Source organism: Polyodon spathula, chromosome 20 (genome assembly GCF_017654505.1).
Source record: "Polyodon spathula isolate WHYD16114869_AA chromosome 20, ASM1765450v1, whole genome shotgun sequence".
NCBI classification, from domain to species: Eukaryota; Metazoa; Chordata; class Actinopteri; order Acipenseriformes; family Polyodontidae; genus Polyodon; species Polyodon spathula.
Genome location: NC_054553.1, coordinates 2124325 through 2246220, shown reverse-complemented (window position 1 = coordinate 2246220; position 121896 = coordinate 2124325). Strand labels below are relative to the sequence as shown.

The 121896-nt window shown below is 40.1% G+C and overlaps 6 protein-coding genes across 10 annotated transcripts; 3 read left to right on the top strand and 3 right to left on the bottom strand.

Moving 5' to 3' along the window:
* Nucleotides 1–4456: 4456 nt before the first annotated feature.
* On the bottom strand, nucleotides 4457–9354 carry LOC121295251 (zinc finger C4H2 domain-containing protein). 2 transcript variants are annotated; one of them, XM_041219693.1, is made up of 6 exons: nucleotides 9206–9354; nucleotides 7503–7674; nucleotides 6459–6631; nucleotides 6105–6267; nucleotides 4815–4936; nucleotides 4457–4776 (listed from the first exon to the last, which is right to left on the bottom strand). In XM_041219693.1, the coding sequence occupies exons 1-5, from the start codon at nucleotides 9256–9258 to the stop codon at nucleotides 4823–4825; spliced, it is 675 nt and encodes a 224-aa protein (XP_041075627.1). In that variant the 5' UTR covers nucleotides 9259–9354; the 3' UTR covers nucleotides 4457–4776; nucleotides 4815–4822. The 2 variants fall into 2 exon arrangements, with proteins under 2 accessions (XP_041075627.1, XP_041075626.1); XM_041219692.1 differs by having other exon boundaries at nucleotides 4457–4936; nucleotides 9206–9353.
* Nucleotides 9355–12522: 3168 nt separating this feature from the next.
* LOC121295822 (probable ribonuclease ZC3H12B) lies at nucleotides 12523–28234 on the top strand. The gene is made up of 6 exons (XM_041220906.1): nucleotides 12523–12761; nucleotides 24523–25298; nucleotides 25507–25646; nucleotides 26094–26328; nucleotides 26422–26528; nucleotides 26747–28234. Exons 1-6 carry the CDS (start codon nucleotides 12570–12572, stop codon nucleotides 28171–28173), a joined length of 2877 nt encoding a protein of 958 aa, XP_041076840.1. The 5' UTR covers nucleotides 12523–12569; the 3' UTR covers nucleotides 28174–28234.
* Nucleotides 28235–33620: 5386 nt separating this feature from the next.
* Nucleotides 33621–48465, bottom strand: LOC121295583 (ribosomal biogenesis protein LAS1L-like). The gene is made up of 13 exons (XM_041220402.1): nucleotides 48216–48465; nucleotides 47677–47802; nucleotides 47306–47375; nucleotides 47015–47096; nucleotides 46274–46432; nucleotides 45983–46029; nucleotides 42590–42702; nucleotides 40972–41057; nucleotides 40400–40609; nucleotides 39561–39708; nucleotides 39071–39423; nucleotides 38637–38787; nucleotides 33621–34182 (listed from the first exon to the last, which is right to left on the bottom strand). Exons 1-13 carry the CDS (start codon nucleotides 48362–48364, stop codon nucleotides 34107–34109), a joined length of 1770 nt encoding a protein of 589 aa, XP_041076336.1. The 5' UTR covers nucleotides 48365–48465; the 3' UTR covers nucleotides 33621–34106.
* A 5770-nt stretch (nucleotides 48466–54235) lies between these two features.
* On the top strand, nucleotides 54236–82172 carry LOC121295439 (moesin). 2 transcript variants are annotated; one of them, XM_041220047.1, is made up of 13 exons: nucleotides 54236–54545; nucleotides 66180–66263; nucleotides 72980–73075; nucleotides 73448–73722; nucleotides 74203–74286; nucleotides 75169–75315; nucleotides 75658–75754; nucleotides 76488–76651; nucleotides 77005–77135; nucleotides 77572–77732; nucleotides 79031–79123; nucleotides 80224–80454; nucleotides 80800–82172. In XM_041220047.1, the coding sequence occupies exons 1-13, from the start codon at nucleotides 54534–54536 to the stop codon at nucleotides 80962–80964; spliced, it is 1740 nt and encodes a 579-aa protein (XP_041075981.1). In that variant the 5' UTR covers nucleotides 54236–54533; the 3' UTR covers nucleotides 80965–82172. The 2 variants fall into 2 exon arrangements, with proteins under 2 accessions (XP_041075981.1, XP_041075982.1); XM_041220048.1 differs by lacking the exons at nucleotides 54236–54545; nucleotides 72980–73075; nucleotides 73448–73722 and having other exon boundaries at nucleotides 66205–66263.
* Nucleotides 82173–85477: 3305 nt separating this feature from the next.
* On the top strand, nucleotides 85478–88686 carry LOC121295318 (adrenodoxin-like). Its single transcript, XM_041219796.1, has 4 exons — nucleotides 85478–85722; nucleotides 86771–86886; nucleotides 87253–87382; nucleotides 88042–88686. Exons 1-4 carry the CDS (start codon nucleotides 85547–85549, stop codon nucleotides 88154–88156), a joined length of 537 nt encoding a protein of 178 aa, XP_041075730.1. The 5' UTR covers nucleotides 85478–85546; the 3' UTR covers nucleotides 88157–88686.
* A 1477-nt stretch (nucleotides 88687–90163) lies between these two features.
* On the bottom strand, nucleotides 90164–111301 carry LOC121295732 (rho GTPase-activating protein 20-like). Of its 3 annotated transcripts, none has more exons than XM_041220729.1 (15): nucleotides 111006–111301; nucleotides 104640–104722; nucleotides 103053–103223; nucleotides 101857–102006; nucleotides 101255–101296; nucleotides 100886–100973; nucleotides 100660–100737; nucleotides 99884–99950; nucleotides 97527–97709; nucleotides 96020–96192; nucleotides 95595–95756; nucleotides 95033–95142; nucleotides 94660–94849; nucleotides 93723–93840; nucleotides 90164–93299 (listed from the first exon to the last, which is right to left on the bottom strand). In XM_041220729.1, exons 1-15 carry the CDS (start codon nucleotides 111084–111086, stop codon nucleotides 91579–91581), a joined length of 3417 nt encoding a protein of 1138 aa, XP_041076663.1. In that variant the 5' UTR covers nucleotides 111087–111301; the 3' UTR covers nucleotides 90164–91578. The 3 variants fall into 3 exon arrangements, with proteins under 3 accessions (XP_041076663.1, XP_041076664.1, XP_041076665.1); XM_041220730.1 differs by having other exon boundaries at nucleotides 110584–111091; XM_041220731.1 differs by having other exon boundaries at nucleotides 104640–104719; nucleotides 110584–111091.
* Between the last annotated feature and the right edge of the window lie 10595 nt (nucleotides 111302–121896).

Below are 121896 nucleotides of genomic sequence, written 5' to 3'. Positions count from 1 at the left end.
GAGGAGAGATAGCCAGCTCTGTCTGCATGTGAGGAGAGATAGCCAGCTCTGTCTGCATGTGAGGGGAGAGATAGCCAGCTCTGTCTGCATGTGAGGGGAGAGATAGCCAGCTCTGTCTGCATGTGGGGAGAGATAGCCAGCTCTGTCTGCATGTGGGGAGAGATAGCCAGCTCTGTCTGCATGTGAGGAGAGATAGCCAGCTGTGTCTGCATGTGAGGAGAGATAGCCATGCATGTGAGGAGAGATAGCCAGCTGTGTCTGCATGTGAGGAGAGATAGCCAGCTGTGTCTACATGAGAGGGGAGTGATAGCCAGCTCTGTCTGCATGTGAGGAGAGATAGCCAGCTATGTCTGTATGTGAGGAGAGATAGGCAGCTTTGTCTGCATGTGAGGGGAGAGATAGCCAGCTCTGTCTGCAATAAGGAGGAGAAAGCAAAGCAGGCAAGATGCATTCCAGTAAGTTTAATGATTTGTAAGTTTAGTGATTTGTAGAATTCACATATCACTCTCCATTGTTGCTGTGCTCTGTCTTGTCTCTTGTTGTCTATTTCAGCTTGATAACAGTATGTGTAAAAAGGATCTTTCTTCTTCTGTTTGCTTTATTTATGTAGTTCTCCAACTCTCAGGTAAACCATGATGCACAAGCATCCCCCAGTGTTCACCGATGACACATCGTTTATTCTCTAATTGTTCACAAAAATAGTTACAGTTGTAGTCTCACAAATAACCTTTGCCATATATTTTCATAGCAATTTGTTATTATTTTACATGTACAGTGTTTACCACAAACAGAAAGATTATTAAACCCCCCCCCCCCCCTCACCACACACAGGTAGGAGAGTGAAAGATACTAGTGAATTAGCCCACTGCACCATCATGGAAAAACCTTCTTTATCATTATCTATATAGGAAAAGATCCAGTTCTTTGGAAATAAAGAAAGGAAGCATCTGGATTTGAACGCTGTCCACCAAAACAAACAGCACAGCATGCTAATGTACTATCCCAGTGCACCACCTGTCTAACCTTTGATATGAGATTGAGTTCCCTTTTCAGAGTTTGCACACTTCTGGAGTTGAGAATGGTGGATCTTGTTGCACTTGCTTTACTGTGAAATGGCACCCCTAGTGGTTAGGATATTGGGCTTCTAAATCCCTTGCTCAGTGGGGTGGTTCTAGTAATAAACAGGAATGTCCAGAGGTTTCATTCTTTAAACACTGCTGTTCTTTTACACAAAGACAGGGGAGAGGGGAGGGGAAAGGGGAGAGTGGAGAGTGGGAAGGGGATGGGGAGAGGGGAGAATGGGAAGGGGACAGGGAGAGGGGAGAGTGGGGAGGGGAGATTGGAGAGGGGGAAGGGGAAAGTGGAGAGTGGGATGAGGAGAGGGGATGGGGAGAGGAGAGAGTGGGAAGGGGACAGGGAGAGGGGAGAGTGGGAAGGGGAGAGTGGAGAGGGGGAAGGGGATAGGGAAGAGGAGATAGTGGGAAGTTGGAGAGAGGGAGTTTTTTCATAAGCTCAACAAATATAATTCAGGAATGAAAGGGTTAAAAAACAAAAATAAGTAATTAAGTTCTCAGCCTTGGTGAAATAATCAGCTCATCGAACATTTTCTTAAAGCATTAGCCACATTACAATGAGAAATCAATATTGATAGAGCTTCTCTGGACCATATGCCTAACCATCTACTGCTGTAGCTCGTAGTTGTGATCAATTCATATTTAATCCTGTATTTATATGTTACTGGGATCTTTTGCATTACACATTGTTGAGAGACTGTTTAGATATCAAGTCTGAAAGCCTCAGTGCCTCTCTAGCACAAGAGCCCCATCTAGAGAAATCTCAACAGAAGTGCGGCAGGCCCAAAACATGTTTTTATTAGTTTTATTTCATGTACGGCACAAAAAAACTACTAGACATTACTGACATCTTACTTAATCAGAATTATGTATTTATAGCAGTGTAACATTAACAAAATATACTGCTTTTAAAAGACAAATCTGTACTTATAGAATAAGTGCAATACGATTTCATAATGGTGTTGTAATGCAGGATTTTGAACACGCCACTCTTTTTAATCCAAAAAGTACACTAGTACTGCTGCATACTATTATGGTTTAGTGGTCCAGAAAACCCCCACAACACAGACATTTAAATGCCTGATTTGATTGATGATTATACAGAAGCATGGAACGTTTGACCAAAACCCACTTGGTTTAGGAGCCCTCTGTCCGGTAGCACAGGCAGTACTGGACCATGGGGGTAGCAGTAAGGGACAGGGGGAGGAGAAAGGGGCAAAGGTTACAATTATTCATCTATTTATCTTTTTATATGTGTGTGTGTGTGTGTGTTTATATGGGATGTGCATTTTCAAGTCACTCACCCCTATATCATTACTAACGTCTTGTCAATCCCCACAGGTTCCAAGGAACTCTTCACAATGTTGGCTATAGAAGCTGCAGCCATAACTAAAGAAACAAGGGTGGGAAATTAACACCACAATACAGCAGTTCATGTGTGATGAGACGGAGCACTCGGTCCACGACGCCCTGTGCGTGGTGAGGAGGGTCATGGAGGCCAAGTCCATCGTGGTGGCAGGGGGTGCCGTGGAGGCCGCCCTCTCAATCTACCTGGAGAACTTCGTCACGACCATGGCACGTACACTTCAAACTTACAAGGAACCTTTAGATTTGTTGCCCTAATGTGAATACTAATGTTGTTCTTGGTACCTGTGTTGTGTATATACTCTTGCCAGCAGAGAACTCGCATGTTGAGACAAGCAGAACTTGCAAGGTAGGGGTGATTATCCCCATTTAAAACTGATCATAATATCTTAATCAGTGGCTGTCACTATATCTTTTAAAAGTGGAGAGTACTGAAAGGCACTTTAGGGTGAACATAAATTCTACAAACTGCTGGTTTCACAGAACCACTTCTCACATATTGAAGTTACAAATACACAGTGATGCCAAAATATTATGTTTTTGTTTTAGAGAGTTTAAATAGTAAGTTCAATAAGTTGACCTGCCTAAAAGCATGCATTATAAAATAGATACATGGATAAAACATTGTGATACAATTATGCACACAGTGACTGCACGGGGTATACTATAGTGTCCAGTTAAGTGGCCAAAACTGAGAATTCTAAGCCATTAAATGCTAAGAAGGAATAGTAAATGTGTGCTGCGTTACTCTGCAGGGCTCCAGACAGCAGCTGGGCATAGCAGAATTCGCCCACTCGCTCCTAGTCATTCCGAAGAGCATGGCAGTCAACGCTGCTCAGGACTCTGTTTCTTAACCCCTGTTGTAAGCGGCCCTTCATAATGTTGCGTGTGCTTGCAAACTCCTTCTCAAATTCCATTCTGGGTCTTCAGTTGAAATGTGTGGTTCCTCTGCAGGACTGGCCTGGACCTTGTGAAAGGCAAGCCGAGAGACAACAAGCAGGCGACAGTCTTCAAGCCCACGCTCGATAAAAACCAAAAGCATCAAGTTTGCCACCGAAGCCGCCATCACCATCCTGCAACTTTATGGCCTTAGTGTGTGTCAGTTGAACTGTGCTGGAGCTTTGGCTCCCAACTTGGAATATCACACGTTATTCATTTTTTTTTAAATGAACGAAAAATAAATAAACCCTCAGCACACACAACGTGGATCAACTGAAGTAAACAACTAGGCTCCAAATGCAGGCTAGTGGTTCGACCAAGCTAACTCCCTAAGTCAGACAGGAAAGAGGCATGACATGTCCTCCATGATGTCATGGGTGAGGTGTAAAGTACCCTGCGATAGAAGTCATTTACCAATCAGGTTGTGACAGAATGCTGGTGGCAGTGTGTCACACTGCCAGTGTTGTCTGCAGAGGCATGTACACTGGAAGCAGTTCTGAATGCATGTGAACAAGAGCTCTAGAGTAGGGTAACATATTTGTTATATTAGGAGGCCTTTTTCTTCAAGTAAAAAATATTTCTTAATGCACAAAAGTAGTATTTCTGGATATGGTTTAATCCTTGGTCCTTGACATTTAATACTACAACTTCCACACAGCACAATGTCTACTTACAATGCTGCCTTTAACAGCACACGAGTCAGAGTCTCATAAAAGAATCCTTGTGGAAATGTTTTGGTATGTACGCAGTTACATCAGTAAAAGACAGCACGGTACGAGGACACTGGTCCTTCATAACCAACACAGCACTATGTCGACCGGTACATGTAAGCTTTTACATATACACTGGTATTCCCTTCATACAAATATCAATTTCTTAAATCCACTTGAGTCTACATAAAATAGTGATATTAAAAAAAAAATAATAATAAAATATAGCACCATGAAACATTTTCTCCAAAATCAATTACAATTTTTTTTTTTTTTTTTTTTTTAAATGCTTCATATTATATATATATATATATATATATATAGATATATATATATATATATATATATATATATATATATATATATATATATATAAAAACACAAAGCTAATTGATACTTCCCCAGTGGTAAACCAACACAAGCCAGGGTTTCAGTCTCACACAATAATAATACCAGCAGCTGCACCCACAAAGCATAAACTACGGTGCTAAGACAACATCAGCTTTTTTTTTTCTAAAAACAACATTGACGGATGTTAAAAAGCTTTAAATAACCCCATAATCGGAGTTCCTGTGTGCACGTTAGCTGTTTGTGCAGCTTCTGTAGATTTACCAATTCAGTATTCGCTTCACAAAGACATGGTGCACATTCAGCAGCGGGGTGAGTTCTTAATGAATGCAGCCCCGTATCTCTGCTCCTCTCCAGTATCTCTGCTCCTCTCCAGTATCTCTGCTCCTATTCGTCCTGCTTCCTCTTGGGTTTCTTGGGGTTGCGTGAGCGGCTCTTGGCTTTGCACAGAGGGCAGATCGGTGCGTTCCTGTGGATCTGCTGGTGGCAGGACAGGCAAGCCTGGTTTAAACAAGGAGAAAAATCAAAAAGGTGTTCCATAGCGTTCTCCATTACGCAGACTTAACGCAGATCCTTTCTCTTCCCCCATTGTGATTTTGTCAAAGTGATTATCGCTCTTTTGTCATTTAGATGGACTGCCTTTTTCAATGTGTTAACTCACGTGCGGAATACGAACCTGGATACTTCCATTATTACACTGTATCCGAAGCCAAGGTACTGTTCACATCAAAGGGACGGGACATAAAAGGAACTACAAACTTCTTCACAGGATTCCTGCCTAGTTTCTTTTATACTCATCTGGGTAACTAAAAGCAAAGTTCTTGGATAAAAATGATTTAAAAAAGGCAACTACAGTATGCAAAACAAAACCTGTATAAAACGTTATTCGTTGGTTGATTTTCAGTGTCCCGTGAATCTACCTTTTACTGTGTGATGCAGAAGGAGTCATTCTGTAACACTGCCGTCAATCATTACATTTTCAATCACACACACATCTATGACGCGTCCACCTCGTAACACTGAAGGGACAGGTGGAGATCTGTGTTCAAGTGCAATTAAGACACTTTGCAAGCTTCATACGATCTCTTACTGAACCCCTGCCAGCCATAATGGGAGAACAGCATCAGTCACAAACACACCACATAGATTTCTCATTATCTTTCATTACCCCTCACCTGCCAAGTTAACCCATTTCCAATGAAAAGCACATTTACTTCTGCGTTTATACATTTTCAACATCCCACCCTACCAAACTAATTAAAGCCAAAATTACAAAATCACTTCTGTCACATTATACCTTCAAAAAGAAAGACTCCACTATAAAATGATTGTTTTCATTACAAATATTAATATCACTTTTGACACCAAGGTTCAATTCAACAGTCCAGTGAACAATAATGTGTTCCGCTTGGTTGTAAACCCAGTTATAAAAATACCAGCCTCATATTTTGTAGTGTGGAATGAATGAAGTGGAATCAGACATCACACAAGCAGTGTGTTAGCTCAAAGCAAAGTATTCCAGACAACACAAGCATTGTACAAACGCCTTCAAAATAACCAGCACTGGTTCTCATAGCTAACATTTTTAAGAGATTAATAAAACCATTAAAGAGATCATCGCAATAAGCTGGGCCTCCTTACAGAAGAGCGTTCCTATGCAGTTGGGTACCTTCATTGGTGGCGGCTGCTGTCTGAAGGTGGCAGTCTGTCTCGTGTCCTGTTTCCGTGCCACCTGGAGCTGCTGCGCGGCGGCAGCAGCAGCTGCCAAAGACTCGGGGATGGGCGGCTCCTGAGGCTCTGTCTGCCACTCAGCTTTCTGCTTCTCAAAGTAGCTGCACCAATCAGAACACAAGACAATGAGAGGAGGCGGGACACAACTGCAGGTAGTCCAGTTCCCAGAGGCCCAGAAGGGAGCAGGGCTAACCTTTAATTATACTGTACATGCAGGTCTTCTTTATTTCTCTTACTGGTTTGAATATATTGTCAGTGCGGGCCAGGCTAGTGAATATTGCAGCAGACTCACTCGAGCGACAGCTTCTCCTCCTCCTCACACAGGTCCGGCAGTCTCTGCAGCCCCAGGGTCATGCGCAGCGCGTCCACGTGCTCCTTCAGCGGCTTGTACTCCTCGTGAAGGCGCCGCGTCGACTCCAGCAGCTTGCTCAGGTCGCTCTCCGACTGCTTGATAGTGTTCTCCATCTGGGGGGCAGAAAGGAGGGAGGAGTTCCAGTAAAGCATTTCATGAAAGATGGTATCCGTGTTCATGTTGCAAAACACCAGAAATGGAAAGTTTCCTAATAAATTAAATGACAAATGTTTAATTGATGTGGATTTAATTACTCATGAATTGATACCCTCTTACTTGTCCACCAGGGGATTGTGGGAAGTCTTAGTTCATGCATGCCTTATACATGTGATCAACATCCTTAAATCCTCATGAATTAACAGGGCTGAATTCAAAACTAATTACTTCAGAACTCAGAGGAAGTGCAGCAGATATTCTGGTGTTATTCATGTAATATTCATTTGGAATTCATTATGAATTTGCTGCCATTATTTTAGTGTTACCGTTTTATTTACGTTGCATGATTCCTGCCCAAGTCACTGTGATATCTTGAGGGAATAGAAACCGACACAGTGTTATCCCTTACAGGAAAAGGTTAAAAACTGCAAATGCCAGCTGCCAATCTCCATTTAAAAATACAAATAAAAAATAGTGTTTAAGGCAAAAAGCTGTCATGCATGTGCATCCTGTGGGTGGAGATGATAAGGAGGACAGACATGTCATCTGCACAGGCCCTTTGAGTGGCCAGTCACCTGAAATAGCACCACTGGAATGCTGGGAAGCCCTGCTGGAAATACAAACAACCTGTGCTCTAGCCAACACAGGGACAGCACAGACAATCTCTTTATTATATTAGAATCAAGTCCTGGAAGGAAACTCTCACTGGTAATGGTCTGTGTGATATTTTAAGAACATGCACTGCCCCTCCCCCTCCCCCTCCCCTGGTCCTGCATCTCCTCAGGGCAATCCAGCCCCCGCCGCTCTCCCTGCTCCCTCGTTCCGCACCACGTTGATGTCGGCATGAATGAGCCGCAGCTCCTCCACGTGAGCCATCTTCTCCTGCAGCAGCAACTCCATCTCCTGCTTGTATTCCTTCAGGTGCTTCTCCTCCGACTCCAGCGATTCAAACTCGCACTTCAGCCGGGACTTAATCTTCTCCATCTGAATGGTCTTATTTCTGTAAAACACAGCCCAACACAATGAAGCAAACCCTGACACAGCGCTCGCCATGCACCTGGTGTTACACAGGCAAGGAGGAACAATCGATAAGAAGAAATCTAATCACTCAGTAAAAGCAGACTTTTATGTCAGATTATCAAAGCATTCACACAATACAAATGTATCTTTAAATAGATAACTTCACACTGTGGCATCCCAGAAGGCTGCACAAAGTTCAAAACAAATCCAGAGAGCTCACATGTACAACACACTCTGGCTACAACCGGTACAACAAGCTGGTTGATTTGGTAGGGGACTGTGAAACAGGATCTCAGTCCAGTACAACCCCCCCACCATTACTCCCAATGCACAGCAGTCTGATCCAATGCTGGTTTTACTATACGTTCAATAGAACGCACCTCATCGTGTTACATATACTGGTGGCTAATCAAAGAGTCTTATTTCCACCCCTCAACTAGCTATAAACACAAAGCTTTGGGTCCCTTTACAGTATCTGAGCATGGAATTAATTACACGATTAACATACACCCTCGTGAAATATTGTATGTATTTATTTATGTATTGTTTGCTAAAATAAACAACGTGGTAGTTTTCTGGTAACACCTGTCTAGCAAACAAATCAGCTTTTGGCGTAAGGTTTTGTTATAAAAGTCTGAAAATGTGGCTGTTTCATTCATTCACCATAACGGTTTCAGATAAATCCAGCAACGGGTTCACAAGTTACATGACTCACCAGCTTTCACAAAAAAAAAAAAAAAAAAAATACCCGAACAGCTAAATAAATAAATAAATAAAAACATAAATACAGATCAAAACACATGTATTGTTTCAGTGACTTCAGGAGAGTTAGAAAGCAGAACACGGTACTGTTTGTCTTTTTTTTTTTTTTTTTTTTTTAATGCAAGTGTATTCTTGCGGTTTTATATTTTCGGGAAATTAATTCCAATACAAAGGGGGGAATTGCATCCTAAAAGGGTCACTTTCACTCTAACTGATACCATTGTGTCTTTTCATGAGCGGATAACTGCACCAGGAAATCTCCAGCAGCAACTGAAGAGTTCTTTTGTTTGTTTGTTTCACGCGGTCCCTGTCAATTCATTGTCATTTTCAACCTGTAACTCAAAACAGCCCGTACGTATTCTGCCGTTTATTTAAATACGCAAAGCTCACAAAACGCATATGTACTGTACTTTAACGATATATATATTTTTGTCATAGTGAAAATGAAAACATATTTATTTGATTTAATTTCTGCTTTAAACGGTTATGTTTCCCTTCGAAAAATATTTACACATTCTTAGGTTATATTAGCAAAATGCACGCTTAAATATAATAGATTAAAATGATCATTTGCTGATAACTCAATTACACAGATGACATGATTCTCAATGAGATTTCTACTTTAACCGTTACAATAATATTGCATTGCGTTGGGTGAAAAAAAAAAAACACTACACTTTTTGTGTTCCCTTCGACTACCCCCACACTTCTCAAAGAAATAATTCAATTCAATCAAAACAGCTCCATACCTAATTTCCTTGATGTTTTCCAATTTGCACATTATCTCCTGCTCATCCGCCATGGTTCGTGTTGTAGATTCCAATATACACAGGAGGCAACAGTCCAGAATGCCAGCAAAACAATGGAACAAGGTAGCCCCTGCCTGTGAAAACTGGGCATGTGCAAAGAGGCCCCATGGGACCATGGTAGTTGTAGTCCGGTATTCCCATCTTATTTGCATATTAAAGAGAAGCAGAAATAACTACAAATCCCAACAACATTTCACGATCTGGGGACTTGGTGTGGTCGAGAGCGCTACTTTGCAGGTGGAGTGACAAGTGCTTGGCATCCTCTTATGAGGTCGTCATGCTTCTGCGTCTTCTATGTGTCCCTCATATAATGACTAGAACAGAGGGTTTTTTTTGCCGTCAACTTATGAGGTCGTCGTGCATGAAATGGTTATATTTAAGACATGTACAATATAAATATTTTTTTTTTTTATTTCTTCATAAAAAAATATCCAATCAGGAAATGTACTTACTGCTTTTGTCGTTTTTGTAGTAAAAAAATAAATAAAAAAATAAAAAATAAACAACCCCCTCATTTCAGAATTATGATCCGTCAGAATATTGAGCGATCTACACGGTTATAAACAGTTTGCAAAATAGCACATTGGACAATTTTTCTGGCTGTTCCATTTGAAAATAGCCGCTAGAGTGCAGAAAACCGTCTGAAAATCAAGCTAAATTAATTATTTCACACGTACAGAAGCTCACAGTATTTACTGTGTAAACGAAAATCATTACCATTGCAATATAGTTAACATTTTTAGACTTCACCGCTGACGTATTTGTATTTATTTATCAAGATATTGAATATGGTTAGCTGCACAATAAATACGAAAGGAACAAAAACTGCAATTTGCTCTCATGTTCCTGTGAAAGAGACCAGACCCTTATGGATCAGTCAGGGATTCGTATTTGCAGCGGCATAGCTTACCTTTTGAAAGCCGGGAGTTTTTTGCCGGGAGTCGTCTTTAACGTTTCCCCTGTGCTCCTTGGGTCCCACTTCTCTCAGGTCATGGAGCTGGCCTTCATTATTAATCTTCCTTAACAGTTCCCTATTGAAGTGATGTAAAATAACATCTCGAGATTTCCACCCTCCCAATAACCGAATAACACTGAATCCTAAGTGTTTATGTGCTGTTTAAACTGATAACACATGTATGCGTGAGCAGCAACTTTGAAATGCATGCTTCAGGCAGGTAATTATACAGTAAGCAGGTTTTACCATGCCCATAGTGCCTTTCTTCAATCAATACTATCTTCAATAAAAGAAGCTAAGGTGTTGTCTTCTTCTTCTTCTTCTTGGACAGGTATTTTAATATTGTTCTTATTTTTGGTTTTCATCAGAATTGCATGTTTTGTCATGATTTTTCTTCACATAATTGACATTCATATTGTTGACAAACTATACTACAGCGCTGCAACTGGAACACCCTGAGTATAGGAGGCGATGTTGTTCAGTGCTTAAAGGGCTTGTAACCAGGAGGTCTTTGGTTCATATCGTGGCTCTGCCACTGACTCATTGTGTAACCCTGAGCAAGTCACTTGTGCTCTGTATTTCAGGTGAGACGTTGTTGTAAGTGACTGCAGCTGATGCATAGTTCACACACCCTAGTCTCTGTAAATTGCTTTAGATAAAGGCATCTTCTAAATAAAGAAATAGTAATGATGACCATTAATATGACATGATTTTATTTTTGAAATACAGACGAATATAAGGTGAATTTGAGGGTGGATTTTCTCATAACATACCAAACACAGCTTGGATCCTGATTCTTGAGCCTGCTGGCCATTAGTCGTGCAACACACACAGCACATGACTGTCATCTTGTTACCGCGGAAACAACCATATAGAACACATTACATAGAATCCTTGGTGGTGGAATTTCCTTTGTGTTCTTTGTGTTCCCTACTATGTTTTTCTGTATATGGCGGCCGTACTGAACAGCATATACCCTGCATCAGAAAGAGCTGCACTGCACTGTGACAAATCTGCACAAGCATTGCAGGTGAGTCTGTGCGCATCTTGGAGACAGATTTAGTCTGCTCTCCAAGGCCTGGGTGGCCTGATTGACCTACAAGAGAAACCAAGTGCAAGTCTATAAAATACTGAAGCAGGCAAAGATCTTAGCTGATGTTGCAGTTAGTAATGCTGGTGGCTCAGTCAGTAGTGAGCAGTCTTCCTCTAGAACAGAATGGATCAGGTTGGGATGGAATTAGGACAGGATATTCCAGTCATGGTAATACAAGCAGCATGTCATCCTGAAACATTAGTGTCTCTGTTCCTGCTTAAATATCTTAGATAAATGTGCTGCCGTTGCTTGGAGTGGACATAACAATGTCACACAGATCTGGGGGTTGATAACATTTCCAGTCCTGCTGCTTCCTGCTTTATGTCTATACAGTCACTGCTTTCAGACAGCAGAACCCAATGTGCAAACTCACAACTCAATTTGCAATGGCAGAGTGTTACAAGTAATCACTGGAAATAGAGAAGGGGTGGGGCCTGGGAATACGTGGTTAGGGGTCATCTGCTGTTGTCTTTTTACTGCTCTATAATCATTTGAGCCTCAGTATTTAACTCAGAATTTGTTTAAGCAGCAAATAACCACTTAGGCTTAGTATTTAGTAAGCATAATAAGGAGAGGTGTCAGATATCTACAGTAATGATTATCTGTGCAACCAAACTAGGAAGAGAGCTACAGCAAATAGCACTCTACTGCAGACAAACAGGGTTTCACACCTGTCACACAGTACAGCTTTTAGACAAGCGGCTCATTATTTTATTTGTAAATTGATTTTATTTGGTCTCTCTAATTGAACTACTATGTACAGTACACGTTGTATCAAATATTCCAAAGCTAACCTTATTCTCTAACCTTAAAAAAATATATACTCTTGTAGAAAAAGCCTCACCGTTATTGCTCTGCACATGTACATATCAATAGCACAATACCATCATCTCCAGCACAGTGCGGTAATATTTCATTTGCCAATAAAAACACAAAAATCTTTAGGCCCTGCCTGCCTGCCCTTGTTGCATGAGAGGGGCACGGACGAGGCTATTGCTGGAATGCGAGCTCTCTTCACAACCGGCGGCAGGGGGCGGAAGACCTGTTGCTAAGAGACAGTCTGTGGGAGGCAGGATGATGGAGGAAAGGATGCAGGGGGAAAATGCAGCTCGGGAAAATGTCGAATTCGTCGCTGTATTAAGCGTTTGACCCTTTGCAGAATACCATTTTTTTTTTTTTTTTTTTTTTTTTTTTTTTTTGTAACATCGTGTAATTATTAGGCTTTGTTTGCGTCGGTCTTCCATTTTCAATAATAAATGGTTTTGGAGCTGGCAGCGCCCGCGAGAGCAGGCCCCCTGCTGCAGCGCTGTATCCCGCACATCGAGCGTGTTTTCCGGGTAAGGGTCAGCCACAGCTCCGCTGAGTCAAACTGCGGCAGCGCTGTCGACAGCAGCAGCATTAGGTTGAATATCGGAGAGGGTGAAGAAGGCGACTGCAGAAAGGCAAAAGTAAGTACCACACCGAATGAAATAGATTACATTTTATATAAATCAATGTCTTATATTTTGCAACCACGGTGTATTTTTTTTTCAGTGTGCCGTGCATGAACACGTGAACAGCACAGCCCCGAATATATTTTTTATAAACGTATATAAGCACCACCTTATACGTTTAAAATGCCAAAAGCCTTTTTAATAAAGTTATACGCCAATATCATTGCTAAATTATTCTACAGCAGTGTCAACTTTTCTTTAAATTGGTAACAGTGTGTGATTTATATTTTATAATGTATATTTTGATGTGGGATACATCATTTTAGGAATGTCGTTGAATTTCTGTATGTCCATCCATGAAAAAAAAAAAAAAAAGAAAATCATATTTGGGAAAGCACGGGTGATTGCTGAGTGATTTGACATACCTGACCCCTGGGCTGAAGTGAAGGGTGTGCAGCGGTAATAACAGGTGGTATGGTAATGAAGAGCGGCTATGCGCCGAGGACTTTCCAACAGCAGCTAGGCTTGCTTAACGAAGACACTAAAAACGACAAATTTGAGAAATTGTTAGACCCAGTTTCAAATCTGTGCCTCGTCCTGTTATGTGATGTGTTGTTATTGCACACTGGAAGAATTCTGAGTTGCACAAGTTGTCGAGTGAACAGAATTGCGGTACAGTACAACAGCAATTAAGCCGGGTTAGTTAATTAATATTAGTTCACAACACAAGCACACCTACAGAAATACAATCCAGTGTTTGCATTTATTTAGCAGTATTCTGTGCCGCGGAGGCTTGTGATGCGCGGCTGTAAAGGCGGCGCTGTGTCAATGCTTACAGTATTGTAATTGACTGGTTTGTTGCTGCGCCTTAAGTAAAACATCCGAGCTGAATGAAACGGTTATCAAATAAACAAAGTAATCGATTGCTAAGCCTACTGATTCATTATTCAGTTTGTGCACTTGCAGCCTCTCTGGCGGGATTAAGCAGTTTGTTTTTGGAGATGGTTTAACCACCCCCCCCCCCCCCCCCCCCCCCCCCCCAAATAATAATATAGACATGCCAAAATGGCCCAAACAAGGAAAATATGAGAGTGATGTAATTGATCGCATTTACAGTAGCAGCCACTTAAACCAGCCAGTATGGATCTAGGAGAGGTTTTTTTTTTTTTTTTTTTTTTTTTGTCAATAGAAGTGAATGAAAGGCACATTGAATAAACAGCTACCCGATCTGAGTAGGCACAGACCCTGCACATTTGGGGGATTGGGTTAGTTAATGTCAAGGGAAAGTGTGTGTCTATATATATATATATATATATATATATATATATATATATATATATATATATATATATATATATATATATATATATATAAAAAAAATTGAAAATGTACTTTCCAAATATACAGTGTCCTCTGAAGACTTTTCCTTTTGAAATCCAGGTATAAAATGGACTTCCGGTAAGGTTAAATTCCTCCTCTTTTTTATTTCATTGTAGCAGAATAAATAAAATGGTACTGTAGTAACATTAGGGTCCACCTGCTGTAGGCTGCAGTCTCATTAGAAGTTACATTGAGACTGATCGTTTGCCAATACATGCAATATCTTACAGTGGAGAATTGGCATCTAAAATAAATGCCTGTATTAAATCAAATGTTATTTAAGTGTAACCCTACAAAACTCAATTAGTTTGGTACAGTGTAAATCATATTTTATGATGGGGGAGGGGTGTGGGAATGAATATCCTTTCCTCATAAGTCAGTTTTCAAAGTTCATCTACTGCTTGTAGTTCCTCATGCTAGGTTAGAATCTTACGCCAGGGGACTTGAAAAAAAAAATACCCAGTCAGCTGCCAGACTGACCTTTTTACTGAAGTAGATGCCAAATGTGTGTACGGCAGGGTTTGATTAATGTACACAGTTATTTTGTTCTATCACTGTTTTGCTCTGTCATTGATTTAAGTCGTCGTTCTCTATGGGAGGTATGAGAGCGCTGCTGTCTTACACTGTGACATGGATGCAATATGGTGAACTTCAGAGCCTGCTATGAACATTTTAGCTGCCCTGTGTTAATTTTCAGTTTGATCTTAAACAATGGGTCATTTTCTGCCTGTTTTTGAGAAGGCTGCACTTTGTTCTTTGTTTGTTTGTTCTTGCACTGTGTTGATACCTTTTATATTGACACATTTCCTGATGCCATTGCCCAGGGACTTAGTACTAGCAGATAAATATATTTTGTCGATGGATACTATAGTTGATTTTAAAACATGTGCCAGCTTTAGTGGATGCATGGATGATCAGGTTGACTATTATATTAAAACTTCATTATACCATCCAAAGTGCTAGGTGCCTAAGACTAGTGTCACAGTAATTGGTCTTTTGGTGAGTGTAGAAAAAGACACTGGCGTAATATGGTCAAACTTTCTCATTTTCGTTAGGGTCCTGGCTGCAGCGTTTTGCACAAGCTGCAATCTGGACAAAATAATTTGGAATACCAGAAAATAGGGCATTACAGTAGTCTATTTTAGAAGTTACAAAGGCAGCCCTCAGTCTCTCAGCATCCTGTTCTGAGAGAAAGCGTCTTAAATTAGCAGTATTTCTTAGATGGGAAAAAAAGACACCTCAGTTACGTTCTTGATGTGGGATTCAAATGAAAGATCAAAAAAAAAAAAAAAAAAAAAATGACACCCAGATTTCTAGTTTCTGTCTCAATGGGGTAGCTGTCCACTGTACAGGCACATTGATTTACCCTCTCTCATTGATTTCTTTATCCCAAAATTATGACCTTTGTTTTATCAGAATTTAAGAGTAGAAAGTTTGTTGACATGCATTTCTTAATATCAGTGACAGGTAGTATTTGCAGATGTGGAATCGCCTGGTTTCAGAGACAGATACAATTGGCATCGGCATAGCAGTGAAAGTTTACCGTGTCTGCGGACAACATCACCATCCTTATCATGCGACGGTTCAGTTGTTCATTGAATTTAAATTTATTTGCCTGGTGTTGCTAAGTGGCAGAGGGCATGTTGATGCTTGAGCAGCTTGTATTTTTGCATGCACCTAAATCTTATCCATCCTGCTGTTTACCTAAAACACCTTCTGTGGGGGCGTAAACCTTTTCAATTTATTAAGCCGAGATCGCTTGTGACCTTTTACCCTAACTCCAATCTCGCCTTCGACTTGACATTTAAAACCGCCGTCTGGAGAAGTAGGAGCAGTTGACTGCTTCACAGACAGTGGGCCTGCGTTTACATATACATATATAAGGACATGCAGATATTCTGTATGCCTAAATCCTGTGCATGCGGAGCTTTTCTGTAATATATAGAGTAATTCAGTATGGTGCTTATTCTTAAAAATATAGAAAATCAAACAGAATCTCACACCTCTAGTATCTGCTTGTAATCCACTTCACCTTGCGAAGGCTTATGACATTTTGTAGTGAGTACTGTATGTGAGCCCTGGTCTGTGAGCCATAGTAGCCATAGCTACACCTGATATAATAATCAGATGGTGAAGGTTAGGAAAGTCTTTGTCCTTGTGAAAATAAATGTAAAAAAGATAATTTCATTCTACCTCATTTTAAGATCTCCAATAAAAGGTTTCATCCAGTAGTACTGTTCTGACGCTGTCCTACAGACATGTGGGCTCCCACACCTGTCCAACCAGTATTAGAGGTTATCAAACATTTGCTGTGTTATTCCCCAAATTCCTAGCATCACTTGAACCAAGTGATGGTGCAGTATTTTTGAGAAGATGTTTCCTTTGATGAAGAATACTTTTATAAATTCCACCACTGTGCTGATATAACGTGTTGGTATAAAACATGCTGTGAAGTGCTCTGGTGAGGAAAGGTTTTAGCTGTCAAGGCAGCAAAACATTATCAGGGTCTCTGACTCATGGGCAAGGGAGTGTTTTCTCTCACGCCTTCTGCTTAAAACTACAATTGGCATTTTATATTTTGACATTTTTGTTGATTGTGATATACTTTTATTCAGATCCCCAAAAGTGTATTTCCATTGTATTATGGAACTAGCATCTCTCATGAAATGGCAAGTTAATAAACATCATCTGTTTCCACTACTCTAAAACATTTACACAGAGAAGATGGAAGTTCCCCAGTTCAGTGAGACAGCCTATAACCTGGGGGTCTTTCACACGTGGAAATGACTGACCTTTCAAGGTTGGTTCGGGTGTTTTTTGTTTGTACTCCCATTTTTACGCAAAGGGCTGTGGATTCATAATGTTCACAATCTTATAAAAAATACCAATCTGTACCATTCCTTCAGTTTAAATAAGAAATGTCAGTTTTTTACAGCATATTAAACATGTGCATTCTTCTGTTCAACTTAGTAAGTTGTTTTGTTTTGCTTTTTTTTACAGAGTGCATCGAGTGCTAAAGTGTTGAAAGAGGCTGTCAGACATTTGCATTCTCTAACCGCAAGAGAGTCTTCTGAAGTAATGCTTGGGGTGCAAGTCACACAGTGATTACCATTTAACCATGAGTATAATCATTGCAAGTATTGTGTGTTCACTCACTGTGAAGGTTTTAAACCAATTTTAAGTAATACTTAAACTCTTGTTCATTTTATTTCAAAACCTGAGCTGGCTTAACATTAATTTTTCTCCTCAATCTTTAAGCTATAGGGCTAGTTCAGTTGAGATTTCTGAAACTATGAAGGTGTTTAGAGAGTGCATTCTTCAGCCATGCCTGGTCCTGACCATCACACTCTGCATTAAGAACCAACCCTTTTTTATAGACTTCTAGCATCTTAAGGATGTTGGATTGGATTTTATACAAGTTTCCAAGTTAATGAGAATACTTCATATGTGTGTTTAGTGTGGGTCTTGGTAACTAAACTGGAATTCCTATTCTAACATTTTAAATGCTTTTTAGGTCAAATTATATTTATGTACTGGTTTTGCCACATTCTCTATGAAGATTTATTGCAAATCCTGACTTTAAAACAATGTACTGTAGTTAGAACTCATCATCATTCTCTTCATTTTAGCCAGCTGTAATACAGGATGTTGATAATACGGTACATTCACTTGTTTTCTGTGCCCTGCCTTTTGATCACCAGGGTGGCAATGCTTTGATTTCAAATAACCTGAAGTTTACTAATTTTCTTAAGCTAGGTTCTTCTAACAGCAGTAAAAACAATCCAAAAAAAAATAATTAAAGCTTGTCACCATAACATTAAAAAAAAAAAAAAATCTGTGAAAAAGAATCCTTGGTGTTGTGCTTGCAGCCACGTCAACAACAGCAAAAAAAAAAAAAAAAGCTGTCTGTTGAAACCCTGATTTACCTTGCCCCCCACCCCTCTCTCTGTTGATAATGATTATGTTGCTGCTGCTTTGAGAAATACAGGCGCTGTTCTGCCAGTTAGTCGTGACTCTGCTCAAAAGCTGTTTGCGGACAACAAGGCCTGGTTGCTAAGCAACACTCGCTGTAACATCCCTCTCTGTAAGATGGGGAGGAGGGGTTGGTGTTGAAATACCCCATTTCAATGACCACAGTATCCGGCTTTTCTAGTTCAAGTGCCCCCTTATTTTTGTTTTGTTTCTTTCTTTGTTGTTTGGACTACTGCATGATTACAGGAAGTAGGCTAGGTCTTAGTTGGATTTCATGTTGTTGCATTCTGTTATTTTGACCACTATCATGCGGATAATACACAAAACCTTTTAGCTGCTGTATTCTGTACAATGTGTAACCCACTGAGATAGATTCCCCTCTGAACTGTTAACTGAGAACACCCTAAACATGAACCTTCCATGATGTGATGATTCATAAAGCATGTACAGTAATTGTGTATCTCCTGATCACCCACTGATATTTATGATACAGTAATAGTGAGTGTTATTTTCCAAACTACTGTTAAAGTAGGCAACTACAATAGCCATATGCAGTCTGTCTTATTTACTGTACCTATAGGGCCAGCTGAGAGGATTTGAATACTGAGCTTAAGATTTATGTTCTTAATTAGGGTTAGGGCCTCGAGGGCAAGCAATGGCTCAAAGACAATGTTTAATGTGTTCGAAAGACTGTAGTACAGTTTTATATTGGCCCGTTGGCCTGCACCAGGTAGAGCACGGCCCATTTCTGCACCTATGCCCCAATTTCTGTATAAATCACAAAAGTAAGACTTGCTGTAAAACATTAGAAGACATGAACAGAACAGTAATAAACCGGTGTATTTGATGATTAGATTCTTATAAGCTGTTTTTTTTTTTTTTTTTTTATCCAGGTGTCATTCAGCAGATAAGAGTATGATGATGCATGTCTTGTATTAAGAATGCAGAAATGTATTAAAACTGTAGTTAGCCTACATTTAGCTTCAAAGCTAATTTATCACCCAAATGGATCTTTTGCAAGAGGTCATTTTTAATTGAGTAGCTATTTTGTTTACACAGGAATTTGTATAAATTCTTTAAACCCATGTGAATTACCCACACCCCTTCCACACCATGTTAAAGGTCCAGCCTTATTTTTTTTTTTTTTTTTAATTATGTCATTATTGGAACAAAGTCCTGTTTTTTCTAGTTTCTCTTATTAAGTTATATTGAAGGTGCCCTTTTTTCTCCCTTGTGTTTTTATAGGGACACAAGGGAGAAAAAAATGAAAGGGCTGTGATTACTCAAAGTCATTTTTGACCTTTCTGAATTAAACAGTCGTGCCTTATCATTGCAGCACAGTGGAAAATAGTGAAGTCTAGGTTCAGCGTTCAATTGCCTTCGCCCTGGTAAAACTGTCTGACCTGCAGTTCTATTGTGTAATCAATGGTAATCTTTATCTAAGAAATTAATATGGTATTACCAGTATCTGGGGTTTAACCCCTTACATACAGTACACTAGCAGTTCCCTGTGACTACATTTAGAACCACCCAGAGAATTCTTAACCCAGTTGTAACCACCCACGTTGCTGGTCACTGCACTGTACTCTCATGAATGTTGTCTTTAATACAAATACTTTAGCCATTTGAATTTAATTGCTGGTGATGAAGTCGCCTTCTTGATGGAATTAGTTATTAATTCACCCCTTTAAGGTGTTGATGTAACAATGAGATCGTTGTATAAATCATTTTGCAATTCTACTTAGATCTGTCGTGCAAGAACAAAACAAAGTTGCAGACAAAGTGAACATGTAAGATATTGTTATTTCATACACATGAAAAATTAACATCCCGGATACACTATGCTAATCTCTAATCTAAAGTTTTAAAATATAACTAAAATCTGTCTTGAAAATAAACAGAAACACTTTCTAAACCCCTAATAATAACATTTCCTTAAGGTGTTTTGGTGAAGACGGGTTTGGTGAAGGCATTTCGGGCTGGTTTTCTTCTTGCCTCTTGGGGCGTTGGCAAAGTGTTGCTGCCCAAGGACAACTGTCTTTTCAGCTACCAGTGATGTCTGGTGTTCCTGAAGGGTCTGTTTTGGACCCTTTGTTGTTTAAATTGTATGCTAATGATTTGGCAGCTGTGCATTTCTCAGAATGTTCCAGTGTTATTATGTTTACAGAACGCACTACATTATATAAAACAGTTATACATCCAGAAACAGACTCATTAGCGTTTCAACATTAGATCAGTCATGTCTATGATTGGTTTGGAATTCATTATTAGAAAGTCACTCATTATAAGCTCTTGGGGTTCGGGGAATCTGATAACTTGCCCTGGTCACACCATGCCGATTATGGTTGCAGCAAAGCGAGAAGAATTTTGGGGGTTATTTTTCGTACCTTTAGAGATGCCCCTCCAAATGTTGTTTTACATCGTTACAAGAGTTTGTAAAAGCTATTTTAGAGTACAACTGTGTTTGTCTGGGACCCATTTAAAAAATACTGTACTAAGAAGCTTGAGTCTGTGCAAAAATGTGCTTGTAGGATTGTACTGAATGACTGGAATTGAGATTCAACTCATGATAACCATCTTAGTCACTCTTCTCTCAAACCATTACATGGCAGAAGGTCCTGTTTTATTCTTGTTCATTTCTATAAGGTCCTGCATTCACTGTATTCTGCCTCTATGTCAGTCTGTGCTCCTAAACGACCTGGGCTGAGAGTCTCCACAGAGCTTCTCTGATCATCAGCCCTTTTTGCCTTCAGTTACTCTTTCTTTGGAACAGCCTTGGGGTTCTGGAATGCCCTTCTGGATTCCATTGTGTCATTGTCAAGCCTGTCCTGGTTGAAAACTGCTGTTCAGTGTAATCTGCCTTTGAGGTGAACTTGTTTTAGTTGTAATAAAATTTAAATATAAATATTTTTTTTTAATATATTATGTATTGTATGTATACACGTGTGTGTGTGTATATGTGTGTTTGTATTGATATTACTTGGATGTATAGTAATTGTTGTATTGTTAATTATTGAGAGTGGTCTACGTAGGTCTGTCTTTGTGTTAGTGCTACACTATTGAGATGTACCTGTGCTGGCCCTGTGGACACAAAGTGAATAAACTGAACTGAACTAAATTTCCTAAAGACCCCTCAATTTTGTCAAATCAGTATTAACTTCTACAATTATGCAATAATAAACCCTGTTCACAAGGACTGTTGTTGGATTATAGATCAGTTTCATGCAGGCCTCTGGAAACTTAATTTTTAAGTCGATAACAGAACATGCCATTCATCATACAGCACTACTACTTAATTTGAAAGCTGATATGTTTCAGTCCGGTACAAGAGTCTTCTTGTTCTCTGCACTTACAGTTACTCCTTCAAGCTATGTAAATTTCATATATAACATTTAGGGGTGGTTTCGGTGCCCCTAATTAATACTAACCTCGGACTACTGTACCCGAGGAAGCATTAGGTACTCAAGATTAGTAGTAATCGGGGTCTATGAAACCGTAGATTCATGTCTACAGTACTTTCTTAGACAATAATTCCTTTACAAGGTGTTAAAACGTTCTATTTACATTCACTGTACGCAATACTCTTTGATATATTTCAGAACTAGAAGAATACCCTGATGCTCCTCATACTTCTCTGTCCGTGTTGTTGCTGTAGTCTCATCCCTACAGTCCAGATGGTGTTAATACTGACATTACTACTTGATTATTATCATCCTACCCTGCAAATTAGACATGTTTTTTTTTTTTTTTTGACCTACAGTATCAGCCCATTAGTACACATTGTCTTTATGACTACATTGCTCCAGTTTACAGTATCAGATCAGTGGAAAACTGCAAAATATTTCCACTAATGTCCGCAGTGTACATCATATTTGAAATGGCTTTATTTCCAAGTCAAGACTTCCTGCTTTTGTCATCACATAAACTAGTTAATTATTCCAGTCTTTTAACAATGACATTGATTGTAATGAATGTGTATTTAAAAAGCCCTGTTCAGTATACCATGATTCTATACTCTTGTGTCTGACAATTGCACACACTTATGAGCAGTGGGTTGAAACTCCCCGAATTAGAACAGATACTGTAGAACTCTGGCCTATAGCCGGGGTGAAAGTGTGCTGCACGTCACACTAGTGTCACTCACTGCAGGGGGTGTGGCTCTGTGGGGATAAAAGCACCATGGTAGACGCAGTATGTCAGTGAAAAGTGCTGTGCTTGTAAAGAAAGACACTTGGTATTCATACCGGATTAAACAGAGAGATTTATTTTTTCATAATAACATTACACAAGTGATTGCTAACTGTGAGTATTTTATTTTTGTTTAACAAGGACATGAATATGTTACTTAGAAAGTTCAGTTACACACACACACACACACACACACACACACACACACACACACACACACACACACACATACACACACACACACACACACACACACACACACACACACACACACACACAACTTTATATATACACACACACACACACACACACACACATACACAACTTTATATATATACACACACACACATACACAACTTTATATATATACACACACACACACATACACAACTTTATATATACACACACACACATACACAACTTTATATATACACACACACACATACACAACTTTATATATATACACACACACACATACACAACTTTATATATATACACACACACACACATACACAACTTTATATATACACACACACACATACACAACTTTATATATATACACACACACACACACATACATTTATACACACACACACACACACACTTTATATATATATATACACACACACACACACACATACACAACTTTATATATATATACACACACACACACACACACATACACAACTTTATATATATACACACACATGTACACATATAGATACCTGTACATTTTAGTTCTTAGTTCTATTTGTGTACAGCAGTTACACATAAGAAGATGCATATTGTTTATCTGTGTATTTATCTGTATATTTATGTGCTTTTAAGTATACATACATGAATGTGTGAATAACCTGGGTTTATTCTGTAAAATGTTAATTAGTTTAGAGTTTCTTTCTATAACAGAAGAATATTACTCACATCGATGGTCTCAGTCAGACTCTTTTTTGATGTGGGTCTGGTCGTCTTTTACTTGTTAAAACATTCTTACAATTGAGAGCTATTGTCCAACTTGTAAGTCCATCTGTATGGTAAATACTGTAGTTTAGTGAAAATAGTCATTACCTAAAAGAGTAACACAGTTGTACTGTTGATACAGCTGTTGGCTTTGAACGAATTTCTGAAAATACATTTACATACAAGACTAAAAATAATGATTAATTTGCATTCAAGTTTTGACCTTTGAGCACAGCTTCCCCTGCCAACCAAAAGTCATGGGCGGCTGGCTCGTACTGCAGGTCTGGCTGTTAAGACTGAAGTTCAAGACAGCTAGATATTGAACAGTAACAAGTAAAATTGGACTGGACTGGAAACCTGTTTCAATTAGTTTTTCTGCTTTTTTTCTGTTTTATTTTTAAAATTGTTGTTGTTTTATATCTAACTTGCAGGGTAAAATACAAGCAACAGATCATTGTAATTATGGAAAGTGTTCTTTCCTAACATTCACTTGGTACAAAGCAAGTACAAACACCTGCTGTCATAGGCTACAAATACAGTGCTGATATTAGTGGTAAAAAATGTGCAGCTGTGTTGCCTAAATGACTGAGCTCTGGTGTAATTAGTGAAGAGGGCAGCACTCGCGTGATCTTATTATTTTGGCCGATCGAAAAAGGGAAGCAAGAGCAAGGTAAACTAAGTTCCTTGTTGGAAACTTTGTCTAATAGTGTCATGACATCAGAATTGCGTATTGCTCTGCTGTTTATCTAGAGACAGCCACATGATTCTTTTGATTAACGGTTTGAATCCCTTTTTTAATACATTCTTCTGGGAGTAGGTGCATGGAAGACCACAGCTGCTTTCTCTTTTTTTTAAATACAAACACACACTTAGTCACCAGGCAATACAAAAATGGAACAGGTTTTACTGTGACATTTTGTTTAAGTTTAGAACCCTCAACTGAGGGAGGGTTTTTATGACCTTATATAAATACAGTATCTATCTACTGTAGTAAATCGAAATAGTAGCTCATAATTGGCATAGAGCATGTAGTACAAATCCACAAGACCATAACTATGCAAATTCAGATATTTAAAAGGACTATATGCAAATTGTTATTTTATGTTATCAATTACAGATAATATGGTTTTGAGGATATTTTACAATGCCCTTTCAATTCTGCTATTTTTGTATTTTACTTGTTTTATATGACATGTTAAGGAGACTCATTGCTTGAAACTAATAATGCTGACTTGTGGTTGTAGATTGAAAATAATTTGTCATTGTTGTTCTTCTTTAGGACTATATAGTTTCACTTGTCTCTCCGGAGCACAGAATAAAGGAACGCTTAACATTAGCGTTGCGTAAACGGCTGCTGACAGTGAAATCCACCATTGAGTATGACTCACAGGCTGTTGTGGAGATAAAAGAAAATGCTCTTGAGATTTCGGGCGGCGAGCACAACGTAATGACGGCCTGGTCCATGGTGGAGAAGTTGAAAATGGAGAAACGGTCCTCCAGAGAAGAAGTGAACGTTCTCAGAGAGACAGCAGCAGACTGCAGCGCAGAGTCTGAGGACGGCACTAGCTCCGAGAGCGAAACGGAGCCAGCGTGCGACAAGAAGAGGGAGCCACTAATCAACAACAAGCCCCACCGCCAGCTCTGCCGCTCCCCCTGCCTGGACCGGCCTAGCTTCTCCCAGAGCAGCATCCTGCAGGACCTCCAAGCCGACGACACCAGGGCAGCCAGCTGCAAGCTCAGCCTGGATAAGGAGTACCAGGCCAAAATGGATTTTGCTTTGAAGCTGGGGTATTCTGGTGAGCAGATCCAGACTGTACTTAACAAACTGGGCGCTGACGCCCTCATTAATGACATTCTGGCAGAACTTGTGAGGCTGGGCAATAAGGGCGACGTAGACACACAGAGTAGCGCGTGCACGAGCTCAAGCATGTTGGTACCTCGGGGCCCCTGTACAAAGGAAATCACCAGCCCAGAAATCTCATTGGAAGAGGAAGCCGTGGACAATTTAGACAATTTGAGACCAATAGTGATTGACGGGTCTAATGTGGCTATGAGGTAGGTTTCTTTTTATTCAGTTTTAATAATGTGTGCAAAAGGCACACACAAGAAAATCTTTTCCTTCATCATACAATTAGTAACAATTTAGTATTTATTTTTTTTTGCCAAGGAGATAAATCTAAACCACTACACTAGGTCTATAAAATAATATTGAATAAAGATGTAAAACAATTTTTTTTTTTTTTGCAAATTGTTTTAATTGTAGTCATGGAAACAAAGAGGTGTTCTCTTGTCGTGGGATCCAGCTCGCTGTCGACTGGTTTCTGGAGAAGGGGCACAAAGACATCACAGTGTTCGTGCCAGCGTGGAGGAAGGAGCAGTCCAGACCCGACGCACCGATCACAGGTACAAACAACACGGGACACAGTAACCTGCGTAACGGCAAAGATGCAAAACCTCTTCAAATGAAACCGTTTCGGCTGGTTTTACAGACACGGATTAATGATGTGCTACCTTACCTGTGTTAACATTAGGTGGGTTAATCAATGTCTCTGAAACCAGACATTTATGCTTTAATATATTAAGTGTACGGTTTAACAGTACATAAATGTTCATGTACTTCCACGTTAGCTAAGCTTCATGCAGTGCTAAAATAACATTTCCTTTTAATAACTTAAGAGTGTTCCCTGTAAAATGCATGTTGATGTGCATTTTAAAATAATATATAGTATTTGTGCATTTGTTCCATCATATCTGTGCTTTACATATCGTCACATTTTCTACATCACAATACAAGGATTCTTTGCATTATATTTGGAGGTTTTTTACTAAAAATTTCACACAACTTCCCAGATCAGGAGATCCTGAGAAAGCTTGAAAAGGAGAAGATTCTTGTATTCACACCTTCCCGAAGAGTCCAGGGGAGGAGGGTGGTGTGCTATGATGATCGCTTTATTGTGAAGCTGGCGTGTGAATCTGATGGCATCATTGTGTCCAATGATAATTACCGGGATCTGCAGAATGAGAAACCAGAGTGGAAGAAATTCATAGAAGAGCGGCTCTTAATGTACTCCTTTGTAAACGACAAGTAAGTTGCTCAACAGAATTCGTTTTGTGGAAGAGGATGTTTTATAAAGCAAAATAAAAACAAATAATAATAAAAAAACCTTTTTAACTGCAGGTTTATGCCACCTGATGATCCTTTGGGGCGTCATGGTCCAAGTTTGGAGAATTTCCTCAGAAAACGACCGGTTATTCCTGAGCATAAGAAACAACCCTGTCCATACGGTAAATAATGTTTAATTTAAATAGAAATCTATATACTGTATAAATCACAGGTATTGAATAGTACATGTGTGTGTCTGTCCTATGCATACATTTTCTTGATTATAAATTGGGCACATGGCCAAGAGAGACTTATGAGCAAATGAAAATGTTACTTGAAGAACTTTGTATGCAAGTTTTTTTTTTGTTTTTTTTTAATGATTTTCCTGATTTTTCTACAGGAAAAAAGTGCACATATGGGCACAAATGCAAATACTACCACCCAGAGCGTGCTAACCAGTCACAGAGATCGGTAGCAGATGAGCTACGGGCTTTTGCCAAGTTGTCTGCTGTGAAAACCATGAGTGAAGGTGCCCTGGCAAAGTGTGGCACCGGGCCTGCCACAGCTAAAGGAGAGAGCAGCTCTGAAGTGAAACGCATTGCTCCCAAGCGTCAGTCAGACCCTAGCATCCGCTCAGTGGCCTGTGAGCCAGAAGAAAGGCTGTCGGCAGCTCGCAAACCTGAGGCTAGCTCTGTGCCTTCTCTTGTGTCTGCTCTCAGCGTGCCAACAATGCAGCCAGCCAAAAGCCACGCTGCTGGTGCCTTGAACACCCGCTCCGCCAGCAGCCCCGTGCCGGGTTCTTCACAGTTCTCTCAGTGCTCGTCGCTGGAACACATGTCTAGTGTGCAGTATCCACCTATCCTGGTCACCAACAGCCACGGCACCTCCGTCAGCTACTCGGAACAATACCCCAAGTACGACACCGGGGGTGCTGATCACGGCTACTACTCCATGTTGAGCGACTTCTCAAATCTGAGCCTCTGCAGCATGCACAACTCAGACAGTTTCTACAGCATGGAACAGGAGCACGGCATGTACACAAGAAACCCCAGCCCTTGCCCTGATCCTTGTATTAGCCATTCGAGTAACGAATCCTCCTACTCCTATGGGGACATGTACATGAGTTCAGGGGATGGAGGTCCAGAGGAAAATGTTAAGTGTCACCTGCCGCCTTCTCAGAACAGGCTGCAGCCATTTTCCCATGGCTTTCACGAGGCTTTAAAAAGAGTGCAGAGTTACGGACCCGACGAGCCCAAACAGGCGCCACGCAAGCAGTCAGTTTCTCATCTAGCGCCGCATGTACAGCACCCCGTGGTCGGGGCCCGGTCGAGCTGCCCTGGGGACTATCCCATACCTGAGAACGTCCACCCGTCCTCGACTTCACAGCCGAGTCGTGCTTTAGGCATGACCAGGATGGACAGTATATCAGACTCCAGACTCTACGAGAGCAACCCCATGAGACAAAGGAGGCCTCCGCTGTGCAGGGAGCAGCATGCCAGCTGGGACCCCCTTCCCTGTGGCACTGAATCCTATGGGTACCACTCTTACCCCTTAAGCAGCAACCTCATGCAGCCTTACTACGAGCGCGTGATGGTGCGAAGCATGCCTGAGAAGATGGAACAGACCTGGAGGTCCCCGTGGGAAGGCATGCCTGCAGAGCCTCAGGAACGCCATGTAATCCCAGAGCACCAGTACCAGACCTACCGCAATCTCTGCAACATTTTCCCACAGTATCTTGTTCACTCCGTTATGGAGAAGAATCCTCACATGACAGACCCCCAGCAGCTTGCAGCTGTGATAGTCACCAAGTTAAGGTCTGGGCATTAAAACATTTCATTTTGAAGGCAAAATAAGTATAATATTATATATTGTATGGACAGAAAACGACATGGTTTTAAATAATAATAATGAAAAATAAAGAAATTTAATGCACAAAGTATATATTATTGTATATATGTATTTGTATCTGCTGTAGCACTGCTGTAAATATTTTGTGACTGGCACAAAGACATTTTCATAAAAGGTGTGGAAACCTAAGGAAGTGTATACCTCACTGCATGGATTTTAACTTAAATTGCCTTTTATTCAAGTGACCTCATAGTGATCATTCTTAACCACTTTTAATTTATGCTATTTTAATGTTAGTTAAAAAGCATATTTGCTCCATGGAATATGTTGAGTATTATCAATGTGAAATATTTAAATTTGCTGTCGTAACAATTCAATTATTAGAATATTTATTTCCTATATTTCTTCCTTTCTACTTTTTTTTAAAATTTAGAAATACTTAGTTAAACAGAGAGGCAGGGAAAATGGGTCTTATTTACCATTTATAGCCACTGACTGTTTCTGAATTGGTTTTGTTATTTGGATAAATATGTTTAGAAAGTAGCCATTGTGAAAACCTATTTCAAAGCTGCTGAGATTATTCCAAAACATTAAGTACTGTTATTGTTGTTGGGTATTAGTTTAAAAGTACCAGTTTCTAATAGCAGGTTTATTTTATTTTATTTTGTTTACCAACCCTAAAAAGTTACTATAAGACACTTGGGCTTTAAGACAGTCCACAGTTGTATTTCATGATGCTTTTATGTTTGTTGGTTTAATGTTGCATCAATGTAAAACTGACATCATTTTCCAATTCATATATCGGATTATGGCTCATCCAGGTGGAATATGTATAAAGTATAGTTTTCTGTTAAACCGGTACTTCTCTTTGTGAAATTTAAAAATCCATGTGAGGGTGTGCATTCATTTCCTTGAGTCTCAGGTACCTTGCAAGGTGATAAAAAGAGCCTTCACGGAAATGCACTTTGACTCATTTCCAAACCTTCAGTACCTGCAGTAGGTTTTTTTGGGGGGGGGTGGGCTGTCGTTCTGCAGCTGAAGCCCTGAAGAGGCTGCCTTTTTCTTTAATGCTGCACCGAAAGGACACCGCCACCCTTCTTAGATTCAAGTTTTATTTAAATATTTTGGAATGTTATTAGCTCGAGCCAGTTCGAGCGGGACTTGTTGACTTCTAGTTTTTTCATGAGAGTCAGGAAGGCCGTGTACGGCCCTCTGTTTCTTCATGAGAAGGTGTGACACTGCCTAAATGTTTCTTACTGTGAAACACTCCGAACGTGAGGCTGCAGTCAGGTTTGTTTCTGGCATTTTGCTAACGGCTTGCATGCTGCTGTTTTTATCTTTTTATTATACTTTTTTCTTATGTAATCTGTACTGAACTTAATTCAGCCATAACTTTGAAGTACACACTGATTATTGACACTAGCTTTTGTAAGGCCAATTTGTTTTTTGTTTTTTTAAGGGCAGATATATTTTTTATTTTTAGGTAACACTAATGCTTTTTTTAAATACAAAATTTGTAGGGGAAAAAAAAAACAGCTGCTCTCCAAGCATGATAAAATATAAAATTATTTTAGCCTGAAGCTGTCATCCTTTTTTATGTTTTTGTTGCCCTTCTGTCAAGTTTAAAATCCCCTCTTCTACGCACAGCTGTTGGGTGTCTTCAGGTACTTGACTTGCTCAATCCTGCCCTGATTCTGCTCCATACTTTTTCTGTTTTAAATGCAGCAAAAAGCAATGCCCCAAATGTCCAGAAACGACCTTTGTTTGTTGATACAAATTGTATCTCTTTTTTCTTGATTGTATAAAATATTTATGAAATGTACAGTATCATCTATAGTATAGCTTTAATATCGATTTTTTTTTTTTTTTTTTTTTTTGCCACAATGTTTGTGACACTGTGTGTCACTGGGAGTAGCCCATGGGTATGTACTATTTCTTACTGGGCACTGTAGTTTATAGAAAAAAAAAAAAATTGAAAAAATGCTAGGTGTGCACAGATCTCTTGTGTACTGCTTTTAGCATTATCCTGTCCTCTATCTGTACATGATTTATTATGAATAAAAAGTAAACTGTGTTAATAAAGCTGAGATATGTTGTTACACTGTATTCTTAAAACTGAAAAATGTGTGGTAATTCAAGCGCTGTTGTACCTGATCAGTATAATAACACATCTGCCTTGCCCACTATTCTTGCAGTTGCTAAAATTGTTTTGCAAATGGCTAGCTCTTTAATGACGTTTTGAAGCCAATTCGCTCTAAACGTCTACTATAAAAAGGCATTGTATTTCTAATCTACTCAAGCTAATATCTAAGCAGTTATATAATGACCAGGATCTGTGAAACTTTGCTGGGATCACCACACTTTTTGTTTTATATATAAATTTTTTTTTTTTTTTTTAAATAAATATTATGATTGCAAGTTGCCATGACTTTCTGGCTCAGAATTTTGCCTAAAGTAATAAAAAGCCACTTGGAGGCTTAGTGTATTCAGTCACCTATTTTAATGTGAGCCAGTTAAAAAGCAATGTAAAGTGTATGTATTTCAAAGGCAACGAAGGATATATTTGCAGATTTTTTTAAAAAACATTGTATTGACATTCAATGAGGTGGTATCTCTTTTAATTGGAAGCATATCGTACTTGCATGTTCTTGAGCTAGTCTTAATCTTGCAAATCTAATTGAGAGATATTTGAATAGTGCTGTGTGTGTATGTGTGTGTCTGTGTATATATATATCTGTATATAAACAATTGAACAATTCTGCAGTTTTACCTATAAATCAATTTACTTATCTTCCAACTTGCCCTCATTTGCTAAGCTTTATTTATTGTTTAAAATGTTTCAAGACGTACACTTTTACTATAACATTTCTTACTGAAAATGAGATCCGAGACTAAATACAAATTATACTAACTGCATTATTAATTGAATTATTATATTGTGTATCTGAAGTTCATGATTAGATTTGACAATCTGAGCGAAAAAGTTGTTTTTCTGTTAAGTGTACTCTGCTGTGCTTATTTAGCTATGTCAAGGGTGAGTTGACTAATATTAGTCCTTGTGTTGTGTTGAGCTGCAGTAGTTTGTTTTATTCTTTGGTTGAATGAAACTTGTTGCTAAAATTAATTGTATATATATATATATATATATATATATATATATATATATATATATATATATATATATATATATATATATATAATTAAACAGAAAAAGAAACAACTTTATAAACTCTTTGGGTCTGTTGACCCAAACACAATGTAAGTCTCAATGACAAAGTGTGTCTGTTTCTTTAAATAAAGCCAATGTGTGGTGTTTGTACAGTAATTGTAACGTGTGTGGAATAAACATGTTTAAATTGGGCCCAATACATACAGCAATGTCCAGTCGCAGGCCCTCTCCTCAAATGATTCTCGTCCAGTTCAAAAGATATAAAGGGTAACATTCCGTTTGAATGTAAAACAATCCGTGGAAATCATTCTAATAGAGCTGTCAAAATAAGCAAAGGCACCGAAAGCAGCCTCTCCCAGCTCCCTCTGATGGAGCTGGTTACTTAATGGGCTCCCAGTGTAAAGTACAGTAGTCGTGAGTGTTAACCCTCAGAATAAGGAGTAACTAACATACATGGGATGCAGAGGCCTTTTTATCAATGTTAAGAACAGGAGAATAGTGGAGGTAGGTGAAAGAATTTATACATGGGAGTTGTACAATGAAACGTGATAGATGCATCAGCAGCCTTAAGACTATATTGGGCTGCAGACCCGTTTTCATACTGGAGCAAGTAAATGGAAACATGGCAGAACACAGATTCAGAGTTGCAGTGTTATTTATACCTTCTTCAGTAGGTGTGGCTTGAAAATCCTTAACTCAGACAGCAAGGATCACTACTCCGATGATCGTACTGAATAAGATTCTAGATGTTGTGAAGGGTTCTAGTCTGTAAGGATGTGTGTGGGCACTTGTATTACCTTGCACTTGTCCCCCACACAACTGCTCTATCTCCTACTGGACATGGGGTACAGAATACTTGTTTAAAAGGTCAAAATCAGCAATAAAATAGATTTTCACAAAACTCCTTTCAGTAAGTTACAAGCCAACATACTGGTTCCTGATGCAGCGGAGATCGCGATACAAAAGACAGATTTTGTTTATGCTTTACTATATGTTCCTGTGTGTGTATTATATAATAATAAAAAAATTTAAAAAGCAGATGTTGGTTTAAATGTATGGTTAAGAGCTACTGTTATTCTAAAATGTTTAGCTTGTATTTATCATGTCACTATGAATTGAAAAATGTAGAAAATAATTATTTATTTGGTGCATATGGTTTAACTTCATGGTACTGAAAATGAACAAGCTTTTTTTTCCTTCAAGAAAAAAAGTTTGTAAGTTGAATGTGGTACGATCATTTTAGTGTTTTAAATACTGATAGTTCCTTTTAATAAGACTATTTTTAATAAATGCCTGCATTCTCTATTTTAGCATGAAGTGTTCTTTTTGTTCAAAGGTAACTTGGTAAAAAAAAAAAAGTAAAGAAAATATACCATGTTAAACTAATTATTTATTAAAATAGTTGTATTGTGCTACCATATGCAGCTGGTTTATTGCTATTGAATGTACATGAAATATTAAGTATGATGTAACAGGATTTTGTTTTAAAATATATATTACACGTGCATACATATTTGATATTTATTTTGCATTCTTATCTGAAAATTCTGTGTAATGTGTTGCTGTTGATATAAAAGGTCCAATTTTGGACTTGTATAAACCACAATGTGCCAAGATATTTCACTTAACAGGCATACTCTAGCCCTTTGTAAGGAAATGTCATACAGACAAAGCAGCCAATACTATCATACCACATATCTGTATTCATATAGAAGCCTAAGGCAGTTCCCTTATACACAGACATCTGCTGTCCTATAACCCTACGATACAAAATGCATTGCACAGATCTACAGACCATGGGTCTAATTGTTAACAGTTAACTGGAATCTTTAAGAAGGAGGCTTCAGTCTCAGTAATGTTTTTTTTTTTTTTTTTTTTTTTTTTTTTTTTTTTTTTTTTTTTAAACAATTCAAACATTTTTAAAGAAAACACAAAAATTCAAATAATAAAACAGTAGTTCTACTAGGGTGTTCTAAACTCAAATGCCAATACCTGACAGGATGTTATTTAAAGTTTGTTAACAGGCAATTACTTATCCATTCACTTTAAACTTGTAATAAAGACAATGAAAACTCATTTGAATACCACACAGGTACAGTAAATACAATGGTCTTTCCTCAGACAATATCGGTAGACATGAACATCAAAAACAGAACTCAATGGGCCGCCCTGCATGTGTGCAACTTAGCAGATGGACAATTTGTCTTTTCATAATAGTCCATAGTGTAGGTATTTTGGGGCACAGCAAACAAGGCAATAAAGGGAGACATGTAATTTATTGATTGCACCTAAACTATACCAAGACAACAGCAAATAAATAGCAAAATGTTATTGTGTAGTCCTAAATCAAAACATTGCGGTGGGATTTTCTTAGAAACAGTATTGTCTCGTTAGAAGCTAGGCTTGTCGGAGAATCTGTTTCCCAAACTTAAATCAAGCACAATCCTGTGTCCTATAAAAAAGCTTCAGAGCTTTTTTACGACAGAAAGGTGTTAACAAGTACACGCAATAACCCAGACACTGAAATTAGGCAAATCAACAAATCTGCAACAGTCTGCACGGCTGCTGGAGAACAAGCAAGCCAGCTTTTACAGCACGAGAAAAAGTGGAATCTAGAGCAAGTCACATTGTTTCTGTGCAGGAAACCCCCGGCTGTAGAAAGCATTGCTCTGTGCAACTGCTGTATTCAGAGCACACATTTCCCCCTTCTGCCTGTGAATGAAGTATTTCTCCTCCTCCTCTTCTAGAAAAGCTGCAAGCCACTTTTTAGTTTGTGAAGATCACTTTGTGTCCACAGGAGGCCTTCCGAGATTCCACGGCTGCAATAGAAACAAAAAAAGTTCCCATTTTATGAATACAGGGAGAGGCCACCATCATAACTTATGAGCCACCAGGCTTATTTAACAAGAAACAATAAAGCTTAAGCCTTTTTAACCAGCTTTAAATGGGCAGCACAACTGCAAAGGACAAATACAGGGGTAAACTACGAACATGGTCAATGGCTCAAGGATGTGTCGTTTATGCTCAGCGTCATACGGGTATATCTCAAAACATCATTGTGAAATCAAGCGAGGATCTGAAACTGCTGGGTATTAACCACTTCTCGCTCTTCTTTCATTTACTCTGCATTTCCCAGTAGCAATCAATCATATTCTTAGAATAATAAAAACAACCCTGCAATGGACCTCTCTTCTAAGGACGTCGTCCTCGTGATTGTTTAGCAGGTAGATCAGGCAGAGACGATTTGGAGCACACTGTCTGAGTTAGGACACTCCGAATCCAAAGATTGTTCATTTCTGTACTGCTGCTGCTCGTCCTCTACATCCATGACAGCCCTCACCGATGTCACGGTTTAAAACATCAATACGTTATGGTTCAAAGCTTCCACTTATGAGCTTTTAACAAAAAGAAGAATATATATCTCAGATGAAGAAAGTGTGCAAAAGCAAAAGCCCACTGTGGATCAACGACAACCCCATTTACAGTCTAGAAAATGGCAAGTCAACTCAACAAATCGTACCGATAATACTCTAATACTCCCTCACAAGCTACATTGCAGACAGGGGAGATACAGCTTTACAGTAAGTTATTATTAAATGTAAACCTTGATTAAACATGCAGCTTCTTGAATTGCTTTGGATTATACAATGCACCAAAGTTCATTAAAAAAAAAAAAAGCCCAACCCTATATAAACTCCATTATATCAGCACAATAATGAAATGCCTCTCCCTTCATTCACAAAAAAAACAAAAAAACACCCTATTATCCATGGCAATCTTCCTGGAGAGCTGCTTTGTAGATCACCTTTGTGTTTGCTTAACAATTACCCTGGGATTGCAGAATCACACTGGCATCATCATGACGAGAGCAGAACAGGACTGAACAAAGTTCAGGAAGGCTGGTTTCACAGACCCACAGTTATCACTAATCTTGGACCGACTAATGATAAGGCTGTCCAAGACAAGTGCTACAGCAGGGTCTGTGAAACCAGCCTTGCTGTTTTCTGAACAATGTGCCAGAAATGTGCTTCTGTAGATTGTACAAAGACTGTATGACGTTTTAGGAAGTCACACATACAATAATCTGAGCTGTCTCCAGACAGAATCTTCACTCGAGGGCATTCTCTGCACAGACCCAGCATGACGCACCTGCACTCCATGCACACGCAACAGCCAGCCTCAAACCCATTTAATAAAGTTACTTTCCACCCACTCACTGCTCTGTGTTCCTACTGGTCTCCTAGCAACTGCTAACAATATCGAAACACTGGTCAACAAATTGGAAAAGCCATTTTAGGGACATGCATTGTCTTCAAGGCCCAGTTTGCTCTGTTTTTGTGCATTTAAAGGCAATGTGTTCTCTCAGGTCCTTGGGAATTGTTCTTGGTGGGCCATGTGACAAACCGTTTAATAGTTTTCTTCTTACTTCTGTGAAATCTAAAGGTCTCCCTTTCTGGCACCTGCAGCAACAGCAGCTGATGTTACACCTGATCGTATTTCCTCATTTACGGAGGTAAAACTGCACAGCTTTTTTGGTTTCGTCAACATTTCCGTGTTTGTGGTTTCAGAATCCTTAAACCAGGATGAAAGAAAGGCCTTTCATCTGCCAAATAATACAACAGCAGACAGACGAAAGGTACAGGCAATTATGCAGAGGAAACTCAATCACTCTCAAGAACAGAGTGGGCTCTGCTGCCTGCCGAGCTCTCATGCAAAGGGAGGGGGGCAACTGAGTTACCCTGGTGATACAAGCTTGTACTTTCACAAAAGTGGAGGTGACAGGAACTAGATCATTTGACTACTTTCCTGACTTCATGTATTTATACCTAGACTGTAGTGGAGGACTAATACCACAATACAATAAAACCTTTGTTTTATACATGCCTTAAAAAACAATTTAGATTTAAAAGAAAAACAGGTGCCAGAAGACTGAGGTTGAGATCATCTAAAAGAGTATATTACAGCAGATAAAACTTCTTTCACTTTTTCAAATTGATGTGCAATTATGTAAATCAACACAACTCTTTCACGGATTAAAGCAAATCACGTATTTGCTATGGGTTTATCAAGGGTTGGAACAAGAAAGACATTATAATAAAGTAAACCGTAAGAATCACTATTATAAGAAGAGTACAATTTCTGTAGGACAACCAGCTGTAGGACTCAGTATTCAGTCCACACCACGGGAATGTGCAATTCTTGTTGACTGGCATATGCATCATTATTGTTCAGGTAATGCGTTTCACGAGTATGGCAATCTCTCCCTTGAAACACACGCAACTGACTTAAATAGACCCCATCTGCAACGCAATTCAAATATCAGGGTTACAAAAATCATTCACCTTTATTTATCCTGTAAATAGGCCATTTCAAACTATTTTTTCATGGCTGGATAACTAAAAGGAAATTGGTAAAACCAGCCACATACAACAAAGTGCAAAAAAAAAAAAAAAAAAAAAAAAAAAAAAAAAAAAAAAAAAAAAAAAAAAAAAAAAAAAAACTGCTCTCCGGTTCTTTTCATGAGATTCCAATTTGATAAAAAACAGACGTCATATCATCAAACCCAGCGTGGGCCCACATCATTCCCCAGAGATACCTTCAAATGCAATCTAAAAAGACAGAGAGATAGAGAGAGAGGTCTTCCCCGAGTGTGATCCCACGCGTAACTTGACGCAGATCGAGATCCTGGAGTGTGTTTCCTCCCAGCTCCCCCACACTGTCAGATAGCCAGACTGTGGGGGGAATGCAGCTTCACACTGCTCAGCACTGCTGCTGCCTTCCACCTACACAGCAGCAGCCCTGATATGCTCCTGCTCATTAGACACATGAAACCCTGGATAACTGAGGGAACTCCAGTGTGGGATGAGTAGGGATGTCTCAATAATTACGGAGGGTTACTACTATCATTCCAGAAACAAAGCAAAGCAAGGGCAGGGTATGAGGTTTATGTTGATAGATCTGAAATGCAGTCGCATGGGTTCCCACATCAGGGAAGGCAGCTGGAGGGAGAAAAATCCCAAGGACTAGGACAATTAATAATAATAAAAAAAACACACAACACTGCCGCTGTCGTAAAGAACCTTCAACACTTGTTAATGTTTATGTTTGCATCTCTTAAAGCCGTACATTTGATAATGGGCAGGACACATTTACTATGTACCCCAGTTCAAGTGTCTATATCGGATACAACAAAATAGTTAACCTTGGGTAGGCCAGGCAGTTTACAATGCAGAGCTCAACATAGAAGCGGGGTATTAAGAGAGGCTCTTCCGTCGAAGCTCCATTTCACATACTGTGGTGTCTTACACACTCGCCTCATGTCAGTGTTGCTCTGGTCAGTTCATGTGTTGGGCAGGGGTATGATTTCCCCCCCCCCCCCCCCCCCCCCCCCCCCCTCGTGGGTAATCTCTTTATGTTTCTGGGTGATTTCTACAGGAAGCAGCTGCTTCTCGAACGTCAAAACAGTTTCCTTTTGCTGCACTTTTCTTCTTAGTTCAACGTCAGTAACGGATGAAAATAGAAACCAGAGAAGAACTTTCTCTGGGCTTTTATGTTGAGTGGAAGGTGTATATGTGCATGGGGGAGGGGGGTGTTGCGAGGGTAACGAATCGAAGACCACAGACTGAACAGCCTGCTTCGAAACAAGCACATGGTAGTTAAATAACCTTGACGTGCGTAGATCCTGTTAGGGTTAGCTGATAACGAACCACAGCCAATGACGGTGCAGCAGAGAGCATACCTGGGTTGCTGTGGTCTGTCAGTGAGAAGTATCAGAGCGGCTCATTGACAGTTTGTGCTGTGGGTTTCAATCTCAACACCAGAACGAACCGGGGCAGCACCCCACCCACACAGAGGCCTGTGCAAGCCACAGAGGGATACCAATAAAAGAACATTTCAAACATGAGCTGCCTTATAAATACAAATCATTTTGTTACTGCTGTTCAAATCTTCGATTCCATCGATGTACAGTGGAGTCCCTCTGTGAAGACCACCACAGCTAGTCCTGTATTGTGCACTTCATGCCCTAACATTGGTTTCAACTCAAACTAGGCATATGGTTTTACAAAAGGCAGGGTCACTTATCCAGGATGGGCAAGCGGACTGTAATCTCATCTACAGCGGCCACGCTAGAAAACATGCCGAGTTTTGTGCCACACTGAAGACTGAAGGCTTCCCCCACCTACAGCTGTAACTGTGGCTGCCTCCAGCCTGCACTATAAATGCATGCCTTTTCTATCTGCCGTCCCTTTTGGCTCAAAGTGCCAGTGCTTACCTGAGGACTGCACCGCGAACGGCTGTCCGCTCCACGTCCACAGGCTGCTCCAGCACAGACATCATGGAGTAACTGTCCAGCAGGAGACAGCTGGGGTCATCAGACTGGCCAGGCACTTTACCCAGAGGGAAATCCTTCCATTTCACATTATCTTAAAAAGAAAAACATATATGGACATAGATTAAAAGTTTTTACTATGAGCTTCATTAGCCACAGTGTATAGGTAACAAGTTAAGGTGTGGTGTCTTAAACCAGGAATGGGAGTTAATCACTGGGACTGTATACAAAGAAATCTGCGGCAACATCACCCCACTTTTACAGAGGTGAAATAAAGTGTTTCCTGCAAGAAATTCAACAGCCCGACAAAGCCAACCTGACAGAGTTCAGTATTGAAATACAAGGTTCATACATGGGTTGTAAGCAGCTGTGCATACCTGTGCATATCTGCCACGGTGACCCTTTCAGTGCTGCCATTCTCTCAGCTATGATCTCTGGGCTCAGCTGCTCATGGAGGTCCTGCGAGGGCTCCTGAACAGTCACTCGCTCCCCTACGTTGAGTCGAGAGGCTGGGCTGGCTGGCTGGGGCACTGGGACCTTGGCTCTGGGCGGCAGATCCTGCCTGACCCTCCTCAGCAGACTCTCCAGGGTGTGGACTGCCTCCTCCTCCAACTGGTCAGTGTCCATTGAAGGGATGGCGCCCTCTCCTGGCTGTGTGTAGATACAGCACAGGTGGAGCAGCCGCTGCTGTGTGTCAAGGGGGAGTGGCTTGTCCATGTACGTCAGGATCCTGCAGGATTAACATTGTTACCCGTCACAAAGTTAACCTCCATGGGATTTGCAGAACTAACAGAATATTTATTAGCGCTTCTCGTGTTTAGTATTGTTTTATAATTCAAACCCAAGTTTAATAAACAGGGTACTTACTGCTGCAACAGGTAGGGGGAGGCCAGGCATGGGGCTGCCAGACACAATGTCAGGAGTTTCTGCCACTGCAGTCGAACCTGGTTCGCAAACAGCTGGCATTTACTCTTGGTCTCCTTCTGGCTACGAGAGAGACCTTTCTGCGATTTTCCTAAAGAAATGGGAATCGTAGCAAGAGGAGTCAGTGACATCAACACACTGCACCCTTTGAAAGGGGTTGCACCAGAAAGACCGTCATTCTCCATAATGTGACTGTGACTTCCGTGTATATTCTTTCATGTTGTGGTTGAGACAGAAACCAAGCTGCTAGCTGACTCATCTATTTGCCGACAGCGTTTTCAGAAAACGATTCTCACATACACCAATTTCACATCCCATATTCCCTGCTTTACTTAAAAGTCCAATGTATAAGAAGTCAATTATATGATGAATTAAGACTACACTCATTTGGACTAAAAGTTAAGCTCTACATAGACGTCTCTGACCTGATCTGGTATAGATAATGATATACAGTTATTCATTCTACTAAACTGAATAAACTGCTTAACTGCACTTATAATTTGCTTAATTAGACCTTTTTATTTGGTTTCAGTTCTTAAGAGTTGCATATTTCAAGTTAGCTATAACATTTGATAAATAACTTGAACTGCAACTGTTTAAGAGCTGGAAACAAGTAAAAAGTTCTAATTAAGCAAAGTATCAGTTCAATTAAGGGTATAGTTAAGTAATTGAGAGCTCGGTTGGAATGAAAACCAACAGCCACAGGGGGTCCCCAGGACCGAGTTTGAGAAGCCCCGCCCTAGCAGGTTCAGACAGTCACTCTGGTTAAGTGGTGGAGGTACCTGCTCTGTGATTGTAGGTCAGGATGTCAGTGATCCAGCCTGTGATGTACTGGGTCCTGTGCGCAGAGGTCTCTGTGCACAGCTGCAACTCAGCAAACAGCTTCTCCAGCAACACCTGGGTGAACACCTGGGAGTGCAGCAGCTTCAGCAGGGGGTGCCAGAACTGAACGAACACACGAGGGACGCATGGCATCGACAACTCGGCATTGTCTGCAACGGGGACAGTACACATGGGCTGCGATTGGTTTTGTACAGTAGTGTGCAAATTAACTGGAAAACCTATCATTTATGTCCTTTATCTGCATGGAAACCTTTATTTCAATTTTCACATAATCAGCAATATAGAAACAATAGGTCACTTGTGTGTGAATTTCAGAAGCTTTAATTAGGCATCTAAAATAACTGCTAGAAAGTCAAAATCACGAGTTTGTCTATTTTGACAATTTTCTAGTGGTTGGATTTCATAGGCACAACAAAACAAAATAGAAGCAACAGGGGTGTTCTAGTAAATTTACACACTGCTATATTTTTTCTTTCTTTGCTGCTTAAACCCCTAATTGCCCGGCTCTTACCTGAAGGGTGGATTTGTAAGGATTCCAGCTGTTCCAAGGTTGGGATGAGAAATCCATCATCCAGGAGAACTTCAGCCAGAGCCTCCCTACAAGACAGCAGGAACGTCAGTGAAGTGCATCAGACCCTGGAAGCAGCGCTCAGGACCGCTTCCTGCTCTCCCAGGCATACCCAGGCTCTCCCAGGCACACCTCTTTCCCATGTGAAGCTGCTCCATTTGTTCTGCATCCTGCTTGCTTCGCACATACATCTACCTGTATATGTCACATATATGTTTACTCTCTCTAATAATAGTCATTGAGACAGCCTGCTGAGTGAATATTTTAGTTGGCCAAGTACCTTCAGGCTATCCAGGGAAGGTTTAACTTCTTCAAAATATAAATTAAAGAAAGGAATGAGAACTGCGTGAAGGGGTATCCCTTTCTTTAATATAACCCGTTTCTGCCTCCACCACACAGTATTCCCTTATTGTTTCTGCTACATTAAGCATAGCAAATAATAACTGATCTCACCAGCAAAAACAGATCTTTATCAACCGCTGGGTCTGCTTCTCAAAGCACTATCAACATCGGTTCTCATTTACAACAGTTCGTTTGTTTTAAGCACTCTTGAAAATTATGTCATTCACCTCGACACAGATAGAAAAAGAGATCTTATTACTTTTAGAGATTTCAACTCCACACAAAAAGCCTGACATAACAATTAATGAAACTTGTGACAGTTAACCTCATGAACTACACAGAGGGTGAAACTGAAGGCGCAGTGAGCAGTGAGAAAACCTTCCAAATCATCTTTCACTGAGCAGTGAGATAAAATGCATGTTTTCCATACTAGCACACTACGAACAGACAGACACACACTGCTGTTCCAACTAGATTGTAATTCCTGTATTCTTTCTACCAAGAACTATTTCTTCTTGTAATGTGTGCAGTGCACAGTGTGTGCGTGGGGAGTAGGGGGTTGGTTTCCACAGTGGGATTCCCCACAGTAAGTTAATAATCAATGGTACGCTATGCAGCGTAGGAGGACAGCCAACAGTGAACACCATCAGCATAAAGCAAATCAAACGAGGTTGAAGATAACAGCAAGACTGCGCTACCAGGCTTGTAATTAACAAGGAGGTGCACCTACGCCACTGTTATCTATTCCTGCAAACGAATCACTTCTCTTCCTCTTAAATTTCTTTATAGCCTTGAGGTACAGGACTAGCAGCCAGGGAACATTGCTTAATCTCTCCCGAGCCAAGGTTAAAGAACTGGATCACATTACCTTTTGACATTCAAGGCACTGAACTTTAAAATTAGCAAATTGAATCAAGGGATTTGCAGCTGCACCATTCCCTCTAGATGACGTACACCAGTGGCTTCTACTTTGTAGGACAGAAGTTTCAATCTCACAGCATTGACAGCACTGCAGCACAGTCAAGCAATTGGCTACGATTTAAGAACAAACTTTCTTTATTGTCCGTTTTATTATTAAAACGAAGCACAACAGCACTGTAAGACAGTACATGTGGTGGAACGCTAGCAAAAATAAATGAATTGACTGTGTTTTGTGAAGTTGTTTCCCCAAACAAGCTCTCGAACCGAAGCTCATTCTCTGCCTTTGACCTGTGTATACCTGTTCTCGGGAGCAAAGTCTTTGATCTGCATCATGATCCACTCCAGCTCCGAGGAGGGGCAGGGCCACATCACCTTCTTTGCCTTGTTCTCCTTCTGCAGCTCAGCTAGGACCTTGCAGTGGGGGTGGGGTGGAGAAGGGCAGGGAGGAGTACAACTACATTTCATTCCAAGAAATCAAACAGCCATAAAACTGACACACTGAAAACAAACAAAACAACACACTTCTGATCATGCCTGTTTTCATGTGTTCTGTTTTAATATGCTGTTGACTGTTCACTAATTTAAAACAAGCTCTTCTCTGTAGAATTGAAGCAGACATTCATTCTTGCCCGACTCTCTCTCTCTCCTCCACTTTCCTTCATTTTTCACGATGCAAAAAAGTTGACCTCCTTACAACTAAAATAAACAGAACAGACTGTCAACTAGAAGACAATAAGCAGGCGATGGAATAATGTAATAAACGGACACATAGGATATTTTTTACCCCCTCCCCTCCACCACTACCATCGCCTTGTTTCAGAATACAGAGTTCCCAGCTTTCACAGAAAAATCTCCCATTTTGAAATGCTCGCCTGTGTTTCTCATCACTCCCACTCCCTCTCCCACACACCACTGTGGTTGGCTGTGATAACGACGCTCACTCAAGTAATAAATAACCCATTGGACCAAGATGTTTGGGAAGGTTATAAATCAAACAGCAGCCACCAAAGAAACTCTAAATGCTCAGGGAGTGAGGGGCGAGAGAATTTTCATGGGCTGTTCCGGGAAGTCCTCATTCTGACACTATGCTTCTTAATGAAGGCACTGAGGGAAGAGTTGCCAAACACTGTTCTTTCAGCCTGTTGTCATGGTGATATCTACCCCTGATTAAGGAAGTGAGAAGTGCTCGGTGCTTTCTCACTGCCACCTGTCTTCTGAACACCTCCTTTCTTTTACCACAAAGCTGAAGCCTCCAACAGCTCTCTAGCTGGCAAGCCAGACGAGCGAGAAACACCTCCCTACAAGCAAAGAGCTCATGTCAATTCTCACCTCTCAGCAAAAATAAATCAGTGAGCACATACGAGTTAGGTCAAAAGGCTCAGATCCTAACACCCTCACAAACCTGTGCCAGAGAAAGGTCCCTGATAATTGGGTAGCTCTGGGGTACAGCCCAGTAAGCTTAAAACATCACCTTTGTTTAGAGGAAAGGGTGGACAAAGACCAAAGGCCACTATACATGTCTTCTCCACCTGTGTCGGCTCAGTGAGGGTTGTTTTATGGCCAGGGTATTGTCCTAATGTTTTAAAAGGCAGACATCCTCTAATCGAAGGCATGATTTCAAGAAGCCTAGCGCTCACATCATGCTACGGCAAGAACGGGGCACTTTTGTTAAATCAATCATTCAATCCAGTATTTAACCAGGTAAATCAGCAGAGACAACAGATTCTCATTTTCAATGACGATCTGTCCAAGAGGCTCCATTTTCATTCCTAATATTTTCATTATAGCACCTGGGGTCATTTGATCAACGAGTCTCCGTTGTGATAACCAAGGAGTTCCTTTTTAAATTCAAAAGATGTGACACTCCTAGGTATTCTAGAATAATGGACTGTGACTGGGTACAAGTGATGTGTTAAATATTTTGCTTCTCAATAACTGTTATACAGTAAAACAATAATTAACAGAAATACTTCATAAAAAATAACAAATGATGCTGCTGAATCAATTAAAGCAGAGGCTAAACCGGTGTGTGAAGAATGTCATCAAATTTTTAAATTATCACAATTATAAGCAATATTAATAACAAACCTGTTCTCTTTATTTATCCACAGCATTTGAGCCGGACCGGATCATTCTCACCCCAGAGAACCCTCACCCCCATGACGAGAAATATCCTAGGCAAACCTTCACCACCGTGATGAGAAATATCCTTGGCTAATCATCACCGCATCAGGTCAATTCTCAACTCCAGGTCTGTGAAAGCCTTTTGAGATCTTTGCCTTTCTTGTGGCTTCTCAGCTTGCACCAGAATTTTGACTTTATGCTCAGGAAGGTCAGTTTCTTCTTTGTAGGCATAAGTAATCCTCAAGTTACTGCACCTTACAATCATGTGTCCAACAAACGTACAGCACAGGAAAGCAGGTCCCAATATAAAGACAATAAGCAGATGGAAATAGACTTGCTCTCTGTAGCGCTGGAGAAAAAAACTGAAATTGGACCAAATACTTAATACATGATTTAGATAATATGTGAAGCTTTAGAAACAATTCTGAACAAAAGGGAAAATGAGCAACTACATACATCACAGCACAATACTACCTCAATACCAATATCTGTCAATTAGAGAAGGGAATATTGCATTCCTGTGAGCCAGCGTACTTCTCAATATTCAGGCAAAAGCATGCTGACAGGAAACAAGACAACTCTAACTCTTCATTTAAAACTATCAGGCTACATAGTTTTAAGATATAAAATCCATTTCGATTCACACTGGAGAATCTTTGCTCAAGATTACCACCACTACGGACCTGTCATTCTTTCGATAGCACAAAAACTCAAGGGAGAGTTGGAGTCACATCTTCGAACGGGGCTTTTATGTTTACTGATGCGTCTCCGAAGTGGACGATTAGTTTCACCTCTATATTGTAATTTGCAAGGACATGAAATAAGACATTCATAGAGCAAGTAATACACGGGTTAACCCTATACTGTTTAGTAACAGAGCTCATAAAGGGGTCTGTTTTAATGCCGTTTTCACAAGCCGCACAGTTGCAACAAGGGAAAAAGCCAGAAACACCACCCAGTCTTCCCTAATTTGTATTGACAATTGCACAAGTATCAGTCTATTTTCACCTGTTTACTATCTATGCAAGCACACTACGATCCAAAAAGCCTGCCAGTGACTCTCTCAAGATGGTAGCAGCAGTTACAGGTGGCTTTGGTACAGGGAACAACAAACACAGTACTGGTGAGAATTGTCCTGGACTAATGTTCACTCTCTCTGGACAGAATACTTGGTGAGAATTAGGCTCTGGTGAGGATAAGCTTGAAACACTGGCATCTTTCTGAGTTATGAAAAGTTATTTGCAATCAAATGTTTATAGCACCACCTGCTGTTGGAATATTGCAACTGCATGAATTGCCATACACAGCAGAACGAGAACGTTGAAGACAAGGAAAGACTGGTAGTATCCCATATCCAACCATATACCATGTAGCATGCAAGTGTAATGCATTCATTTGCTTCAACCAAAGCTTTCTTAATATGGTCTGTTTTTAAAAGTAACTCAAGGTTTTACCGTATTGGCAATACATTATTTTTTACAAATATAATACAGGTTACCCACAGCACAGAGCAAAGGCTTCACTACTTACTGCTAATTTAGAATATAAATATAAAATGATGAATTACCTGAAACTGTTCCTTTTCATAGGACACCAACAATTCTCTAGCTTTTTCTAAAAAAAAATAAAATATATTATTTCTCAAAAAAAAAACTTTTTGCTTTGGCACAAGACAAAAGGGTCAGGGATATTGTTGCTAGTGCCAGTAAGAGCAATGGGAATAGCTTTATAGCTTTGGTTATCCCCCCACTTGTGTCTCACTGTTGACAGAATGCTTGCTATCTTCCTATGGGTTAGGGGTTTGAATTGTATTGCCATGCTACATTTCCCTGAGGTTGTTATTTCACGCTTCACTCACTGTAGATCTCTTTGTGTTTGAGTCCGTTGTGCGGCTCAGTGACCTCTTCCTCCTCCTCTTCATCCTCCTCAGTGGAGGAGTCCCACTGCTCCACCAGGCTGCTTCCCAGCTGCTGGGACCAATACTCCTGCCGCAGCCACTCCAGAACACACTCACACCCTGACAGAGAGCACAGCCAGAAAACAACGGGGTTCACCGCTGGGATCAAGAAACCGAACCGCACACAGAACTCCAACCGGGTCAGATCACTGGCTGTTAAGGTTCACTTTAACCAAGAAATCAATTTTATGAATTATTACTTTCACAACGCACACAACAAATGTTGTGAAGATGAAGAGGCAGTTTGACCCACTGAAGCGTGTTCACTGCTAATACACTGTTAGAATTGAATGCCTCCTGGCAGTACCTAATTGTATTTTTATTGTTTCTACAGTTGCAGCTGGTACTAAACTATTCTATGCATGAATAACTCTGTGTAAAGAAGTCTATATAGTTCTGGAGTGATTGAATTATTGCATATTCTCAAACAGCATATAATACTTAGCTTAGTTACACTTCTCTGCACCTTCTCACGTACAATAATGCATTTTTTGTAGCGAGCTGGTCTAAACAGGTCTGCAGCATGGGTTGACGTATTTTACTACTAGACACATCCACACTATCTGAATGTACATTAAGTATAGAGCAGCCACTCTTGGTCTCATCTGTGGTAAATGAAAGATCATGCTAGGCTGTACCCACCTTTCCTACACCACTTCAGGGAGGGGAGTTTCCCATGAGTTATGTCATGGCGCAAGTTCACTATCCACTCTGGAATGTTCATCTGGAAACACGGAAAATTACACCACAATGAAGTGGGTTGATGCCAAGGATTGGATGAAACACAGTAAGCTTAAAAAGACGTTTCAGAAGGTAGATCACGAACACAAATGTAGTAGCTATAAATAGTAGCTAGGAAACATATTTGAATAAAAGTGAGCCGCAGAGATTTCAAGACCATCCAAAAGCGCCTTCTTGTTTTATACTACAAACCTCATTGGCCAGCCGTCTCAGAGGAATAGAGATTGTCTTCTGCTTCCGTTCAGTGATTAAATTCACAAACCTACAGCAGAAAACAGGTCATTGCTTATCAGTGCATGTATCAAGATACCGCACGTGTTTGACAAATCGACAGCTAAAACTTCGGTACCTCTGTGGGCAAGTATATAAATCTTCTGCCTTGTTTTCTGAGTACAGTGCACAGAGATCTATGAGATTGTTCAGTATGAAATATATGTATCATTCCATATTTATTTATTCCATAGTATTATTCCAACTAAACATTTAACAGTGCATTTCTGTCAGTAAAACCAATATTCCAGGGCGCGTCCTAAGACAGCTGTATTTGTTCTCTCCAATCTTACCTTACAAGAGCCATGCCGTACAAGAGCACTAACTCCTCGGTACAGCCCCGTCCAGAAGCGTCCACCACCTGACACCTGACCAGGTCTGCTGTGCTTTCCACGGCGACAGGTGTGCTGCTGCCGTACCTGAGTGTCACACAGACAGGAAGTTCTGAGACACAAGCGAATTCAAACATACCGCTGGACAATCACAGCGTAGACATGAGCTATACATGCACAGAAAACTGAACAGAAAGTCACTGAAGAAGAAATTAAAAGAAAGCTTATTAATGAAATGGGTTTGTATTTATAATATCTGTAAGGGCCTTAGCGGTGATCTTGTAGCGATATTATTATTATTATTATTATTATTATTATTATTATTATTATAATAATATATAAAACCTATAAAGCGCGACAGTGTACAGACATCTTAAATAATACTAACACTATTTATTAATACACGACAACTCTAAGGGATTTTTATTTTTATTTATTAATTTTTTTAACGATTTCTAACGATAACAACATTTGAGGTGCATCATTCCTGTTCGATTTACCTTCCTCTCCATGCAGATATCCTTTGCAGAGCATACTTCTGTAAACTGCAGTCTTTGGAGTATAAATATTCAAGAACCTGGTCCCATTCCGCCTTGTTAATCCAAGCAACTACATGCCCTGCCTTCCCTGAAGACGTTTTTCTGTTCATTATTTTAATTATTGCTATCAAACTCAGCAAGTCCAATTCAACACATACGCTATTATAAAAACTACAGCAGCCTCAACCTAACCCGCGACACACGCCTCTACCCTGACGTAACGAGATCGGCAGAAAGCAGATCGAATACAATTCTAATGTTGTCTTTTTACACGCCCACAAACCTCATGAATTATGTATTAGGCACATATTTGTATTCGACGAGACAAGGTAGGTTGCATATCAGGGAGGAAGTGTCGGGAGGAGGGGGAGCGCTGCATAATGTGGTCCGGTAAATGTAGCAGACCGTGGACAGCCGTTCCCAATTTGTAACCAGATAATACTGCCGTGTATATGCATTGAACTGGAGAAAAAAAAAAAATTCAGTGAGATTAACCATGCGGTGTATATTGTTTACTTGTATTGGACGTGCACGGCGGTATATTGCGGTAAATGCTTAGCAAGAGTAGTAAAGCATAGCTGAGGCATTGTGAAAACACAGACCCACTGTGGATTACGGTCAACGAGTAGCAGATCATATCTACATTAAACAGGACTGCTTGGAGTATAGCCTTTGGTGCACCTTGCATGACGGGTGTGGTACAGAAAGTGGGGTTAGTCGACGTGGTGAAGGCGCTGGTGTTCAGTTCATACTGAAACCTTTTCATCAAATGATATGGCTATACAGACAACAAGAATGCATTTTATTGCACTACAGATGAAACACACTATTGTGTTATAGATTGTGTGCGCTTATAAAGAGTAAGAGGTCGCAGATGGATTCAAATATTAAGCCCCTGCTAAACCACATGGCGTTGACTGTAGTGATGAAACTAAATGAGAAAACAGTACCTTTAAGATTTCAGACTCAAAATAAAAATTATAAAAAAACAAAACAACTACAACCTGACATTTGTCTTGCTTTCCCTACACTTTACTATGCTTTTACCATGGTACTTCATACTGCACTATGAAGGGGACTGTCTATTAGGCACGTACTTGGTATTCATTTTTCTTCGTGTCTGCAGAATTTGGAAAGTTAGTGTTGATGACAGCTCTGTACTCCTAATCATTCTGGGAAAACACCAAGCTGAGCTGGGCTTTCACAGGCCTCTCATTTTGGCTTCATTCCTAATGCAATATCGAGTTCCTCCAGGAGGGATCAACCTTTTATCGATGATAAACTTGATAAACTTCTTTAAACTTGTGGTTAACCACAAATTCTTTCCCCAAAGGAAACGACGTTTGAATTATTCCTGACTTCCAGGCGTTTCAAAGCAAGGTTAGTGTTTAACAACACAGAGCACAAAGATTGTTAAATACCCCTGCTCAGCAAAGTAAATCCATGCACCCTTCTGCTAGTATTTAGTACCTTCACACTCTGAACACCCAGCAATTTCAATTCTACTTCATTTCACTGGTACACTTTTACTTCCTGTGTCAGACAGACATGCTCTGTTGGTGTATCCGAGTACCACAGGAAGTGATATTGAGCCAGGACGAAGGAACTTTTGTTTTCTACAGTGTGGGGTCTGTATGCCCCCCAACTAAGATTAAAAAACAAAAAAAAACAAAAAAAAAAACATATGTAATAAAAAGGTCTTTCTAATGCTTACAAAAAGTAAGAACATTGATTTTAACCCTCATGTTATCACTCAAAGCTGAAAGTGCATTACAGCCACATCTGTGTGTTTGGTATTGTATACTGCCATGTGTGTGCTATCATAACAGCATGTTCTAGTGTAAGCACACAGAAGGCCCAGGTTCTGATCAATACCTCACACATATTCATCTCAAAAGTAATTTTTAGCTCTCTTCTAGAATGCTGTGTGCACATGTCAGGCACTGGCCTGGGTAACTGTCTCTCATGGTATTTATTGGGATGAGTTTGTCATGAGCAGTATAACAACCTCAGACTCAAAGCAGACAAGTGGAAATTTAAAAAACCTGACCAAGTTCTCGTTTATATACATGTCAGCAGTATGAGAGCTTGCAGTCTCTGGTACGATATACCCCATCAAGCACTGGGAGTTACAGTAGCCAGATCGGACAGACTTTGACAGAGGGCTGATAGCAGGCATTCAGACAGCATGTGCATCCAAATTCAACCCTGCTGCTCTGAATCTTAAAATAAATAAATCTAGAGCATTCTGTTTATAATGCTACTAGGTAAGTAAGTAGCAGTGCACAAGTTTATTTATTTATTTTTTTCATATAGTAGATGCCCTTGCAAAACAAAGAGCCGGTTCCCCTAATGGATCAGGCTATATTTAGCAGATGATGAAATGTACCACCGCCCGGCATCATTTACTGCTGTCTAATTCCTGGCAGCCAGCACGTCCTCTGAACACTTGAAGCAAATTGCTGCTGCTCCTGTGCTTATTGTGGGAGCTATTTTGAGCTATAATGGTTTTATAATTATTATCTACATTTCATTAGACTAAGAGAACATGAGCTGCGCTGTGTTCCTTCTACTTCTAAAATAATTTGTTGAAGTTTCACATGTGCTTCGCTATAATTGACTGTTGCTGTAGGCTGTAGGCTAGCTGTAGGCTGAAGACAGCGTCATTACAGTTCCTGTTAAGACCACTATTCACTGTGGGACGACAACATAGATGAAATGTTGACCTTTATCCTTTTGTAGTCGTGGGTGTGTGAAGAGTTTTTAGACTGTGTAAAGTTACCATATCTTACGGGATCTTTGACTCAAAGTTGAATAATTTGTCAAATTCTATCAGTTATGTTTATCCAGCACCTAAGAAATAGGCCCATTGCATGTGAAAAACTATTGCCAACTGAAACACAGACAACCCCACACAAAGAAAGCAAGCGTATCTATACACCACACAGACAACCCCACACACAAAGGCACACACATCCGTATTTGACACACCAGCAATGCAGACTTACAGGGATAGTTAACACCTTCAAACTATGCTAAATAAAGGAGTTCCTTCTTCAGTTCAACTAAAATAATTCAGGACTGAAAAGGGTTCATGTCTTACCTGTTGCATCTGTAATCTCTATAGGGTTTCTGAGGGGACATAAATTACAGCTGAACACCTCTTTCCAAACCACCTCCTGTCAGAAATTGAGCTTTTACAGGTGCTTAGAAAATGCAATTTTGGAATACTTGGGTGAATCAGCAAAACAAAATAACGGGATATAAAACAGGTAAGAAATGAGATATTCTTTAAACATGTCAATGATGTTAGGTATCCCTTTAACCCATGAAGTGACATTGTCCTCATTATCTCTTTAATTATGTTGTTATGATAACTTACTCGAATCCTATCACTAACTGGGTACTTAATGGGTTAAAATGAAGTAAATATGATGATCTCAAACAAGTTCACTTCACAAAACTACCACACAGCTTGGCTCTATTCATATGTGGTTCATGAGAGTCCCTGGTTGGCCTACATGTTGAGGTGAAGTCAGGGTTGAGATGCCCTTGCAGGGGTGTAAGGGGCCCACTGTCCAGGCTACAGCAACCTCACCTGTCACAGCCTTTACAAACAAGCAGAGAAAGTGATAAAAAACATTCCTGCTCTGCTTGTGTGTGTGCAAAAATGGATGTGACAAGGAACACAAGAACATGCAAACCAAGGTGGAAGTGAATCAAACAGGGAGCGGGCCCAGTAGTCAGGGCAGTGGTTCCACATCATGCACATATATGGCATTCAGGCACTCGCCCATACCAGGACAGGAGTAACAGGAACCGCTCGTTTCTTAAGAGCGGTTTTTAATTCTTCGATTCGGGGACGGAGCGGTGATGTCATGTGACGTTTCCAGCTACAATAACAGGAAATGTTCGAGTGTTTACCCTGGCAGAATCTGCCCCTCTGTGATTTTTTACTTCCCGGCTTATATCTGCTTCCTCTGATTATTACACTGCATGGCTCAGGAAAAAAAAGAAAAAAAGTGGTCAGATATTTGCCAAGGCATTAGGATCGGATACTCCTGCTCCAAAAATAATACGAGTTGAGAATTTCATATTGTACTCTTCCTGTTGATTTCCAAAATCAATGACTCTCACTTTAAAAATACAACACTCTTAGCTATTGCTTCCCATTCCAGGTAGAAGAGGATTCCTGAAGTGATTGTGGGTCTGACACACCATACTTAGACAGAGAGCTGCTACTTGGAAACCTGATGGATCGGTTTCTTTCCTTCTTGATTCTGAAAAGACAATGCATAGTTGTTTTTTTTTCTTTTCTTTTTTCTCAGCAGTACGGCAGGAGGCTGTGTATTTCCTGAAGTGAGAAAGCTGCTCGCAAACACAGTTTCCTGGCCTGTCAGAACAGGACTGCAGGAAGTTCAGATTGAGCCTGGCCTATATCAGCAGGAAGTGAGATAGGAGTCTTCTGCCCAGGTCACATCACCTAATAGATTGAATGGGAAGAACTCCCTCCACACACACACAGCACTATTTGAGTGCTTGTAAACTGTGTACAGTAAAATCTCTCTTGGGTTTTATTAAAAAACAAATTCAGACCAGCTCCTTACAGCTGGTGACAGTGTGAAGATTCACTGTACCTCTAGTATGAACAGTATACAACCAATAAATACATCATTTCATTGCACTATAGAAAGCATTGGATGTTTTTCTAATTATTACTATTTGTCTTTTACTTTTTCTTATTTCTTCCTCAATTGCATGAGATTTCTCTGGTTCACAGTGCTACATTAGTTTAGTTAAACATTTTTGTAATTAAGGGGCAATACTGAATACTGGCAATACTATGGGGCAGAATCTTGTACACATAAAACCACATCTTATCATTGCTGGTAAAATGTTTAAATTCTAAAGCGGTTGTCGCTTATATTAATGAACAAAACTTAAAAAACCCCAAGGTACTCCTAGCTTTAGTAATAAAGGGAACTTCATTCATTTTGGCATCACTAAACAGCGCTGCAAATGTAAGGGTTTTAGAAAACGATAGTCTATCACCTTTTACACCAACAATTAAAATGTCTGGTCAGAATACCAGTATATAACGGGGTTAAGAGAGTTATACAGAGCAAACCCACTTTTAAAAAGCACTCCTGGTGTGTGATTAAACCGATTGGTTTCTCATTAAGTGGCAGGATTGATACGTCACATATGAAAATAAAATGGCGGTGAAATACAGTGCCAGAATATCTTAACGACGTGCATACTAGTACAAAATGAAGCAATACAAATTCCCATAGGAGCTGCTGACTGAAGCTTAGCGACTGAATCATATGACACGGGCAGGACTCTGAGATTTAACACTGTGATGACGCGCAGGATTCTGAATGAATGGGCTAACTTCTCAAACACACCGCTTCAACATTGCTACAGTGTACAGTTAATAAACCTATGGTATTTAACAGCTTCCCTAATGGTTAATAACGCATCAGAGTTCCACAATTACTTATTTTCCATTAGTACCAAACTTCAGCCAGCCTTATATATGATTTACCAGTTTAGCTAACTTGTCTCACTGCGCGGTCGTACATAGGACTACATTAAGATCTTCATTTTAAATTATTTTCTTTAAAAATATTATCAAAATAGCTATTTATTAGTTTACTGTATTATACACAACTATATCATACTGTACTTACGAGATTTGCATATTATTTTGTACGCAGAAATATTAAACCTTGCAAAACAAAAGCCTCTTTTTTCTTTTTACCATTGACGAGTGAAAACTTGTTGCAGTACTTGAAACATGACTGATTCCAACACTGGAAGCATTGAAATCTCTCTGATATACCCATTAAGTGCAGGAATTCCTGTCATCGTTATTAATGGACTTTGACTCAGAGATGGGTCAGCGTGCAGCAAGGTCTAGCGCACAGTCTCCGGGCGGGGTCTCTCTTCAAAACTCAACTAACGCCACTGTCTTCATTTTTCCTGGGTGTGGTTTCAGGCAGTTCCGTTAGCAGGAAATTCAGCTAGAACTCAGAGCTGCGAGCACAAGATAACACTGAGCCACACAAACGTGAGACAACTGCCGAAAAGAAAAAAATAGAAGTTCCTCTAAAAGAGTTTTGTTTAAACGGTGTACATTAACTTCTTTGGGCAGTGTTTGTCTTCTGGCTGACCTTGCTGCTGGTAGAAGCTGATGGGCAAAATTTGTAATTGCTGAAAAGTTTCGAGTGTGTACCGTTCATTTTGTCAAAGCTCTGAGCAGACCAAGACAGAAAAATGCCGAAAACCGTGAGTACTTAATGAATTGCTTGCTTGTTAAAAAGGAAATCTGGCACACTACTTTGATAGCAATCTTATATAAAAAAAAAGGATTCATAAAAATAAAATATATATATATATATATATATATATATATATATATATATATATATATATATATTTTTTATATTTTTATGAATCCTTTTTTTTTATATAAGATTGCTATCAAAGTAGTGTGCCAGATTTCCTCAGTGTGTGAGATTAATTGGGGAAACAAGTTATGGTTGCCCTCAGTTATATTTTTAATTCCGACTGTGGACTCCCGAGTATAGAAAGCGACTGGTTACATCTCAAAGTGCACTTCAGAACACAGTTTCGCTGGTAGGGTATTTCCGTTCATAGTGTTGCCACTGTTTAATGATACTAGCGTTTTGCAATCAAATGATTTATATGTATTTATGCGCTATCCATGGATTAATTGAATTGGTGTACCGGTAGGTAGAAACTAAAACATTATTAAACATGAATCTGCGATTACACTGAGTTCGTTTTTACTGAAGGGTTAATAGTTTCAGGAAGCAGAGGGGGGAGGGGGTCGAAGCTGTTGGAAACCATGCGCATTACTTTGTATCTCGCAGCATCCCCTGGTTTATTGCTATTCGAGTGCACTGTGTCTCGAAAAACAGTTATTCATAGCGGCACAAAGAACCCCTGTGTACTGGAACCTGATTGGCTGGGAAGTGTGCCTCTCGAATTGAATGGTCCTTTCTGTCCCTAGAAATGCCGACTGTCTGCCCACAGTTCTAGGCCCGTAGCCCTGCTTCATTTTGTTGCACATCGGCGGGTACTGTGTGGACAAATCTTTTTTTTTTTTTTTTTTTTTTGTTCGTTATTTTATTTATTTATTTTTTTAATCGGATACTGGGACTTTTTGACAGTCAAGTTTAAAACAACTAGGCACAGCAGCTAAAGCAAATTGCGCTCCACAAGTCCCTGGTAAACTGCTAACACTAAGGCGTGGTTGCTTTTCGCCCACATGAGCCTTAACATGGTGAATGTGCAATTCCCCGTGGATTATACAGGCAGGGATCTTAACTTCCCATACCTGGAAACTTTTTATTATAACACTATGTAACACAATTTTTGTTCCTGGGTAGTAAGTGTTATTTCCTAATTGATTATGCCTCAAAAGTATAGAAAATGGCTATTATTCCCCACAAACTTTGCTTTTGTGACCAGGACAGTGATATTTCAAAATATCACTATTTCCAATGGGAAAACGGGCAAATGTGTGTCTTTTCGTTCACATAAAGTCTGAAAAAAACAACATATGAATCCAAATTAACATGTTTTTGTACTAAAGTAACACAAAAATGACTACAAAAGATTTAGAAGTGAGTAGTTTTTCGAGATTTACGAATACAGTATAAAAAAAAATTGTTACACGGTGTAATCACTTTCATTTTCACTTTTTCAAAGGGAATATCAGATACTTAATAGTTGCTTTTTTTTTTTAAGTCTACAGTAATGACAGTTTTCGCTTTAGATAAATATTCTTGATTGATTTGTCTGTGTCGTGTGTTTCCATCCTGTCCACCTCTCTGTCAGTCTACAATAAAACCTTTTATTTTTTTAACAATATTTGTTTGCCCCAAATAGACTAGTGGGTCTGCCTGCAATGTACCTTGTTGTCATAGTGTATTGTGTGCTAACAAACCCCCTAGCTCTGCTGTTTAAATGTTGTAACTGTTTTAGATTTTGGTGCCATGCATATAAATGAATAAATAAATAAATCGTTTCTTAGCTCAGTGGTCGATTCTGAAAAGTTCTCTTTTGTAAAACAACACCTGGTTCAGTAAAACAATTTTTTCACTGTTGTGGTAAGAGAGAGGCCTTGTGATACTTTCAGACATATCCACACCCTTTAAAACATTCACACTGTTTCTTCTTTATTTTGATTTCCGTTTTTTTTAAAAAAAGGACCCCGAACAAGTACGTTTGAGAACCTCTTTGCTGACTCTGAAGTCCTACCTCTCTTAGGGGTTGGTTTGTTCGGTTAATGATTGTACACCCACATGACATCGTTGATTTATACCATGGACACCTCAGGTATCAGTCTGTGCAGATCAAAGACGTGGATATCTGGGTCTTATAAACACTGGGTCCTGACCTGTTCAAAAAGATATGAGTCTGTTTTAATGAAATAATAATCCAAGAAATGAGCTGGCTTACTTACCAGCGTTCTAGAACAGTTTCATGTACACCAAACTATATTGCATTTCATTGAGAAGACTCAAAGCATTGTACAGTAGAACTCCTAAGTTTACACTTTGAATAGATCCCAGGGTATATCTTTGTTAGTATTTCTAGTTTTGATTTAGTTGCAATATCATGTTTAAAAAAAAAAAAAAAAGCTACACTTTTATTAGTCTTTCTGATAACGCATGCAAGTAAATAATAACAAATTCTTGAATTCACCAGTTTGCCATCTGGTGGGAATTAAATCTGAGTAGGTAAGCAACTCTGAAGTGAAGTGCGTCCTCCCTCTGAAAGATTTCTCCAAGGCCTGTGCAAGCAGCTGTTTGTTTCCTTACTAGACTGGCGTGGCAGCACTCGTTTAAACAGTAACGTTTCCACACATGTTAAACACTTGCTTGTTATTGTAAGTACCCTGCAGAAAGATTACCCTCCCTTACCCAGCCGGTATATACAAAGAGCAGCAGATAGACACAAGTTTAGTATTTTTACTGGTCTGCTGTTTTGAGTGGAGGTAGATATGAAAGAGTTAAATGTTTTAATTTTGGTCTGTTTTCAATGGATGGAAAATGATTTGATGTTGAAAGTGTTCCAGACTGCCGTTGACTTCTTTAATAACAGCATCTCAGTTACCAGACGTTATTTAATTAATCAACAGTCTGTAATGTCATGTGTGAAAGCCAATTTATACCGTAAACATAAAAGGATTCTACTGTAATGTGTGTGATGTATATAAAACAATGATTTCATTTTCTTACATCAACAGTACGTTAAGGTCAAGGATTTTTTTTTTTTGATTTCCAGCATTGTCTCGTTGCCACGGCATTCACCCCCAATTTGCTGAATAGATTTATATTTTAAAAAATAGTAATAAAGAAAAACAATTGAAGGTTCTAGTTTTTGGTTGCAACTTAAAAAAAACAAACGGTCATTTTAGTGTTCGTACTAAAATCAATTGGCATTCAATTCGTCCTCAAATGCTGCTGGCCTTGGTTCAACTTCCCAAGAAACTGTGCTGCAGAGTGACTCAAGGCTCTCTGTCCTACGTCGGCTCCCTGCCGGCTCTTTCCTGGCTCCCAGTCACTTGACTCTGCCTTGTTCAGACGGCCTTATTTGGCAGTTTATAAAGCAAAGCTCTCCATTACAGGGAGCACGGGAAGCCAATCTGCTTTATTTCACCACTACACAGCCTCACGGGAAGCACTGATTGCAGCCCCCCGAGACTTCCACACACACACACTGTCACTCACTCAGTGTCTGTGCAATATGGAAATGGAGACGTGATGTAATGAGGGGGGAATTCCAGCATTTTTTTTTTCTGGCAAAAGGATCGTCATGCCAATGTAGCGAATTGGTGCATGGTCTATTTATTACGTGCCTTAGCTTCTTTAATAAGTCAGACCGAACAAGTAAGGTTTTTCCGCGTGTGCGAGATGTACCAAACGGATAAAAGAATGGAGCGCTGAGCCAACTCCAAATTGAGATCCTTGTCACACAGAGACAGTCCTTGGGGAGCATGAGAGGTGTAGCCTTGAATACATCCTGATCATAGCTCCACTATAACCGTGCTATTGTCCAGAGAGGCATGCTATTCACTGACGCTGCAGCACAGCTATATCTCTAGTAGAGGCAGTATTTCAGATTTCAGTCAGACCAAGCACAGAAACAGGCTTGTCCCTGCCTGTCAAGATTTCCTGTTTTGAAAATAGTCAGAAGCTGAGGCTAATGGATAGAGGGAGTCTAGATAGGAATCTGCTTCTATATAGAGCTGCTGTGCAGAATTCACTCGGCGTGACCAACCTCCAATGCCCTTGAACCCAGCTGATTTCTGAATAGGGTAGAGCTGGTAGAGGTGCGTTTATTGCAAGGGTTTAGTGCAGGCTGACCAGTTTCATGTTCATGGTTGGTGCTGGAATTGAGTAAGGGTGGTGCAGTGTGTTCATTTCAGTAACACACACATAGTATTGATGCTTAATTAGGTACTATGCAACATGGAAAGTGAGTATTTCTGTTGACTTTATGGACTTAACTGTCACGCCATAGTTTCTTTATATCATTTATTAGTGTTTCTGTTTTTGTGTCATTATTATTGAGTGCTTGGTGTGTCGCTTGTGAGCTTCATCGCTTGGTCCTCTACCCTGCTGGTCCCAGAAAATAGTGGATCATAAAGAAGACACAACATGAAGGCCGGGGATGATCTTTCTGTCTTTAGTTCACTCGACATGCGTTTTAATGCAGCAATATAAGAATGCAAAAGTGCACCGAGCGAAAATACTTGATTCTTGGTGTTTGCCAGTGAAATGAAGCTATGTGTTCATTGTTGTGCTGTTTCATATCTTGCATTTAAATTCTCAAACCTTTAAAGTGCTTAGCAACAGAGGCAACACATGTAAGTTGTGTGGCTAGACCAGTGGTATGTAAGCAGGGCATTAAGTACCTCTGGAAGCATGACAAGCAGAGCGGAGATTAACAGTTTGTAATAAAGTAAGCTGCAGGAGGTAGCCCCTGTTAAAGGGTAAATAATGTGAACTATCCTAGGGCTTGCAGCTGAATCTTGCAGCCGGGTGCTATAAAACAGAGCAGTCTTCGAGAGCAAAGTCATAACTTAGTCAAGCTGTGTGGTGGTTTGGAATTGCATGGTGCAACACTGGGTTAAAACTGAAATGTTCTGACAAACACATTTCAAGACTGGTGTCTTGCTTGCTGGCATGCCCAATCTAATCCTATAATCATTTCTTGTACTTTGGGAGACTTCTCGTAGCTTCTAAAGTGAGTGCTGAAGGACTGCAAGGTATCTGGATGGTGTTTTGATTCACAGTGCACTGAATTCATCTTGATCCCTGTATTGTCTTCAGTAAACGATCTGCTACAGGTTTTTATTTCAGCTAAAGAAGTCATTGACGATTCGTTTGTTTCATTAACTGCTGAACCCACTGCACAAGCCTTGGTTGGGTTTTGTGGTTGATTTGCCGCAGTATTAGATTGCAAGCTTCCCGCCCAAATCAGGTTGCATTAGAAACCATCCACATGCCATAAACTCTGAACGAAACTTGTTTTGAAGATGTGAAATCTAAACATCCAAGTTGCACGTTTTTCATCCCCTCCAGTGTTTAAGTTTCCATATAGAAAGTTGTCCTCCTTCTCGTTTCCTGTTTATTTAACACATTTTGGTGTTTGACCCTGCTGGCATGTTGCTGACCTCTGCATTGTTATTGCAGAGAAGTCTCACAGGAGGAAGCCAAAAGCTAAATTCCTTCCCTGCTGTGGTCAAACAGAGTGGTTCACTGTTCGACGGGCTGCAGTAAATTACATTTGATCATATATTTAAGCAGAGTTTGCTTTTAAGAAGGTATGTATGTGATATTAATGAATATTGCATCAGGTACCATTGCATATTTTTTTTTTTTTTTTTTTACTAGTTTAGTTTGGCTCTGAGCCTGAAGATTATATAAAAGCCATTTCACTGTAATTGCATTACAGACCGTGTTGCGTATAATTTGGAACACCAAGAACATAATTTTAAAGTCTTAACAAAATCTGTGTATTGGAACACCAGCATCTGTACCAGCGCATTATCACTTCAAGGAATTCATATTTAGAGAAGTCTAAAATCACAGGGAGGGCCAGGTTTGATTTGTTTAATGCTGGTTGTTTTCCTTAACCCTTTAAGGTACAAGGGGACATAAATAAAAAGTTGCTATCTTTCTTATTCTTGCAATGAGGTGCACGAAACAGGGTGTGAAATGTACAGGTTGGATCTCGTCATCCAAATTGTCAGTTTCCTCGTGATGCTTGAGTCACATGCAAATGTGTTTTAAGAAGAACTGTTTGAACAGCCGCTCTATTCCATGTGTACTTCAAGGGGTTAGGATGGGTCATTTACGGGTTAAGCCAGTGATACGTACGGTGCTGACGTGTGATCTCTTGTAATGATCAAAACTTAGCGAAACAAGAGAGTAAATACATGGGGAGAGACCCAGGCTGGATTTATATCGAATAGAGGGTATTTAGCTCCACCTCTCTTTGGATAATTTAAAAAGACCTTTTTCAGAGACCTTTTGCATAGTTTTTAAATACTGGTTGCAGTACGTAATTAAGTAGTGGCCATTATACTAGATACAGTTTAACTGTAGTAAATATTATGGAAAATGATGTAGTCAATTTTTTTAAGGGCTCCCAGTGTAGTTTAATACATGAACTGTAAAACAAGGTAGGTTCATCCGTTAAGGGTAAATACACAGAAGTCTGTATTTCTGAGGAAAGCACAGGAGCATTGTACCTTAGTGAATGAAACTAGAGTTGGCATCCCCTGTCCTGAATCACTGGGCATTCCAATAATAGGAGCACTCCCAGTCCAGACAGTGTAACTGGGAATCAGGCTGTGCAGCAGTTATCCTAAATCAACATTTAGGAAGGGTGTAACCATTAGATTTGTGCTAAAATAGAAGCGGTTCGTACATGTTCTGTCTCCTCATTGCTTTAATCTTTGTTTTTAAAGCCCCAGGCTCCTACTGATTATTTCGAAGACTGTGTTAAACCGTTCAACTCCAAATTATTTGCATGTAAAACCTGCATTCCATGTGACCTTTGACCTTTACCCTGGATCTGTGTTGTTGACAGAGCTGTTTGAAAATCTGTGACAGTGGATTACCAGTGTGTAGTTGTTGTTGGGAGTCCATGCTATGTGTTGTGTGTGCTTGCCTCAAGGCACTGTAGTGCTTTGTGGAGTTAATCAGGAAACATAAGGACGTTTTACAACTGAGGTACGAAAAAGGTTATAAGAGGGCTAAAAATGAATAACCCTGCATTATTACCCAGCGTCAAACCCCAGTCGTTTGAGAGAAGTCAGTTACTGTAAAAGGAAAGGCCTGTGATTTCTAGGTCGTACCAGTAATTGTTCATTCAGTAATTATTCTTAAAATAGACTTGAGCGAACTTTAAGGGACCCACCCTCACTACGGCAGCACTTTCAGTCTTAGTTCCTCCTTTGCATATTCAAGATGAGCTATTTTTTTTTTTTCACTTTAGTGCCTTCAGTAACAGTGGAGCATTCTTGCCACAATGCTTCCCTGTGCTTTACCTTGCTTTCACTGTGCTTTGTTATGCTTTTATTATGGGAAGATTTGGAAGTTTTATAAATAAATTAATTAATTATAATGGGCTTTGCTTATCAATTGTATATGTATGTTTGTAAAGTTTTTTGAAGTAGGATTGGTAAACGTTGAGACTCCCATAGTAAGAGCACAGCAAAGTGTAATAAAACGCAGTGAAAGCATAGTAAATCATAGGGAAGCATTGTAAAGCACAGAGATGTATGGTAAAGCAGAGAGAAGCATTGTAAAGCACAGAGTTATGGTAAAGCAGAGGGAAGCATTGTAAAGCACAGAGAGGTATGGTAAAGCACAGGGAAGCATTGTACTATAAACATTGCTTCATTATTTAGCGGTTGATGTCATACAAATATACAAGCAGAAATAATAAACTTCAGCTTGGTAACAGGTTTTGAAGGGGGAAAGTGCTCCGTGCCACACACTGCTGTCACAAAGCCCTGCTGCAATCCCCTCCCAGCAGACCTGTTCGTTCTCGTGTTGGTGAAGACAGGAAGTGACCTTGTGACAGGCGCTTGTGATATTGAGAGAGGACCACTCACACATTCAGTATCATCAGCCACACAACTGTGAAATAGTGCAGCCCTTTGTGAGGGGAGTGGGGCGTGGCCAGCGTGGAGAACTTCCTTCATTCTTACCAAGCTTCTGGCGACTGTTTGAGACCATGCTGGTCGTAGTGAGACAGGCTTACAATCTCCTCCCACCCACTCAGTTGGCCCTTTCTGAATGAGTACCGTCAGTCTTTGGCCAGCGGGGGCTTCAAGGCCATTGTTTCAGACCTTTTTTTTATTTCATTTATCTCATTTGTCAATGATTCGTAAGGTTAAGTAGCAGGTCACATAACGTCAGCTCCCCATTTCCAGGAATTGCACCTAAAGATTGCTGACTTTAAGGGCATTATCTGACTGACCTCAAAAGGATATACAGTCAAAGCAGGTGACTTGAGCCCTTTTTTCAAAGAAGGCTGGTCTTTAGTGTAAAGGTGAAGGACGATGCAAAGGAAGCAGCTCATCAGAATTATGTTATTATTGCTGTTGAAATTACTGCAGTTTGCAACCTGGACTATAGCTGTTTTGTATTTCTTATTATATTTTCTCTAATGAGATTCAAAGGAGCACAAGCTTGTCAGCCTGATTGGGCCCAAAGGCCTGCTAAGAGGATGTGGGTTGCTTCCTCTAGTAGCACGGTATGATCGTGTAGCTTTCTTGCAGAGCACTGAATATGTCTTGCTTACTGGAAGTGAGTATTACTGTGTGGCAGTATTAGTTAATACAGGAAGTCAGCAACGCCATGGGTATGTTTTGCAACACAAAGGACTTTTTATATGTTTTTTTTTTTTCATTCCATAAGTTCCGCACAAAGTATGTTTTTTATCCAGTTTGTCAAAGTCGTTGGACAAACGTCAGTTATTACTGCTGATTTAAGGCTGAAATATTTATGCAGTAACTCCCTGATAACACCTTCAGTATGCTCACACTCTCAGAACTCCATCCTGCTTTTCACCCAGCACACAGATCAAGCAGATACAGCTGGTTCACAACCTGCCTTTCACAGTCCCCTGCAGCTGCTGTCTTCCCGCTTGCTTCAGCACTTCAGAGCTGTCTCTGGGATGTTGGTCATTCCTGGCAGATGCACAGCACAGTGGTCCTGAATTTCAGCCTGGGGTAGGCTTAGCAACTCTGCTTCCATGTGATTATAATACAGGCATTCCATTGACTTGTTCATATTGATTGACACAGAGGAAGGGTTCAATCTGAAACTGAGTAACAGGTCACATTTTAAAGCAGGGGTCTGGGCCCCGGAGTATCCCGAGCTCTGATTGGATTAGTGGTCTGAAAAGTCCATTTAACTCTGCTGAAGGAGGGAGCTGGTTTAATGGAGTGTAATCCCTGTTAAAATGGCAAGCACTTTCATACGACTCGGTGGAAACGCGGGGTTAGGCAGGAGAACCTTTAAGAAACAGGTTGAGACCTGCGGGGAAAACATAATGTCTGTGAGTACTCCTGCTGTATTCCTAAATAAAATAAACGTAACTGCACTGGAATATGAGAGCAAGACGTTGAGATTGTGAAGCAGTACAATTTTTAAATATGTGAAGCTTGGATCAGGAGTTAGTGAAAGGGTTGGTAGAGCTGGGCTAGACTGTAGTAATAAAGACAGTCCACTGAGTCTTAATGTGTGACCTCCTGAGAACGGCAATTGAGGTAATAATTAGAAGCTTGAATGTTTTTAGCACACACCGTGCTAGAATGACCTTGGTCTAGTACGATTACCACAAAACTTAGGCATGTAATGGTGTGGGGCTTGAGGTGGATTACTGTGACTACAGCTATTATTAAAAAAGAAAAGACTGAGGTCTCTACTTAGAATGCAGAGGTAAGCTTTTCACATGACTGCGACCCTGGGAATTGCAAAACAGTGATGTGTGTTTTATGACATGAAGAATAAAGCTCTTGAAACCTGATAGATGGTGGATTAATGGATTACTGATATAAAAGAAGGTTTCAAGACATTTTAATGAAAAAATAGTGCAGGAGGGTTGGAGTCTAATTGATGACAACTCTGGCTTGAGTAACAGTGTTTTCAAAGTATGGAAAACTTTTCAATCTGGAAGTCGGCAAGCACTTCACTAAGTGGCTTTTTCAGGATAGACAGGTAGCTTTTAAGAAAAGAAGGGTTTGTCTTCCAGACCAAAACCATTTTATGCAGCTAAAATCCAACCCAATTGTTTAAGGGCTGTGGAATCAAGATTCAGGGATTCGCAGTGGTCGTTTTACTCCTGCCCACCCTAGGATTGATTTTCTATACAAGTTGAAACCTGCCCCAGTGACTCTGTTTCAGGGGAGTCCAGCTGTGCTGCTTTGCTGTATGTGTACTTGTGGGACCATGACCATGTGTCCTGTGTGCTGGGAACAAAGCCCCCTCTGCTACAGAGTACTGTGATAGTGTGGGCCTCTTGGCATTCCACACACTCGAAACACAATGAATATGTTGAGTGTGGCATGTTGTACTCGGACTGTTTACAATACAAGGTGGAACTGCTGTGGGGTTTCAATGAATTCATTTGCAGTATATTTATGGACTCATACTGTAAGATGGGAGTCTTCACCCCTGGCAGTGAAACGCGCTTTGCAGGTCTCTAAACACTGCATGCCTCCCCACTCCGTAGAGATTTGGCAGACAGCCGTACCAGGCACGGAAAACCTCCCTTCTCCCTCGCCCTCAATGGAAAACATCATCAGTTTGAATCGGTTTCATCTCCCCGAAGGAAGGCCTGGCACTGCGAGAGCTTGTGTGTGCTTCTTGAAGTTACATCCAAACCACTTATTGTTTTAGATGCTGTTGATGCAGTGATTGTCTTTGGCTTCTTTCAGCTGTGGGTGTTTTGTAGGGTAGTGTGCTATTGGAATCTTCTGAGCACTGTACAAACACCCCTTAGATATGTTTACGCCAGCTTTTAACTGAAGCTAAACTCCTCTTGTAGCTTAAATGGTGAATCCTTTGAGCCAAAGGTTTGACAGGGTGACTGATGCAACTATAATAATAATAATAAAAATAATAATAATAAATTCAATTAATTAATCAGACTTGATATTATATTTAATCAGACATGAAGGACTAGGGAAACAAAAAAAACTTACAATTTTTTTTTTTTTTTTAATGAATGCTGAACTGTTCTGCTAGGCTATGCTTTTGCTTCCTCCCAGCCAGGACTGAACCCAGAAAGATGATGATTTCTAATTAAACTGGGTGGCTCCCAGAACTGGCCTTTCACTTCCCATTTTTGCCATTATGAGAAGTTATTGGCAACAATGTCCTTATTTTTAGCAGCTGCTCATAAACATTTAGAGTTCCAGTATGACCTCTTACATTGGAAGAGACGAGAACCATAAAATCAATTTTCTACTCTGTGACTTCATGTGTAGGTTTTCAGATTTCAAACACAGACAGAAACGATGCACTCCCTTCCCTTACTGTAGTCTATAACCTAATTACATTCATCTTTGAATTACAAACACACTGTGTGTAATGTGTGCTTATGTAATAGTGCACTGTAGTTGAGGGTCCTAGTGCATTGCTGTTTGCGTTGGTGTTATTGCTAGTATAAACACAAAACTGAATACATGTTATGAAGGGGAGTTGGGTTTATACCGGATTGTACAAGGCTGCTGGAAGGCTTGAGATCTTTCAGATTACTGGGCATCTAATGGGGTTTCTTGTATTGGTGTCTGGGCTGACCTGGGACAGGTAATCAAGTACTCTCCTGACACTAATATTCTCGTGCTGGTTCTCTTCACAGATCAGCGTGAGAGTCACCACAATGGATGCAGAGCTGGAGTTTGCCATCCAGCCCAACACGACTGGCAAACAGCTCTTTGATCAGGTAGGTCCAAGCCTGGCTAGGTCCCTCTTCATAAAGCCACCAACGCTGATCTACCTGGAAGCGTTTAGTTATAGAACAGCCTGCTTTAGTGATATAATCAGCTCTTAATCAGCCCCTCCTTTAACTTTATTAATAACACAGGGATGATGGCTCTCCACTTAAAACAGCAGGCCAGTAGCCTATTACAATGTATGTCTATGCATTTGTTAAAGATGCTGGAACTGTTGAATTTATTATCCTAGTGCAGCCTTTCTTTAAAATGACTTGGTGCTGTTGTATGGGTGACTGTAGTGCATTGCCCTGTCCATGCTGAAATGGAAAAGGGCAGGCAGTGCATTTAGTGCTGATGATTTGTACAGTTCCCGTTTTAGTAAGAGTCCTTCTCCTCACAGCCCTGGCTCTGCCCTCAGTTACTGCAGCCTCTCTGCATGGACAGAACACCCTGCCTGTGACCAGCACAGCAGCAGCGTTGCTTCACACTGACACCTTTCTGTTGAAGCCTTTCTCTCATTAGTTGCTTAATCCTTCGCAACGTGGCGTGGCGACGTGGTACAGCAGGGCACCATCTCATGCAGCGCAGTCTGCTATATGTAGTTCTTGTTAGTTTTATTAATCCTAGATGTTTAATTGAAGGGTTATTCAAGGTTTCTAGTCTTAGGAAATTCTGTGTAATAATAACTATAATAATAAAACTGGGACAGTAAGCATGTGTGCATTTTACAGTGAAAGAAAATTACTTAAAAAAAATTCTCTTTCTCTATAGTGCTGAACTCCCTCCCCACCTTAAAACAACTGCAAATCATTTTGTTTGCATTAAGGATTTTGCTGCCCACTGTGCCTCCACTGATGCAGATCATTGCTCCTGGTAGTGTCTACACGCCCTGCTTTATTAGTGCTTGTGCAGATTTGGAGTCTGCTGGGTTGTGCCACCGTGCTGCTGTTTGGCCCTTAGCTGTGGGACGTAATGTAAGGCAGGGCAGGAAATCTCGTCTCTCAGCAAATTAAAAATAACACTATGAAACAGGATTTAAGAACATGGTGGTGCTATTAACTCTAAATGCATTTACTTGGGGCAGATATATTGTAGAACCATGCTCTTCTTTTGAAGCGTTTTGGGTTCATCAGAATCACAGTAAGCTGATAAAAAAAAAAGTTGATATTCTGGAAAAACAAAACCATGCAGTTTAGCAAAGATACTCAAGTTTCTTAACGACAGAAAGTGGCTTGACTTATTTTTTCCACTGCGCTATTCTGCAAGCCCCAGTCTCGCCCAATAAAAATAAAAGCAGCCATCCTTATTTAAACACTGGTGTACTGCACATTGTGGTCCAGACTGGGGGAGGGGGATAAAGTAGCAGACCTTTTAATAAGCCCCTCAATTCAGCCTTATCAAAAAGGGTTACATTTAATAAGCCTGTCCCTACATGCTGTGGTAATAGCAGGATAAGAGCTGCTCATTTGTTATACTTTCCTTTGACACACAGAAGCTGCAACGGTGGGAAGTCTGGATTGGGAGCAGGGGGCAGAACGACTAGAATTATTGGTTACAGCTGTTTGGGAGTCCGTTAGCTATTCCAGCTGTAATCCCCTAAGGTCCAATTTAGCCAACTGGCGACCGCTGACTCACAGTATCCATTTTCACTGTGAACTGATTCAGCTCTCCATGTTCAAGACAGCACAGACTGGCTTTGTAATGTGTGCCCTGTGCCTGCTGCTGCTGCTGCTGCTGCTGCTTCACACACACACACACACACACACACACACACACACACACTAGTCAGTCCGCAATGATTTGCAGTGGTTAGTAATATGCTGCTTAGTTACGTATAAACATGTCTCCTCAGTATATGGGTGTGGTCTGTACTGTACTGCGTTTGGATTAAAAGAACACCACGCTGGATGTTTTCCAGTGCTGCTCATGTGAATGGAATGGAAAGATCTAGAAATAGTTGTGAAGATTGTTCAAGTCGTGCTTTCAGTTCTGATGTTTGTATGAGCTCCTTTGTTCTAATGGTTTGATATTAAATAGTTTATATTGTAACCTTGTTTTAGCACTGATAATCTTTCCAGAAAGACTGCCCTTGGATAGATAATTAAACTGTTACAATGTCTTAATCTAACAGTTTTCAGTTCAGTTGGACTCTTGGACTACTGGAGCGGTCAGTGGAGTTATCTGCAGTGTGACACTTCTGGTGTCTGTTTATAATAATTTTGTGTTGCATGAAGTTTGTTCATTTCACAAGGCTGGGAACGTGTGTGAAGATTTCCTGTGTTGGAGAGTCAGGGTTGTAAAATAGAGGGTCTGTGGTAAAATAATTGCCTTTAACTTGTGGGATTTGTGCCCAGACGAGGCTCATGCTCCTGCCAGATTTCATGCAATATGGGAATCAGCCACAGCTTTCCATTGTGCATATGCTCAAGGATAATTCATTCTATGGATGTGGCATTAATCAGCTTATAGGATAGCAGGGTCATTCATGAGCTAGTATAGGCACAGTACAGGGAAATACATGGGTGCATTTCTAAATGAGGCTTCCGTAAAGAAATACATTGTTTTTGTGTAAACCGATTCTGGTATTATATATATTTGCATATACATCTGCTTCACAATACGTTATAATATAGTGTACACTAGATTAGATACTGTAGCTGGAGAGTAATATTGTATTATGTGTTAATTGATGCTAATGAAAAATTTAAATCATTACAGCAGATAATGTTGAATAGGAGAAACAGGGTAATAGGAGATTAATCGGGTATCTATTACATTAGTCAAGAAACAGCAATGCCCCGGGCCACACCTGGGGTCAATTACAATTAAAGCAGAATTGTTGGCTGAAATTACAATTAGAATTACAATTACACTAAAAAGTAACACAAACAACTGCCCACATTAACATACTTACTCTTTTTATCCTAAATAACCAAGCGACAGTCACAGGTATAAATACAGAAACATACAATAGAATTTAAATTTTTTTCAAATAAATGGAGTCACTAAAAGTGTTTGAAGATACAAGAAGAATGATCGAATGACAAATAAATGCCACACTGAAGTGTAACTGATCAGTTATGTGTTATAATTACAGTTCCGCAGATGTGCCCAGGTTCAGTTGCAATGCCGTTGTAATTGCAATGAATTAGGAGTTGCACAATTGCACTTGTAATGGACCCCAGGTGTGCCCCAAGCTACCCACTGGCACAGGGTGTTGGCAGCAGCTGCAGTAAACGCCTCAGTGTAATACGTGATGCTGATGCTTTCACATGAACTCAACACAACTGAATAATTGAAATCACTGTTCCGCTGTTCTGTGCTGAGCAGTAAAGGGCTCGTACAGCAGCTGGCCCTGTGAGTGCTGTTTCAACACAGCACAGTCTATGAACATCTGGCAGCCCCCCGAGACGACTATTGCAGGAGTCTCAATCGCATTCAGAAAGCACTTAATGCCCACATGAATGGATAAAGACCCAGTGGCCAGACTGATGACCTCATACTCTGCGCTGGTAGATTTCTTGGCAGTCGCTTGGTTTTTAGCGCCGCCCAGACGCAACACGACACAGCCTGATTGAAAGCAGCTCGGTCCGGGATGCTTTTCCGCCGTTTGTGCAGGAACAGATGGGCTTTCTCTGGCGCTGTGCGTTCTAATTTGGACACATGGGCCGGCTTCCTGTGGATCCACAATGAGACTCTTGTATTCCTTTTCAGAATACAATCCTCGCCTGTCCTATTCACCCTCGTTCCTCTCTTTTTGTTTTTCTATTTCCTGTTTCCTTTTGAAAGTGTAGTATGATAAAGCTACTTGTAAATGTGTACTGACTGCACACTGTACTCTATTAACCTGTCGTTCAGCCTGCATGTAAACAGCAAGGTGTGCCCGCGTCAGCCACAGTGTGAACACCTGCACACCACATTGACCACTTCTGGTGTTGCTTTACCTTACTGTATCTATATTTTACTCCTGCTTTCCGTCATGTATAAAATTGTGATTTGCCATAGGTGCTTGCCACCTGCTGGCCACTAAACACATGATGTGGGATAAATGAACATTTAGAAAAAGCATTATTGGAAAATATAAATTCATGCTGTGGGAACAAAGTTTGCGGTTTATTTTCCCAAAGAGCCTTTTCCCAGCTAAAATGTTAATTTTACTATGGTGTCTTACAAGTTCAGACAACTATGGCAATCAATTGAAATCAATGAGAACCTGAACTGAAACTGCCTGGCCAGCGCAGTATATAGACAAAGTTTCCTGTTGCACTGTTAGTGGAATTTCTTGCCTTCTTGAACTAGACTAGCTTGCCTTCATCAACCCTTTGTCTCTTGAGAGTGAAGGCTGTTATTTTAAGATGCTGAAGTGGGGACATGGAAACGGTGCCCTGTCAGAACTGAAGGGATAAACACACTTGCAGCCAGGAGAGGCCTGGGTGGCTTTGGTAACAGTAATACACAGATTTTCAGTATGTGTCGTCATGCACAGGATCTTCATTTATTGTACACCAAATTAGTCAGCAGTGCAGTGACTAAGTAAACGTTGCAATATCAGGGATTTCCTGAAGAGGGCGAGGCTATTTTAGAGTTATCCCAGGAGATGACCGCTCAGTTTTGTGGAAGTTCATTTATTTAGGTGCAGTCTGAAAATGACCATATGCAATGTGTTTGTAAATTGACACTACTGCCTGCTGGTATTTCTATTAAACATTACGCAGTGTTTCACCATGCTTTACAGAACAATACAGAATCCATGGACTGGGAGGTAATTCTTCACAAAAGCCATCACATGTTTAATCTGAGTGAGAAGATGGGCACGTTTGACATCTATTGAAAGACGCTTTCCAAAATAAAAAAATGGCATGCCTGGTACACAGAGTTAACTTTTTCTTCCAAATTGACAAGTTCTGTAATTGCAAGAATAGAAAACTGTAACTCCAGACAGCTAGCAATAGATCCTGTGTCTCTGCAAAGAGAGTAACATTTCCTAGCGGCTAAAGAAAGAGCTTGAGAGGCGTGTAGATTCCACAGTACAACATCCATTGCCCTGTAAATATGGGGTGCTAGCAAGAAGTGAGAATGTACCTTCCATGAGTACAGTACTGCTAGAAAACCAGCAACCAGCAAACTTGACTGTTAGAGTGCATTAAAAGATGTGGAGATTAAAACTGTGTTCAGGGACACAGCCTGAAGTATTGTTACTGTACTGCTTCAATAGTCCTTAACCTTTTAATGAAGTGTGGGCTTGGTTTAGACTGTAGCGCTCCCCAGGGTTTTTCATTTTCCAAGAACATCAACAGGAACATTCGTTTATTTCTAGTAAAACTGGCTAGCTTTTCCTGTATTGGGTCTGATGCTGACTGGAGCCGGCATTGCTTTCTTAATAGGAGGTCTTGCAGCTAATCTTCTGAGAGAGCAGACAATTGGATTACCCATTCGCTGTCAGACTGCTTTTATAATCTTTGAATCTTCCTTTTTTTCCCAATTTCGAGGATGAATCAGTCAGTTGGGACTGCATCAGTTAAACAATGATGCAGTTCATGTTTAGGTGAACGCTCATCCCACTTCCCCGTACCAGACCCCTCTCTTACATTGGGTGCATTGTTAAACTGTAATTAGGATTGACACAGAATAAAGAGTTAGCCCTGCTCCTTTTCTTGATTTAAGATAATATGGCATGATTCAGTTTTAGAAAAACAAATAAACAAGCCTGCAACCTAGTATTCAGCCAGAAACAGCTCTCTTTTACTAACTAATTCTTTCCATTCAGCGACGAATAAAGTCGTTGGTGAGGTTTCAGTCTGGACAGTGCGAGTCTTATTAGAAAACTTGCCAGCTTTATGAGACATAGTATTTATTCATTCTTTAACCAGGAATAAAACCATTGAGACTATGTATACGATATTGCTTTGTAATGATGGTGACTGTAGTATTGTTGTCAGTCCTCTAGAATAATAGTCATGGAATAAATGTTGTTGAAGAAACGTTGTACCTTTAAAAATACTTCCTAACAAGAACTTTACACCTCCTTGCATATTTATTTTGTTTAACAGAAAACTTTTGTCATTATTAAGGTTCAAGGCCTCATTTGGACGCAGGTTGTTTTGCTATTTCAACTGTGTGCAGTGGCCCTCGTTCTTTCTGCTCGCCTCCTCTGACATCTCCCACCGGCTCTCCTGGAAACCTTTTCTGAGCTCACGGCTCAGCAGACGGCCATCTCGAGATTTAGTTACCCTGCACCCTCCCACCATCTCAGGAATGTGCCGCCAGATGCTTGCTTGTTGATTTTATACTGCTGGAAAGGGGAGGGAGGGTCTTGCGCTGGGCTCCGTTGATAAGAGTCTTTGATTTTTGCTGATTCACAGCTTGTGGTGGATTTAGATTTAGTTTTAACCAGCTTGCTAAATGTATTTTGTGGTGACACTGGAACAGTATAGAGGGCTTAAATACCTGCAAAAAATTCCTTAATACACATGAGTGAGTGTGTTATTTCAGGTTGAACTATTATGAAATGCAAAGTAAAAACACATAAATCAACCAGTAGAATTTAGCACACTAACTGCTGCTACAGTGTGTATTATGGCAGCAAATAAGCTGGGCCATTTCCAGATATAGGCTTTCAGCAGTGCAGGTCCACAGTCCTCCATAGTAGAACAGACAGGAGGCTGCAAGGTGCAGCGGAGCTGTGATGTCACTAATAAATGCCACGGCTTTGATTTCTTCCCAGGTGGTGAAGACCATCGGCCTGAGGGAGGTGTGGTTCTTCGGACTGCAGTACCAGGACACCAAGAGCTTCTCCACATGGCTCAAGCTCAACAAGAAGGTGAGCGGCTTTTACTGTTTTGTCAGGAACGTCATCTCTGGCCTCACACCGGCTCTCAGCTTGGTGGATAGCTTCTATAACATTGAGAACTGTTATCTGCTCCTGGTGCGCCCAACAGTCGTCGCTTCAATAAATGTGTAAAAGCAGCTTGGGGTTTTGTTGTTGCAGGGGCTATATTTTCAAAGTGTCTCCTCCTTTCTTTAATTAACTAATCCTATTTTTTTTAAAGGAGAAAAAAGTCATGTTGATGTTGCAGAATGTTACCAAAACACATTGAGAGGAGAACTTTAAATATAGAACTTAGTTGATTGGTTTTAGTTTGGTTAAATTAATGAAACACTGGAGTAAATGCTTTGTCACGTGCCCCTGCAGGTGACTGCCCAGGATGTGCGCAAGGAGAGCCCGCTGCTGTTCAAGTTCCGTGCGAAGTTCTACCCTGAGGACGTGTCCGAGGAGCTGATCCAGGACATCACGCAGCGCCTCTTCTTCCTGCAGGTCAAAGAGGGGCTCCTCAATGATGACATCTACTGCCCGCCCGAGACCGCCGTGCTGCTTGGCTCCTATGCTGTGCAAGCCAAATACGGAGACTTCAACAAAGACCTGCACAAAACAGGTTACCTGAGCAACGACAAGCTGCTGCCACAGAGGTAGACCCTGCTTCTAGAGCGAAGCTCCAGTCTCTAGTCCTTCAACTGCAATTATCCTTTTCAATACATTTCTGTTTGGGACCATCACAAGGGTTGTGTTATATATTTTAGTCCATGTCTTTGTACATATTTGTATAGGGAAGCTGGCTCGGCTGCACACCTCATTATCAAAGAGATCAGCAGTATTGTAATGACTGTGCGTGATTCAACATGTACTGCACAATAACAGCAATCCATCTAAAATCTTGCTGTCCGATTTCAACACCGTCACCCACCCTTGCTTTTCCTTTGAAGCTTTTAGTAGTGATTTAAAGTTGGCTCGATTCAAATCCCTATTTGATGCTCTGTATCAAATCCCCTCTGGTAAGAAAGCATTCCTTGGAAATGGGTGCCAAGCTGAAGAGAGGGGGTTTGGTGTAAGTGGCGTGGGTTCTGGTTGGCGTGGCATCTTTATTTATCCTGGCTGTTTTTTGTCTGCAGGGTGTTGGAGCAGCACAAACTGAACAAGGAGCAGTGGGAGGAGCGGATTCAGGTCTGGCACGAGGAACACAGAGGAATTCTAAGGTATCTTACACAGGGAATATGGCACATTCTAGAACCGCTGCGCTTAGCACACGGAACTCCGGGTCACACTTATCAACCAGTGGTGTTCTTTACAGAGTCCTGGAACTTCCTAATAATAGCCCTGTGACGGTGTGACTCATAGAATAGAGTGAAATCAGGTTCTATTTTTAACACACTTCCAGCTACACAACGTTAGTGACGGGACCTGTCAGGTTAATAACTTTTTTTACACAATTTTTTGAGTAAAATTGGGCTTAATCCACACATAGTGTTTAAATGTATTATTTTCACTATGGTATACAGTACACTGACAAAAAACAAAGAAAAGCAGGCACAGGCATGGCTAAAACAAAAAGAAACATTCAAAGGGTGGTGAAATAATGCTAGTTTTTACCTGTGGAATATATTCAGAAGACACTGATTTAAGAGGCTTTTATATTTTTTTCGTGCAAAAGAAGGTAAAGTAATCACGACAAACAATTAGGGCCAGTAAACAGGACAGATATTTAAAACCTTTATGAAATATGAATTCAATGAAAAAGAAAAAATAAAAACCTTGATACTTTGGTATTTTCCACGTTAAACACATCCTGAATTTTCAGAAAAAGCAAACAAAACAAATAAAAAGCATGGTCTGCATTCATGCATTTTGTAACAATTGTAAGTCACTGTGGATAAGAGTGTCTGTTAAGAAGGAAATAATAAAAACTCAAGTGGCCATTAAGCCATTCCCTATGCTTTCTTGCTTGCTTTCTTGCTTGCTTTCTTTCTTTTTTTCTTTCTTTAAGATACAATATATTGTATTGGTTTCATGGGGGAGGGGTGAGTCCCCCAGCACTTGAGCGCATGTTGAGATCCATGCTTTTGTCTGTCTTTGAACAGAGAGGATTCCATGATGGAGTATCTGAAGATTGCCCAGGATCTGGAGATGTATGGAGTGAACTATTTCAGCATCAAGAACAAGAAAGGCTCTGAACTGTGGCTGGGAGTGGACGCCCTGGGACTCAATATATACGAGCATAATGACAAGTACGCTCTGACACCGCACAGGCAAAGCAGGCTGGGCTGGACTGAGGGCTGTGGGAGCTATTATATAGCAAGTAATGCCCTGCTGGGTTGGGTGTTAGTGCTTCATTGGCATCTCGAATCTGTCTTCGATGTTTTGCACAGCATTGTAATTTACTTGCAAAGCACTTGTACAACATAAGAGGCTAATTGTGAATGTTGATGACAGATTGCTCTTGTGAATATCTAAATATTTTGAGAAGGGGCAGCAGCATTGCAGTCTCGGCACTTCACAGCTCTATCATGTAACAAGCTCCACTGTGGTCTATATTTATAACCTTTTTTTTTTTACTCGCTGTTTTAAAGGATGAACCCTAAGATTGGATTCCCATGGAGTGAAATCAGAAATATTTCCTTTAACGACAAGAAGTTTGTAATCAAGCCGATTGACAAAAAAGCTCCTGTAAGTACTCGCTACAATATTATTTTAATTATTTTTTTAATGACATTTTAGGGCATGTCATATGCATATGTTAACATTAAGATAATCATATGGAACTTAAAATGCCACCCAACACACAGTAATAAGTGTTTCTAATGTGTTGTCATCATTTATATTTGAGTTTTTTCCTTAAATAAAAGAATACCTTTGTCCAGGCTTCTGAAGGACTATACCAAACCAGTTTAACTAACTGTATATAGCGTCCTTCAAGTGCAATAATTCCAGCACACTGTAAAAAAATCAGGTAAGAGTTTAAAGAGCTCTAAACTGCTCCCTAGTGAAAGGCCAAATCAAAGAGCTCAGATTTTAAAATACCGACCACTCAGAATTCTGGATACAGTATGGAAGTGAGTTCCAAAGTGAAGGCGCTCAAACTAAAAGCCCTTGAACCGTAGGTTTTTAACTGAGTTCTTGGAATAACCAAGAGTCCATCGTTTGCCAAAGTACAAGCCGGCTCGTAGGGAGTAAGTATCTCACGCACACAGGCAGGGCGAGAACCACGAATAGCCTTGGACTAGGACACATGAATGGGGCTAAAGGTTTGTTTTGTTAGGTTGATAATTTTGTCCCGGGCTCAACAACAAAAAGACATGCTGCCAATCTGTTGGCTGTTGTATGCCTGGGTGTGAATGGGGAGAGTTGGCACTGGGTTGCGTCACAGAGGATGGATAAAGACGCCTGCTCTCTGTTTCAGGACTTTGTGTTCTACGCCCCTCGGCTGAGGATCAACAAGCGCATCCTGGCTCTGTGCATGGGCAACCACGAGCTGTACATGCGACGACGCAAGCCCGACACCATCGAGGTGCAGCAGATGAAGGCGCAGGCCCGCGAGGAGAAGCACCAGAAGCAGATGGACAGGTCAATGCTGCTCTGCATTCATGCATTAGCAAAAAATTGAATAAAAAACAGTGTTTCTCCATTAGATTTTTAAATGCAAAAACAAGAACAGGAGGTAATGCATCCGTAATGTCCATAACTAAATCGAATTGTGATGATTGCATCCTTCCAATACTCCATTCTTTAACTCCTAATGCCTTATTTAATGCCTAAGAGACCTTGTCTTTTATTACCGATTGGTTTGGTTAGACTTTAAAAAAACAAAACTAGCAGTGCATCAGGGACTGGTAAACCTGTTGAAAGCTTGCCCCTTAGTTTGTTCTTGCAAATGCATGAGTGGATGGAGCTGCCCCCTGACTGTGCTGTTCTCACAGGGCACTGCTGGAGAATGAGAAGAAGAAGCGAGAGATGGCTGAGAAGGACAAGGAGAAGATTGAAAAGGAGAAGGCAGAGCTGATGGAAAAGCTCGCCCAGATCGAGGAGCAGACAAAGAAGGCCCAGCAAGGTTGGGATCCACACAGAATAGTATAGGGCTGTATATAATACACACAGTATAGTGTAGGACTGTGTATATAATACACACAGTATAGTGTAGGACTGTGTATATAATATACACAGTATAGTGTAGGACTGTGTATATAATACATGCAGTATAGCTCTTACAATGCAATAAAATCTGTTCAGAATTGCCAGTTGTTAAGGTGAAGCGCATATCAGATTCTAGTGCATCCTAACACAATGCTGGGCATTGATTCTGCTCAGGATTAGAAGGGTGGGGGAGGGGTGGTGTAGTACCACTTGTTACAGTATAGCTGGTGCCTCCTGGATGTGTCTGACCAGGCTGAAGACAGATTAGCTTGCGAATCGAAGGCAGGGCAGCAGCCCGTGCAGTCACTGTGGCACCAGTGACAGAGCCTGACCGAGCGTCCCTCTCCCCTCAGAGCTGGAGGAGCAGACCCGACGGGCCATCGAGCTGGATCAGGAGAGGAAGCGGGCCCAGGAGGAGGCGGAGCGACTGGAGAAGGAGCGCAGGATGGCAGAGGAGGCCAAGGCCGCCCTGCTGCGTCAGTCTGAGAGCCAAATGAAGAACCAGGAGCACCTGGTGAGGAAACCAGCAGCTAAATTAGCATGGATTAAACCAGGGGGTGCAGACACCACAAACCAAGATCCACTGCCAGACCCCCCGCTCGGTGTGCAGGATTTACTGGCATCACAATGTTATAGCACTACAGCCCATATACCTGCCTCTCTCTTATACCTGGCATTTATGGTTTGGATAAATCACTCCCAACATGCATGCAATTAGAATACTTCAGCTCTGAAACTTCAGGTACAGCGATGATGTTAATTGCTTAGACCAGGGGTTTTCAACTGGGGATACGTGTACCCCTGGGGGTACTTCTGAGGGTCATTAGGGGCTACGCAGGATGACTCAGAAATGCACAAATAAAAATGAAAGTAAAAAATAATTATTTTTTAACGGTATTATATATACTGTGTAAAATTATGTAGTCTTTGTTTAGCAGCTCAGAATAGAAAGCGAATACGAGTGTTTCCAAAGAGATTTCCTTAATTCTTAATTCTGTGCACCCAGTTAAGTTTTAAGAATTAAGCCTACTGTTTGGTATTCTGTCTTAAACCAGCAGTTTGTCAGCCCCAGACCGTTGTGAAAAATGATATATTAAATAAACAGGAAAAATGTGTTAACCAGATTATTCTGCCTTTTAACTGGTGGAACCATTCGGTGATTGAACATTATAAAGTGTACTTTAGCTGAAACCTCCCGACCAGAAGGGGTTTCGATTCCTATTTATACCTTGATTTTCAAGCGCAACATTACTGGATAGAGCACTAAATTGATTTACATAACTAGGAATGCTTACCGACCCGAAAAAAACAGAAGATGTTGAGTTGGCAGATCTATCTGATGGCTAACTTCTTCGCATTTACGCACCCCTCAAACAATTTGGTGTAAAATCAAAACCTGACGCAGCATTTATAAAATTCTTTCTGATCCGACTTCCTGAGGGTTGTGGCTACCACTGATACTTTTACAGTTTTTAGGTAGGAGATCACTAAGTTACACTTATCGAGACATTTCTAAAGAAGAAAGCATTTCAGAGTACATTTTAAAATTTTTTTTTTTTTTTTTACATTCAAACTAGGTACTTGTAGGGTTTAATTCATCATCTTAACAATCTTCAGACTGTCAGCTGTTTAGAAAGGTTTAATAAGGTTTAGTTTCAGTGGATATTTGTCTTGATACATTATGTCACTCAGACCTCAAACAGGTAGAATGCTCACCGTAGTGGAGGGGTTAAATGCACATCTGTGCCAAAGGCAAGGATAGCTTTCATTTTTATATATCTACATCTGCTGACACGTGTTCTGTTTCTGCAGGCCACTGAACTGGCGGAATTAACTTCGAAAATCTCCCTCCTGGAGGACACCCAGAAGAAGAAGGAAACCGAAGCCATGGAGTGGCAGCAGAAGGTGCGGCGCCCCCTGTGTGTCACACACTGTCAGAGCTGAGCAGCAGTGTGTAGGGCAGAGTCTTTGGCTCCATGGCTGTGTGCACTTTCTTGATCATTTTATTGCCTCTCCGCTCTTAAGGTTCCCTCAATTCCCCTTAATAAAGCAAGTTTGAATCCTGGGCTATATAGCACAGTGGTCATGAAAGGGTTAACAGTACTACGCATGGGTACCCAGCATAGAGCTATTTGTAGGTAGGGCGGAGTTAAAAGCAATTAGTTAGATGAGAACAACTTTCCAAACTTATGACCCTAACCCCAGATCAAAATCTTAGCAAGCTAGTCAGCCATTTCTTCTTTATTCTAAAAATAGTGACCTGACCCACAGTGTGGCTAACACATGTACGTATGTAGTTCTGTATAGACCCCAGCTGTGACCCGTGTGTGTGGGCGTAGGCGTCACTGCTCTCCACTTGTCTCTGAGGGGTGGTCTCAGTTTCTGTAAGGCAGGGAAATCCTGTATGCCTGGGCGGATGTTGGGTGCCCCATTGTGTTATTTTCCATATATATATATATATTTTTTTTTAAATAATATGATAATAAATGGCAATTCCCACATGTCCTGTTATTGTGCTTCCTAAAATAAACAAAGAGGTAGTGTCGTGTTCTCTTGCTTTATGAACTGAAATGCTGTCTATGCAATACAGCCGACAGGCTTTCAAAATCAAATGTCAGAGCCGTATTGCAATCTGGGATGTTCATTGTAGGGGTGCTGATAGTTTAGTTTCAGGCATTGTTAAATCATTATCAAATGCAGGTGCTAAACTTAGTGTGCAGAGTAAAGCTATTTGTGTTTCATACCGGTCTTAGGTAATCTGGTAAAATTGGGTTCTAGATCACCATGCCAAAACATCAGAAGCTTTCCAATTTAATATAAATGAAACCCCTTTATAAAATAGATCCTAATGATTGCTGAAGATCGTCCTTGACTTCTAATAGCTATGCATCATTAACAAAGAGATTTGTGGAACGATCCCATTTGAGGCAGTAGAAATGAGAACCCCTTGGCTGTAACAGTATTTTAAGATGCCTAACTGTCTGTGTGTGTCCATGCTGCTGCAGGCAGCCTCGGTCCAGGAGGACCTGGAGAGGACCAAGGAGGAGCTGAGGAAAAAGGTGATGGTGTGTCACGTTCAGGAGCCTGTTCACGCAGAGAACGAGAACGACGAGAACGATGAGAATGGAGCCCAGGCCAGCGCCGAGCTCACGTCAGAGGGGACCATCCAGGACCGCAGCGAGGAGGAGCGCAGGACCGAGGCCGAGAAGAACGAGCGTGTGCAGAAGCACCTCATGGTGAGCAGGGGGCAGGGCTACCAAGGGCCAGAGGGAGGGGCTTAGCTGTGGAATAACAGGAGAACATGCCTGGCCATTTAAAACTGTATATTCACACAATTCAATGGTTCCTCTCTGGGACCTGGGTCATCAACGTGATTTGTTTTTTTTTTTAGATGTTTTGACTTTGATTGCAAGTAGAGCTCTTCCTCATTATTTCACGATCAGTCAGTTAATTTATAATGAAGCTATTTTGACAAACAACTGTGCTGCTTTAGACCACTTCACTAATTGACTGTCCAGAGTGTAGCGAAGGAGTTCCACTGTTCACTGTGATTTAGTGACTCTGTTTTCTGTCCTCTTAAGGCTCTGACCTCTGAGCTCGCCAATGCCCGGGACGAGACCAAGAAAACGGCGAACGATGTGATCCACGCGGAGAACGTGCGGGCGGGGCGCGACAAGTACAAGACGCTGCGCCAGATCCGGCAGGGCAACACCAAACAGCGTGTCGACGAGTTCGAATCCATGTGATCTGCACCAGCCAATCGCACTGCAGAGGAGTCCCAGCGGGCCTGCTGCCCTTCACTGCAAACCTGCTTTCACTGGACTCTGAGAAGAACAACACTGATTGCATTGCTTGCATTTAACAGTATGGAGGGGATCTTGTACCTTCACTTTGCAGCCTGCAGCATAGTTCCTTAGTCCCGCTTGCAATTTAATTCCAGCTGTAGTCTGAACTGATCAGTACAGGAGCTACATCTTTATCTACTGTGTTGGTTTTCTTTTGCAAACTTCATCCCTGTGCTGTAATTTAACCTTGATGATACAAGCTGCCAATGGAATAGAATTAAAGTTAAATATTGAGATGGGCATCACGTGGTAACATCAGTATTATGTGAGGGGAACTTTGCAATACATCAGTGCTACACACACACGCATGCACGCACACACGCACACACACACACACACACACACACACACATATATAATGTGCAGGTCTCTTTTGCCAATTGTCCACATTGCCAAAGGAAACTAACAACTGAAGTTGCAACAAAGTGACAGTCAGGTATGACATTATATGAATAGAAGAGACTGCTAGACATATTTCAGTGTCCAATTGTGCAGCTGTCACGAGACTGTTTGAGTCAAATTCCTTTTATATGTTGTGCCTTAAAGTAATAAATAGTAAGGTGCAGGTTTGCAGTGAGTAAAACGGCAACCCTGCCAGTGTCAGGAATTTCAGAAAAGGAGGAAAACCTGTATCATCATTATTATTATTATTATTATTATTATTTTTTTTTTTATTTTTTTTTTTTTTAAGTCCAATATTGTGTTCTTGGAAAGGCACATAATTCCCACCAGTGGACACAATGAAAGGCAAATATGTACTTTGCAGTATTATTTAAAAATAAAATTTTAAAAAAATTCAGTATTAGAAATGTTTATTAAATAAATTCAAAACATAGTATTGCAAAGCCACAATTACTGCTTTCTGTTTGGTTACACATCTCAATGAGTATTCTGTTTTCCATGTGTATTTAATATAATGGCTGTCTTGTAGACATGCACAGTAGTGTATTATAGATACATAGGTTGTTTTTTATATAACAAATCTGTATATTAAAAGCACTAGCTGATTTAAAAAGAAAGTGTGCAGCTTGATATAAGTTGTTATAAGACTTCTAGAACATTTTTTTTATTGGAAAACAAATAAAAATAACTAGCTTTTTGATTTTTTTTTGTAAAAGAATCGTCTGTTTACTAAAGTTTAGTTTTATTTACGTCCATTTAACATTGTTCAATCAAAATAAATGCAAAAACAATAAATTATATATATTATATGAGGGCTAGATATATATATATATTTTATAATATATATTTAATTATATATATATATAAATATATATATATATCTATATGTTATAGATTTATTTTTTCTTACAATGCACAATTAAATGTTAATTAGAATGTTAATATTGTTGTGTTGCTGTATTTCTAGATCAAAACGGAGCTTGTTCTGCTGATAGGTTTGCTGCTCATGAAGCATTCTCAAACTGTTAATAAAAGTGAACAAATCAAGAAAGCTCCAAGCGTGACGTGTTGATTTCTGCAGTGTACGGTTTCAGTAAAGCAGTTACCCGGAGACAGAACGATTACCAGAAAGAGGGGCTTTGGATTGTCATTCATTTATGTCTGGTCCTGGTAATAACCATTGTCGAGGGGATTGTTGCGCGTAAAGTTATTTTAAATAATGTTTTAAAGTGTGTTTTATTGGATTCAATAAAGTGTGATGCAAATTTCCAATGTTGCAGACTTCTTTCACAAATCAGACTTTGAAACTCACAATTTGAAGCTTTGTGGATTTGCCCAATACAGTTATTTTTTTAATAGCGACAACTTAATAGTGAAGTATCTGCATGACACGTGGCATGGACAGACAATCAGGAAACAATACAGCTTCCTACCACTAGAGGGCAGAAAACACCAGAACATTAAGTACAAATTTGCTATAACACGTTTCTTTGAAAACATTTTCATAGACCCATATATAACAATATATTTTTGTAAACGAAGATATGCAGGTTTTGCATGATCCACTCTAGCTTTGGAAACTGTAGAGCACTGCTTTTTTTTTCTGCCACGTGTTTACTTCCTGTATCATGTCTCCCATGGAAATGTACCTTTACAACAGGAAGCAAAATTACAAACAGGAAAACGTGTTAACTCTATTTTGCTACATTTGGGTGGTGCTTGAAAAATGAGCATTCACTCGATTTAAAATACCTACTTCTGTAAACCACTGATAATATTGATAGAGGTACCGTAAGAAAATGTATTTAAAAGACTTTTTACAGTTATTTTAAGGACAAGTAAAAACTACTACAGTGTCTACAAATCGATTTTCACTTAAAAATGTATTTTCTGCAAAACATACGCAGGTTGCTGGAAACCATTTTCATTAGATTGAATAGTCCAACTGCATAACCAAACTTCAGATGTGCGTTCTGCTTTCAGCCAGTAGGGGGAGCCAAATAACATGCTAAATACCGCTGCTCCCAAAACTGGAGCAACAGGAACTTTTGAAGGAATCTGTTTCCTCGTGCGTGAGAGAAAAAGCAAATTACTTCTACGTTTTCTGCTTTCAGTAAAAGCAGCAAAGTAACTATAACCGCACATGCATTTTTCATTTTGTGTGAATTTCCCCTGAAAAACCCAAGCATTACATTTCAAATAGGGTGCCTCTATATCCGAAAACCAACAAGATACATGTGCAATTATGAATGCCAGAACAATCACTTAACTTTTTTTTAATAGCTTTGTTATTTGGTACTCCTCAAATGTTACAGAAAGTATAGTAATGCAATAACTACAAAGGATTGCAAGTTGAAAGGCGGGTGTCCTTACAGATGAGTGAAAGGAAATACTCTACTATTCCAGCACTATCACATTTTCACAAGACCTGCTGGAAAGGCTGCTCAGGAAGTGCGGCGAGGAAGTATTTTTGCGTTGTACAGGCTTCTGTGCAGTGCTTCACTTGTTGCTTTCCGTACACTGTGTAACGTCAATATGCTTCCCCAACCCACTTCCTCCTAATCAACCATGTGTAATAATTTCAAAATCTTTGCTGGAATTTTGCCATGCAAAACCAGAAAGCAAGAAATGTGAGTACGCCCCAGACAGCAGTCCCCCACCCCCACCTTGCTTTCTGGGGCTAAGAGAACCATTGTGCAAACACTTCTAAAGGGTATCCATGAAAAGTATAAGCCCTGCATTAATCTGCTTGGCACACACACAAGAAAGAAAATAAATCCTTTTCAAAGTATTTCCCACCTCTAACCCTAATGTATTTTCCCAAGGTTTTTTGAAACTCTGTGAGGTTATCACAAGGTGGGCATTTGAATGCTACAAAAACACATGTGTGCCCTTGAAAAACATCTGGCCGGCTCTAATTCTGTGTGAGCTGGCATCGCTGGCCTTGTTCTTCCACAGCCATGACTTTACTTATAGGCACCATGCTGGATTTGGACAACTTGAATCTGACAACACATTCAGCCCCCAGTGAGCAGACTCTGGAAAGAAAAGAAAGGACAGGATTGTATGTCACATCAATAACATATATGATAACATCCTGTTTGTGTACAGTTATACAGACCTCTTGCCTGAAGTGGCTGGGTGAAATAGCTCTACTTTTAGCACGACACACATACAGGATAAGTTGTGTTCAGCCCACAATGAAGAGATTTTCTGTATACAAGTTTAGTGCTGCACTTCATGGTAAAAGCATATCAGCATTATAATAGAGCATGGTGAAAGAATTGTGAAATTGTGGAAAACCTGACTATTCCATGGAAATACGACTACAGATGGGTGTAGATTGTTAACATCTGGCCATAAAGTTTAGGATTTGGTCTAAATAACATTCCACCTTGAAGTCTCCTTGCTATTCAATGAGCTGAACACTAGCCGTGTTGCCCTTTTCAAGCAGAGCCCAATCATGGTAAAATACTTAGGTACAGCGTGATAATAAAGCATGGTACATACAAAGTCTTTAGCATGGTAAAAGCACAGTAAACTACACATTACTGAGGTAATAATTAGGGTGTCCTGCTACTGAACTCAAACAAACAAACAAACAAACTCTTTAACAGAACGAAGGGAAATACAATAGTTAAAATAGGAATCAGAGAACACTTTCTGAAATGCAAAAAAAAAAAAAAAAACTTTTGTAATTAAAGGTTATAATAACGTAATAATGATTTAAAAAAAAAAAAAAAAAACACACACACACACACACACCTTTTCACAAATGCTATCTTTAATAAGCAATTTTTTTTTTTGTTTTGTTTATAACAACATTTCTGAAGAATATACGCTAAAAATAAACTGCTTAAAGAACTACACGTCAATGGAGTTGATGATGCAAGTTTCATATAAAATTTTGAAAATAATAATAATAAAACAATTCCTGCACGTATTTGCATTATTAACCCCAGCCCAGAAACAGGTCGCGTATGCAAGCTGAGAGCCGCCTCCTTGGGCAGTGCTAATTTCAAGGCTCTTGACTCTGTACTTAGACCTCCAGGCAGCCCCGGTTTGCAGACTCGGCAGCGAGATGGCACGGTGTGTGGTACGGCTCCAGTCCCTCCTCTGTGAACCCGTGTTACAGCATGTTTACTTGCTGGGGTCTGCGGTGACACGGAATCTCTCACGCCCGCTGCCACGGGTGGCTTTACAGCGCAGAGACCTCCACACCACGCGGGGAGTTTTTAAAGACGCAGCCGAGAGCAGGTTCGTTAATTACCAGTGTCTATTTAAAAAGGTTTTTAAAAAGTTTTTCTTCTGAACAACAACTACGTGTACCATTCATAAAGCCGTACCGTAACTCACTAGCTTGTGTTTTTGTTATTTATTTATTTGTTTATTTAAAGTACAAGCCTGTTTGATTAAGTGAATACAGTTTGATATTCATGAAGCTTTTCATTGGTTGTCACACGGGTTGGTTGTCACAGTGCTCATATCTATGAAACTAGATGGCGCAGGCAGGTGATGCTAACACTGAAATGTGTGTTCTATTGTCTGGAAGTCAACTATCTTGTAATTTGAGGTCAATTCCATCTAACATAAAGGTTAACACATATTTCATTTTTTTTCGTACCCAAAGTAAAAAAATGCATATCTTGTTGTTTATATTATAACTCTCAGTAGTATTGGAGTTTGTCTGAACTGGTGGCCATGTTAAATAGAACCAGATACTGGCTAACTTTTGAGAATTCAATTATCATGTAAAGTCTGGTTGGGGCAGGTTGTCACATAGTTTTCACATAGATATCAATACAGTAGGTACGGTGTGCACACTCATTAACTTCTTCCCATTGCCTGTAGTTTTTACTATGGTTTTGACATATCATAGTATACCTGTGTCTGTGGCTTACACTTTGCTGTGCTCCTAAATACTGCAGCCAACTTTTATTACAGTGCAAGCTGTTCGGTCACATCAAATGATCTTTCTTTCATTATCTGGATCATTCTCCAGTGTTATCAGGCTTGACAGCCTTCACCTCCTGAGCTGTATTACTGAAGAATAGGGGCTGGCCAATGTAAACGTGATAAAGAGCAATGGATACAACTTTTTTCACAACAGCGATTTTAATTGTACACCTTCACCTTCACCTTGATTCCACAAGCACTGTAAGGCTCTTTTTTAGTATTCTTTTAGAATCTCTAACTATTCTAGAGCTCAATTTAGAACTTGATTTAAAAAAAAAAAAGACACGCATTACTAAAAAGCATTTATTAAACCAGTACTAATATCCTTTAATATATATTTGTTTCCCAGCAAAATAACAATCCACTTCATCAACCAAGATGGAGAGAGGACCACCACTACAGCGACGGAGGGGGAAAGCTTGCTGGACGTCGTGGTGAACAAGAATTTAGATTTCAGTGGCTTTGGTAAGACTTCTGAATGAACAAATCAAGTTTTTAACTTCAGCTGTCAAACTTTCTTTCCTCTGGTATTTACCTTTCACATGTAACTGAAAATGTTGTTGGCATGTTTTGATTATTTTATTACTATGGTTTTTAAAAAAATAAATAAAATTATAGTTAAGGAGCTTAAGGGTATTCTTACCCCTCATCCTGCTCTCAACACCAAGTCAATGAAGTCTTCATTTATTTTGTTAATTATACAACCGTGAATCGAAGGGGTGATATTATTATTATTATTATTATTATTATTATTATTATTATTATTATTATTTTGTTACAATAAGGCTCTGTTGTGTTTAAGTTTGACCCTGTTCTGCCTGGTTGTTCCAGGTGCTTGTGAGGGAACACTAGCCTGCTCAACATGCCACCTGATTTTCGACAAGAACGTTTTTAACAAGCTGGAGCCCCTGGTGGACGAGGAGCTGGACATGCTGGACTTGGCCTATGGCCTGACTAACACGTGCGTTTTGTTGAGTGTCAACAGATCATTTCGAGTGGCCTTGACTGAATAGCAGAGAGAGACTCTGTACTTCAACCTGGCCTGTGTTATCTGTGTTAAGACCTTGAGAGCAGGTTTAATCAAAGGCAGTTTATAATAACCTTGAAGCTTTGAAAACCACATCCAGTATAATACAGTATTCTTTCTCTCAAGCCAGCTGTTCTCTGGACCCTACCTACGTGTATCGTGTACCTATTGAACACTCCTCTGTAACCCCACCCCTCTGTGTGTGTTGCAGGTCTCTAACCCTGCCGCTCTGTGTGTTGCAAGTCTCTAACCCCACCCCTCTGTGTGTTGCAGGTCTGTGTAACCCCACCCCTCTGTGTGCTGCAGGTCTCTAACCCTGCCCCTCTGTGTGTTGCAAGTCTGTGTAAGCTCACCCCTCTGTGTGTTGCAAGTCTCTAACCCCGCCCCTCTGTGTGTTGCAGGTCTGTGTAACCCCACCCCTCTGTGTGCTGCAGGTCTCTAACCCCGCCCCTCTGTGTGTTGCAGGTCTGTGTAACCCCACCCCTCTGTGTGCTGCAGGTCTCTAACCCTGCCCCTCTGTGTGTTGCAGGTCTGTATAACCCCACCCCTCTGTGTGCTGCAGGTTTGTAACCCCGCCCCTCTGTGTGTTGCAGGTCTCGTCTGGGCTGTCAGGTGTTTGTTCAGAAGTGGATGGACGGGATGACAGTTCAGGTGCCGCAAAAGGTGAATGACATCAGGAAGGCAGCCGCATCATCTTTGAAACAGTGAGAGAGAGGAAGGCAGCAGAATCATCTTGTTTAATGAGAGAGCTCACACTTCATACTGCTGCTGCTGCTGCTGCTGGTGCTGACATTGTTTCTGTGTCCTGAGTTGCTCCTAATTCTCCAACACCCACAGCATGCATTTTACACTTTGTATTAAGATCTGACCTTTAAGAGGCTTCCCCAGAAAGCCACAGTATTCTCACCTCTTTAGCAACCACTTACCTGCCTCCTCCACCTGACCTGGTAACCAGCAGCCCTCACTAACCCAACCCAGTGCCCCTGATATTTCTTCTTAGTGTGCTGTGTGCATGTAAAAAAAAAACTGAAAAACATTGAACTTTTCCTTATTTATCCAGGTCGGAATATAATAAAAGTTTCCTCGGGACATTTCTGTGGTGACAAACTCCCATGTTCAGATTAACTCGCCATGCATGCATTATAAAGACCATTAATGTGCATCCATTGCTTAGAGGTTTTCAAAGATATTGCAAGCATCATTTGTGCTGATGAAATGTAATCATTAAACTCTATTTACTGCTACTGCAGTGTGTGATTTCTTTTATAGAATAGAGTACAAAGCAACTTGCTTTTATAGAGCACTCTTCATGCGACACATCCTAGGGCGCTTTACAATAAAACCAAAAACCAAAAAGACAAGCCAATGACCAAGCAATCCAACTCAAAAATACAACTTAAACAGACATGTTTAAAAGTTTCAACTGTGCCAGAACTCCTGATATGATTTGGGCTGGAATTCGAAAGGCAGGGAGAAGAGCAACTAAAGCCCGGTCGCCCATCCTGATTTCAGCCGACTTCCAGGAGCTACCAGGCCAGCATTTGCTGATCTCAGAGTACGACTAGCGGCATAAGGTACCAACAGTTCTTGCATATATGAAGCCCTATAATGGTAAATGCTGATTGCAACAAATACAGTCTGTGTTGCTTTTGGATTTGAAAGCCCTGGGAGAAGCATTGTTCTATACTCAGTACTAATGACAATCTGTTGTTCCCAAGCAGTTTGTATTTGCAATGAAATGTAGTGTCAAGTGTCTCGAGGCTACAGGAGGCTGGTTTAACCCACTAAGCAATAATAATATCTTTATTTTTATATAGTGCCTTTCATAGTGGACCACCATCACAAAGTGCTTTACAGAGGTAGGCTGTGAACTGTGCATTATACGCAGAGTCACTTACACTAGGACATTGATTTAACATCTCACCTGCAGGATGGAGCAGAGTGAGGTCAGTAGCACAAGTGGGATTTGAACTGGTGACTTTCTGGTTATAAGCCCCTGGACTTTAAATACTGGACCACACTACCTCCTATAGCACTTATTCTGTGTAATAAGGGTTTAATTGATTATTGATTATGTGCCACCATTCATTGCATTGTTCTAACTGTCAAACAAAAGAGAATGCTGGTTTGTCTGATAACACTTTGATTAGGCTGTCACATTGACTCTTTCAAGCCTGATGTTTCTATCCACATAAACAGTCCAAGCAAATGTCAAGATTGGCAGAAATGTTTTTTTGTTTGTTTGTTATAACTGAAATGGTGGGAACTTGTTGCAAGGTCAAATAAACCTAAAACAAGGAATGAAGGAAGGTATAAAGATCCCTGACCTGAACACTGAACCTTTTATTCAGAATGGCTTGTAAGAAGTGTCCCAGCTAACTGATTGGAACCTTGTTTTACTAAATCCTCTGCCTAGGAACTGAGGGCTTTGCTTTCAGGATAAAGATCGCCCTGAAAAAAGCACCTTTGTTCTGCGTTACTGGATCACGAAGGCTGTTAAAAAGATTAATGTGTCAAATGGCCAGCAGGGGACAGTATGTGGCCATAATTACACAGGAATTTAATTTGGCAAACTATACAGAACAACTTGTGAAATATATTAAAACGAAAGCTAATCAACACCCAGTTATGAAATAATAGTAAGTACTGGTTAAGTAACCACATTATATACATATATATAGATATAAGTGGTTGTAAAAAAAAGAATAAAAAAACAACATCTGAAGGCATTTATTAAAAAAAACAAAAAAAACAGGCAGGATAAACAAAATGTACAATGCAGCAGACACATCTCAATGTGAACAAGTAGAAGCATCTTTAAAGGATGATAAACAGACTGACAGCTTTAAAAAGAAGGTTACAGAACTCTTTTACAAATTAATTTCTAACCTCTCAGTGATTGGCTACTGACAGCCACAGCTCTGGAATGGGCACAGGGGCAGAACACAGCGTGTTCACTGGCCTAGACAATTCCATACACAGGGCACTGTACATTTCACACGCATGTAAGAGTTCTAGACCGCTGTCAAAGAAATCAACAGCATACAACAGTTTAATAAATGTCAAATGCGAATCAAATATTCAAAATAAAACCAATAAAAAAAAACAAAAAAAAAACTGTTAATGCTTTGTGGATGGGTCACTTTAGTGCTTTATATGTACAATATAATCTTTAACCCTTTAACAATCACTGCACTGTCCAGAAAGTACGATGTAATGAAGTGTAGACGTGTCTCGTATCTCCGTTTAAGATTGATGCTCAACACGCACAGTATCATGCCCTGCAAACTCTCGTCGGATGATGTTTTAAACACTTTGAATCTGAAACTAATTCTTCAAAACCACCACATCTGCCTCACAACTTTTGTATCTTTCTCGTAAAACATCTCATCCAACCATTTCTTTGAAAACATACAACTTTACCCTCCGCAACTGGACAACCCTGCTACACCCCTGTCTCCCATCTCAACCACCCCTGTCTTCCATCTCCACCACCCCTGTCTCCCAGCATGTGACTTCCTCCTAACCTCACTGGTCTCCTGCCTCTGGTCCCTCACTGTTTCAATGCAGATGTTCGATTTGAATAGCATCCTTTTATTGGCACAGACTGATATGCTTACACCACTGGACTGGACATTTACCTTCCATCGGGCAATTTACACAACTAATTAGCAGGGCACCATCCATGTGTTTACCCAGAAGAACTCTTATGACCATAAAACAGATTAGCCAGTTGTCTCTTTAATGTTTCTTAAAACTTAAAGCATGACCCTCATGGACTCCTCTTGTTAAAACAGTTCCCTTTGGAGAAAATGCAAGTACCCTCCTTGAATAGTGCAGCACAAATTAAACAGAGGCCACACTGTCCAATGAAAATGCACAAGCAAGTCAGTGTTTTCAACATGCATTAACTAGTGAATATCATGTAGTGATCAACTGTGTTTATATATCAAAGCCATACCTTATGATATTTGTTCTGAAGTTCATGTATCAGTGAAAGTGTTTTTGTCACAGACCTCATTTTGTCAAGTGCATGAATCGGCATGGCATATAAAACTTCAGATACATGCACCGCATCTAATAAAAGAATGTCAAATATGAATTCACAAATATACTTAAAATCAGCATGCTCAGACAAAAGATTCTTCACCAAACCCTATTTTTCCGACAGTCTCTTTTGGCGTGCTCATGTGTTTCCTGTTTTGCCATTCCAATTTGCTTCTCACCAGCTCTTTCTCCACGGCTTTGGCATCCGTGTGATAGTTCTTAGTGTCGCTATGCAGAAAGTATTCCTTGACAGAGTTCCTGACTGAAGCGGGCAGTATGATGCGAATGGTGTGCCTTATTGTGCTGGCTGCTTTACTGTGAGTCTTTGAAATGGGCAGGTGTTCAATGCTAGCCGCTGCTGCCACTGCAGGATCATTCATTTCAGTTTGGACCTGCACATTTGGCACCTCTGAATTCTGCTTTGTTGAGACCGACTGCAGTACCAGAGGAGTGTTCTGTCCATAAAAAACAGTCTGTGGAATGTAGACCTTTACAGTCTGACTTTGGTGTCCTGCACTAACTGGAGAATCGTCACCTGAGCCCGACACGCTCACTGAAATGGTGGACTTTTCTTTCTCGTTCTGCTCAGAACAGTTCTTCATTCTTACTTTGCCCGGGGCCATGTAGAATGTTATCTTAGTGCGCTTCACCTTATCTTTACCAGTTTTCGGTCTAACCAGTTCTATGTGCTTCACTGATGTTTCTATTCTCTGTGGTTTGGGTTCGCTGTCACAAGCCCCAGACTCTGGTTCCAATTCCATGGACTCTTGGTTCTTTCCCACGCCTGCTTGACTCGGTTGTGTCTCTCGTCCCTTGTGTTCTGAATCACCTCCATCGTCCTCAGCACTCCTGTAAGTGTTAACGCTCAAAGTGCTTTCACAGCAGGCCTCTTGCCCCTCTTCTGGAGCTCGACCGTCTGCAGTATCTTCAGTCTCGTTGATGCAATTGTTGTTCTCCTCGTCCTTTTCGTCATACTCTTCATACCAATCCAAATCGCATGGTTCTTGCGCCATTGATGCCGGCAAGGTCATGCTCCAGTCTTTGGGGAACTTGCTGGGAAACTCTGGTGAAAGGGGCTGCAGTCTGGTGGAAGTTCCAAACATGAGAGGCAATGAGGAGACCTCAGCCGAGCTGAACACGGAGTCCGAGCAGTAAGAGAAGGCGCTGTCCAGAGAGCTCAGGGATGACACAGAAGGAGAGGTGGTTGTCGAGGACAGGCTGGAGAAACTGGACCTGTTGATCCTGTGAGGCCCCAGGTGCCTTATCCTTGAGGCTATTTGCGGGGACCTCCACAGGCCATGTTTGCTTCTGTTATTCACCCTGGGGCTAGTGTCTCCTTCCAAAAGCTTGGTGTTGTCTAGCCGCAGCTTTTGCATATACTGGGAGCACTCTGTCTGCCCTCGGATCATTGCAGCATCACAGCTAGACTGACGCGCTACAGGCGCATGGAGCTTGCTAAGCAGCTGGGAGCTCATGCACACGCTGGGCTCCGAGGAGCAGCGGTCTCTCGTCGATCTGATGCTCTGGAGAGCGGCGAACGAGCAGATCGACCCGCTGGATCGGAAAGACACCTTGTCCAGGTTATCGCAGCTGTAAGCACTGTCTTCATTCAGGGCTTTCTTCTTATAGGCGTCCATTTCATCCAACAGCCCCCAGTCCTCCTTCTCTTCTTTGAGCACTGAATCATTTAAGGGAAGGAAGAAGGAGTCCCTTTCCTTTCTATTAAGGGTTTTCGGCTTCTCCTGTTCCGAAAAGGTGGAATCGAATTCATCTGATGAGTACTGCTGCTGGAAGGCATGCCCATCTGCAAAACAGACAACAGGTTAGGATTAGAACTGGGCACTCGGAGTTAAATACAACTTTGTTTGAGAGATCTGCAGAATTTGGAATGGGACTATGGTTTTAATAATACATTTAAACAGGATTGTATGCAAATTTACAATAAAAAAGGTTAATAGTTTCAGAGCCTGTAGTCCAAAGAGCTTGTTTATGGCTATGTCATTGATTGCGCTGTTGATTCGGACCAGAACCATGTATTTTGGCATAGCAATCCATACAGACTGGAAGCCAGTGAATCAGCTGATAATTAAGATCCACAACAGAACAGTTACAGTCGTGAGTTGAGCAGCATTGTTAGACTTGGGAGATCGCCCTCTGAGGATCAAGCCTGTTTATGTATGAACTGTATATGTGCATGCATATTCTTAGCAAACTGCCTGATGCTCACCCAGTGCATCCTCTGAGCTGTTTAGCTGGTCCTCGTGAGGTTTGTTAAAGAGCGATACAATGTCTTCCCCGAAGATTGCGGGGGCTTCTTCAATTAGGAGCTGCACAAGCATGGCAACCTACGAGGAGAAAACACAATCTGTTAAACAGTCACCTTTTCAAATGGAAATACAAAAACGACCTGCAGACAGACAACACATGCAACAGGGCTTTAATCCTTTTTAAAAACCGTGGACAGCGCTTCTCTAATATGGAATGCTTATTGTATGCTTTTTCTTATAGGTTTAATAGTAAACCAATGTAGCCATTTGTCTAAACTAAAGTGCGGTGAAGGAAATAACACATCATTCTACACTGACTAACTGCAGACATTTTGCTATAACAAAACTAAAATATGGTTTGCCTTTCATAACACGCAAACCTTGCCAAAGAACCTTTTTACCTGGTTTGGTAGCATGAGAACAGAACATTTAAGAACCCTGAAGCCAAAAAAAACCCCCAAAAAACAGGAATGGTATTTATAATCTTATGTCTTAAAGGTGCATTCTCACTGTTGAAAAGTATGTGACACAAAATCAGATGTACTTACTGATGCTTAACTTGCTATAAGCCTCTTTTTAAAGCCAGGATTGAAGAGTGCTTATAATTCGAAAGATGGGCGCTTTTTAAAAAGCAGAGAATACAATGAAACCAGTCCCTGGTGGTTTGCTTCTGTAGCTATCAACCTAAGTATATTAGTTCCTAATGGACCCTTATAAAGTTAACCACAGTATATCTGCATATGCTTTTCACTTGGTTACACTATTCATTTGCCATAGCTTACCCTGGTTTGCCATGTTTAATGATATGATTTACCATACCTCGCTATTCTTTACAATGCTGTCCTATGCTTTTACTGTGCTTCATTACTAAGTGGAGATGCTGTTGTGCAGCCTGACCTTCCTTGTGGATCTGCTCTCTTCCTCGGGCCCTGTGGAGACAGGAAGCCACAACATGTTGGGAGCGATGCACAGGGCCAGGTTGAAGGCTGTCATCTGGTTCTCCTCAGACCTCCTCTCGATGTGGTGCAGGAGACCGAACAGGTAGCGAAGCAGGGTGACGTTAGCTTCAGGAAGACGCTCCACAAGCCTGTCCAGAATAATAGAAAAAAAAACACACTCTCAATTCAGCTGCGACAGGGGAAAAGGAAACTTGTGTTTTATGTTGTTTAGTTTTGGAATTCTTTTAAGGCTAGACTGCAAAGCTATGTGGAGTGAAGCAGAGAAATGTGCAGGTCAGTTAGTTATCCAACCAGGCAAGCATCTTACAAACCTTTTTATGGCCTCTAGTTTCTCTTCAGAGTTATTTCTCTCCATTGCTTCCATCCACTTGTGATACAGCGCTGCTGAGAGAATACTGCCAGGAATGTTGCGCAGGAAGTCCTGTAAGCCAGATGTTTGAAGATGTCACGTTGTATATCTTATAGGTAGCAATCAGTTAACAGCACCCTGTCTGTGGAATCTTTTCAATCAATTTCAATGCTTGTGTCACACTGTCTAAAAACTTCCCTTTTCTGTTATATGTCAGTCTAACAGGTGTGACATTTCACGTCTGAACATGCTGAAATAATCATAATTAAAGACGTTATTTTCACCCAAGAGTGCTCAAAACACAGAACGTAGAGGGATGACCATTTCTGGAATCTATGTGGCTGAGGGCAAACGTCAATATGAATGTTAAAAGTATAAAAAGACAGTAAAATGTTTTTACTAATCCAAAATATATATCCTGTTAAATTCCTCCTTTAATTCCATCTCATGCCTCCACATCTGCTTTAGATTGGGCTGAACTAACAGCAGGGGCTCAGGAAAATGAGGTCATGAAGATGTCTTACTGTGATGACGGCCGCAGCCACAAACACTGACTCTCCCTCCACCTGCACAGCATGGCCCGAGTTCAGACGCTCCTTCAGCTCCTTGCAGGTTTTAGCATTGGCAGAGCGCCTGAAGATACCCATGGTGGATGGGCCCTCATGGTACAGGAGGCAGAGCATGTCCTAAAAGAGAGGGAGAGGAAAGAATGAGGTTTGACAGGCTTTGATTTAAATAGTTCTGCTTGATGTACCTCGACTCACCAAACTACAGTTCTTTAATTTCCTTTTAAACCCCTTAGTGACAAAACAGATACACCAGTCCTGATTGCGTCGCTTGTTAGCTGCAAATCTAGATTAGACTAAACTCTTCATCACATAGTCTAGTCGGTCAGTATATTACACAGTGATCACTGGTCAGTGTTTGTGCTCTCCCAGCTCCTGCTCACCATGATGGGCTTGGGCAGTTTTCCACTGGGGCAGATGGAGGGCAGGGAGTGGCCGAACAGCTTGCGGGGTGAGGAGGGAGATCCCGAATGACTGTCTGATGGGCTGCTGCTCCCTCTGCGCAAGGCCCAGTCAATCAGAGACTTCTTCTTCTTGATGTGTTTCTGGAATGAATCTGAAAGATACGCACAGTCAGTTACAGACTGCCACACTGGTCACATGGTACAGAGTGTAACACGAGCATCGCTCACTTCTTCAGCGGCTTGGTGAACTCTACTGCCGTGACCGTATCTCCAAACAAACCTTTTTGTGGCATACAACGCAAATGTGCTTTTCATAACTAGATTTAGAATAACTAAAAGAAACTTAACAAATCTGATGACAAAAGTTTTGACTAGAAGTCTTTTAGTATTTCTAAATGCAGCCTACCTTTCATAACTGAATATCAAGACTGCTTTCTCATCATCCTCTAGTCTTTCTAACTTACATTACATATGACAATATTGAAACTTCAATTGAAAGGCTCATAAACATTTTGTTACTATCAAGTAGGATATAGGGGAAGACTTATGGGTACATTTTTCTTTTCGTTTACATTTTTTAGCTGCCCATTTAGCGCAAAAAAAAAAAATACACATAATTAGAGGAATTGGAGTGGTTCTCTGTTTAACTTCCTGTCAGCGGTAGCGTGACAGGAAGTTATTTACTCACTTCTTCCTCTAGGAGACAGAGATAACATTTTTCTTTTTTTTTAATCTCTAAAGTATTTTGAGAATGCAGTTTTGCAAATAAATAAACAAATACATGAAGGAACACATAAACAGTTGTGTGGAAAGTACTCTTGAATGGAGACTCAAGGCCTGAGCCACTTACAGTAGACGCAGACAGGGGTTTGGCTCCCCAATCAGAAACAGGGATCAAACTCTTGTCTCCCCTAAGGCCAGTTTTGTTTAGTTTAATTACTGGCGATTGCTCTAGTACTTAGCCCAACCCAGGCCCTTGCATTCAACGAAATGCATTGACTGCCAACAAGGGTAAACTATAAAAAACAGTCAGGAAGACAAAAGCTTGAAGATATCCAAAATCCAAAATAATAGGGGTTATTTTCAAAGCCCTTTATTCTAAAGAGTAAAGCATTTTTTCTTTTCAAAAGGAGATAATTTATACTTGACACAGTACTTAGAAAATCAGCCCAACTGTCCTTGCTTTTGAAAACAAGAACAACTTTGAAAGAAATTGACGTGATTTGATTTGTGCTTCCCCGTTGAATCTGGTGAAGCTCTTTCTCATCGGCTGTGAACATGGAACTGTTTCCATCATAGTATAAAGTTGGTATAATCTTTCTCTTCTTTGGTTTTAAAGATAGTTAGAACCCTCTGCCAATGCTTCTCCTACAGTCCATATTAACACATTGATGTTGTCGTATTTACTCTGTCCATTGAGCTCTGTATGCCCCTGATTAAGTTTGAACCACGCATGCTGTGTCCCCTCCCTCACAGAAGCACGTACCTGTCCTCACGTGGCTTCGTGCCACGGGCCGGGGCTTCAGGATAAACTGGCACTGGCGCTCCCAGGGGAGCTGCTCCAGGAGAAGGGCCCCGTCGGGGGCCAGGATATTGTTGTTGGCCTTGCAGGGCTGGTCTGCAGAGTCTCTCAGGCAGTTCATGATAATACTGAAGGGGAGCTCGTGTCCTGTTGAAGAGGAGGCCAACTGGTCATATAAAAAAACACTGCACAGGAGCCACTACCAGAAACAATGCTCTTTTATAATATCTTCTATTACATTTTGTCACAAAAAGTATAATGAAACCATATTATTTTTATAGGCCACTTCTACAGAAGGATAGAGCCGAAACTCAATAGACAACACATTTCAATTTGAGAAATAGCAGCACGAAAGATGATAAAAAATTGAATTATTAAACACTTAAGACCCTGCACAAAGAGTCTTGACAGTCTTGAAGTGCTGTTTGAGTGTTCTCATTAACACTGCTGTGTGTGGGTGTTCTCATTAATACTGCCTGTCAGGCCTTACTGCTTAACTGGGTACTCCACGAGCACCAGGGGGCAGTCTGACTTCTTCAGCTCTGTTCTGGGCTGGAAAAGATGCCAGTCAAGTAAAAGGGTGATGAATTGAAACAAGACAAAGTGACTTTCCATTGCTCTGGAACACAGGAGTGAGACGTGAAGGAATCTTCTATTGCTGACACATCAGCAGACCTGTGAGCCTTATAAACCTGATTAAAAACCTATAAAGAAACAACTTGCACTGTACTGTAGGCACTGCGCTATCGAGCATCACAAAACAGCAGTCATTCCTGACATGTTCATATGTGTTCAAAGCTGCTGTAACTACAAGGAGCAGTATGTGCTGAAACTTTGCTGCTAAGGATATCTTTTTTTTCCTCTTTTTTCTGTGGAAACATTTACAAAGCAGCGACTGTGCTCAGAATGGACCTCTTTTAAGCAGCTAAACAACAGGAAGCTGACTTTTCCACGGTTCTTTCAAAGTAAAGTCTGGGTCTCTGGGAATTTCTGCTGTGGAGAGCAATCTAAACAAAGCAGTCTACTTCCATACAGGCGTTGGCTATAAAGTTTTTAAATAACTGAGCCTCAGCTGGACTACCTACCCAAACTGGACTACAAAGTCTACATACAACTAAACTGATGTGTTCCTAAGATCTGGTAATCCTAAATTCTGTATGGTCTGTGTTTGTGTGCTTCTAAACATTGTTCATAGGTTTTACAATACCTTGTTTTTAATACAGGTTCCCAGCTGGCTTTCTAAAATTGAGCTGATGTAATTTGGTGGGCTAGTAAGTATTAACCACAATCAACCTGACCATGAACAGAGAGCTAGTCTATTAAAATAAACATCTCGTTTGTTTAATTAAAAGTCTTTTATTTGGTTATCAGTAACCACTGGTTACTATTGTAACTTATCCTTGCAGGACAAACTCAATTTGGACAGCACAAGCGGAAATTATACAGACATCACTAAAGGAATTAAACTTAAAAATTTAAACCTTTATCTTTGCCAAGAAACATACAAATACACAGCCTTATATCATTTTACCTTCTCTTATGTTCATTAATAAATACACTAATAGTACACTAATGCTGCCCTAATGTAGTATTCATGTAATACATGCTGGTTAATATACTACATAAAAAATACAGAAAAGTAAAAAAAAGAAAAAGAAAAAAGATAATACATAGCGGGCTGTGATAAGGGGCTGACACTGAGACTCATAAATCCATCCCAGTGTGTGAGGACAGCAGGCATTGCAATACTCTTAACATGCCCTAGAGGGCGCTGGATGTGTTAGCGGAAGGAGTTGATTGAGGCATGTAGCAGTATAAGAATGGCAAGTCAGTGAACACGTTTGTGTACTCAGCTATGTGTTGAGTGAATCATTCTAGTTAGAACGTGACCCTGTGAAGGGGATTTATCTTTCATTCATCCAGCAGACTATATTGTATTAAGGTTAATTTCTCAGTAACTCATTTAACCATTCTGTCTTGCAGTAGCTTTAATGCTAATGTCATGGTGTATTGACTCCATGCATTACAGTGCCGGCAGCACTAAATGCATTAAACATAGGCTGCAAAGAGCTGCATGTCAGAGCAGGGCTAGACAAGGTAGCTGCGTATAGATCAATACATGTGTTCATTTATTTCTGTATTTAATTCACATTTTCAGACCAGGATAGCCCCTTTGAGACTCAAGAGCCTGTTTCAAAGAGGGTCCAGCAGCAGCTACATACACATCCGACACACAGCCGAGTCATTTCCAACAGCACAGTGGGGTGGGTTAACAAAGCCAGGCCCTTATACAGGACTGCATGGCTGGGGTTGACTCTTACCGATAAGGGGGTAGGGGGTTTCCTCCTTGCCTGACATTACCCAGAGGTGGTAGTCACTGGGCTGGCCCTGTGGGTGAGAGAGAGGCGAACAGAATCAGAGAAGAGGATGAACACATCAGGCAGTGGCGAGAAGGGAAACGCCAGCCCACTGATAACTGGGGTCCGCGTCAGGGGGAAGGAAATTCCTTTAGGATAACAGCTGGCATTGTCATCCTGTAGTGTGCTCTCCTACAGACTCGTGCACTCCCAGAGCACGCTGGCAGCTATTTCCATGAGAAATTATAAAGAAATGCCACTCACTAGCATGTGTATGTGATGAGTCACAGAAAAAATGCAATATTGCCTTCTCCTAGTCTAAATAAACCCTAACAACACTTTACATTTCAACAAAATATGTTTGAAAAATCCTAATGGTTTTTATGCATTCTTAATCCTGTGTCTTATGGTACTGTATTAGTCTTGTTTTGCTGTTGTTGCTTTTTTTTTCTCCTATCTCTTCTTTAATACAGCCTATGAGTCACCAGGTTAAATATACATTTTTCTACAAGTTTGACTCGTACTGTATGTTCTGGGCATATCATGCAGTTGGTGACTACTTTTAAAAAATAAATAGGGGAACTTGAATATAATATCAACGAAACACTAAATGTTCCATCATGACTTTCCATTTCCCTGCTTGATTTTTAAATACTCAACTCAAACAGCACCTGCATATTAATGGCGTGAATCACCTGTCTGGTGTACAGAATCAATATAGTGACTTGCTAAATACTCACTGGACTTCCAAGCTGCTGAGTGCAGAGTTTGATTACTTTCTCTGCAGTGTCTGTCGTGCCCACATTCAGCGTCATTGTCTAGAAAAAAAAAATAGATTCCACTGAAAAAGTAAAGCTTAAAAGTAAACTAAATAATGTCTTCAAAAGGTTATTTAAAATGACCCACAATTATCACATTACATTTTCCACTAATATCTACTACTTGTGTCCGAATGTAGGCACTTACTGACGAAGTGTGGCTCCCCACATCCAGCAGTATGATTTTAAGGGCTATTTTCTCTTGATATTCATCCTGTTTCATTTTGTTGATTTGCCTGTGTGCAAGAAACATTCCTGAGACCTTTTGAAAAGCTGTTCAAGACTTTTATCCAACGCACCTTTAACTACTTAAGAAAAGAATGAGAACTTCACAGCCAGGTGAAGGTACTACATTAGTTAAATATAAAAAGCATCTGATATTAACAACACATACTGAGCTATTGACAATCTGTTACCGTACATTACAGGAATGTGTTTGAAAATTCACAGAGCTGAACAAGGTTGCACAGAGCTGAAAGTGGATGCTGCAAAGCACAAACAGTGGAACAGGCCTTACCATTGCAGAGCTTGGAGCCACTTCTCCTTGGCTTTGGAGGAGCTGAAAGAAAATCGGATAAACTTTTTACACATTAAGGACTTGCTCATTGTTCTAACACTATCCCATTTCACAGCAAGCTGGGACCTGAGTAACAAAGTGTCATGAGCTAATCAAACTGGAACTTGAAAATGTTTGTCTGTTTTTTTTTGTTTGTTTTTTTTTTATCTGGAGAGAAAGCGTATATCAGTAACCATTTTCTAAAAGAGGCCTCGTATCCTTGTCTAAACGTACACTTGATATTTCAACAATATATTTGCTGTCTTTTACCATCTTCGCACTCCCACATGGCGTGATACAGCCACATGCCGTTTGCTTGACTTAGGGTTAGGCACAGTGCTCACATTCGTTGATTCAATACGGGACACCTCCATTTGTTCAGGGACAGAGCTCTTAAAAGTAGTGGAGGTTAGATGGTAACAAAAGGAATATAAAAATAAAATATATATATATATATATATATTTAAAAGTCTTTTTTGTTCTAAATGTTTGTGTGACCGCATTGAGAAACATCCCTGTGGTTTCATGTCTGAATTTGTGCTTGTGTGTTTGATCTGCAATACCTCAACGTTACCACATAGTTGGTGGTTGGCCAGCCAATGACGAAAGAGGTCTCTGGATTCATCTTCCTCTCAGACACCACATCGATGCAGGATGCGATCCACAGCTCACACACACGCACCTGCTGCTTCAGCTTCAGGCTGGATGAGGACCTGTGTGAGAGAGAAAAAGGATTGGCCATACAATTTTAATTTGCACAGCACAATATGTGGTTACACTTTACCCAAAGTGTCTTTTAATTAAACTTATTTACAATATAATTAACAGTGTAAGAAGTTGCTGGCATGATTTGTAATTTGACAGGATTTAAACCCTTGGTTGTGTATTTACAATGTGACAGCATATTTAACAATATAATTGCAGTGTAATTGCAATGTGTTTAGAGGTACTTAATGTAAATAGCACTAGCAATAGTAGCCCTGTCAGGATTGCAATTCCTCGTTACAAAGGATAACGACATTCCAAAGCTGATTGCAAATTAGCTTTCTGATTAATTGCAACCTTACTAACTGTAAGAAAAAACATCTGTAGAGAAAATATATGCACTGGCAGCTATATCTTAAAACAAAAGGTAGGTACCAGCTCCTTAATAAGGAGGCTCAGAGAGAAAACATTCTCAAAGGTTGTCAAATCCTCCCTTGCATTAGACACATGTGCTCATTATATGACAGGTGTTAGTGACAAAGTTGAATCTAGCTTTCCAGAAGGAAAACTGAGCCAGCGCTGCGTCAATGAGCACTGTGTGAGGTGAAATAAAAAAGAAAGTGTTTTATGACAAACAAAAAGATGAAAGATTTCTAGGAACCACCCTCCCGATTCTGTATCTTTCCTTAAATGGAACGTGTTTCATCCAAATGCCTGCAAGACGTTCTATTCACCCCTTGCCTCTTGTGTGAACCCTGCACAATACATATTGCTCAGGCAGATTGTTTCAGATGTGGTTCTCGTTAGTGATGAGGTGGGCAGTAATTAAGATGTGAGCTAGCAAGAGAAGATTAGTCTCCCATCACCCCTCTGAAAAAAAAAAACCTCCCAAATAATTACAAAGGAGTCATTTTCAAAATTTTAAAATGATCCACGAGATCCTGATGGAAATATTTATATAAACACATTTTTCATTTCAAAACCATTGTTTTGGTGCTCCTGAGCTTTTGTGATGCATTCGAGGGGCCCTGGAAGAGTGCTGTCCAGTGCTTACTTTGACTTGGCGATGATGAGTATGTCACTGAAGAGGAAGAGATGTCTCTCCTGTGTCTGCAGCCCCGTGGTGAGCTGGACCCGCTCCTCCATGATGAACGCTGAGTCCTGGCCACTGAAGGCCCGGATCAGAGACCCGTTATTGGTGGAGGCTGGGGAGAGAGGCCCATCCCTGGAGGAATGCAAAGACAGCAATGATGTCATCACCTGAAGGTTTAGTGTAAATCGAGGGTTTGTGAAACCAGCCAACAATGTAGCAAATATAGGACCCTAGTCACAAAACAGTCTGATGTCAATTCAACTGTTCTAGATTGTTGTTAGTTTCTTTAAATAAGTTTACTGTATCGCATTAAATCGGTCACCAGTAATTTAAAGGAGTCATGCTTCAAACAAAATAATTAGTCAATACATAAATTACACTGGATAGAAAAAGTCTCTACTATTAATTTCCAGTGCCAGCGCAATGATAAAGGACTGGCAATATATCATGGTCATCATACCTCAACACACGCCAAGGGTGTGCGTTCTAATACAGGCTGTTCATATTTCCCAGAGGTTTGTAAATCACACTATACTGAGAGAGGTCCTGATAACGATACAAATGATGTTGAAACCTCTTAGAAATGACAAGGTGCCGGACTCTGTACATGATACTCTGTCAAGAGCTCAGAGAGTTGGAACTGATCATTATTTATACAGCCTTTCAGATCCATCACAAAATGGGATACAGACAACTAGTAATGTATGTACTAGACTGCAGATCAGGTAGTTTAAAGATAATAGAGGGGACACTCTTCTCGTTCAGGATAATGGGCTGTTAGAGCAAAGGGATGTCAATCTATTGTCAGCAGCTTGAGCCCTTCCAAATGTGATTTCAATATGAACTTCAAGTGCTCATGGGCCGGGCGAGGTTTCAGGCCTCACGCCAGCACTTGTAAAACTGATTGATTCTCATTGTAGCTTTGTGCGTCAGCGTGAAGGCAAAGCCATCACACTGAGAACTCCAGTCTGCTCCACTGCCCTGGACAACTGCCATACTTTTGTAAACAAAAAGAGGCAGAAAAAAAATAAAATAAATTCCAGCAGTTTACTTACAGACAAACTCAAGATGGCTCAACAGTTAGAATTGCAGGACTATATTTCAAAAGCCACTGTTTAGATTTGATTTGTTTTATTTTTTGTTTGTTATTTGGTCGCAGCTTCCACAATAGAACAACCCAAATAAAGTCAGGAATTCTGCAACCTTCGAGTTCCTGAACCCAGGCTGTAGGAACAAGCCTGGTGACGCTGGGACTGAGTGGGAGCAGCAATCTGGAGGTTAACGTGTTTCACAGCACCAGGGAGTGTGTGTATAACCTGCTACCAAAGAACTTCAGGGTGAAAACTAGCATTTCATCTCAATGCAGCACCAGTTAGAATTGGCTGTTTGTACTAACCAGTGGTCTGTCTGTCTGTTGTACAAATTGCTGTGCATTAGCATACCATTGTGTGTTTTGCCATGTTTCCAGTTGACTCTCTAGACTTCCCACCGCAGTACACTTAGAGCCAGTTTACACTCCAGTGACAGCAGTCTACTGTGTGCTCTCACCTGCTTTGTGTTCTGGATTTGCTGAGGGCTTTACTGATGGCTGAGGGGGCAGACCGCCTCCTCTGCATAGTCGTTTTCATCTTCTGAAAGAGAAAGAATACAGTCAACAGCTTTGTGCAGGTATATTCTACTGTACCGTGGCTGACAGGACATTTCTGTCAAATGCCTCATCATTTTTTACTATATAGCTACAAAGAATTCTTACAAAAAATTCTTTGGTTTAGGGGCATCTGTAACAGGCAAACAGTGAGCGTTGGCTAGTGATAAATACACTGCAATATGTAATACATTTCTATAGCACCAGAACTGGTAAACTTATCAAAATGCTTTACTGAGATAGCGAGTATACAAAAAAAAAATCCTCACCTGAGCTGTGGGGTTCTATACAGTATCACAGATTTTAAAAGGGGGAGGAGACTTTCTGACATCACTTCTTAGGCTTGTTGCCAAGGACCGCGGTTCTAAATATTCTTATCATGGTGTCCTGACTAGACTGCCTCTTTTTTCATGTCTGTTTAATGGATGTAATATAACAAAAAGGTCATTGCAGGTTATTGTGAATAAAGCCTCACAACAACCAGGTTGAAAGAAAGTCATTGGGGTTTAGCAGATAACAACGCATGTGTAGAACCGTCACCATAGAGACGACCCGTTTGTGATGTAATACGCTCCTAGTGTATAGACATCTTGACAAAAGGATCATGGGAGGTCTGACAGGGAAGTGACTTCCCACGAGCAGACTTGGAAATGACAGTGAGGAGACACTGGCACCTGTAGCTTGGCTCAGGAGATTAAAAAAAAAAACTGTCATTAAAACATTTGTTTCTGAAATGGAACTGGACACACTACCAGGGAGCAATGTGACTCTCAGCCTGTTTTAAAAAGAAAAAGAAAAAACAACACACTCTTAGTTATTCTGCACTGTCCCTCATTCCCGGTATGTTCTTATCAAAACATTCTCAAATGTACTTGGCATTTACTGCCTTCCACTTATCATAGGCCAAATAAATGCAGGATTGAGTAACGTCATCAAATAAATTGATGACCAGCTTAGTTTTTCTTCTGTTTTGTGGATGTGTTTAACCCTGGGTTTGTGTGGCATGAAACAATGGTGGGTGTTTCACATTTTTCTCTTAGTTATGGGTGCTAAAGTGATGCTTTATTATTTGTACCTGCATCAAACTGCACCGTAGATGCTACTTATAACAATTTGGTGCTGTGGAGGTCTCAAAAGAACCAAAACCGTGCTGTTTCTCAAAGAAAGCTTTAATTTTACATAAGTGAATACCAGTGGGTACCGAAGGGAAACACCTTTACAATCCTGTTCATTGCCTGTGTAATTCTGGTCACATTTTTCCCTTCAGAAAGTCTTTTTGTTGGAATCTTGCCCTACTACTGGGGTTTAAATTCCCGCTTGCATTTTAGGAAGTGCACAGCACTGTTCCCAAAGGTGCCTGCTTATGCTATGACTCCAAACTATTTTTGTCCATTCAATTTCAACAAGCATTTCAATAGAAAACATATCAGTACCTATTGTTTTCAAGCAAGTACATTATCAGCTTCTTTCTGCCTGTTATACAGAATGTATTTCAAGCTTTATGTAGCGTACCGCAAGGTGCTTATAAAGCTACATGACAAGTCCTTTAGTCTTCCCTGTGTCATATAATTCAAGGTATCATAAGGACTCTCAAATCATCTTTTTCTGATTTAGTAATAATAAGGTGAAAGACTAGAGTAGTTTTAGATCTTTAGGTTATTCCAGTTATATATTGAAAATCATTACAATGTAATGATGATAGTACCAGTAAAGTGTCAATATAAATCATTTTAGGTGTTTGATGCCTTGGTGTTGAGACTGAATTTTTAACAGCTGCAGATTACTGGATCAGATTTTTCTATCAAATTGTAAGATAAAAAATATATGACCTTTTACAACTCCTTATGCAGCTGGCCCCAGTTGGTGTCAGACAATGCATTGAAGAGAGTGGGATATCTTAGTAGGGTTGGTACTGTGTATAATGCACTGCAGGCTAGACTATAATCTTCATTTTCTCATTGTGGTATGTTTTTCCTATATGTTTTTTTTTTTACTTCTGTTATATTTTTGGAAGAAGTTGGAGATTTGTGAGGGAAAAAATCCTGGCTCTGAAACATCTGTTTCCTGTACCCAGGTGTGTGTGTGTGTGTATGTGTGTGTCTATCTATATATATATATATATATATATATATATATATATATATATATATATATATATATATATATATATATATATATATATATATATATATGCAGATACCTGCTTTTGCACATACAGGCTTTAATTCATTAATGGAAAATAATGTACAAGCCTAAGATTCTTGTGTTTAGGAGCGAACTTCTCTTACTCTAGTTTCAAATACATATAGCACTTGGCACAGGACAGGCATTCGGTATCCAAACCTTTCTGCCTGGTCTGGTCTTTATTACTATTAAACATTAATTGTTACATGCCCTTTACAACGACAACTTGTTATACATTTCTCACTGTGCTAAACAAATATCCATAACTAAATAATCCACCTGATTTGTGCCAGCAGAAGATTAATATGGATAGCCAAGCAGATAAGCTCTGCTGCTATAGTAACCACAGTGTTACAATTACAAACACATTATTCCAATTATGTTCAATCTGTACATCTACATTTCCCTCCAGAAGACAAGAGCTGGAATGAAATCAAAGTTAATGGTGCTGCCATAACTATATATTGTCAAGGCTATAGCAGCACTGTCATTTTGACTTAATCCAGGTTATTTGTTCTGTGTGAATATCACCAGAGATGCGTATTCCTCTCACTGATTTATAGAATTTGACATGATCAAATACGCCATTAATAATAATCTAGTCTGGGCATCAGTAACTAGATGCACTCCTGCTTCGTGAGAGATAGGCCTGGAATGGGAAGGCTTACAGTGACCAAGTTAATACAACACCAGCTCAGAGTTTACTCTGGCAGGATCTTCCATTGGGAGAAAGGGCTACAAAAGCCATTGATCGCAATGGAAATGCAGTGAACCCTATCACCACCACATTTCATTTTGACCATTTTCAGTTCACTGAGAGATTACATTTCAGAATGCAAGCTCTCAGACCTCCCTTGCTCTTTTAGTATATTTTTCAAATAACAATGCATTTTTTATTTAACAAAAATAAAATAAATGCTTTTCAAGAAACCCTCACATGGTTTCAGATTTAACATCATCCTTCACAAAACACTTTCCTAAACCCCAACCTTTGCAAGACTGAACACAGTTACAGCCTTTTATACACAGCTGCCTTATTTAAACCAAATTGAGTGATTAATTAATTAATTAATCATGGCCCACAGTTTTATCCATTCTGTCCACATTCTCACATGGAGCTGGGATTTCAATCAAGGCTCAAACTTAACCCTTTCCTGGGTTCAGTTAAAAAACACATTTAAAAACAACAACAACAACAACTAATGCCATTTAACACTTATAAAGGAATAAAGTTAATTAATTTATTTATTTATTATTAAATATGCAAAAAGTAGTTATTCGCATCCCAAATCCAATTTTAAAGCCCTGATTAACTGCTTAGGTAACTGTACAAATTAAACAAATTTAGATTTGAATTTAAATATTAACTGTGGAATAAATCCCACTCAGTTTCTACAATCTTATCTAAAGTTTGTATTTGGATTAAGCACAGAGAGGGAGAGAGAGAGAGGGGTGGCCCCCAGCTTTCTCCTTCCAAGTTCAGAAATGCTTTCGCCAGTTGTTACGAGTTTAAGACAATATTTTTTTGTCAATTTGACATTTTTTTCTGTCTTCAGTTGATCCAAAATTACCATCAGACCCATGCTTTAAAAAAAAAAAAAAAAAACCAAAAAAAAACAAAGACATAATGTCTTTATGGTAGCAGTTTTTCAACCTGGCAGTAGAAGAGGTTAGAAATGCGATTAAAGTCAGCTTGATCTGAGCAGAAGGAAGCCACAGGACCCTATTTTTTCCACCTGAAAAAACACTCAGATTACCTTTGTATCAACATGAAATGCCACCACGAAACTAGGGCCATGCATATTTGTTTAAGAAATGTTAGTCTGTGCATACTTTCATTAAATTGTGCCCTGCAGTGCATTGGCTGCTTTCTGCACATGGAATGAACAGTGCGCCCATGTATTTCCAAATTAGGAGACAAGATTATAGGCTGTGTTTATAGTGGTGCAAGGGTAGAAGGCATTAAGGCTGGCTCTCTATATGTTATCTTAGTGTACATTCTTACACTCTAGAAATGCATCCAAGGAAATGCAGTTGGCCAGCTGAGAAATTCACACATCAGGTTACATTTTAACACAGAGCCTCTAAAAATGTGGGATTTGGAATTGAATTCACGCCCGCTCCTCATGCTTGTGTCAGTAGATATGTGAGAGACCATTTTAATGTAGGTGTGTGCGTGCGTGTGTGCAAGTGGGGGTGTGTGCGTGCGTGCGTGCATGCATGTATGTGTGTGTGTGTGCGTGTGTGTGTGTGTTTATATAATTTTCTATTGTTGTTAATGCTTAAATATGTATATATTTTTTACGAGGCACTTGTTTTTTGAACTAATGTCCCTCTTCTGCTTCTGAATAGACTAATAATCTATTAATAATCTAATAATCTGCTTCTGAATAATAATAATAATAATAATAATAATAATAATAATAATAATAATAATAATAATAATAATAATAATATGATATAGTAATAATATAAGCCTACCATGTCCACTCCTACACATGATCACTTTGAGTGGGCAAGTCCATTTTTTGAGGTCATCCAAACTGTGTTCTTTTCCCCAAAGGAAAGTGTATAGTAGCTCATTATAAATCATATGACGATAAACCAATTACAGGACAAAAGATACTGTCACCCTCCCAAGCACTTGAAGGCACTTACAGAAATTGACTCTATTTGAACGTGTGTGAATAGGGTGAATGGTTAAATGGATAGCGTTGATGGCGTGTTTGTGTGTAGAAGGCCAGGACTCCACATCCACTGTCAAAAAAGCCCAAACTACTCATATAAAACAATGCAATCGCTGCTGGTCTTAGCCAACAGATTCCAGCAGACATGAAAATGCCTAGCTGTTAACTCTGCAGGAATTACTAACTTACTAACAATGAAGCTGTCTTTGGAAAGCAGTGGGATGGAGAGCGCTGGAGACTGAAGCTTTTCTCTGTCATGAGCTCTCTCTCACTTTGCAAGCAGAAGTTGTTTTACCATACCAGCCTGTTTCAGATTCTGCACTGTGCTACCCTTATACAATGCTAAGTACACAGTTGTTTTGCAGTTTGCAATTCTGTCCCTATGCTTATCATTTACCACCATTCTCTATACATGCTTTTCCATGCTTCCATTCTGCAGTGAGTTTTTATAATGATTGTAAAAGGAATTTAATTGAAATAATGATTGTGGCAGCACTACTTTTGCAAAATGCAATAAATAAGCATGAAACCTTATGTACCTTAAAACACTGAAACAACAGTCCTGTGACCTTTTCTAATGGAACTCTTTCAACACTCCAGACCTGTACAGAGGTCTAGGAAACGTAGTGCCACTTAAAACTGCAAACAGCTATTGCTGTCTAATAATGATAATGTCACAGAACAGCTGATCAGTAAAAACTTCTCACTATGTCTATATTTATGCTGTGTTTGTACCCATTTCTTGTACAAGACACTGAAGTTATTTAGTTATTTATCCTGGGGTTATTGTTCTATACATTTACTTAGTGCTGAAATGGTAAAACAAGCAATACAATAACACATTGGAGCCAAATTTGACTTTTTAATTATTAAGTTCAGGTGAATAAATGAAATAAGAAAACAATATTGTGAAAGGGAATAGTTGAGATAATAGAAAGATGAGCAAAGAGAAAGTCCGATGAAGAAGTGATCATACCTTCTAGTTCGGCTCAGGAGCTGTGCACTTGCTCAGACGACATGTCTTAATTTATTCTAACAACTCTGCTTTTTATAAACAGACGTGGCATATTTAACTAACAGTGTTTAGCACGAAATGAGCTGAACTGCTTGTGTGAAGCATGCAAAATATTGCAATTCTGTAAACAGTTGTTCATTAAGTTGAAGTTTAGCCCGTCTTCAAAGGGGAACGGTGACTTTGCAATGGCAGCGATAAAAGGGTGACTGGCAGACTCAATTAGCAGACATCTGAAAGCTGTGCAGGAGCTGGAAAGCTACTAAAATACTGACATTCCTCCTTTACATAATTGAGCCCTGCACTCCTCATGCATGGCATCAATAACCTGGCTTGCAAGCAGCACTAATCCAAGTGTGTGTTTCTCGTTCCTCACAAGCACTTGCCTTCTCTTGCTCCTGTATCCTCGACCTCACTGCATCGCTGTCTCCTTTCATATGGCTGCAATTATTCTGTTGAGGTGTCATTCTTAAGCCAGGGAAAGCAAAAGTCCAAGTTTCATGAACATTATTTCCAAGGTCCAAATGTCTGAATACTTAAAAAACAAAAGTTTAGGGTCTAAAAAAAAAAGAAAATTGAGAAGAAAAAAAAATGAACATTGGACAGTCCCCCCTGGCTGTCCTGGAGTGAGAGTGGCTCAGAGAGCTTCTAGTTTTCTTTCTGCTCTCTGAGTGTTCAGAGTGGGACCTGACTGGAGAGTCGATTCCTCCTCATTGACTAAATAAGGACATCCCTCCAGAGTCATACTCTCCTCTCTGCCCACTGGAGTCCCTCTCTGCACAGCTGCACTGGAACAAGACTGGAGCTATTCTCCAGCTCCAGAGTATCTCCTTACACTACTTTAAAATATGTACAGTGGTAAAAAATCTTAGTATCAGATCATTTGTATCAGATGGAAATGACCACTCTTGAATTATTCTTATTTAACTATATATTAATATACAATATATAGTACAATGTGCTGTGTAAGATAGAAGCTGGTTTTCACTCACCCCAGGTCAAAGCAGCTAGTAAGCATACTCATATACTCACAGAGTGAATCTGAGTATCATATAGGACCCTATATGATATTTTAAATCTCTGTACGTTGGTGAAATATTAAACAGGCAATAAAAATGCCTCTGCACACTATTATTTTTTATTATTTATTTTTTTTGCACTTCACTTGAATGGAATAGCGCTATGTAATATGAAACAATAAGAGCCTCAAATTCTTTGTGTGCCTTTTTTTAAAAAGGGTATAAAGTTACATATTTGTTAAAATTATGTTTCCCAATACAAACTTTGAAAATTTATTTTATTGATAAAAAAAAAATAAATACCTACCTACATTGGAAAGAATTACTATACTGATCTAAAAGTCATGATGCTAGCAGAAGCAATAACTCTTATAGCAGGTGTCATATTGACGCACACATTGCGATTCCTTGAAAAAATCCAGACTGTCAGGTCAACATTAGGGATTAACTATCCCATGAAATATGTCTCCAAACATATTCTCTGCTGCGCAGTTATGAATTTATAACGATGCAGAAATGTCTTATAAACTGAATGACTGACTGCACAGTAAGGACATTAATTGGATCCTCCTCACACAAGATGGGCAGTAACACAGCCAGGCTTTCAGGAGTTATAGAACTCAGGGTGTTACAGGCAATCTCCCATTGACTTGTTAAGACATCTCTCTATTAGGACGACCTGGATCAGATTTGTAGAACTAGTCTTCAATGCACTCTTTTTTTGCAAGGAGCGAAGCACCTGCTAATGTTTCAAAGTGCAGAGTTCAACAACTAAGCTGGACAGTACAAGTTCTCTGAAGCAAGCTCAAGTTGTTAGTTTCTCATTTTGTTGCATTCAATTTAAATGACAGCTGGAGTAACGCTTTGAAAATATCCCCCCAACGAGGTTTATTTAATGATTTAAACGCCTGTGGGTCTTAATATCGTGGCGCTAAAATGTAAAGAATCAGTTTCAACCTTTCAAATCACCACTAGCGGGAAAGCCGGTCTGTATTAAAGATTGACAGTTTTTAGATCCGCTGCGTAAATCTGCTGAGATGTTTAAACAATTGCATGTTAAACATTTTAATAATAAGATCTGGCTGCCCTAATAATCCTCTGCTACCCCCATCACCCCCTGTATTCTTAGTAGGTGCTGGTGCTTCAAAGTCTCATCTTCACGCACCACACCCACCTACATGGTGCAAACCTGCTTGGAATGCTACAATTGGAAATCTCATTTGACATCTGGCATAATCTGAAAAGATGTGTGTTTACTCTAAAGGGAAATTAATGTTCACTGAACCCTAACTTGTTACCCATGAGCTGGTGATAAATGATTCTCCTCTTCAGTTAATGTTTATCCCACGAGTGATATTACATGACAAAAACAACACTTGAGTCTCTGCTAAGGGACCAAAAAGTTAACAATTGTTCAGCCTCAAATATGTGTCGAACTGTTAAGAAATGTTATTGTTGCACAATGGATTTAAATGCTTTAGATGTGATATTTATACACATTTTTTTTTTTGTAAAATGTTTTATATAGATTTTCAAACACAGTCCGTCTATTACAAACATGTTATCTTTTAAAGGTAAAGACGTTCAGTAGAATACAATACAATACAATTCACATTTCTATAGCGCCTTTCATCACAAGGATCCCAAAGCGCTTCACACACACAATGAACAATTAAACCATTCAAATATAAAGTCTGATACAAAATGTAATAAAATAAGAATGAAAAAACTAACTGTAAAATTTAACTGTAAAAGACAAAAAGCTAGTTTGTAAAAATAGAACAATTGAAAGAGTCTAAAACAAAAATGCAATAATATTTTAATTAACATACCTCTTATTTACAGTCTGCCACTAAACATATTGCAGTTCTTAATATTTACCAGTGAGCTGCTAATGCATTTTAAAATGCATGCAATGTCCTTTTATCTAATTGCCGTAAAACATTGTCTACAGGTTGCACATGCGCACTGTTTTGGAGCTTTTTTAATATATACTTTTGCATAATAAAGTAAACACATACTCTATAATCCAGTTTAATTCCAGCAATTCAATGATTAACTTAAAATAAAATAAAACGTGAAACACTTTTGTGAAACTTATGGCCTTTAATGCATATACTGCACCATTATGTAGTATGTAGTATACACCGTTAGGTAGCATTTCAAGGACCCTAAAAACTTCCTTCAAAGTTAGGTACACGCCACATTTTACAGTATTAATTAAAACATGCTACCATGTATGCCTTTACTTTTATTAATGACTGTCCCTGAATAATAAATATATTACTCTTCAATGGCTCTTCTGGCAATGAGTCCAGTTTTAAGTATAAACACATTGCTGAACTGAGCACTCATAACTGATCCCTAAACAAAGGATCATAGCTAGGGCTCTGCCTCCCTCTGTTCTGCAAACTTGTTGTTTGTTGCCAGAGACAGACGGGTGTCCACAACCCTGCACAGATAGAATGAATCCAGACAGCTATGGAAACAGCTTAGCGCTCTATGGCGTCGTTTCATACTCAGGATTCTGAGAGGGTCCTCTTAGAAAAAACTACTCGTTGAGCTTCTTTATGTAGTGGGTGCAAGGAGGTGGCTGAACTTTGTGCTTCTTAATGCAGTGTGATTGCAGTTTACTGGACTGTGTGTTCAGCAAAGGTATTCACACCCCCTGCCGCTCAGAGGAATAAAATAGGGCCTCTTCGTCCAACAACAATGTTGTGTTTTTTTTTAAATGCCTGAAGCTGTACCTTCCTGGCTGGCTGTCAGTCACTGCCAAAAGCAACAGTTTCCACCTCTGTGTCTGGACAGCATGTGTCTATTGCTGTGTACTTTGGGCAGCTCTGAGCACAGTGACACCGTTTTCTACTGGCTATGGTTTGTGTATTTACTTGTTTATTTGTTTGGCTTCCCCATCACATCACGTGTAAGAATTTTTTTTTTATATAGTATTCAGCAAATTTGCTATCCCGCTGCCCTGAGTCACCAGTCAGTCTCACTGGAAGAATCTAGCATTGATTAAATACTCTTACTACCACTGAGCATTACATTGTTTCTGTGAGTTTCTCAGATTGCATTGGAGAAAGAAAACAACAACAATATAATATTCAACATAATGACAGAATCTTATAGTTAACAAGTAACTCAGTGATAGGGGATCTATAAGTTAGGGCTGTGCTATAGAACGCTATCAATGATGATGTGTTTATTGAAACCAGCTAGTTATTGCTCTGAATTGGCTCTTATGAATTGTGTTAGCATATGACTGGTTACTGGACTTGTTCAAAAGAGAAATGTTTACAGAAACACAAGGGACATATACCACACACTTTTTCAGGAGAAACAAAGAAGAATGTTTTGAAAGTCATGTGATGAACCAGCTGGGACCCCCATTGTGTTTGGAAACAAAGTGTTTTGGACGTTATGTGTTGTGGGTTCTTTTGGCCAGATGTGAGCACACCATGGTGCAGCCAGCTGCAGGAACGGTGGGGAGAACCTTAATCACAACAACAAGCAAAGACAATATTTTGAAACTGCTGCGCGGCAGGATGTTGTGTGGAGGGCCGTGTATCACATTTCACAGCTGCCAAAAGGATCGAGCTGGACAGTGCCTGCTGACTTGTGGTGGTTCCTTGCAGGACTTGAAAGAGAAGGTGCTGCGAAGGTTCAGCTCTGGACAATGAGTTTCTCTGAAATGAGGTGGTTCAAAATCCAGTAATAAAGCCTTCTAAATGGGGAATGGAACTGAAGATTCTTTTGCGATGAACCTCATTGTCAAAATCGTGCTGGCTGAGCATGATATAAGTTAAATATAGCATTAAATAGATATACTACGCAGGTAATAGGAGTTAAATACAGTGTTAAATAGATATACTACAGAGGTAATAGAAGTTAAACACAGTAAATAGATATACTATGCAGGGACTCTGTTTTCTCAAAGCCTCCTGCTTGGAACAGATCAAGAACATTCTGTGATTGTTTTATTCACAAATAAGCAAATAGTGATTCAGCAGAAGAGCAGATTGGTTTTCAGACTGTTAGTAAATGAAGCAGCAGACATCCCAAGAAACTGTATATTGTTCAAAGCTTAAGTGTGACTGCAGTTACCCAATATGAACCGATACATTTTCTCATGATGTCATGGAGTGAAATATAATAGCGTAAGCTAAGAAACTGATAACTCAGGTTCGCAGTTATATGAACACTGAATATTTAAACATATGAATGCATTCATGTAAGCTATCACATATCAATACATCAATCATAATGCACTCAACGACCCTATCGTGCTTCACGCACACAACAGTCTTAATGAAAGCTCTGTCTTCCACTTTATGCTTGGTCCACTTCTCACTGTTGTACAAGATGACATGACAAGTCATGGTCAATATTGACAATCTAATGCACTGGTTTCCTTCTGTATGATACTGTACACCAACATTATGTCTGACGCTCACCTTAGCTACTGTACATACAGTATAGAGTACACTTACAGGAGGTGGACACAGCTAGGCTAAATGTACTGTATTCCCTCATCTTTAGAGAATAGAGCCAGTTTACCTACAGCACAGGAGAGCCCTAAATACAGTGAATTGAAAGCACTATGTATCGAACCTTAGAGAGGAACTGTCTTGCTAAAATGACAAGTGCAAGTAAGAAAGTTCTTCAGACAAATGAACAATAAAGTGCACTTCCACTAGTTGTTCCTGAAACCCCAGGTCCTTGCCACCAGAGATATATAATGAATCTGTGCAGATGCTGTTCTATTGTTAGTCTTGCAAAAGACGCTGGACTGACTCCTGGAAAGTCTAACTCTGAATCTCACTGTAATCAGGACCATGAAAAACAAAAACCGTACCCCTGGTATGAGGGAGGGTCCAGGAAGCCCAGGCTCATTTTTAGCTTGATGCTGATCTGTGAGTAAATGAGGGAATGCTAGCTATATCTGCTTCAAGAACAACTAAGTCATGTGTTTTTGTGAGTCGCAGCCAACATGATGAATTCTTCAAAAATTGACCTGACCCAAGGACACATATCAAAGTGATGGAAGTGAAGCATGACAGAAGTATTTATTGTAGTTCAATGACAGGAAATAGCTGGTAAGGGAGATGCCCTTTCCCATTTTTTTTTAGGTCAGTCCCAGCTGCTGCATACACCCCCCTGAGGACGAAAGAACTTGGAATGAAATGCCTTCACCCAAGGTCTTTTGCTGATGTTTCACATGATAGTGAAGGCAGACTGAAAGGAAACTGAAAGGAAACTAGCCTTTACAAAGTTGTTACATTCTTAACAAGGAAACAGTAATAGCAGTGCAAGGAGAATGCTCTGGAAAAACAAGAGTCTGCCTTCACTATCATGTGAAACATAGCAATCTTCATCCCGCCCTAATCCACTTCCAGAGAGGAAGTCCTGGGCTGTGTGGATACAATCCCCAGAGAAAACATATTCCATAGAAAACACAACCCCAGATACATATCCATCTTTCAATAGTCATTCACAAAATCAGCTCTGGATGCAACAATCACGTAAGTTATACAAAGACAGGGAAACAACAGTCAACTCTATAGCCTCAGTGCAGTCGTCATAACTAACACTGTTATTTCAAATTATTATGAGAATAAAACTAACTTGGAGTATGTCTTTGTTTTACAACGGATTGCTTAAAAAAACGGTTCTCGTTACTCAGCTAATTGATGCTGGTAACTACAGCGTAGCTACACTCAGTTACACTCACTTACCTCGCTTTATTTTATCAGACTTCATTGCAGTTGAGCTGGTGTTCATTTTCCTTGTAGACAAACACAACTGTTGCCTGCACTGTATCACAGGATCCAGTCTTCCTGCTTGCAGCCGTATAAGCATTGTTCACGTTAATAATGATAAGGACTCCTACACTTGCATGGCTGAGACACAACAACTCTCCACACTCTCTCCCCAAGATCCAACCCCTGGGCACAACTTAAACTGTCAGTCAAACTACCACTACTACTACTATTGCAACTGATTGTAAATGCACGTACATTTCAATGTGCAGTAAGAGTGTTATTAGAAAACAGGTTTAGTATTTACGCTGGAGTCATTATGTGAAGGCGTGTAGTTAATGTGTTATTACACGTGTATTCCAGTGTAATGACTTAATATCAGCACTCAAAATAGAAAATGGGTGGTAGATGCATTGAAGCATTGTATGGAGCTATGATTCAAAGCTGACTTTAGTTCTAGAGAGCTTGCCATGAGGGCTACCAGTTCACACCCAACCCTTGCCTCTCAATCCATTTCAATGGGCTGAAAAATCCCAATCCATTACAACCTATTGTGTGTCACCAAGGCTTCTGATTATCGTACTGTTTGAATAAGTTCATGCAGATGCAGCAGTTGCCACATTGTACTGTATGTATACCAGCACCAAAGGGTATGCATTTTATACTGCTGTTCCAGCAATAGCACTTCATACTATGGCCACAGTCTGTTTTCATGGTCTTACCATAAGACCTTGGATTTATGTCTCATCTGAAGGAATGTATATGTCCCAGATTCCATCGCTATTCTTACTTCCAGTGTACTCATCCCTCCCTTCTTCTTCTTATCTGTGTCTGACTAACTTCCTTCATTCAGGAGGGAAGACCTTTTCACAAACAAAACAAAAACAAAACACCATATGTTATCATATTGAACTGTGAACTCTAGCAAGCTTTACAACCAGTGCAGGCAGACAGACAGACAGACAGACAGACTGACACATTTTGTACCCAATAAATTACACTTGAAAGAAATGAAGAGTGCAGCTGCAGCAGGGGGGTGCGAGCTGCAGGGGTGACATCACCCGCCTCTCAATCTGAGGTAGACAATAAAAGGGAACCTGACGATCAAGCCAGGCAACAGGAGCCTGGGTGGAACGTGGAGCAGAGGGTGAAAATGCTCAGGCCATGTGAATCTGGACAGACTGCCTCTCAGGTCCTCCAGTAACACAGTTCACAGTATCAGCGCAATGCTCTTACATGTCTGGTCTTCGCCAGTGGAATGTGTGTTCACATAGGCCATTCACACCTCCCGATTTGGGGCAAAGCCCCCTTTCAACTTTAATTTCCATTCATTTCCATTGATTTGGTTTTGTGCTGGGGGGCCTGACAAGGAAAGTTGCGCCTGGAGTTTAGCAGAGAAAATAAATTCAAGCTAGATAGAAGCATTTGCACAGTGATAAAGTGTTACTTTTCTATTGCTGGGATGTGTAGTGGAAAACAAAAGCATCAGTATACAAGCTTTCCACTTCCAATATGGCATAATGGGCTGTTTGCTTCATATTCCAACCCTCAGACACCACATACTGTTAGCGCCTTACCCACCGTATTCATGTGAATAAAAAAAAAAAAAAAAAAAAAAAAATCTGATTGGTGTAGCTGGGAGGGACCTTCCTGTTTTTGAGTTCTTTTCAAAAGCAGTGTGTTTTCAGACTGGGTCAATGTGTTGATGACATGCACAAATACTCTATTTGGTACCAGTGAGTGATTAACACACCACACCCATTTCCCATCAACCAGCCACGCTGTTCAAGAATAGCCTGAAAATAATAATAATAAAAAAAATAGAATCCTTTCCTGTTGTGCCCCAGCGCTCTGTTTTATGATATTTTCACACAGAGTAGCACAGACTAATCACATGTTAACACCTTTAACTCTCTCAGCACTGAGTGGTTAGTTTACTGAATACCCTGCTGGGATAAGATGTATTTCCATGATGGAGTTTGTTTCAGCATTTTACAGTATTGATGAATCACAGTGGATTGCATCAACCATCTAGTCATTGCCTGGGAATGCCCTTAGAAATAGGTGGAGATGAATTCCAGTGAATTTTACAGTGCTCTAAAATGCTCTAATACAATTCAGAGGTGGCTTTTCCCACAGAAATATAAGTTAATAACACCATAGTAACTGCACAATTCAAACTCTACTTGAACTTATTAAAGGGGGGATAGAAAACCCCACAGTAAAATGCTTAACCCCAAACAAATGACCCTTTGAAACCTGTAGGGTCACAATTTTCTGTTGTGTAGTTTAAGTAAAGCGAAAGGAATTCCAGGCTATATTGTGCAGCATTGTCCTACTCAATATCATATTAATAATGCTGTGTCATTACTGTTCTAACATTCTGAGCGTTTACAATCAGGAAGTGTTTATTAAATGTGGCAGTAGGATTAGCAGCTAATGTAAAATCCCTAAACTCTTTTCCGACCTGTTTTAGTATTAGAGATATTATAGTTTCACAGCACAGTTTCACATTGCAATATCAGCCAAAGATGCTAGTGATAGTTGCATCATAGTGCAGATAAATAATCATGTTACATAAGTTTCCAAATAAGAAAATCTATCTGGAAAAACTGAACTGTAAACACATGAGATACAAATCTGTTTTTTTTGTTCTCAAAAACTGCTGAAGCAATTAAGGTCCCAGTAGGGAGGATAGTAGTTGGCTTTTGGATGTGGGCACATAGCATAGAGGGGTATGCAGTTCCCCCTGATATTGAGAACAGGGCTGAACTGCTGTTGTTGTCACGGAAACCTTTATCTTCATCATCAGATTTCTAAAGACAACACATTATCCATGAACTATTGATACCGTATGAACGGATTATATAACTTCGTTTCCAAAGCAGGAATTCCTAAAGCCACTCTATTTAAAAATGTGATTATCCCCAGGCCATGACTGTCCATTTGTACACCCGCTTCTGACAGGAAACCATTACGCCCCTTTCATCTTCAAAACATAAACGAGATTTGTTTGATAGGGTGAAACAAACAACATTCCCAGATTTGAAAACGGGGTCATTATTCCTGACTTCCCATGGGAATGGTGTTATCACCTCCCTGTTCGCTTCCTCCCACTAAACGCTCTTCTCAAAGAGCACAATTAGTTATAGAATGGAATACAGCCTGTTTCCTTCTGTACTATCAATCTGTCTATCTATAATCACCTGCAAAACTATTAACTTGGAAATCAGGAAGAACTATTGATTCTACAGGAGGAGCAAACAAGATCCTGCAATCAATCCTTGTAAATTCATTACACAAAGCTGATGAGCCTTTCCACCGTGCTAAGCAAGGATAGAAAATGCTTTTCTTTATCTCTTAGTAGCACTAGCAATGTTATCACACTTGTCTTTTTTTTCTTCTGTTGAAGATATTTTGGTTTATGTAATTTAAAGCATGCAGAATTTCAAAGACAAAGTGGTAGCACTTTTCATTTACTGTCTCTAGTTACTTAATAAATACATGTGCACTTACACATAATTACAATGTTATTATGCATAGTTACAATGCACTTAATGTGTACATATTTTTGCATGACATATGTAAGTACACAATTGTATCAGGTTAGGGTTGGGAGGTTGAAGTTGGGGTTATATCGTGCACAAACAATTACACATAAAGTACATTGTAACTAATCCATAACAATACTATAAGTGCACATGTATTTACTAAGTAACTACTATGTAAGTACATAGTAATTCATGTAAAGTGTTGCAACATGATGCTGATGCTTCTTAATATCTAACATTTCATGTATGAAGGTCAACACACTCCAGTGGTCCAGCTGCAGGATCAAGCCACCCACAGAATAAGGAGATGAAAAAAGATGCAAGAGTTTTTCTTTTGCACTGTACATCAAATATTTGCACATCTTGAATTAACCTGAAAAAGTGCAGTTAAAAACTGAAATAGTCTTAGCAGCACTAATATTATTAATAAAGCTGATGAAAAAGAATTAAAGGAGTGCAGGGATAGCAAACGAGTAAGCTGTGAGCCTCCTTCAATCTAAATAACACATTTGTAATAATGCGTGAGATCTGCAAGTGTGGATTTAGACCAGATTAGTAAACTGACTCTTATGAGACAAACGTTTCAGCAGAGAGCGAAGAAAAGCAGATCTATTTACTGTGGGTGTAATCTCCAAAGACACACACACTGCGACTGCCAGCCAGGCCGCCTCATGAAGTAGTGAGAAAGGAATGTAAATCAAAAGTGATTTGATATAAAGGACTCTCTAGAATTTTCTGTCAACATATGGCTAACATCTCCTCAACAACGTAGTTCCAAGAGACAGAAATGCATTCTGTAAAGCTACCGTACTCTGTAATTGCATAATCATTAGTACACTTCCACTGGACACAATGCCTTACCCTAGGGCTACAGGGTCTGTCATTCAAAGCTGTTTACAATATCACAGCTGTCAAAACCCTCTGTTTGTGTTGGATATGAAGCTTGTA

Coding starts and splice junctions, on each gene's coding strand:
- LOC121295251 (XM_041219693.1), bottom strand. CDS start 9,258: ATGGCGGATGAGCAGGAGATAATGTGCAAATTGGAAAACATCAAGGAA. Junction 6,632..7,502: donor TTCATGCCGACATCAACGTG/GTGCGGAACGAG, acceptor TCTGCCCCCCAG/ATGGAGAACACTATCAAGCA. Junction 6,268..6,458: donor GAGGAGAAGCTGTCGCTCGA/GTGAGTCTGCTG, acceptor TGATTGGTGCAG/CTACTTTGAGAAGCAGAAAG.
- LOC121295822 (XM_041220906.1), top strand. CDS start 12,570: ATGGTTTTGGAGCTGGCAGCGCCCGCGAGAGCAGGCCCCCTGCTGCAG. Junction 12,762..24,522: donor GCGACTGCAGAAAGGCAAAA/GTAAGTACCACA, acceptor GTTCTTCTTTAG/GACTATATAGTTTCACTTGT. Junction 25,299..25,506: donor GGGTCTAATGTGGCTATGAG/GTAGGTTTCTTT, acceptor TTTTAATTGTAG/TCATGGAAACAAAGAGGTGT.
- LOC121295583 (XM_041220402.1), bottom strand. CDS start 48,364: ATGAACAGAAAAACGTCTTCAGGGAAGGCAGGGCATGTAGTTGCTTGG. Junction 47,803..48,215: donor ATATCTGCATGGAGAGGAAG/GTAAATCGAACA, acceptor TGTGACACTCAG/GTACGGCAGCAGCACACCTG. Junction 47,097..47,305: donor TGAGACGGCTGGCCAATGAG/GTTTGTAGTATA, acceptor CCGTGTTTCCAG/ATGAACATTCCAGAGTGGAT.
- LOC121295439 (XM_041220047.1), top strand. Junction 75,755..76,487: donor CGATTGACAAAAAAGCTCCT/GTAAGTACTCGC, acceptor TCTCTGTTTCAG/GACTTTGTGTTCTACGCCCC. Junction 76,652..77,004: donor CACCAGAAGCAGATGGACAG/GTCAATGCTGCT, acceptor CTGTTCTCACAG/GGCACTGCTGGAGAATGAGA.
- LOC121295318 (XM_041219796.1), top strand. CDS start 85,547: ATGGCACGGTGTGTGGTACGGCTCCAGTCCCTCCTCTGTGAACCCGTG. Junction 86,887..87,252: donor TTTAGATTTCAGTGGCTTTG/GTAAGACTTCTG, acceptor TGGTTGTTCCAG/GTGCTTGTGAGGGAACACTA. Junction 87,383..88,041: donor GCCTATGGCCTGACTAACAC/GTGCGTTTTGTT, acceptor TGTGTGTTGCAG/GTCTCGTCTGGGCTGTCAGG.
- LOC121295732 (XM_041220729.1), bottom strand. CDS start 111,086: ATGACACCTCAACAGAATAATTGCAGCCATATGAAAGGAGACAGCGAT. Junction 102,007..103,052: donor CTCATCATCGCCAAGTCAAA/GTAAGCACTGGA, acceptor TCTCTCACACAG/GTCCTCATCCAGCCTGAAGC. Junction 97,710..99,883: donor AACCCCCTACCCCCTTATCG/GTAAGAGTCAAC, acceptor CCTCTTCAACAG/GACACGAGCTCCCCTTCAGT.